Raw genomic sequence first — 144,179 nt, forward strand, 5'->3', positions numbered from 1 at the left:
AACGTGCTGACAATAAGTTTCAGCATTTGTGAATTGCGAACGAAATCGGTGCAAAATATGAAGGAACGAAAGCACAGTTAAGGCTTGGATGTGCAAAATACGCGCACGATCAATGTGTGTGTAAATTTGACGCATTTCTTGAAAATCTAAATCAAAATTTGTAGAGACAGGCGCTGTGCAACCTACCTGACCAGCCCCCCTCGTCTGCTGCGTGCGCACTCATCAGCCTGCACACACTGATCCTCCAGTCAAAGGCCGTTCAGTCAGCACATCCCGCCCTATAACTGCATACACGCCCTATCAGATGTCTGCTAGTGCTAACTGCCTGCTACAATACTGAAAGAGAGAATGCACTTGTATCAGAGCCCAAGTCCGCAGTTATGTAATGTCTGTTGTGTCTAGCTCTGTGGTTGGTGGACTATTATAAGACTCATAGACGTAAGGTGTATTAGGAACGAGTAAAAGGCTATAGTTTGTTTAAACACTGCAGGTGTTCACACGAAAATGCTCAAAACAATTGCTGAGATGAACCCACTGGCCCTGGCTTGTGCCCTCCTCTAATTGAAATATTAGAATACAGTTAAGCGCGAGCACCTCTCAAGTTAATTATTCAGGTTTTTTTTAATCTGCCTAAAAGAGGGCCGGTGTGATTATAATTGCAAAGATGTCCCGTTTTTTTTACCCACTTCCGCCGCGGCTTCATCCCGCACTTGGTCCCATTGAAAGGGCCCGTGATAACATATTCATCAGGCCTCTCTTATTTGCTCAGCCGCTTGTTCTCTTGAAGCGGTGCTGGCTTGATGGGCGGGGGTACGGCAGAAAAACCGACCGAGAGTGACGCAAAAGGAGAGGATATTATATATTTGCTTCCTGGGAGGAGAAAAAAAAAATATGCTACCCAGCTGGGAGTGCATTAGATGCGATAGAGAACCGTGGTAAAATAAACAAGTGAAATATCACTGAGGAGAAAATGGACTTATATGGGAAGGTAAGCATTCTTGTTACTATAGTAATAGTTATATAGAAACAGCATAGCACCCTAATTTATCCTTTAGCAATAACAAAAATAAAGGTTTTTAGATTTATTACAGGCTAGTCTTTCCCTTGCATGATGTCTGAACGCGATATGTGCTTATTAAAAGCTGAACTACAAACGTTTTTTTTTTTTTTTTTTCTCGGTAAATCATACAGCTGTTGGCAGCTGGGGCGCGCTGCATTCTGAGTAATGTAGTTAAAGCGGCTTTCGACGCCGTCCACCTCCTCGTCGCTAAACCGCGCGCAGAACTACAACCCCCGTCTCCTTCGCTCCGCTGACGCCAGAGAGAACGCACGAGACGCGCGTGCCTTTGCTCGCGCTCGTCTCACGCGACTACAGCCTCGTCGTCAGCACCACGGGCGCGCGCCACATCCGAAGCGGAGGGGACAGCTCCCAGGTGCTGAAATCGGTCGGCGCACCAAAGAGACACACAGAGGGCGGAAGAAAAATCAACGTCTGCGGTAGATTCAGACATAAAATCCTGCGAAACAGGGGCAGATACAGATAGAACCGAGGCCTTCAAAACAGGTTTGTCCACACCACGCGTCTCGCTAGTTTCACATATTAATAGTTATGTGGAAGAATTTCATCAATAGATAAAAATGACCTCCTGCCTAGAACGGCTTGCCGACCATTAGCTGGCATGCAGCTCCTCGCTCAGCTACACCGTATGATTTCGTCTTTAAACGGCTGCTTTTGCGTAGTGCATGTCAGTGCCACCATTGCAATGATATTTTGAAAATCGGTGTCCTTGCAATCATCGCCTTTCGAACACGGAAGCGAACAGAAAGCCAGCGCAGGAAGGAGGTCCGGCATCTTTTATTAACTACGGGCTTCAAGGGGAGCTTAGGTTTCGCATATTGTGGCATTGTCAAAAGATTCACCTTGGAGCAGAAGATGACTGTGCTCTTGCTTTCCTAGTACTCTCGTCCTCTTAGGTCGTTGACTGCTGACAGTTTGCACAGAAACGTTCAGCGTAGAGGCGATCTCAAGGCGAAAGGCTCATTTGTGATTTGCCCTTTGTACAGGAGTAACCAGCTCTAATATGGAAGGAGGTCTCATGTTTGCTTTCCAAAAGGAAAAGATCACACACAAAACTGTAATCGTTTCAGCTGTTAAATGCAGTTTGATTTGGGCTGATGCCCAGTTGTAAAAGAGCGATGTTTTACTCCAGTGCAATATATCCAATTTGAAAATTAAAAGCTGCATTTTGTCCAGTGGAGTGCATACAGTGTAATGAGCATGGACTCTATAATTAATAACAGTAATGAAGACAATTTTCCTGAAGACATCATTATAGCTTCAGAGACGACTCACTCAGCATTTTAAAAGGCTGGTTATCTAATGCTCATCAATACAACAGCTTGCTGTGTTGGTCATGCTGGTTTGCCTGACACAGCCTTCTGTCACCTCTGATCTGTGGCTTGTACAACCAGCTTGTAGCATACTTAGCTCTGTCTACATTATTTCACTCTCTTCTACTTCCTGGTTTGTGTGCATGCAAGTCAAGTGGCAAAAACAAACAGTCTCTTACTCATTTTCACACCTTTCCGTTTATCACAGTCCAGAAAAGCATCTCTTCAACTCAAGGTACCTTTATATTTTCCAACCAATATCACTTCTTTTTTTTCTTTTTTTCTTTTTTTGCAGATGGCTGCCACTCAGGATGCGAAAGGGAAGGGGGAGGGAGGGGACCAAAATTTTGACTACATGTTCAAACTGCTGATCATCGGCAACAGCAGCGTGGGCAAAACGTCTTTCCTGTTCCGCTACGCCGACGACGCCTTCACTTCGGCCTTCGTCAGCACCGTGGGCATCGACTTCAAAGTGAAGACAGTGTACAAGAACGACAAGAGGATCAAACTGCAGATCTGGGTATGAAATATTCACACCCAAGCATTAAACATTTAGAAATGAGCAAAAGCACGCGTGATTGCTGACCATTGCAGATGAACCGAGTGTGATATAACTCTCAAAGTTATTTCAGCTCATCCTCCCTAACTGGCCAGCACCAGAAAATAACTCACTTGATCTTAAGTATTTGAAGAGGCTGTATGTTCCCGCATAAACTATGTTATTTAGAAACTCAACTCAGAGTATATAAATATGTTCTAATAACAGAAATTTATAGAGGTAAGAAAACACATTTCTCAGCCACGAGTCATTAAATTATGTGGATGCATGTTAAAACACAGTTAATGCCTGGTACAGAAGTGTTTTCTGTTGTCCTCTAAGGTCTCCTAGAGGGCCATCTAAGCTCTAAGGGGGAAGGGGTTCTTCAGAGATGCCCTGCCCCCTCGTTTCTCTTTGAGCTACTGCACAGAGACTCGTGGTGGTAAAAGGCTCCTAATCTAAGTCCAGTGCCCACTTTGTCCTGACCTCTCCCCGTCTCTTTCTCGATTGATCAATATGTTTAAAGGTCTGTGACATGTTGGGACTTGGTGGCTTTATGCTTGGCCATTCAAACCAGGGCCTGCATGTACCGGATCACCAATGCATTAATTCAGTTTGCCTTGTATCTTTCTGCATTATGTACTTCAGTCAATGTGTAGAATGTGTATTTGAACTGAATCCTACTTTAAGGATTTACACCTTGTCGCTACAAACAATTATAAAATACACAACAGGATTAATTCATATCAATATTCCTCTGCATCAAACTGTGTACTAAATTAATTCAGGAACTATACTGTGTATTCTTGGTTTAACACTCTCATTATCAGACAGATGGAAGTCTTAACATTACTGACAGGAGACTAGTAAGTGTTAGCTTGGCGCACAGCGGGCACGAACACAGAAGCAACACCTTCCTCAGAACGTGTGGGAAATTGAAGAATGTCTGAGGCTGTTTAATTAGGAGTTCATCTGAGCTGTAGGAGCAGATTGTATCATAATACCTCAGAGACAATGAGGCAAAGTATATGTTAAAGTTCCTCTCTTTCTATTTTTTCCACTTTGTTTTTTCATACTACACACAGTGCCAGCTTTCATTCAGAAGATTTGTTCTCTTTTTCAGCAATTTGTCATAACCAGACATAAATCAAGAAGAGCCTCACCAGGACGTGAATACTGAACTGTCAAATGATTGGCTAATCCAGATAATGTGTTTTCATAATTAGCAAAGACAAGCATATTGAGGGAGAAAAAGGATTGCCCTTGCATCCAGATAATTGCCCCGTCTCTTTTAATTGGGCTAAAGGAGAGCTGAGGTGTACAGTAAATGGTCATTTAAGATGATGTCTATTGGCTAATGGCATTGTGGTGGTCACATCATTAATCTGCTGGGAGATAAAGCGTCATAATGCATGGCAGAGTTGTCCCTACTGTCGCATCAAGCTGAAGTGTACGAGGTGCAGAGTGCTGGCGATGCCATCGTAGTGAATAACGGAAAGTGGCTTCACTTGAAGACGAGTTCTGGCAAGTGTCAGTCTCTGCACGCCGCCTCGCCTCTTGAAGTCGTCAGCTTCTGGGATTGATTTCTGGCGAGCCGCAGACTACAAGCGGGGCTTTTCAAGGAGCTCAAATTCACTTGACTCAGGCAGATTTTTTCCTGTCCCACTCTGTCTTTTTAACTGAGAAAAGCAAACCGACTCACTAAAATAGCCTGCAAATGCAAAGGTCATAGCCAAGCGCTTAGCCGAGAATCAATAAGCTACTGAAATCTCTAAGATTCTCAAAGATCAGAATACTGTGGTCAAATTGGCATTCAGGTGACTGGAACATGACTTGGTATATGCATAGTTACTGTGATTAAAAAACAAACACAAATATTAATAATTCTCTATCATGTTGTTCAGAATGTCAGCCCCACAAAAGATGCTATATATACAATCCAGACTAGCTGTTTTGTGTTATTGTGGACTGACAAAAGGGCCTAGCTGTGGTGTGTGTGTGTGGAAGCTCGGCAGTCTGTGGGCTCTGTCTCTTCAGAGTGAAGGTCAGAGCTGTCCCCTGGCTATAACAGGGACACTGTTGCAGCCATGTGCAGACTGACAGAAAGCAAAACTATGGTGGTAAACACAATCTAGTGCTGCCTGTTGGGCTTCTGTTTAACAAGAGCCAAGTAGAGCAGCCAGACGTCCTCTGTCATGATTCACAGAGGCCTCCGAAACACACTTGTTGTGGGCGTAAAAGCACAGTAAACATACAGTATAAACAGGATGGAAATCACTGAGACTTCATATTATGTAATTTATTCTTAAGCAACAAATCTACTGTCCGTCCGTGAAGATTCTTAGTTATCTAGGTCATGGTATATCTAAAACCAAAGATAAAACAAAGGCAATTGCACGCTTTTTCTTAATAGATAATTAGGTTGAAGATCAAACTCATAAAATATTTCCAAAAGCTCTAAAATCTGTCTGCTCTAGACCCCCATTACCATTTTCACTGACATCTCATAGCAAAGGCTGCAGTGGATGCTTGTTTCCAGGGTAATCTGTGTACAATGTGCTTCTCCTCAAATGCAGCATAATCACTTGCTCTGCCTTTGAGCAATTTGTTCAGCCTTATCACCAACTGCAGGCAGTTTCTCAATGTTTAAATGATTTTACTTCTATTTTTAGTCCCTTTTCTAAGAAATGCATGTCACGAGCCGAGCTGGGAACGCCGCACCACTGACTGTTTAACACAGCCCAGCGACTATTTTATCGAGGAGAGGAAAGAAAAGCCAGTGAGGCAATTAGTATAATGATTATTTCCACACAATGCACACGACAAATAAAGCCATGAGCAATATAACATCCTAAATTTTGTATTTAAACCAGGCAGCTCTGTTCTGTTCTTTACCTCATTTACCAAGCATGCTGTATGCTGCATGCCCTGTGCAGTGTCACGTCAGACAGATAGTCTAAAGATCAGTCAGCGATGCTAAATCATATTATCCGTGTGTAGGACACAGCAGGCCAGGAGCGCTACAGAACCATCACCACTGCATACTACCGTGGGGCCATGGGCTTCATCCTCATGTATGACATCACCAACGAGGAGTCTTTTGGCGCTGTGCAGGACTGGTGAGTTGTCCATTTCTGTTAGTTTTGCATGAAGGTATCATCTCTAGGCTTTTTGCGTTCAGTGGATGAATTTCTTATGAGCTTCAAATCTACATATCAAAAGCTTTCTGTTTGTCGCCACAATGAAATAAGTTGATATCTGGCCCACTCGATATTCACATGAATTTTCTTCCTGAAATCTACAAGTCTAAGCTGCTTACCTTCCCTATCTTCTCCTCACAGCAACAGTGCAATCCTCTCTTTCTCAAAACCTGACAGGCTTGTTATATAGTTTATGCATGCATCTCTGTTGGGCGTAGGGATCAAGGGGAAACGCGTCAAGTTCGTGGATCTGGTCCATTCATGAGTCACACAAGCGTCTGCAGGCTAAATAGTAACTCCGAGCCAAGCCCAAATATCTTCTGATGATGCATTCATGGCCAAACAGGACTTGGACGGCTACGTTCGATCAGCTGCAGAAACCAGGTTTCTGGGTTAGTTTTTTTGCACTAGAAACAACACATTCTTTTTAGCACAGCCAGTACAGTACAGGAGTGAGGAAGCTTCGTGAAACACAGAGGACCTTGAAATAAATGTGTGTTTTGATTTACATTTTTTGCAAGTGTTTCTCTTTACACCACGGAAACAGTCGTTTTCTACTTTATTTACACCCTGTTGTTTTACTGTTATCGCTCTCTGCCAAGCCCAGAGAGATTATGGGAGCAAATGATTTACATATGAGAGGAAACGTTTCCGAATCATCATAGCAACATTCTCTGTGACATCAGCTGCAATGACATGATATCACATAAAGGGTGGTGTTTTTTGCAGATGAGGTGCCACCTGCATCCCGTGTGGCCTCCACCCATTGTGGGACTATGACACTTGCTATTAAGGACAGTGTCTGCTTAGCCTGTGTCACTTAGTTAGCAACACTTGACAGCTGCTTTAGGCAACACATGACATGGCTAAATCAGTTGCATTTAGCCTAACCAAACACATATTTAAAGCCTTGTGTCCTTTAATTGATGATGAAATGTTTAAAGCGGTGCAACAACCGGGAGGCTGCACTCTATTATTAGCATGGGCTGTGTTAAAACGCTCTACCATTATCAGCCTGTTTCATATTCAAATGAATTCCCATCACTGTAAAGGAAGAAAGTCTTTCTTGTAGAGAGGGGTCGGAGCCAGACACACCTATTATTCTTTTATGGCCTGACACTTTGATGGAATACGGCGGTCAGAGCACTGTCTGTGGTGGTATCTCGATTAATGGAGCCAAGTGTGTCACTGGCAGCAACAATCCTGACGAGTACTTACCACACACAGTGTACAAATTCATCAACTGTGTACGTTTTTTTTTTACCTATCACACAGTCAGAATCCTTCTCCTTTGCCTTTGCCACAGGCTTTAAATCCACTTTCGCTTTCCCTTGTTCCTTGTGACAAGGTTGCAGGCAAAAAAAAAAGGGGGGGTTGCCATGGCAATGGCTCGTTTCCCGACTGTGGCTGAATTAAGCTTGTGACGTGCTCATTTCCTGCCTGTGATACAGACAAAATAGGGAAACGCTGTAACGCTGTCATCAAATGTTGGACTTTGAGAACAGCAGTGAAATGAATAGCGTTATGTACAAAAATGCGTTCATTACAATAACAACAATATTTATATATATATTGTTTTAACTTACCACCCTCCACAGACTCATGCTTATGTGCATATGTGGCTTTGCAAGATGTGAGACACACAAGTGGTTTTCTGTCAGCGTAAATTAACAGCAGCTGGATTCAAACTGACCCACATCTGAACTGCTATGACAAGTCAGAACTGGACAGAGGGAGGAGGAGTGCCAACATCATGCTGCTCTCTCTATCTCCCCCACTCTCTCTGTCTGAGACGTTGTTTTCTTTCTCTCTGTGTTGCCGGCTCTTTCTCTCCCGTTTTTACAGCCCTTGGTACGTTCACTGCCCTACTTTCAGTCAAACTGCAACACCACGGGAGAAACGTGTTCCTTAAATTCCTCCCCTTATTGTGAGTAGCCTGCAGACACTAGAGGAGTGCAAGGCCTCACTGATTCACAATGAACTCTCTGTTAATATGAACTGGGCTCATAATGCTAGTCATTTTTTTTTTTACATAAATAATATATGGTATGCATACAGTGTATGTAATTGATGAATATAATGCTCATTAGCTGGAACTTAATTATTAGACATATTGTAAATAATAAATAATTAAATCTTAATTTGTTTATTATGGCCACAATGACATATTACTAGTTTAACCTGATGTCTTAAAAGGGAAAGAAACAGAGCTCACACACTGGATGAATTATATCATGATATATTTTCGTAGATGCAAAAGATGCAATCTAAAGCAAAGATTGAACACTCAACCTACATTTGAGCATCAAGTGACTGCATCTTTTCAGCGCAGAGGGCAATTTTGACCCACTTTTCCACTGCTGCCATCAGTGACTCAAACGTTACGTGCTGCCAAATCGAAAGGAGAAGCTCTCACTGTTCATGACCGGCCCAAATGGCGAACAAAACTTACATCATGTCGCTCCCTCCTCCATCTTTCTGTTCTTTTCAGATGGATCCCATCCAGCAAAAACTGGCACTCAAACTGGCCCATAAAACAGACCAACAGCAGAAATATGAATGCTTGAATTCTATTTTATTTTGTATTTTTGCATGTGTTGTTTTTTTTTTTTCTGATTATGTGCAGGTCGACCCAGATAAAAACCTATTCGTGGGATAATGCACAGGTGGTGCTGGCAGGGAATAAGTGTGATATGGAGGAAGAGAGAGTGGTCTCGGTGGATAGTGGCAGACTGCTGGCAGAACAGTTGGGTAGGTCTCGGCGCAACATTCACCCCTTTATGTATTTTAAATTGGATGCTGTTGTCATCATGTTGTTGCATAAAAACATGACCCTTGTGCCCTTGACTATTTCATTCTTGCCAGTATTTTTGTTTGCTTCATAGAAATACTACAAAAAATGCTAAGCTTTAAGCATCATTACTTGATCGTTCCACTTCTCTCTATGTTCTCATGTTTCTTGTTCTCCCTCCTCCCCAGGTTTCGAGTTCTTTGAAACAAGCGCCAAGGACAACATCAATGTGAAGCAGACCTTCGAACGTCTTGTTGACCTAATTTGCGACAAGATGTCCGAGAGCTTGGACACTGATCCAGCTGTCACCACGGGAGCCCCCACTGCCAAACTCACAGACAGTGCTCCGCCCCTGCAGCAGCCCGGCTGCAACTGTTAGTGACCAGTGTCAGGAAGCGAAAGGATAGCAGCACTGTAAGGCGGTAGAGCGTGCAGAATATTGTTCTCCTTCAGCGTTATCACTCCAGCTAGTGCTGCTTTCTCTGGACTACAGTTCAAATCCAGTTTAGTGGTAGAATTACAAAATGCTGTCGTATTATCTCTCAACTTTATCACCTTATATCAAGAGCAAATAACCAGGAAAACAAACATGGATATTGTAAAATGTGTAACTTTATCAAAATACACCATATTCTTATTCTTTGGCTTGTTATTATGGCTATAAACCAAGTATGTTTGATAAGAAACAGCTAATAGTCACACTGTACAGTTAACCCTTAAGACCTAGAATAATATATAATAAGGGATAGAGTCAGTGAGTGCTTTAATTATTCTTTGACTTTTATTTTTAGTACAGTATGTATTTTTCTTTTATAGGTTTATTTTGCCTCCAAAAGCTGCCAAATCTATGATTTAATACACTATAGGATGTAGCGGCTTTCTTTCGAGTGTGTGGATGATGTGTGAAAGCGAGCGTGGGTTTGCACGAGTGCGAGTAACGTGTCTGAGTTGATTGCGACTTTGCCATCCAAAATCATCTACCTTGGAAAAAAGTGGCCTTTTAGCATCTCCAATACGGCCTCTGTAAGTTCCTTTGTCCTGCTTTACCTTTGGAACGAATCCAGTGTGTGTAACGTTGACGTAAGTAATGTTCCTTTGCTGTCCGTATAGGTGTGTGGTTTATCTGATAGGTATATCTGTAAATCTTCAAAGCAACTTTTTCCTTGTGTTTAGCCTCTAAAACGACCCTTTATATAGTTTGATGCAACAAGCATGCCGCCAAAAAGTCAGTAGTACGTGCCGTTTTATCTAAAGCTAGGCCTTATCCAAGTCTAACCTTCCTCAACTCCATATAATAGCAATGATCCAGCATTTCATTAAATAAAAAAATAAAAAAATCTCACGCTGTCAAAGCACACTAACGTGTATGAGATCATGATCAGCTCTGGCATGGAATAAACAGCCATATTAAAAAAATAAAAAAATAAATAAAAATAACCATCAGCATGCTTAAATTTCATGTTTGTGCTGTAACATCCATCCTAAAAGAAAAAATACAACCCGCCTACAAAACATCACAGGCATATAGTGGGAAGCTTCCCCCAGCAGGCATATATAGTACTGTAGTGTCTTAGTAGATAAGTCCACGTAGTGTAAATGTTTTCAGTTCTGCAGTTCATAGAAGAAGAAGAAAAAAATATTTGTGCCAAAACATTCCTTAGCATTATCAGTTGTTTGTTGCATAGTTGAAAAAAGACTCCAAGAAACTGCATGAATTCAGTCCTGTGTAGATTTATATTATAAGATACTGTATATATCACTTGGTGTTACAGATTTAGGAGCATTGTCATAGCACTCGCTGTGAGATGCAATGGGCCAATAAGTGCAATATTTTATGAATTAAACCCTGTACATAGTTCCTCTCGTCCGAGTACGACGATCTCGGTCTGCAGTGTGTGTGAGTGACAGCTGGTCAGAATGGCTCCGTCATTCAGCACCTGCAGCCACTGAATGTGTGACTTGATGTGTGTGTGTGTGTGTGTGTGTGTGTGTGTGTGTGTTCCTGCCATACTGAAGAGACAACTTATAGTGTATTGTTTGTGTATACCTTTTGTACAAATGTATTCACGTACTATATGCCGTTCCTGCTAACTGTTGGGTGTTGGTTGAACTTGTATTACCATGTCAAAATGCAGTGTTGTTGTGAAAGATAGTCAGGGAGGAGACTTAGTCCATGCCGTTTGCCATACTGTTATAGTTCCAAGAAAAGGGAATATGCATAAAACTAATTCAGAGATCCTGCGCATATGTGTGTGTACACATGGTCTGTGTGTGCATCTGTGTATGTGTGTGACGGTCTAATTTGATGCCAGTAGCCATGAAATAAATTATCGTAATTATCTCAAAGTCAAGGTTCATTTCATATGGGAGTAGTTAACGACGGCCGAACTATCGCTCTGTTCAAATGTCATTTTAGACTTTACATATAACTGAAAATATTTATTTCATGGAGCGCAAGCAAAGTAAGAAGTATGTTTTTGAGATTATAGGAAATAAATCAAATTCTATCAGTGGGCCTGTGTGTTTTCTGTCTCTCTCTGCTGAATATATTGAAGGAGAGTGAAGGAGTGACTCGTGGCGACAGCTGCCCTCTGTAACTCAGGCCTGCTGTCTCATCAGCATCCCTCTGTTCGGTTTATGCAGTGCAGACGCCCAGCTCCATTCCAGGACAATGTACGCCACCTAGTGTTACAGGGATATGTCTGCACCAGCTGCAGCTGTGGTTAGAATGAACTTGAATGCTCTGCATCGCATGCGTTGCAGCTGTTGTTACCTTGCATAATGAGATTTTACAATCAAGACCTTTTAGGTATAGTCACAGAATAACGGTAACAACTAGCTGCAACAAGTGCATGTATGAAAGTATTATTAATAATTTCATCATATCATGCCAGTTGTGATGTAAAAATATGCACCTTTACTCAGTGGCAAGCTTAGAAGGATTACAATCCTTCTTGTAACACTAGACAAATGCACCAATTTTGTACTTATTGTTTAGAATTGATGATCAATAATAGTAAAGAATAATAAGAATTAAATGGTTACTTTCCAACTGAAGTTGGGACGTTGTCTAAAACATAAATAAAAACAGAATACAATGCTTTGCAAATGTTCAACCTACATTCAGTTGAATACACAACAAAGACAAGATATATATGTTCAAACTGATAAACATCATTTTTTATTTGATGCCACTCTAATATTTTATTGGACCTCCTTCAGCTTTGATTACAGCACACATTCACTGTAGCATTGTTTCAATAAGCTTCTGCAATGTCACCAGATTTATTTCCATCCGGTGTTGCATTCATTTTTCACCAAGATCTTGTATTGATGATGGGAGAGTCTGACCACTGAGCAAAGCCTTCTCCAGCACATTCATCCATTCATTCATTCATTCATCTTCTATACCCACTTAGTCCTGTTAAGGGTCGCGGGGGTCTGCTGGAGCCTATCCCAGCTGTCATCGGGCGAGAGAGGCAGGGGTACACCCTGGACAGGTCGCCAGTCCATCGCAGGGCTAACACAGAGAGACAGACGACCATTCACACTCACACCCACGGCCAATTTAGAACCAACAATTAACTTAATGAGCATGTCTTTGGATGGTGGGAGGAAGCCGGAATACCTGGAGAGAACCCACGCAGACACAGGGAGAACATGCAAACTCCACACAGAAAGGCCCAGCCAGCCTTCTCCAGCACATCCCAAAGATTCTTAATGGGGTTAAGGTCGGCCAATTCATGTGTGAAAATGATGTCTCATGCTCCCTGAACCACTCTTTGACAGTTTGAGCCCCATGAATCCTGGCATTGTCATCTTGGAATATGCCCGTGCCATCAGGGGGAAAAAAAATCCATTGATGGAATAACCTGATCATTCAGTATATTCAGGTAGTCAGCTGACCTCATTCTTTAGGCAAATAATGTTGCTGAACCTAGACCTGACCAACTGCAGCAACCCCAGATCATAGCACTGGCCCCACAGGCTTGTACAGTAGACACTAGGCATGATGGGTGCATCACTTCATCTGCCTCTCTTCTTACCCTGATGCCCCCATCACTCTGGAACAGGGTAAATCTGGACTCATCAGACCACATGACCTTCTTCCATTGTTCCAGAGTCCAATCAATATGCTCCCTAGCAAATTGAAGCCTTTTTTTCCCAGTTAGCCTCACTGATTAGTGGTTTTCTTAAGCTGTTCAGTCTCAATCCCTTGAGTTCCCTTCACATTGTACGTGTGATAATGCTCTTACTTTCACTATTAAACATAGCCCTGAGTTCTACTGTTGTTTTTCTTCCATTTGATTTCACCAAACGTTTAAGTGATCGCAATCAATCAGGATTTTTTTCCGACCACATTTCTTCCTCCAAGACGATGGTTCCCCACTATCCTCCCAGTTATTAATAATGCGTTGGACAGTTCTTAACCCAATTTTACTAGTTTCTTCAATCTCCTTAGATGTTTTCTCTGCTTGATGCATGGGAATGATTTGACCCTTCTCAAACAGACTAACATCTTTTCCACAACCACGGGATGTGTCTTTAGACATGGTTGTTTAAGAAATGAGAAGCTACTCATTGCATCAATTGGGGTTAAATAACTTGTTGCCAGCTGAACAATAATCACCCATGCGGTAATTATCCAATAGGAGGCTTGTACCTGTTTGCTTAGTTAAATCCAGGTGGCAGTGTACCTTTCAGGATTATTGGTGCCTTCACAGTTGTGTAAGTTACCACGCTACGTGCACTAACACCCCCCACACCATCACGGTTCCTGGTGAACTTTGCGCTGATAACAATCTGGATGGTCCTTTTCCTTTTCAGCCTAGAGGACACGACACCCACAATTTTCCAAAACTATTTGAAATGTGACTCTTAAAACCACAGCACTTTGTGTCAGTCCATCTCAGATGAGCTCAGGCCCAGCGTTTCTGGGAGTTGTTCATATATGGCTTTTGCGTTGCATGGTAGAATTTTATCTTGCACTTGTCGATGTAGTAACGAACTGTGTTAACCGACAACGGTTTTCCAAAGTGTTCTTGAGAACACCTGGTAACATCCTTTACAGAATGATGTCTGTTTTTAATGTAGTGCCGCCTGAGAGATCGAAGGTCATGGACATTCAGTGTTGGTTTCGGTCTTGCAGAGATTTTTCCAGACTCTCTGAATCTTTTGATGATATTATGAATGTAGATGGTGAATCGGTTGCAAATGTAAAAGTTGTTCTTATGCTGTCGAACTATTTGCTCCCACAGTTGTTCACAAAGAGATGAACCTCACACCATCCTCGCTTGTAAACAACTGAGCCTTTCAGGGAGGCTCCTTTTATACCCAGTAATGCCACTCAGCTGTTTCCAATGAACCCATTCACCTGCAGACTGTTCCAAACAGGTGTTTTATTTTGAGCATTCCATTCTCAGCCTTTTGTTGCCTCCATCAAAGCTTCATTGGTAAGTTTAAGGCATCAAATTCAAAATGAGGGAATATTTGCAAAATAACAACAGCTTATTGGTTAAATATCTCATCTTTGTCATGTATTCAGTTGAATATAAGCTGAAAAGGATTTGCAAATCATTGTATTCTGTTTTTATCTACATTTTACAAAAGTTCACTGGAGTTGGAGTTTGTGTAGTTTTGCAAAGAGATGAACGGCAGTCACTGCTGTCTTAATAAGAAAGATTAACTGTTCACAGAGAGGAACAGAAGATGCACTGAATGATGCATTAAATAACACTGAGGGACAGAGGTCAAGTGGTTTTAAGAGCATTAATATTACTGGAAAATATTGTATACACATATGCCAAATAATTTAGATTGGAGACATGTTTTATGTCTGTGGGAAAAAAACTAAAAGGCCAAATATAGAAACTGTCGTTAGTACGTCAGCGCTTTTGTCAGTAAAACAAAGACGCAAGAACATCTGATTCAAACTTAAATCAAACCCTCTGAAACAACGAAGGCAAGAAAACAGTGAGTAGGCAGAATCAACCCATGCTTTTATTTAATCCATTGCATATAAAAACTTTTTTTCATTCTTTTTATCCGTTTTTTACATAAACTTGTATGATCTACAGTGCTATCCAATAGACTGCAATTAACAAGGAATCCATTAAAATAACATTTTAATTGTCCTGTGAAACGTCCAGACAAGTTGGCATTCTAAAGACATAACCCAAAAAATAATTGTCCTGAAGACCTTATTTTTTTTGATTTTTTCTTTTTAAAGTTACAGTTTGTGTTTTTTTCCTTTCATACCATAAAAAAATAGAACACATAATGAGAAAAGAACCCACTATTTCCATTGGTCCAGGGCTGTTTAGAATCTACAGTATGTGTGTCAAAATAAGAGTCCCTGTTTCAGGACAATGATGCAGTCACCCCAAAAACCCCACCCAACCCTCCTTTTTTTTTTTTTTTTTACTAAAGAAATATACTAAACCCCTTCTCCTCTCCAGGCAGAAAGATGTCAGTGGTTTTGGATATTGCAAGTAATGTGAGTGGAAGTGTGGGCCGAGCATAGATAAGCGACACACTGTCAGTGTTTCAGCCATAATTAATGCAGCAGTGGCTGAACATGCAGGTGCGTCTAAAAGCCTCTGTGCTTTCTAGGACCACAGTCGAGCACCAACTGCACACTCTTGTTGCGCCCCATTCAGTGTTTTTAGCTGTGGCGCAAGCTGAGGGACGTAGACGACGCGGCAGTAACACCGCAAGGACACAAAGGGGCAGTGTTTCTCCCGCATCGTTCACATCCGTCAGGTTGAGTCACGTCTTTGAGTGTAGTGGCGGAGCGTAAAGACAGTGTAAGTTGTTCAGACCAGGTCTACAGCAAATACGACTCTTGGACATCCGGCTATAGGCCACACATCACTCAGTAGTAAATCTATAACCCGTGGTTGACCTGAATCTCCACAAACCTCTGCACTGACAACATATTTTCTACCCAGTGCCATATTTGTGAGAGCAAATGTTTGGCTGTGATAGTAAAAAGGCAACTTTTTTTTTTTTTTTTTTTTTTGGTGGGGGAATGGGTGTTCTCAACGAGAGATCAGGCCAACCCGAGTTAAAAGATTCACTAATGCAGCGAAAAAGAACTAGAGATTAATAATTAAAAGAAAAAGGTACATGATGTGTTGAAATTTAAGGCACAGCCCATGGGCCAAGGAACAGTTTCTTTCTAAAAAACAATTTGGCTTTCCCCCCTCTCTTCACTGAGCTAGTTCTCAGATTAAGCAACATGTCGATGGATCATTTTTACACTGAAGCTCATGTGTAATAAACATTCTCTCACCAAGAGGTACGTAATACAGCCACGCCATCACCAAAAGGGATGATAAGAATCAACCATTTACAGCAAACTGCTTTATGATAGTAATAACATTAATAATTATATATTATATACAGCACAATAAATATATGTTTGTAAACAGCGATAAAACCAGAATTTTTTTTTTTTATTATAGGTAAGGGCATCGGGTGAGGATGAAAGAAAAAAAAAATCTTGGCACAAAATAAAAGATTAAATAATAAGAACTCTTTAAAAAAAAAAAAAAAAAAAAAAAAAAAAGCGGTGTGCAGTAATTTGAGTGGATAATTTTTCTCTTTTTTTTGTGTTTGTTGATTTTTTTTTTTTTTCTTTTTAAATTTTACTGTATGTACACACAGGAAAATAAAAGTATATCCGGGTATTATAACTGGACTGCCTGTACTGTGATCTATGCTACAGTGAAATATTTACTGTACCACCTTTATATTGCAAACAAAACGACTGAACAAATAGAAAAATATACCAATAAATAATAGCATCAGGTGAAAAATGATAGAAACATGAAAAGAAAAACAAAAAAAAAAAAAAAAGGAAGAGAGTCTTGGCCGAGGTGCAGATCGACGAGCCTACGCGTGTGCACGGAGTGAGTGTTTTGGCGAGTTTCTTTATTTAAAAAAAGAAAAAAAAAAAGTGATGATGTGTGAATATATCAGTGCATTAGAGTATCTAAACATATTTATGTGATGACTACGCAACGGAGCTGATTGTCTCGTTGAAAACAAAGACGGGAACTGGCGTTGATGTTGCGATGGCAAGTTGTAGAACGACGGAAAATGAGGCGGCTGAAGACAAGCAGATGTGCAGGCTGTTGATGGTGTGTACATGAAAAGAAAAACGGGCAAGAAGGACAGTAAAAGCTTTCATAACATTGGTATAAAATTACCCTAATCATTTTCTTTTTACACCATTACTATTTTTTTTTTTTTACTATATTTGGAGAACTAATCAAGCTTCTAAAAAAGGTGCTTTTTGTATCAACTACAAAGCATTGCATTGTCTCAGGATGTGTTCAAAAGAACTGCAGGCAACGACAATAATAAAATTTAAAGGCTTCATCCACGATTCCAGTGAGAGGCGAGCACAAAACTTCAGCTTCCCGCCTTCCTCTCAGTGAAAACTCTCAACAAAAGAAATAAACGTTTGTATGAATAAATTTCAACTCACAGAACTAACCAAATATCAGTATAGTGACATGGGAGTAGTAGTATAAATGCTATTGGAGCAAGTGCAAACAGCTCAGAACACTCCTAATACAACCCAGCTGTAAAGATACCCATTCAAAACACTGAATATCTGTGACACGTTGGTTCCCAAAAGTTCTCTAGTCTTCAGATCTAACAAAAGAAAGCCTAGGATTGCAAAAGTAAACTCTAGAAAATATCTGAATCTTACATACAGTACGATACAAAAATTAAAGAGGTCAAGGACAGCATCATGGCTGTTTAGATTTGAGCTTTGTGTCAGTCAGGTTTTCAAGGAAGACTTCCACTTCAGAAATGTGTCTCAAAAAGCTCCCCAGTGTGCTGCAGCTTTCATCTCTCCCGCCGTCCCGTCAGGGCTCTGGCGGAATAACGTGCCTCCTAATACGTAGTGGGGAGGATGCGACCTAACCGAGAGGGAGATTCTCCTTGAACACACCCGATAACTGTCTCTGTAGAGTATGGGCACTTAATAAAACACAGAATACACCGCCAAACTTTCAGGAAAGGCCGAGACGAAGCAGAAAGAAGGACAATGTGATTTTATGTATCGTATGAACAGCACTGTGAACTGCTCGTCCACGTCCTAAACTGAAGCTCGTAAAGGGGAGGTGTAAGAGGGAAATAAAGACACACCACTTCAGTACAAATGGGAATGGAAAGGAGTTTTCCTGAGTGCAAAAAAACTTGAAGTAGTACCGGTGGGCGTGTCTGAACGAAGCTGACAGGAGGGGTGGCCAAGGTGGAGAGCAGAGCACGCTTTGGAACCATAAACAGATGTATAAAAAACACAGACAGATTTCACAAAACCCAAAAAATATTCTATAAATAATCATCTGTCGTTACTAAGAAGAACAGTTAATCAGATGCTGTCCATGAACTGCTATGTGGAAGGGGATTTGTCTTTCTCCTCTTCCTGCTCCTCCTCCTGTCCCTCCTCTGCTACCTCTTCCTCCACAACACACGGTTGCGAGCAGGGCGTCTCCCCCTCTTCTACTTCGTCCTCGTCGTCGTCCTCCCCCACCTGTTCGTCCAAAGGAATCTCTGTTGATTCAGAGTCCTGCGTACAGAGTGTTTTAGAGTCAGTACAGCTGTTTTCCTCGTCGTCGTCGTCCTCCTCTTCCTCCTCCTCCGGCTGGCTGCCGCTGTCTTTCTCAGTGTCCGACTCCCCGTCCTCCTCCAGCGTGAGCTCAAACTGGAACTTGTCCCCTCCTGGGGGCCGCGTTCCATCCTCAGGCTCGTCCAATGCAGGAGAGGGGCTTTGGGGGATGGTGCTTTGGTACCACTCTCTGTTGTCTTCCAACGTGTCCAGGATGTCCTGGGCATCTGGATGGACCAGGTCGGCCCACGTCTCCCACAGAGGGTGAACGATATAGTCTATGAATCCAACCTACAGACCACATGAAGGAAAAACATGATGCTTGGAGAACGTTTAAGCACAATATGCATGCACAGTATTTATCTGCCTGTGTCCATTACCTGGCTCTTTTCTACTGAGGCATTATGTTTGTCACACATGGGGCTGATCTCCATGCCCCTCTCCCTTTCTCTGTCACCCTGGCTAAAGAACTCCTCCATGATGCGGTCTGTCCACTGTCGGTACAGCTGTAGGGGCTTGGTGGGGTTGCTAAGGTCTGCACAGTGCACCATGTTCTGGAGAACCTGAATATAAGCAGCAGCAAGGTTAGAAACACAGTGCGCCGTGCAGCATGTCTCACAAGAGACGGCAGGCTGACGTTACCACAATAAAATCCCTGACTGACAGAGACACGAATGCAGTCTCACCTGTATTCTGTCCGAGTAGTTGTCTAGCAGCAAGACACCAGAGCTGGTCACCTTCTTGGTTTCCACCATTGTTTTCAGATCAGCCAATAAGTTCATGTGCTTGGACATGTCTGTTGCTAGCACCTTCGAACACCCAGAACAAACCGTTACTATAGCGTTCAGCGCAGAAAACAAGTGATTTCAATCATTGTTCCACTCCAGCTCTAGAGAGGAGATGTAAATCTTTTCACTTACGATGTCAATGACCATCTTTCGCAGTGATTGTCTTTGTTTTTTGGTCAAGTTTTGGAAGATGTCACAGTTCTCCTCTTGCAGGAGCTTAAAACCAACTGCCAGATGGTGGTTCTCCAACACCGACGAGTCATTGTACATCAATGCTAGCTCTGAATCTGCAGGGAAGACGATTAGATTGAGAGTTTCAGTTTGCAGAATTGTGCTCTGCAGCTAAATTTGCTCCAAAAGTATTATTTTGTAAGACAGTACATATATAATAATTTAAATTATTGCATCTGTGCATGTGTCATGCGTTTTTCCACAGGGAGCAGCAGAAAAAAAGCACCAGCACGACTTCCACTGAGAGGTTTCCCAGTCTGGGTCATTTGAAGGTCCTGTAGCTGTGTTTACATTTCCCATTAAGATGCATTAGTCTTGGTCACAGTGGGACAGAGCAGTAGAAAACAGAAAGGGGATCCTGCTCTGCTCAGTCTGCTCAGTCTGGTGGCTCCTAACCACAATGACTCATGCTGCCTTTACTGCAGGGATTCCCCATTTGGGCTTATGGGAAGAACTACACATTTCATGTGACGGTGCCATTTTTTTTTTATGTTCCAGTAAGGTCTTGGTAATTCTCTTATGCAACATTCACATTCATAATGGTCTGGAGAATGGCTGTTTAAAGCGATACCCAGTGGAAATAAACTGTACGTGTTTGTGTTTTCCTTTAAACTGACAAATTAAGGTTAAATCTGTGGTTCCTCCAGTCATGAGCCAGTGAGTCAGTTAAAGAGAGACAAAAGGGCTTTAGTCTCTGGCTCCAGGACACCGTTACTAACACGACACTGGTGGTGAAGCTCAGTTCAGCTCCAGTACTGAATTATATCAGTCCCCTTTAAATGTTCTGAGTTATGCAGATAGTTTGCCTTGTCTTTTTCCAGGTTCTGAACTTTCCTTTGTGATTTCAGCCTTCAACTTTACAATGGAGGTGAAAATAGAAATGATGACGAGTTCACAGCAAAAACACATTCTCTGTCAGTCTGATCAGCAGCCTAAGTGCAAATGGGGAAATACTGAGGCTGCAAAGATGACTACCTCACGACTAAAACAATTAGGCGCATGTGTTTGAGAGAGTCCTGAATGATTTTGTGCCTCTTGGAAATGATGGTATTGATCACCTCTTTGAACTCGTCTGCCTTAGAAACACATATCAAAGTCATCACACGTGACTGAAAAGCACGTGCTGGTGGAGATGTGCTTGCGGGCACGTGGACAATGTCTGTGTCCATCTGCATGTACGTTCACCGGGCGGGTCCCTTCATTAAATATTTGAAAATGGCAATTCTGATCTAAATCTTAAGCTTAATGAAGGTTATGGTATTAAGCATCTGTTTAAAACAACTGAGAGAGCTGCATTTTGGAAGCTGTGGCTTGTAGTACTACTGAACTGTATTGTGTTGTACTGACACATGTTCCCATTATTTTGACAACCCCACTGTGGTCAGTTTGCTAGGCTAAATAACTCTTTGCACCAAAAACTACATCCTCCTTTATAACAGTCATGAAGGAGGATTTAGTGCAGGACTGTTACATTATACTAATTAACTGGCCAGTGAGTGTATGTTCTGTATATAAAGTAAATATGCGTCTGAGCTTAGTTAATTTATGAGTCATTTATGTAAAAAAAAAAAAACGTATCACTGTGTGCATGTGTGCAGCAGTGTGGATGTTCTCACCTGGGTATCAGACTGTGAGTGTATGCTTGGGTTTGTGAATTTGCACTACTGACACTGCTGGGCCACTGACATAGCTGCTAAGACAGCGCTGTATTTAGACTCACTGGTGTTGATGAGGAACTGGTTTGAGACTCCAGGATGGTCCACGTCATGAATTGCGCTGGCAAAGATGGCAGCCAGGATCTCGAGGTCCGTGAACACAGCCTGGAAGGAAGAACCAAACACAGAGGGGATCGAGGGAGAGAGGGAGGACGTTGATGAGAGAACCAACTCGCTGGACAAAAATATCCTTCCGAGTAAGAGCCATTGATTGGGCTTTGAGCAGAAGTTTGATTGAAGCTGATTGTGGAAGCATGGGTAGCGGGTTAGTGAGTATGTGTATATGTCTGTGCATGAGTGCGAGTGTGTTTATTTACTCGTGTGTGTGTGTGTGTGTGCACGTTTGCCTCACCTCAAGGGCAGGGGTGGATAGCAGCACGTGAGTTGACTGGGTGACGTCAGCAGCATGGATGTTGTTGTGGTAGGCCACATCGCCATGATAATGGTCTTCTAAGGTCATCAGGTATGTTATAAAGGTGTCAAGTGGAATTTTAAAAGTTTTTAACAAATCTCTCTCCTACAAATCGGAAAAAAGACAAGAGGAGAGAGCGTTACAGTTGAGACAATTTTTCAGGATCCTCTAAGCATTTAACTTTTTGGTGAAAGAAAAGACAAACAGAAGAAAGGACGGTCTTTACCTGGAATATCGTGTACATCATCACTGTCAGTGGCCGATTCCCAGAGAATTCTGAGATCTTAAAAACGTTAAGGCCCCATTTATTTACATGCTCCAACTCCTAAAGGAGGATTACACAGAATAAGAGACAAAGCATCCTTTTTTTACTTGAGGCTCTCTACAGCAACATACAATCAGCATGCTCTGTATTTGTGTGACGCCATTTGTCAGGACAAGCTCACCTTAGCGAGTTCATCCTCGGTCTCGGTCTTGACGCCGAAGCGAGGGATGTTGGAGTTGGTGAGGCTGGACGAGTGTTGCAGCTTTTTCACACCGCTGATCTGACACATGGGCTTGTTCTTCTTCTCCTTCTCCTTCTGCGTCTGCGGGGACGGCATCTCCACTTCATGCTGCTTGTCTGGAGAGACGGAGTGAAGCACAAATGGATGGTGAACACAAAGATGCTCGCCGTTCAGGTAGGATGGATTTAAAAAAGAAAAAAGAAAACTGAAGCAGTGAGTCTATATTCCCATGTCATCACTCACCTAGGAAGGTGCTGGAGATGAACTCAGACACCTGGTTCCCAGAGCGGCTCATCTCTGAGAGGTGAGTCAGCTCCCTATTCAGCATCCTTTTGAACTGAAAAGACATAGACGCTCAGATGATGGGAGGAATCATAATTCATTGTACTTACAGGCAGGAATGGAGGATTTTGAAACGAAGGACAGAGACACAAAATATCTTCAAGAGCCAGAAAAAAAAATTATGCTCATTTGACTGTTCTGTATGTCTGAGGCGCCTACAATGTGGGACCACTAACAGATCCCTAAACCTTGCATTGGATTAAAAAAGAAATCTGATTTTGCAAGTGAAGAAATCAAATTATTTTACTGGTATACATGGCCTTGCTAGCTGCAGCCTTTAACAAGCAGATTCTTGAAATTTCCAGTCACATCGCAGAAGCTGTTCCCAGGAATGTCACATTTTCTTGAGTGAAACACAAACACGGGAGGTCAGGGGGCCGGTGCCACGACCGTAAGTAATCGATGACCCATTTTTACAGTTTCTTTAAATTTTTACTTTATCTCTGCCACCCCCTTTTTTGCTCTCTCTCTCTCTCTCTCTCGCTCTCTCTCTCTCTCAACCTTTCATCATTCGCCCTCCCTCTGTTGTGCCTAATTGAAGTGGCAGACCCAAATTTAGCTCCGGCTTTTGATTTGAAGACCCGACTGATTGACGTGGAGGAGAACGCTTGAAATCAGGGATTTTCCACAGTGGATGCAAAACAACAAAAGTAACAAAACAAATCGCACTAGAAAAACCTCTCAAGACGAGGTGCTGCGTTATCTCAATCATTGTGGCTCTGGTTCCAGTGCGTACAGAGTGTACGTTAATTAGTTATGTAAATCAGAACTGATGACTTAAAAGAGACCAACTCTCTGCAAAATGCTTCCTGAACAATGGTGCGTTGACTTCCTATTGAAGAACACCCACGGGAATTCGTTGGGTGGCTTTTTAAAATGGAGACACAAGAAGACATCTATAGTGTGTTTTTGTCAGGTCTAGAAAAGCTACAAATGCATGTCAAGCCGAGTTGTATTTACATGAACCCTGATTATTAAAACAAAGCCATATAAATTAGCTCGACACATTTTCAGATTCATGCGCAACCCTGTTACGTCAAAAAATACAGAGCGACCCAACCACCAAGAGGATTGTTGACCTAAAAAGGGAGCAGTGCAGAGCATTACCGTTCCAAATATTTAACCACTGACATGTGAAGTGAAAAATCTGTGTTAATTTAAAATATAGCCATGCCTCTATGCATTAAATCCTGCCATATCTTCACATTTCAAACCACACCGAAAGCATCGTCCGTCCTCCTCCTCACAGATGCAACAAAATGGATAGAGGATCCAGAAATGTCCTACACCTATAAAGCATTGCTCTATGTCCAACATGTTCACAAAGAGCGAGATCCTGTATTCTGTTTGTATTCATCTCAGTCTGACTCAAGGATAAACATACTTCTGCCAACCTAGAAAATTATTTTAAGAAACTGTAATAATTATTTAGCATACACTAACATGGGAACACATCTTACCTTTATATATCCCCAGGACACAGAGCGCAGATAATTTGCTTCAGGCATTTTGATAAATCGACTTAAACCGATCCAGCAACTGAAAGGTACAAGTTATGTCCAGTCGATGAAAGCACTTGACAGCTAGTAAAACAAAAGCAGTCCGCAGTTGTCGCCAGTAAAAGACTTCAACCTGAGGAGCCTTCGGAGGTTGCTTCCCAGTAAATCAGCTGCACATTGTTCATCAATGAAGTATCGTGTCCCTGCCCTGCGAATATCCAACAAACTGAGCCGAAGCCCCAGAAAGCAGAGAAGAAGCGCAGATCCTGAGAAAGAAGCTGCCGGATTGAGGCTCCCCAAAGATCTGATGAGAGCATATTGTGGCCACACACTGACATGGGCGCACACACACGCACACACACACACACACACACACAGTCCAATGGAGGGACACCCTGCTGAGGTTGTGAATAATTGATGATGGTGCGGATGCTCGGTATATGCCAAAGCTCCAGGATAGCAAAAAATTCTCTATCAACAGCTCCCAAGCAGGACTGCCTGCCTGCCTGCTTCTGCGAGTATGACACAAGCACCCATGTGAAGAGCACAGGCTGCTTCTCTTGCCGTGTCATGCGACAGCAGCGAATCAGAGCCAAGATATGAAAGGAGTGTGAGCTCATCATCGCCTCTGATTGGCTTGGATTGGAACAGACTTAAGACTGCCTGCTGTGTGATTGGCCGGTGCTGAAGTCAGTGGAAAAATCTACCTCCCTTCCCTTCCCTTCAACTCCTGCAGTGCAACGGGATGAGATTGTGTGCGCGCATATGCAACAGTAGGTGTTTACGTGTTGACTGACCTAACCCTATGTTCAACGTGATGCACTTTACTGTACAAGCACAGGCTACCTCATACAGCATGATACAATACTGGGAATCTGAGGTCACCTTCTACCCCTGTGCTCAACGAATGGTGAGTCACGGTCACTGATGAGATGATGTGAACGCGTAAAAAACACATCAAACTTACAAAAAGAAAGCGCGTCACCGTCAGCTGGAGTGGGCTCAGTAGGACAGAAACTGAAAGCGCTGTGTCCACACAGGGTCATGTTTGTCACTCAGCTCAAGAGGTTGCCGCTTTAGTTGAAAGGAAAGGTGCAGACCTTTTTGGCGGAGTGGTTTTAATTTTCCCCATCAAAAGCGGTGTGAAAGGTCTGCGTGTGAATACATACAACGCTTCATGAAAATATTTCACGTTTCCAGCAATCTGCTTTTGTTGCTACAAATTCTCTGAATCATTAAATCACCTGCCATCCGTTAAAGTCAGACTTTACTGTACATATAACTGCAAAAAACAAAACAAAAAAGCATGTGAAGTCACATGAGCAGCTACAATTTAGACAATCAAAAAAAAAATTAACTCGGAGAATAAAATGATTTTGATAATAACGCTTAAAAATCTCCAAGGGGATCGAGCAAATTAGTTTTTCACTTCACTCCAATTAAACAACCTGAAGTGCCCGTGCCCTGCCCAGATTAGTGAATTCTGACGTTAAATGATTATTAGAGACCCATACTTGTAAATACAGGTTTGCGTGGAGACTGAACCTTGATGCTTTTATAAATCAGACTGGAAGGTTTCTCAAGTTCAAGAGAACACAATGATCTTGTTTACGTATTCTTTGACCAAATCATTCTAGGTCAAAAGTTGGGGATTATTTCATTTGTGCGACATTTCACGTTTCAGAATTTGTCTTCATTCCTTCATTCATCTTCTGTAACCGCTTGTTCCTGTAAAGGGTCGCGGGGGTGCTGGAGCCTATCCCAGTTGCCATAGGGAGAGAAGCGGGGTACACCCTGGACAGGTCTCCAGTCTATCGCAAGGCTAACACAGAGAGACAGACAACCATTCACACTCACATGCACACCTATGGCCACTTTAGTATCGCCAACAAGAATGTCTTTAGACAGTGGGAGGAAGCCGGAGTACCTGGAGAGAACCCACGCAGACACAGGGAGAACATGCAAACTCCATACAGAAAGGACCCAGTCGGCCCATGAACCCGGGGCCGTCTCACTGTGAAGCATCAGTGCTAGAATTTTCATCAAGAAAAAAAGGAACATACGGAGCGCTCAGACAAACGGACACACAATAGCATGGTCATTACTACTCTAGATTATGACAACATGTGCGATTATCCAGTAGACATGTTTTACTTTTCATAATAAAATGGATCATGCATTTGGTGCTGGTATACGGAACTATTTTATCTAATCATATCTATTCTTTTTATAACTTTATTCAGCTCTAGTTGCTAAATTTAAAATAGCTTTTTTTTTTAACTGAACAAAATAGGGACATATTTGGATCAGCGTATATCCATGTAGTGGGAGTGGGGCACCGAAACGCACCCTCTAAATAACGCATTATCTGCCCCGAAACTCGTTTATTTCACCAATATTTTGTTATCGTACACTAGTGCTATTCTCCGTTGAGTCCGGAGTTACCTGTTATCATCATCCAGGGTCTGTAGATTGACCTACAGAATATTTTTCCGATTCTGAGGTTGTGGACGAACCATAGCAGTAAAGTGTAAATTGTGAACAGTGAATCTTGAACACATACAGATTAACCCAATCTATCAATCTTCTTTGTTTTTCTTCTCCTTCTTAGTTTGTATAGGTGTGTGTGGAACATGCACATGTACGCATGCATGTGTTTCGAGATTCTGTGGTCCAGCGGTTACACGGATTGAAAAGGGACCAAACCTGTCTCAGCTTACTTTACACCCCACCTCTACACCCAGCCTGGCACTGTGAGTAATTTACAGCTACGCTGAAGCAGATGAGACCACCGGGCGAACTGAGATCCAGCAGCTTTCATTGACTCAGAGCCAAGCAAGCCAGCACAGGCCCACCAAACACAGACACACACAGAGTTTACTCCCAGCTGGGGCACATACACAAATACAACACCCACAGACGCCCCCTCCCATCCACACAAACTCCCCCTAACTGTCACGCAAATACACACACAAATTGATGGTTCAGCGAAGAGGTGTGAACACAAGCTATTGGGTAAAAATTGGAAAGTGTCACACCAAGCTTAGCTGTGACTTGTGTGTAATTTGTTCTTCGGCCCGAGTGACCAAAAATATCCATTCCCTGCTGTATATAGCCCACGACACCTCCGGATCTCTGTTGCATTTGTTCCTTTTCTCACATTCTGCATTCACTCTGGCTGCAGACGCCCCCTCTCTGCAGAGCACGGAGAGAGCAGGGACACTCGAACGGCAGCGACTGTTCAATGAATGTAGCTGACTGTGAGAAATGAGTCTGCTGTCCATTCATGTTCTTCACAAGACACCGCGAAGGAAATGTGTAGACTGTATAGAGGAAGTCTTTAAATAGCTAAGCATCTCTGCACAGCATAACTTCTAGTAGCAAGAAGATGCAAAGACAAAATGTACCAGCAACTAGTTCAGCTACTGAAGGATGACTTTGACCCACATGTGTAAGACTAACAAGTTAGCAAAAAAAAATTGTGACCCAATTTCAAGAGCTCCTGGCTGCAGTAAATATAACTTTTGAGGACACAGACACAGAACATAGGAAAGCACAGTAAACGTAATGAGAATTTACGTGTGTGATGTATTAGTGAATAGTAGTAATAATAGTAGGACTAGCTGACGTTGGACTGCTGCTCAAAATAAAATAAAAAGGCAAACAAGAATAAAGTTAATTGTTCAAGTTATGGATTGGAAGCTAAGTGGGCTACACCTGCTTCGGGGAAAAGTGAAAGCCATTCTGGAAAAATCTGTTAAAGAAGGGGAACTGTGTACTTGAATAAAGATTGGAGAAACACATGGATAGGGAACAGAAATTTTGCTGATTTAATATCCTGAAAACTTTCAGCTACAGTTTGTTTGTCTATAAAATAAGAACTTTCAAATAAAGACACCCAACAACGATGCTTATATCTGAGAAAACAGATAGTTAAGGCCAATGTGCTGCATGTACCTGAACTCAAAGACAAGAAAGTGAAGTACTGATGAAAGATGTCATGAATGACTCACTGTTGGATACTGCACACACCATTTACGGGACTGAGGGATGTGATCACCTCTCGGTCATGTGTGTATCCCTCAGGGTTAGCCAGATAAAACTGAATCCAAATGCCACCATCTAATGTTGGAGACTGTAACAAATGGCTCTGTATCAACAGTAATTATGTCTGTAAACAGGGGAATTAAACAACTAAAGATCTAATATTAACCATGCAACAAAAATCAGACCTGCCAAAGTACAGGTGTCAACAGGACTGAGATCAACATTTAACCAGCTACTGGCCTGAGTCATCAACAGATCAGATCACGACTACCAAAGTACAGTTTCTTCCCCAAAGTAAACCCTTTGTTCTCCAAAGTTACGTCAGAAAATGGTCACACCTTGAAGAGGCACGCTGATCAAACTTTACCAGAACACACTGTTCCCGAAAGCTGAGCCAGATGAGGACCAGTTGCTGTTTCCAGAAAACATGTACACCCACACAAAGGCTATGTAAGAAACCTGAATGAAATGTTCAGTTCAGAGATGGAGAAGTGTAGAGTAGGTGTGCGCAGTATGTGTTTCAGCTACCTTTACCCCCCGCCTCAATGTGCAACAACAGCCGCTGCAGTGAACACGTCCTTTGGGGCAAACGGCCATGTCACCTTGTTTAACCTACTGTTATGCCAGCCTCTGGGATTAAAAGAGTAAATGTGAGAATGCCGGTTTACTGCGGGACGGGGAAGCAGAAAGAGCAGCACTGGGAGTTTTGATGGTGATTTTCACAGAAATTCAGAGGGGAATGAGGCGCAGATTTTGCAGTAATTCGAATCCGTTGACTTAGAGGAAATTCCATTATATTGTTTCGTTTTGATCTCAGACTTGCCTTCATTGATGAATTAAAGATCACGTTGAGGGCTTACAAATGAGAGTCTGCAGGCTACAGACACAAAATAATGGCTATGTGTGGGAGATGTAGCGACTGTATTACCTGTGATGTATGTGTGTGTGTGTGTGTGTTGCTTGAGTGAGATAGCAGGGTGGTTAGGCCTGTGGCTGTTGCCATGACAACCGGAGATAGCTGTGCTGGTGAGCGATGGCGAGGCGGAGCATGTAACAGTTGTTTTGTTTTTAGGAAAAAAAATTAAATAATAAAAAACCCTTTCACTTTTAAACGAGGCAGATGTACGGGGTCCGTGCATGTGATCGCGGTGAAATCAGAGGTGAACCTGTGCATTGGTGTAATTCCTTTGTCTCTCTGTCCTCCCTGCCTCTGGTCCACCCTCCGCCCCCTCCTCGTGTGACATCACAGTGTGTGACATCACCAAAGCCCAGAGCTGATCAGCATTCAGAGTGGCACGGCAGCCTCCCTCCACACACACACACACACACACACACACACACACACACACACACACACACACACACACACACACACACACACACACACACACTGGTGGCGACTGAGCATGCTCATACCAAAACTCCCCGCTTGCATGACGATGCTATCACTAACATCCATAGACAAAATAACAAAAACAGTCCGATGTGTGCTGACATTTAGCAGTGAGCTCTACAGGCTCAAATAGTTACTACTATAGGCCGATAAACGCCTGACAAATTAACAGGGAACACGGGAGGATTACACACAAAGGAGGTCATGTTTAGCAAATATTATACTACACACGTTGCAATCACTTAAATCAACAGCCTTTTAGATATACTGGGTGTTTCTGTTCCAGGTTATTTCTTATGAAGTCGTGCTGAACATCAGCTTGGCCCTGGGAGACAAACAACGCCAGTGCTGCTAAATGAGCAGTATAGGATGGTCTTTCAAGGAGCAATGTACAATTTACATTATGGTGTATCAGAGAAGCAATGGCACAAAAGATTTCACTGTATATGTGTTTTTCCTTGTCCAGAAGAAGAATGCATGTGAACTGCAGATGTGGACTGATTAAATAATTTGCTGAAATGGTGCATTCACAACTAATTTATTAAAAAACGAACCCCCTAATGTGGAGTTAACCACATTTCTTTTATCGTGATCTACCAGAAATGCATCATCAACCTGTAGCAAACATTATAGAGGACTAAGCAACTTTAAGTGAATGTAAAATATGAGATGTGTTGCTTCTGAACCAGCAGCACTGCACTACATTACATGTCTCACTCAAGCCAGAGTTTAACAGATCATCTTGATGAGCCACAAAAAAGCATCATGGTGAATCCTGGGCAGCAGCTTCTGAATGTTTCAGTATATATATTGCAGACAGCAACTATGCATTTTAAGTCTAGCAAAAACCTATCGCTGTATCACTACATCATGAGCCAAACTATAATATCAAATGATGGGTGGAAACTTTTTAGTATTTCTCACCTTGTTTGAGGCCATCTCACTGACTGAGTGTCTTGTCTGCAGCGTCTCCAGCTGGTCCAGGCACCAGTCCAGCTCCTCCAGGGTCTCAGTGGCCAGTTTCTGGTAGGCCTCCTCTGCAGGGGCAAGACAGGAGGGCAAGGGGTCAGTAAGGGCCCGCTTGAGGGGACTAGTGGACGGTCCAGGCCCGGGGTCTCCCACCCCACAAACAGCTAAGCTGGGATACCCCGAGTAGACGCATGGGTGACTCTTCATACTGGACAAGTGAGCCAGCTGGGAGTAGGGCCTTCTTGTCCTGTATCCTAACCCACGGACGGGCAATCACAGGTCAGCTGAAGCAAAGGCCACTTCGAGAAAAGAAACCTCCAGTGCGGTCCTTAAATTCAAATCCTGGATTCTTCCTTTTAGGATTAAGTCAGACACATACAATTCCCAAGCGTACGGCTGCAGGTGATGGAGTGCAAAACTGCACCCAGAGTCAGTCCTGTGTGTCCAGATGTTTGTTTAAAGTGAGGAAACCACAGCAGAGAATGCAGAGGTATACCACAGAGCAAAAGGACCAAGAGTAGAAACACGGAGATCTCACACTATCCCCTCATTCACAGCACACATATCAGTAATCTGGTTGTATAGGATTAAGTCTATCACTCATAAGAGAAGTATAATTCCAGTCATGTAGCAAGATGAACAGCAGTCTGCTTAGCAGGCCCATGTCTGCCACAGGAGGATGGAGGGAAGACACGGATGGTGGAAAAGAGGATCCAGTGAGAGGCTCAGAACCAGTCAAGATCCATGTCAGTACCATCCAGCACAGAACAAACACGAGACCATTCACAGCATCTTGACATGATTAAAAAGAAATACAAAGACATCTCTCTCTCTCTCTCTCTCTCTCTCAGACACACATATGCACAAAGACACACACATGCATACACACACACATTCACTCACTCACACCGGATGAAATGCTAACCATAACACATCATGATTTTGTATCCTTAGCCTCTCTGCTAATAAAAAACATCCATGGTATCCGGCAATCAAAGGGTATAATCCGCTGCTGTGAATGTCTGTGAGGATAGTGTTTCGTATATAGATGCTGTGTGTATAGGGGGTGGGCTGCTGTTGCTCCGGCGTCCCTGGTAGCCAAACGTGCTGCTCTCCCCAAGCTGTACCTAAAGCCTGAGAGGACTGCACTGTGGATGGGGAAGAGAGACTGACAAAACGTGAACTGGATTGATAGAGGAGAGGAGGCAGAGCTGGGAGCTCCCCAAAACCGTGTGTGCACGCATGCCGATATGTGTTCAGCATACAGATGCACCTAAACAGAGGGGTAAACAAACAGATGGCTGGAGATATGGTAAAGATGGCAGAGGTTTAGCATCACGAGCCCCGCGTCACTGCATCGCTGTCTTTTCATTTGAAACTGAAGACATGCCTTTCTCAAAGTCAGCCTATGTTAACAGAAAATGTCACCTTGTCAGAAGCCAATTAATATTGATGCCTTGACTAATTTGAGAAAGGACAGGCTTTTAATGCTATGCGATCTGTGATCTGAGAGGAGAGGAGGGGGGGTCACTTTAGCTGTAATTTGGTTAAACAGATAGAGAAAACAGTGGCAGATTAAAACACACGAGGACCAAATTTAATTACATGATGCCAGCTCAGTTTAACATTACAGTTAGCATTCAAAGCCGCTGGACAAACACTGCACTGTCTACACTTTGCCTTAAACTACATAAAGATGTCTTTTTATTAAATCATTGTTTTTATTTTACAAGTTTACAGCTCTAATTTGCATGCATAGTTTTTAAGGACTAGTTAGAAATTTTATCATAAACTATATTTGAAAAGATGCACATTATTTTATTCTCCATGACTGCTGACCAGCTTTTTTTGTCACCTCATGCCCCCCACCCACCCTACCCCTTCTCCTGCTTTCATTGTCTTTGACAAATCTCCCCCCCACCTCCTTCCATTAGTCCCCTTCCTCTCCCACAATCTCCGTTTCCTCCACTGGACCCCCCCCCCCTACTTCTTTTGTCTCTTTTTCGTCTCCCTTTTCTATCCCCCCGGTCTCCCTTTCTCTCCCTCTCCCTGGTGTGGTGTCAGTGGCTGGGGTGCTACTCTTTCTGACAGCAACTGCACTGACGTCAATGACATTCTTCTCATGCTTAGTGCGACATCAGACACCGGCGCTCGGAGAGGCCACTCTGCTCGCAGACGCAGGGCTGCATCCAAACTATGTACCGGAACAGCTTGACAGTGAAGTCGGACCGAAGATGAGCGAGACGGAGGAGGAGCAGGAGCACAGGAAGAAAGAAGCAGAGAGAGGGAGAAACGAAAGAACACATTTCTACTAAAACTTAATTGCTGTCATTTCATCATGAATGAGGCCCAAACTGTTTGATGCCAAGTAGTCAATAGCCTAATAATAAGTTTACAATGATATTTAAAATTAGAAAAGGAGGAATTTCTCTTAAAATGTTAAACAGCTACCTGCTTTGAAATCCTACTTTATGACGTACAGTCCTTTAAAAAAAATGCTTTTTATGGACTGTGTTACTTCAGAAGGAGAAATAACTAATATCAATCTTTGCTTAAGTCCACTGTGCACATATTGATATGTCTATAAATCCCCCATTGCAGATACTGAGACCAAAAGTTTGAAAAAAAACAAACTTTTGGACTGAGTATAATGTGTGGGATGTTCGATGACAAAATAATTCAGTTGCATGCATGCAACTTCAGAGCATGATTTGCTACCCTGATTGCTCTACTAGTCTCACTTTCTCCTCATCAGCAGCTTTATCTCAACAGCAAGTCAATGACAGATGAGAGAAAAAAATGCAATGACGGGCAGGAAAAAGGGAAGACAGAAAGAAAAGCAGAAAAAGAGCAAAGAAGGCAGTCCTGCTTTCATTAACTAGCATCCTCTCCCTCGCCGATTTATTAGGTTAATATTCATCGTGCTCCCGTCATCGTCCTGCTCTGCAAGAGGACTTAGCTGCAGCCTCGGTGAGCCTTTGCTTTACAAGTATCAGTCAATACTCTCAAATAATCATGCTCATGACTCACAGCTGTCACCAGTTTATGGCAGTGCCCATAATGGCTATGCACCTTATGATTGTGTTCTAAAAATAGCCCAAAGTCACCAGGTCCTCATATAGAAGCAGTTTTATGTATCAGGAATGAGAAAGCATGTCTTTAAAGGTCTGCTTTAAAACTTTGCTTTGAATATCCGAGTATGTTTTATAAAGTATGTGCATTTAGTAGTAACAGCAGTAATGACGTTTCCTGCGTTTGTAATATGTATGCATAACAGTGTGATTCTATGAGAGTCTGTGTGCATGTGCCGTCGTTGTAATTTTACTACAAAAACACACAGTGAAATCATTTATTAATGGTGGAGGTTATCTGGCCTCTGCTGCACACCCCAGCTAGGTTACGGCCATTGATACTGCTAAAAAGCAAAGTGACTGTCAAGGGCAAGTCTATTCTAGCCATCTAATACTGTCTGTGCTGTGTGCACCTCACAACAAAAACACGTCGAATAGGCCAGGCTGGTTGTGCAAGAAAGCTGTTCGTCTCCAGCACGTCGGGCGACCCGAGTCTAGTTTGACTGTACATGCGGCCTGTCAGTCCATTATGGAAGCAGTGATATTATCTGTGGTTAAGAATGTTCCACCTCGCGGCAAACGAACCGCTATCTTTAAACAAAAACTGCTTTTTTTATGAATGAGCCGTCAAACTGTCAAAATCATTTTTTATTAGCTCTTCAGAAACTGACTGAAATATGACAGCATTCTTAACAGTTATATCAGTGAATAGAAAGCATTACAATGTATTTGTAAGGGTACGCAAGATGTTTTTAAAGTGTTTATCAATATACAGTACTTGCACATTAGTGTATTAGCTTCTCCTATGAAGACAGTGTTGTAGTTGTTGATACATACATCGATGGACAGTTAGATCTGCTTACAGCTATATTACAGCGTGCTGTGAACAATCCTTTACATGTTTATATCCATTTTATAAGCTGCTAAATAAGATGCTAATCTACTTTGAATTCCAGATCACACATCAAACACACACATACAGAGACAGAGAGAGAGAGAGAGAAGTCACGACCATCACCTCTCTTTTGTTCACTGTACACATACCTGTGAAAGTGGTCTTGGTGATAGGCGGTGGGTTACACATGGGTGATCTCCTGTCATGGGGGAAACAAGCACACACTGAGACATGTCATCCCAAACCCAATACAATCAGTTCAAAATATTTTAGCTAAAACTCTCCAAGCAATGAGGAAGCACTGTTTCCTTTTCTCTTATTTCTATAGATTAATAAATGTGGCAGGAGATACCGACACCAATTTATTGAAACTGTTGTTGTAGTACTCAATAAGGACAGCAGAGGGCAAGCATGGCCAGAACAAGAGTGAGTATTGGACACAGTGCAGGCAGATGTATGAATGTGAATGACCTTTGTAATAAAATCGCTCCTCTCACTACACATTGTCTTCATTTATGTTTAAAGAAACAAACCGTTAAAGATTGGGAACTTACTTATTGGATGCTCTGTCTTGCTGTAGGTTAGTTAATGCACCAAAGTTGTTTCGTACAGTTCTCAAGCTTGCGAGAACCTGTGGTGGAGACGATGGATCAGAACTGCGTTCGTCCCATTATGACAACATCAAACATGAAGACAACTCAACAGAACTGGGGCTCACCTGTGCAAATGGCGTTACAATCATATCGTCACCATGACTGGAAGAAAAAAAGAGAGTGGAGATTCAATTAGATGCAGGCCCACAGTCTGCTGACATTCGACAACAGAAGGGTGTGCTCGTGTTCTGCAAATGTCAAAGGAGGGGGTGGAGTGAGGGTCATCACATCAGATTAATTTCTGCGTCTTTCATGCCCTCAGTCACGGTGACATGTTTACTTTACACATCAGCCACCAGCTGAGGCCCTACGTCACAACGGATAATAGTTTCAAAACATTTTCAGATCGCAGCGAGAGAACTGGAAGGATTTACTGCTGGACACATGCACGAGAGGTAATTTAGCGCATGCCATTTCCTGCATCTACCAAAATAATATTCTCACAGGCTGGCTCTCTAGCGACAGTGTTCCTTAACCTCCCTGATTCTCTATGTTCATTCCCTCACTTTCCTGATCTATATCCCCTATTGATTCGTATTTTTATTGACTTTTTTCCCTCTTTCCCCCTATTTATTCATTCATGTAACTGGATAGCCACTCCTTGAGTTGGAGTTTAGGAACCTTGCTTGAGGGAGTGAAAAGCATTACTCAGCCGGTGCAGTTGGAAGAAATTTAACCAGTAAACTTTGAGTCACAACTGCTGACCTCCGAGCTATGTGAACACTGTCAACAGGTTTAGGCGTCAGGTCTGTGCTGTGCAGGACCGCCACGGAGCCACCTGCCTAGTTGTACAAGACCACAGCTACGTCACGCGAACACCCACTGGCACGTGAGCCGACATGCCTGGCGTGAAAGTCAAAAGAGACGAAGGCTTGTCATGTGTTACAGACGCAAAACAAACAGAAGGAGTATTGAGTAAAGATGAGGGGCTTTTGAGTATTTTTGATACAGATATGTATATATATATATATATATATTTATATGCCCTCTTTTACGATATAAACTTTAAAGTTTCTTGTAAAGAATATTCTCTGAGGAACACCTGTGGCATACATTAAATGTAATGCTTCACAAGTTGACTTTGAAGCAGTGATTTGACTGTGAAAAGAATGTCATAAAGACAACACTCAAGTGTCTCAAATGTCCTTGTGCATCCAGTTGAGCAGGAAAAAAAAAAAAACAAAGATGTGAACAAACGAGGCATATAGGCGGACTGAAAAGTCGCAAAAAGGGTTTAAACAAGGAAACTTGACATGGGATGTAGGTCAAGGAAGCATTCTAGGTTTACAGAACAAAAGGCAGCAGTAAGAATGCCGCCTTAAGTTACGACAGGATGTTATTATTCATCCTTTTGTCTATTTGTCTTTGCCTTTGGGCAGGATGGAAATGCTATGTTTTCAGTCAATATTTTTATTTCCTGTAGGACGAAGCGCACAGTACATGTAACTGGATAGCCACTATTGTGTAGGGAATGAGGAATGTGCTGTCGACATAGAATCTGACCCAGAAGATGCCAGTAATGTGTGTGTTATGAACACATGTGTACATGGACTGTACTTTGCTACAGCTGTAAGGTAACGGGGGAGTTACAATTAAAAAGATCAAATAAATTCAGATTTAAAGAAGTCCATCCCATAGATAGAAGACAGTTTGACTTAATATGACAGACACATGAACAATGCTTGTGGATAGCTTGTCACAGACCACCCTGTTTATGCTACAGGATGTGGCTAAGAATAGATATGACACCCCGCAATCAGCTGCTGGTCATGCACACTTCCCAACGGGTTCAAATCCATCAGCATGGGACCTTTGAGAGCTGGTACTATAAATATCCAGCCGTGACACAGATTCAGACAAGCAGAAAAAAAAAAAGTTACATTTGGATGCTTTTCATGAAGGTTCAGGATGGTTGCAGATCTTTCACTCACATGTCACTGGCAATGGAGGAGTTCCGAGACATAGACTTGGGCGAGAGGTCGTAGTCACTGTCCGAGCGGTAGAGGAACGACTCTCTCCGTTGGCTGTGGACAAAATTGGCCTGCAGGATGAGGCCTGAGCCCGGGCTGGCCATAGGGTCCAGGGGGCTTCGACCTGATGACGTGCCATTGTCCACGTCGAAGCTGAAAGGAGAGAAGACAAAGATCGGAATTTGAACATGTAAACATCTGACAGGTTATGAAGGAAGGGATACGGCCATCGAGTTTCTCCAGAATAAACTTTAATGCTCAAATTCTAACAGACAGCCACCTGAAAAGCTGTACTTCCTTTTAGAAACCCAACTCTATACTTCGATCTAACCAAATTATAATCCAGTCACTCACCATCCAATTCGTCAACCTAAAATCTTCACCAACAGTTATAACTACACACAGCCACAAGCAACATTGTTTGTTTAAAGTCTGCACTAAGCCACAGGGAATACCTCCGCTCCAATAATGCCACTGAGTCACAGCCGAAAGGCGTTTCTAAACCAGTGACACCATCTCTCGCTGGGACGTCATGATGAGCTCCTTAGTCTCCTAGGTGATGGTTCACCCAGGTGATGACTAATGCATATCACCAGGGATATCTGCCTCATCACTAGGGCTACCAAGCAATCCCATAATCCTCTCTGGTGTGGATAACTAAGGTCAAGGGGGGATTCCCAGAACAGTGCGTAATACACACGGGGATGACGGCCCCTATATCATCGTACCCATCAACATCATCGTCGCTATGGAAACAGTCACACGTTTAATCTGTTTAATGCCTGCATCTAAACGAGTATCGTACACTCTGTTCATATTATTACGTTTATGCATGCATATAGAAAAGCACAGGATGTCCAAGAGCAGAGTGGACATCGTAAGCGTGCACATATGCATGCTTGCATGGTGCAGAAAGCACGTCTAAGGACTAAAAAAAATTCCTTGTCGCTTCACAGTGGGAAATGACTAACATTGCCATCAGCCTTTCCTTCACGTCCTCAGCAACAGATGACTCACTGACCTGAGAGATGAAAGTTATTATGATTTCAAATTGTGTTTAACAAGTCTGGTTTCTGGTTGTGAAAACGGGGGGAGGGGGGGAGTGACTGGAGGACGAATGCTGAGTTTTCTTTCCTCTCCCAGGGCCATATTGCTGACACAGTCCAAGTCTCAGCCTCACATCCCAAGCCACAATCATGTATTATGGATGGGATTTGCTGCATCTCTCCCTTTCGTCTAATCTATGGGTTATAATTAGTCTGTCGATGATATCCATTCAATGCAAAGTGTATGGATTACAAGCATCGCACAGCAAAGATGAAACTCAATGGCATCTACCACATTTGTTAAGTACAAATTCCTAAATAAGGTGTAACACCAATACCACATAGCCTACCGCATTTCTGGAGCAGTTGCTGTATTTCTCACATCGCAGACAACCGAGTAATCGCTGTGTAACCATTCAAACACAGGACATGCCAGGCATATTTTCCACAATAATTAAACGGCTAAACCCTGTGATATCTCTCTGATGATCTATTGGAGGAGCAGCAGATACTGTAGGTGAGTGAGAGTTGTGGAATGGGATAGTTTGGCTGTCTTCCTGCTGCTGAGGAAAGGGCAATCGGATTGTCCTCTCAAACTAGTTTGTCTTAGGCAAACATATACATAGGGGTATTCATTGGACTGCAACTCTTCTCCACCGTTTGTCTGATCTTTCATACATGACTCCTGTCCCAAAAATCCTGCGTTTTTCCCATAATTAGTATTAGATCAGAAGTGTGTCACAAAGATTTACGCATAAACCCCCAATCCACACCCTCTTAACACATCGGGTGATTCATCCGTTTTCTGTACTGCAGGTGTGAAAGCACAGACTCGCTTTCAAGACACTTTCAAAACACACAGGTCTGTCCGTTCTCCAGCTGCTCCGTGATATATGTGCACATGGGTGTGTGCGAACCGAACAAGACGGAGACAATTACGGCAAGCGGCGAGATAGTGAAAGTGTGGTAGCACTCAACATATGTTTAACAACTGATTCACTATCACGCTCACTCCGACGTCACAGCCCACGCTGATTCTCACCTAAACTTCTGCCACGTAACTCCACTCACCGTGTATGTACGTGTTTCGTGACATTCCACGGACACGCCCTCTCTGGGAATGACACAAATGGTCTTTGTAAGTAGCTTAGCGAAGTGTTGCACCAACAACGGCATCACAGTGGGATTTCCTGGCGTGTTTCCTGCTCTGACACACAAAGCAACAACCTTTGACGGGGCGGCAGAAGTATCACCCCTATGACTATGTTGTAAGAATCAACAACAAAAGCGTGAGTGCAAACCACGAGAGAATTACTGCCAAAATGGGTCAGTAAATGCAGCACTGTTTTAAGGCCAAGACAAGGGGGAAACCTCTGTTTACCCAAAAAGGGAGCAATCCAGTTCTGAGATGTAACTGGCAAGAAACTAAATATTTGATCTGCAAACACTGGACTGAGGACAGAGAGCGCTTCAGATATTCCATCTGCTGAACATCACGGATAACAGTTGTAACTTCTTCTTTAACTCAAAAAGTTTAAAGTCCCACCATCAAGCCCTACTTGTCTTTCCAGGTCAGAATTAAAAGGGAGTGAAAAGTAGATATTACAGTGCGGGACAGTTTTATATTTAGTTTTACTTACTATATTTCTACATAACAGGTAAATGTCAATGAGGGGCAGCAAAACCAATGCCTTTTTGAAAGCCACCGTTTTTTTTTTTGTTTTTTTTTATGACTGTGTGTTACAGAAAGAAACTGCAAATAATTTGTCCACGTATTTAACATACTGCAAGGGCCTAAAAGCCATTTAGACGGCCGAATAGATTTCAGAGTTTTACAGCAATTCCAGTTGCCACAGCAGCTTCCTTTAGAGAAGTCAGATTACTCACGATTAGCTTTTATTTTCACATATTTATAAACTCTCTATATATTTAGAACATTTCGACTATCTTCTCGCCAAACAGTGACGTGTCTGAATGGTTGAGCGCTAATCTTTGTTGTAATTAAAGCCCGGCATCATCCTGATGTTTGAATATGCTTCACTGCAGAACAAAAACACAAAGGATTAACTAAAGCTAACAAAGTGCTACGGTACCTATAAAGTGCCAAGAGCGTACAATTGCAAGTAGTAATTTAACTACAAAGGTGAACAGTTACGTTAGTAGACAAGATAATGGGCCTTAAGAAAACAGTTTCCTTACAGAAAGTAGAGTTTCATGCTTCAGTGTAGGTTGGAGGAAAGAAAAAGAAAGGCATTGTTGCCAGAAAAACCTTTCATTTAAAAACAGAAGACAGAGAACTATGGGCACTGTGACTTTATACTGTAGGACACTGCTGGGTCACACATACGCCTGAGGGCACTGCACGGCTCCTTCATCCTCTCTCTCTCTCTCTCTCTCCATCACTTTTGTCTGAATCTCTTCTCTCTTTCTCCCTCCATCTGTCTTCCTCTCCCTTTTCTCTCCGACACACACACACAAAACTAAATGACATACATCACTGACTCATTCATTTTTGGCCCAAGGGTCACTTGAGCAATTATAAACACCACAGGATTTGACGTGTAAGGAGCGAGAGGAGACGCACTGGAGAGAGAGAGAGGTCAGTGCACAAGTGTCTTTGATAAATAATCTGCTGAGTCTGCTGAGATGAGAACAGCAAGGGTCTGTTTTCCAACACTAAGTCAGAGCTGGTCAACAATAAAATGTCCTCCAAAATCAGCCAAAATAAACCAGAAAAACATGATGTTTTTGTCTGTTCCCAAGGTACACAGAGTGTTAAGTGAATGCAGCTAAGAAATGCTCGAATTTTAGCTTCAACTCAACGTGGGATAAGGCTGGCAGACTGAGGCCGTATTAATAAAAGACGAGAGACACAGACGAGTTTGGAAAGTGTGAAGAAGTGCAGATCAGAGCAGAGCAGACAGAGGGAAGACGACACGCGATTTATTTTGGAAGCTGTGTCGCAGAGGGGAGCAGACAAGGAGAGACATGTTAGAGCCAGAGCCGTCTGCTTATATGCGTGTGGACGTGAGCATTTGAGTGTATGCATTTAGGAGAATTAGGAGGAGCGGAATCGTTTGCACGCATGCAGGAGTGAAGTAAGTGACCTTCAGGTGTGCTGCAACCTTGGCCCTGTGCTAAATACAAAAACACAACATGTGACTTGTGCAAGGAAGAGGAGACCAGAGGTAGCACGCAGAGGGAAGAGGGGGAACAGATGACACATTAGCTGCAAGCTTATGCAACATTAAACTAAAGTTAAGTTGGTTTGATGATACTGCTTGACTTGTCTACATCAGTGATAACTTTAAAGTATAGCATGTCAGAGAGTGGCAGACTTTTAGTAGGAAGACATTGTCATCTAGTCCAGACAGACTACCTTCCTAACACTGTGTTGGTCTCCCTTTTGCCTCCAAAACAGTTGTGACTCAGAGACATGGACATGGGCCTTCTGAGGGTGTCCTGTGGTGTCTGGCAACAGAATGTTGTTATTGGGGGCCTTTGGGTCCTGTGGGTTGAGGGGAGGGGCCTCTGTGGATCATCCCACAGATACTTGATCAGTTTGTTTTTCATGTTTTTTGAGTTGTTCCTAAACCGTTTTTGTGCGCTTGCGAAACTCTCCACAATGCCCAACTCAGATGTTAGAATATAAAAGAATGCGTCCATTGTCAGACGCTCCATGAGGCTCCACGAGGCAACATATTTGGCGCTCATAATCCTAAGAACTGTCCTTATCAACTTAAATTAAAAGACAGCCTATGGAACAACAACCCCCAGACGTCATGAGACAGAAGCAACAGAAAAACTATTTGTGAAGAGGCCAGCACCCGCAGGGCACTCAGGCAAAGTAGATTAGTGACTGACCACTCACTGATAACCACGGCATGTTTTCTTTATCGGCCTCATTCTCGCACGCCCCTTCTTAGTCACACATTCACAGGAGGGGAAGCACCGTTGCAAATGCATACACTAAGGGAAATGAACACCCACCAGGCAGCAAATGTTACAAAAATCTGTCTTTGGCAGATAAAAGAGTTTGGCGCGTGTTAGTGACAACATCTGATGCTGTTTATTAAAGTACAGCAGGGATCGAGTGTGCAGAAAGACACGAAGAAACAGAACAGATAGTTTGCATTAAAGTTTTAGCATGCTGAATTGTCTGTCATATATAATCCTTAGTTCCCTCCGTCTTGCCAGGTCAGGTCTAAGTAAGTAAACCCTTCAGTCATGGCACTGCTTCTGTGCTCGCTGTCATCGTGCCATTCAGAAAACTCAGTCAATCATGAGAGACTTACAAAGAGGTCACCATGGCAATGCAGCGTCACCTCGGTATGCATGGTTTTACGCAAAGCAAACCAGTTCTTCTCCCATATAGACGTCCACTTAACTACAAAACCTATTTTCAATCCTATTCACCGTCTTCGGACTGATTTACTGAAGGTCATATCTGGATGACATGTTAGATAACTTGCACGTTGAATGCCAGACGCGTAACCTTCAACATTTACTGCCCGCCTAAAATACCCAGCTGGGGACTGACAAAGGCCAGATGCAAACACTTGAGTTCAAAGTCACACATTCCCATCCTTCTCATTCTTAATCTCATCGCCGCTCCTCTGCTTTTAAAGTGAGGAACAAGCTCTGCAGCAGGTGAAGAGATTTCATAAACATCTCACCCATACCACATCCTCATCCGTCCTCTTTTCCAAAACTTGAGCCATGTTTACCGAGCCAACACCTTCATGGACGCCAAAAGTCTGCGTACACAAACCTGCATTTGCACAGTTGGGTGGAGAGGGGTCTGTTTGAGTTTGTTCACGCCAGGGGGGCACATCCCACACCCACGTCATGTCATTGTCTTACACAGACATGCACCCGAAAGGATTTGTGGACTCAAATACACATGAGCCCAGAAGCATTCATTCAAGCATACAGACACTGTCACAAATGTACAACTAACAAAACTCATACACAAACAGAGAATTAGCCGACTTAGTGACACAACACTCCCTCATTATAAACACTTCGAAAATGCACAGCCAGCCTAAGGCAAACAGCTGAATTAACACCTGCATTTCAGGTGTTTTAAGTGATAGTAATAGTCTAATGTAAAACAAACACAATAGAAATTATGAAAGACAAGGCGATGATGTGAATTAGTGAAAGAAGCCTTCATGATACAGTAAATACCAGAAGAAAGGAGGGCAGGACAGATGGAGGAGGCGGTATGCTCTGTCCAGCTGAGGACTGCTTTTGGTAGCCATTCAAAAAGATGGCTCATACAAACCTAACGTTGCCAGATTCTCAGCTTTTAACGAGAAAAAAAAAAAAGCTCCAGAAAGCACTCAGCTCTAACACTAATTCCTTAGTTCGTTAGTTATATGTGTGGCCACATTATGGTTACATCAAACCCAATCATATCATGTACAATATTCGTTTCACACGAGCGTCACTTCCTGCTGGGGAGGCTGTGGAGCGGATTAATAAACTGACAACGTGAGAACATTGCAAAAACTGCAGGGACGTCTGACAGGGTTCAAACTCAGGCCGCTGGGTAACCCCACTGCCATTTCACAGATTCTTTATATTTGCCCAGGGTTGTTCTGATCCATTTACGGCTCTGCCTGCGAGTAACACAACGGGAAAAAACTGTGAATATTAACTTCAAGCTACAGGGCAGTTTCTTACAAAGAAATGAGCGCTGACAGGCAAGGACATGCTAAGACAGGAGGGCAAAGGAGACAGCGGGGGAAAGGAAGTTGTGCCCCTGGCAATGCATTCTGCATCCTGAATTTGTTTGGAGCTACTGGAACACAAGAGAATGTATGAAGCGACATTCCTCATCCTGATGCGGTTTCACAACCTTGTGCTTTAAACAATAATGAGAAGAGACAGTGAGTTCCAAATAAAAGCACATTGTGGGTAAGACACCAAGGTCACTACAGCAGGCGTCCTGTCGTTCTTGAGTCAGGCTGATAAAGTGTAAGACAACATAACAGAAAGTTAAGGACGCACTGGATCTGATCTTAAGACCTCAGAACAAGCCACAGACACAAAACCCCAAACTGACTTATCTACAGGACACAGTCTGAGTTGTCTGTTTTTCTGAGAACCACTGAAAAAGTTTTAATTGCAGAAGAGCGATGGCACTGAGACGACAGCTGAGTGATCCACAGACACAGAGCACAGCAAGACAACTGTGACAAAGAGGAAAAACTGAGGTTGCCGGTGAGGCAGAGGAAAAGTATTTCAGAAAACAACAAACAGGCAGTGGAGAACAATGAACATCACGCACACAACAGGATTGACATGGAAATGGTGAGGTTCCGGTGTATTTACCATATTCCCTCTGTGTTCTTCAGTGAGCTGGTAGAGCGTGACCGTGGCTTAAGAATGATACTCATGGTCAGGCTTCCTTCCACATCCACAGACACAACATATGCACTGTGCACATGCACGCATAAAGCCGCACACACACCCACTGGGCCACCTGGAGCCCACTGGCCAGCCTCTGCTACAGTCCTCCCTGGTCTGAAGATATCCAGCGGATGCTTCCTTCCCTCACGCCGGTGGAGCGATCAGGTCTGCCAAGCTGCTCGAGACCAGTTCTGAGTTTAGTCCGGATTACACCCTCCGTCCCAACGGAATTCCACAATGCTGCTCCACACCGAGCTCAAATTGTTTGTTCCTTCGCTCTCTCACTCACTGACTTGCACTGATCTGTCTTGCCAGATCAGCGTGTGATCTTCCTTTCCCCAAATCCAGCCATGCAGCCATTCTGTTACTCCTTCTCACTGTGCTTCTCTCTTTCAAGTCCCGGTGCTTTTTTTCCCCTGACTGCTGGAAATAAGATCTCCTCTTCGTCCCACGTTCCCTTTTTTCCCCTCCACCCCTTACCTCTGTCTTTTTATGACTGTATCCCTGTCTCTGAGTTACAGAACTCTCCCTCTCTCTCTCTCGCTCTCACTCACTCTGTGTCTCTCTGTTTCTCTGAGCTGCAGCTTGGGTACGTCTGGAGTGGGAGGGGTTGTTTTGGTTGTAGTAATTCTTTACAGGGCGGGACTTGTGTCCTCAAGCAGTCCTAACAATCCTCTCATGTGTCAATCACCGGGCTACCGGAGAAACCTAAAACCAACAGCTAAGCAAGCCAGTAATCTGGAGATACTGTACTGCTGGCTGGATTTAACACATTAGAAAATGAGAAGCAAAAATAAAGAACTACTGAATATCCAAAGCTTTGGTTGCCAGACATTTTCAATTAGAGTCAATGGATACGCTATTCAAATTAAGATCAAATGTGTGGGAGTTAACAGAGCAATTGTGAGTTGTAGCTATTCTAAAACTGACAAGTATTATCTAGTGATAAATCTAATGAACTGCAAATAGATACATAGACAAACCGCATTTTAACATTTCATTTTCTCAGGGCTAGGTTTGTGGTTTGCCTCATTTATGTATTACTTATAAATTCTGCAACCCCAGGGGAGCCCACCCATTTTCTGCAGAGTTTAGCCTCTAAAAACGGAACAAAGTCTGACACCCTTTTAAGGCCTCTTTTGTGCCGGCCTGCCCTACATTTTTTTTTTTTTTTTTTACCCTGTGCACAGAGCCTTGGAAACGCAAGGTCTCAAATGCTATTTTTCTATGTGATCATGAGCATGTTACTGCCTGCTAAATAGGTTTGAGTTTGGAGCTCAGGTGGCGTCAACTGCTGCTGCTGGTGTGAGCCAAGGAGCTAAGAGCTAACACAGGCTCTCTACCAGGCGGACAGGTGCGCCAGCTGTCAGGTACGTCTTTCAGTCAGCGTTAGTCATGTGTGCAGCTTGTACGTTGGAGAGTCCCAAACTAAATGTGACAGCAGTCAATCAGGTAGAAAACACACACACACACGAAAAAGGAAGAGTATGGTGGGATGCCACATACGCACACACAGTGTACAGTAATATGCATGCAGACAGAAGACACTTGGCATTTGAAAGACAGAAGGGAATGCAAACAAGGAGGTGCTTTTATGCTACAGATGACAAGAGGCGGACTTGAGAACAGGTGGGACGGGTGTCTTAATAACATCTTATATACGCACATGCAGATAAGCTGAATGCACACATCACATGAGCAAACGTGGTGGTTTTACAAGTTAACCACCACTAACTACTTTTACTGGTAAAGTAACTAGACCCTGTACCGTGAATATTAGCATGTAATGGCTTCTATACACATCTATTAGCTGGTAGGCCAAGAAGGAACTCTAATGAAGCTTTTCACTGTCAGATCATGAACACTTCAACAGCACCAGCGGTTTTTTTTGTTTTTTTTTAACGTTGTGACGATGTGTGAAGCACTCAGGGTGAGCTACAGTAAGCTGAACAGGCACATCTAATGCTTTTAGTGTAGCATGGCAGAACGGTGTCGTTTGTAGCTGGGTCGAAAGTGGTGAAACTAATCCTATTACCACGGTCTTCACATTCCATGTGGTCAAGGAATGAGTGAGAAAAGGGAACAGTTTCCTCAAGTGAAAACGGGGAAGAACTGGCGGTCAGCTTCCCCCCCTCCGAAACCGCATGAATCCCCAATGAAAACACGAGAGATGACGACAAGGTGGCAAGAGCTGTGTAAATGTCATCCGTGGCATGTTGTCTGACTGTCTTCGGGATTTAAGAAAGACGTTTGGATCACAGTATGGATGTGTTCATCATTCCCCGTGATTTCAGTAACACAGTTGGGTATAAACTGGAGGATAACTGAGGATAATCAATATATAACTGTGTCTGCTGTCTCTTTTGAACGTAGAACACAAACACATGCATCTATAACGTGCCTAACACATAATGGGTGTTTACTTTTCAGTTACACTACTGCCATCCCCAGGAAGCAGAGGTGTAAGACATAAAAACAGGCTTTATCCTGCTTGAAATGGGGTTAACCTTTGCAGGAAGCAAGTGTTACTGTGCCCTAAGTGAGAAACAAAGTACGGAAATATTATCTTTTTTCACTGGATTATTTGCAGGCTTAACGCATTAAATTAACGATGACATCAAACTTCTTTAAGCAGCATCTATTTACACTTACTAAGTGTGTAAATCACATAACTCATCTATGTTAGCATATGTGCATCATCTGAGAGAGACACCACTGCCACCTAGTGTTCAGATTAATGCAATTCTTGTCATAGAACCAGTTGCGAGGATTAAGTAACCACAGTAATTGACAAAATTATCGATTTTTTTTTTTTAAATGACCTCTTCCATGAACCAGGCTCAATATATGGTGCAGACAAACACAACCCAGTGACTGCTGATATAAATAGCACTTAACTAAGGAGCAGGCAAGGGGAGCACAGATGGCTGGTCGTCAGTATTGACAAGGCTCCATCCATATCTATATGTCTACAAACGCCATCAGCCATTAATGCTCACTTCATATTTAAATACTATGCAGTACAGGCGCACTCACATACACAATGGAAATTCATGTTTATGCACACACACTCCAGAACGGACAAACAGGAACAGATGTGCTTCACACGACAGCGCACTTAGTTTTGACTCGGGCGATGGAATACATGTTTGTCAGAGAAATGCAGTAGGAAAATGGGCTTAACAAGGTCTTATCATTGCTGCGTGAGCTTTAATGGACAGAGAGTGCTCCGATGATTGGCTTGCGTTGTGGGCTAGTTAGTGAGCGGCCCAGGTCCCCTGAAGACCTCGGTGATTGAGATGATGACGGGATGGAACCTGCTTATTTATCATTCACCTCGCTCTCAGCCGCGTTTTGTAAAAGCAGAACAGCTTCTTTTTTTTTTCTCGTGGAACACAACGAGACACAAACATGCTCATGCACGCAGTTGCACGCACTTCGGGGCGACACCGTAGGTTGAGCAGAGCAAACAGCTTCCACGGAGCTCTAACAACACAACCAGCCACCAAGCAACGGTCATTTACACAACACTCGATTGTGAAAACAGCTCCAGTTCTGTGTTGTCCAGGTGGAACTATTCATCAGCTAATGTTCTGATAAGAGAGAACACACATACCTTATGTACATTCATACAGGTCACACAAACCAAGAAATCCAGATACATGCACCTTACATCGTCAAGTAAACACACACAAAGCAATGATATGAGTTTTTAAGCTAAGCCGACGTTCAGTTTCACCAAGTTTTCTTCTTGAGGTGTCTCACTACTTCTTATTCACATATTTTCTTCATCTCAGCTGGGTTGAATGGTAATTATAAAGAAATCAAATTCTCATTCAAAGAAAAAGAAAGAAAAAAGGCTAAAGTCCTGTCCATGACACTCTTCCCAAATAGTTTTAGTTGCAGAGCCATACCCTCTCCTGCCACGGGGTTTGATGTCGATGGGCTTGTTCGTGGCGTAGGGCGAGCCATTGGAGCAGGCGTGACGGTAGCGGGCTATCCTCTCCAGAGACAGATAGTCTGAGTTCACGGGCAAGCTCATTTTGACGAGATTCTCAACCAGTACTGCACATGCAGGTGCGCCCAGACAGATGTAGAGAGAAAAAAAGAGGGAGAACAGACACAGCGGCAAGCCTGATAAAGCCTTCACTGCGGGAAGGAGGGAGGGGTGTGCGTGAGGAGAGGTGGGTGGGAGAGGAGAGGGATGGGTGTGACAAGAACTGGGTAAAAGATGGAGAGCAAAAAAAAAAAAAAAAAGAGAGATGCCAGACATGGAGGAGCAAAGTGCAGAGGTAAAGTAAACTAATTCTTTTCCCCTCAAATAAGCAGCAGGAATCAGTGCTGACAGCCATATGTTGCAAAGTTAAATAATCAATGGCAATCTGCTTCATCGAAGCTTTCTAATAGATATGAGCAGTATCGTGATTAGAGCATGGCAAACAGTAGAACGTAACAATAAAGTTGGTCCCTCTGCAAGAAAGGCTGGAGTTTGTATCTTCCATGCTGCCTCCTGCTGCACGCACACTGACAAAGGTTCAAACTGTGCAAGAAACAAAACTCGGATCATTTTGCTGGTTGACATAAATATTATCCGATAATACCTCTTGTTAAGCCCATATTTTGTAGTGCTATGAGGGCTAGCAATGTAACATTATGTAATAGCAAGTGAACACCAATATCGGTGTGTGCGTATGTGGCATTTATTGCACTGTTAATGAAAATGACTAATAGAAAGCAGTTCCACACACATTTTAAACTTGACTTTAAACTTGGTTCTCTGTCCGTGTTTCAGCACTACACAGTATGGAGCCTCCTTTCATGAGCTACCATCCAAATGTTGAGGACAGCTCACACTCAGATTTGAACATATGTGAGTTATATAAATTGTTAGCATTAATAATAAACTGAAATAAGAAGCCTGAGAGAGGCTGCTTCATGTTGTGTCTATAGTTTCATCATTTAAATGACAGTCTGGGTGTCCATTAGCACAAAAGGTGAGCACTGGGACACAGAAAGTTAAGCTGATTATTTACTAGTATTTTGAAGTTTGAAAAACACAAGAACAACAGAGCTAATTTGTTGTTCTGCTGGGAAACTTTTGGACCTGACATTTGTGTGGATGTTACTTAGACATGTACCACCCACCTAGACCGGACCAGACACCCCCACCCCATAGCAATGACACTCCTTGATGGCAGCAGCCATCCCCAGCAGGATGCAGCCTGACACAGGAACACACACTAAAAAAACATGAAGAACAGCACAAGGTGTTGACCAGGCCTCCAAATTCACCAAGATCCCAAACTGATCAAGTATCTGTGGGATGCACTGGAACAAGCCTGATCCACAGAGGCCCCTCCCCTCAACCCATAGCACCCAAAGGCCCCCACTAACGATTTTCTGTTTCCAGACACCACAGGACACCCTCAGAAGGCCCATGTCCATTCTCTGATGAGCCACAACTGTCTTGGAGGCACAAGGGAGACCTACACAATATTAGGAAGGTAGTCATAATGTTATGCCTGATCGGTGTATATATCTAATATTATTTGATGAAACTGAATGAAACCAAACCTTGACTGGAATAAAACCACCACATACAAACCCCTTCTTATTCACTAACCCTGGTAATGGTTTAACTTCACCACTAGGGGGAAGTAGAGTTCCACAACAAACCACACACAACATACAATGCAATAACTTCTATTATGAGAAATGCATTAATTAATAGGGATTATTAATAGTTAATAGGGAACATATGTGAATTTCTTAATTATGTAATCAGCTATGTTGGCTACATCACTGTCATCTTTAATCATGTTGTATGATTTTCAGGCGACACGATAACATTGGCGTGTTATGCTCTCAACTGCCAGCAGGGGACAGTCGGCTCTGCAGGGAAAATAAATGCAGGTACAGGTGGATAACAGCACAACAGACCGCAGCACTAACACACACAGAGGGAGAAAAAAAAATCTCTGCGGAGTTGCATCTTCTGCTCAGCTCTGACAGAAGCAGCCAGCGTGTGACAACAGCTCCTGGGTGGACAGGGAGGCTGTCAAACTCACAGATGCAATGACAGGCACAACAGGCTTCTCCACCATTAGTGAACATCACCACATGAGCACACCTACACACACACACGTCTGCCTGGGTGCAAGCAGGGACACACATCGCGACATGTGCAAACAGATTGAATACACACAGATCATACACCCAACACTATACAGAGCTTTAATTCTCTTGCGGGCTCTCACAAACATGCAACCTGTCACACAGGCATATGTCTGAAGCTGCCGAGTCGGCCACACACTGTCAGTGCCAGCGACGTGCTATAACAGCGGGCCAGGTGACTGCATCACTATCGTCACTCAGTGTCCCTGAGGCTCAAAGCCATAAAAACAGAACCGCTGTGTCTGATCACTGAAAAATGCATGCATAAAAGCTGCATCACCTTTTCAAATAGCAGGTCTTGTTTTCAATGATCTTTTTTTATTTTTGCACTCAAATAAACCATAAAAAAAACTCTAAATGTATTCTGACAGTGATTAGACCCGTGATAGAAATAAGCAGGGCAGGGGGCAGGGCTGCAGAGTCTTCAGGTTAACAAGTGCAGAAGTAAATACAGTAAGCAGCTCTAACTGGGTGTGTGCCAGAAAGAGGAGGAGGGCTTTGAAGTGCTCTCCCCTCACGATTGGTGGGGTCAGTGACATCATTAGGGGGTTAGGGACAATGTGGCCTGACAGACTGGGACAGAGAAAGAGAGTCAAACAGACTTGAAGCCAGTAGAATAAAATAAAGTCTATTGGACTATTCATATATTTATTTTACATTTTTCCTTTTTGGTACTGAAGCCCATTGGACTAACCCGCATATCCAAGTCTGGGCTTGGCCTCACTTGTACTGTGGGTCACTCCAAACATACAGTCTCCCTCTCGCTTTGACCCATTTCTTGCCTGATGCGATAATTCAGTAAGATAATCTGGCTAAAGCGTATTGAAGGAAACAATTTGAGATCAGTAACCGTCTTTAAGATGAATATTAAGATGAAGAGTGAAGACTTAAGTGACACGTAATGAGAGATTACCATATTGGGTGGGCGCAGCTCTGTCCAGAAACAAGTAGAGATTGACAGGAAGGGAGGGCGGTTTGCTTTGCGCACATCTGTCTGCAATTTGTACATCAAAAAACACTTCCATGTAAGCCAACAACAAAAGAGCAATAAGCGTCTGTGAATGTTCTCAGCCATCCAGGTCAAAAAACAAGCTGCGGCGAGGGTAACTGGACTCAGAGGGTTACCACGCCAAGAAACAACTTGGATGACAAGCTGCACATCTTCAAGACACTCCACACATCAAGTTGTCCTTGTTTCAGCCTGTTTTTTTGGCTAAAGGACAGTAGTGTGACATACAAAGTAGGCCTAAGTCATACTACTGTTATTTACAGTAACTGTTGCAGCTGAGGGGCTTGGCAACGCACCTCCTCTGCCGTTGCAAGCTGAATATGATTAAAATCATTGCATGGGTCATTTCTTTCAAGTATGTTAATCAGTAAAGGTGACGTGATTAAGAGACAACAATACAATGGTAATTGAGATTCATGCAGCATTGTATTCGCGTAAACGGGAACAGCTCTCAGCCAGTCATGCTGCTTCAAAAAACAGCTGCCGTTATGTGTGTCAAGGAGCAATTCCTTCGCCTCAGTTGGACACGCGATCCCCGCCTGCCTTCACAGTCCCCTGCTAGATTCATGTTTATCATGTGGTTGCCGTGGCGACCTGGCAGAATTCAAAAGGGACAGGTAGGTCCTCGCAGCCAATCAGCCCTCAGTTGCTAAGGACACGACGGGCAGATTGTGTAATGAGAAAACGGCAATTGCAGGGTCAGCGCTGGAAAAGCTGGAGCGAAGTGATACAATCAGCGCTGATTTCGAGGGGGTTACGAATTTACATGTTTAAACCAGAATGATCAATCCAAATTATGTCTGTGAGGGTGGTTAATGCGCAGGAATTTGTTATTAACGGGCGCCACTTAAGACTTCACAGCAGCCTTGCATGACTTACCTGTCTTCTATTTATACATCCAGCTGACTCACAGGCTGGAGAGAGGATTTAAGCTCACTGAACTATTGTTTGTCTCACCAGAGCTCACAAACGAGAATAGAAAGCAGCACCAGTGCAAAATGAAGCAAATAAATAAATAAAAGAAATCTGGAGACGCGTGACCGTCAGAAGAAAAGACCAACAAAAGCGCTTATTTGTGCTGTGCACGTGTGCACCGCGAGTGTGTGTGCATTTTGCTGCACACGCTGACAACCGAGTGTGAGAGTGATGAGGGAGAGAGAGTCGTGATGTGTTAAAGCTGAAGTGATACTGGACAGCATGAATGTGAAAACCGTGTGGTCAGACCAGTATGAAGATTTAAAAAAAAAAAAAAACTAAACGGAAACACTTGTGTCAGCAGAGCTCTCAGTCACATCAGAAAGCTGCCGACCTTGAGTTATTAAGTGCTGCAACTAACAGAAAATTCAATTCCATTGGAAAATATCAATATCAATTACTTTTCGAATAATCGATTAATTGTTAAGTCTATAAAATTTCACAATTTACCCCAAGGTGATAAATATTCATGGATTTTCTGTTAGTCAGCAACTAAACCAAAGGTCCTGTGTTGTCATCCTCATTATGAGGAAGCTTTTAAAACAGCTTGTTAAGTATTTCTCTCTCAAGGTTCAATATATCTCTTAGAAAGGCAGATTCAATCAAAAGAAATATTGCTCTGCTTCCAGGGGTGTAACTCTTAATGTGCAAGCAAAGGTTTTAGGCATCCAACAGTCAATAACAGTCAACTGTGGCACACATACAAAGCTGCCAAGCACCGGCAAAAGCAACTGCTTACAATCCATCGTGATGCTATTTGGTAGTTTAATAATCTGGCAAAAAACTGTTTAAGGAGCGTGATCACAGACTTAGCCAGTAATCTCAAAAGTGGTTTTGCAAATGAAGACCGTTGTGCCGCTCAGGGCACAAAGCAGCAGAACAAAACCCTAAAGATTTGTTGTCGGGTTTTCCTTTCATGAGCCTGTGTGGGCTTTGGGCAGTGTGCAAGTATTTAAGTCATACTAGAGTCTTAAACTGCTTTTCATTGCTGCCGACCAGTCCTGCCAAGCTCAACATCCCACGATAAACAACCGGTTACGGACGTCACACGCTGCCTTGGCTGGCCAACTTGGACAGTTTTTGTACAGACACGTTAATGAGAGGATGGATGGATGGATGGTGACTGGATGCCTACGTTCATGGACTGCACACTGTGCTCAGCAGGCTCTTTCATATCACACATGGACACACAGTTCTAGCTGTAGTGCACCTCAAGCACATGGTGAAGCTAAGAGGTTTAACTTGGCAGTCGCCCGAGTGATGTCAGAGTAATCCTTCATTAAAACCCTTATGACATCACCACGCTGTTGTGTGAGCTTAGACCACATATTTGTGTGTGTGTAAGGGATGCCCTGTCAGTGTGTGCCAAGGATGCACCTCTCCAGAATCCTGGTAATCCAGGTTAAGCTGTTCCTCAAAACGCACTCAAGAAACACTGCCGTCAAAGTGGCTACCTTAATCATACAGCATCCTCATATGCCGTTTATTAAGTACGCTTCCCCTTTCTCGCAAACAACTTTAACCTCTGGAGAAGTGAGTAACATTTGATTGGAACTTGTTAACCTTATGTGAAGGGTTAAGGGACTGCAGACAACAATTCAAAGCATCAACCATTACGGCTGCCACTCGGTAAAACCAAGTCTTGTCTTTAAATACTGCTTTGTGCTGCGTTAGTCCTTAGAAGTATGGAAATGAAGGGCATTTCTTTAATTCCAAGTCCAATGCAGCTCCAATAAATCTCTCTGCACAACCCAGATGTATGGAGTTAAGTTAATTTCCCACATTTCTGTTGAGCCTCAATTTGCAGATGAAGTATGCAAATAAACAGTGGCGCAGTGAAGTGCAATTTTCTCTCGTTCAGTGAAAGGAAATATAATAAAGGGGGTCAATTAAAGATGTGAACAAAGTGGCTAATGAGGAAATTGAAGATTAAGAGCTGCAGCAGCTGAAAAATTAAAACAAGAAGAGAGTTAACAGACTAAGGGAGGTCATTAAAAAAGGTGTGACAGTAGGGAACTTAAATGAATACGGGATTTTTTTATTATAAATCTTCCTCCACGGATCTAACCCTTTGTGTTTATCAAGGAACGAAACCCACACAATAAGCAAACTGAAACTTTGTGCCTTTTCTAAATCAAGTTAGCTGCAAGTTTCTGGTGTTTTGGAGTAAGAAAGTCTCTCCCGTTGCAGGTGTTCCACCATTGTGGATCCTGAGATCCATTATCAAGATGCAAGAAAATTAGGCTTACTTTTTCTTACTTGCAACAGAGATCAACAAATTCCCCTAATATCAACAAGATAAAATCACTGAGAAGTCACTGAGAAACAGTCAACGAAAGAGCTGGATGTGTGTACCAAATTAAGTGAATAGTAAGTGGAGGCATTCAGTGTTCACTGTCATTGTCCGTGTTTATTCTTGTCCTGCTGAGAGAGTGTTATTCTACACCCTGCAACGTGAGAGTCTGTCTTACCGGATGGATGAGAAGTGTAACAGTTAGGGTTGTGCAAGTGGGAGTTTCCTCTGAGGAAGCAATGAACAAATGCATTCATAATATGCCAGTGCTGGCAAGAAATACAGAGGAAGGCTAAATATGTAGACTAAACACGGGAGATTGGATGCAAAGACTTAGAAAAGGAAGTCTGACACAATGCACCAATAAAACAAAAGAGAAAAGCACAAACAATTATGTTTAAAAAAATGTTTCCAGGTTACAAGTTTACGTGGACTCAGCTTCATAATACAGCATTGTCTTGGCCAAAGTAAAACACCACAGATACAACTTGACAAGTGATTCACCTTCCTTTACCTTCACAGGTTTGTTCGCAAGCACTAGCTGGAATTATAATACTGATTATAATACTGCATAATCCTGTAATTTTTCTAAATCCTCTGAGGTATGTGTGCGTGCATGTGTGTGCGTGAGGGGACTCCCTCTCCCAGCCTAAGCCTTTCTAATCTGTTTCTATGCCTCCTCATAAGCGTCATCATGGAAATCCTGATCGCCGCCATCGTCACAAGCAATTCCCTCCTGTAACGATCATCGTCATCACCGCGTTTCTCTGAAAACAAGAGCAATTCCCTAACGTTTGCAACGTCCTGTGTCTCATGTCTGTTACGGAAAACCACAGGGTCGTTGTCCGAAATGAAAACAGCTGACTGAAAATGAGATCTGCGAAGAATGAGTGTAATTTACTTGTAAATTAAGTTTGGAAGTCAAAATCTAAAAAGGTTTACTAGTTAAGCTGTGGCTTCTAAGAGAAGAAAAGAAATCAAAGCCAGATGACCCCGCAGCTCCAGACACAGGGCGAGCAGTGACATACATATTAACCTTTCAGTCCAAGCCTATTCATCAATTTAAACAATAGCAGGTCTAGGTAGGCTTACAAGTTTTCCCTTGAAATCTCCACATCTTTTTGTTTCAGAACAACCATTTGTGGTGCGGTGGGAGCGTATGACAAGTTGCTTTGTTCATGCAGGAAAAGGGCCCGGCCGTGATAGCATCTGCTGGCAAAAATACGGTTTCATTTGGGTCAAATAGTGACGTGCACAGCGGCACTGAAATGATATTTCCAAACTTCTTTGTATTTCGCGATCGGCACCTTTGAATTAGCATTGGCATTTGAATGCCAGGAAAATCCGACCACAATGTCACAAGGGATGGAAGAAACTTTTCTGTTTATTATAGATAAATGTGTCTAGTCTAGTCGATGACGTCACACATGAAAACATAGTAGAAAGTAAGGCCTTGCAGCAATTAAATCTATATTCTGGACCTGAACACATATTGTAGCGTCTCACACAAAATAAGCTACGGAGGATTTTCTGCAAGGTAACTGAAGCTTGAACATGGGCTCCTGGCTGCCATAGGCCAGTGCCATCGAGATAGAGAGTTGCGACACTCTTTGATGTTGCCGCTATGGCTGTCACATGGTTCATGTAAACCCAATTAGTTCCTAAACATACGCTGGCTGTCATGTTCTTCTATGGGACAGACAGCAGCGATTGCATTATTGAACGGTAAATATAAAATAAAACACACACCCAAGTACTTTTTCAGCTGTTATTACATTATTGCATTTTTGTTAATGTCAGTTTTGCATTTGGAGAGGCAGGGTGACAACGAAAAACTTATATTACTTAGATAAGTTTTAGGCTACATTTTTGGAAGGAAAAGCTTAGTGTTCATGTTCGCATGGGTAGTAGCACTGGCTTTAGAGGCTCTAACTTAACTTTTCCATATCATTCATCTGATGGTAGACGTCTCACGATATTCATTTGAGCACAACTGGGCTATATTAGGCTATTGATTCCCGTGATTTTGCTTATAAATTCCGATTCAGCTATTAGCCTACCTTCGTGATAACGCAAAGAGGTCTGCCATGGCGTTCCGTTCAGAATTCGCCTAGAAGCTAGCTCACTTCTTCTGATGAGTGGCCACCCCCAGGACCACAACGCCAAACTCGCCAGTCCTAAAATTCCCGTCATTTCTAATTAAATGACCCTCGCTCAAATCACGAGTCACGACAATGCCTTGACATACGGGATAGCAATCTATCAGCATCTCATCTCATCAAGCATCAGCAAGTAGCGCTGGGCAAATTGTACACTAGCCAAGTGAACATGGAACAGGAACAGTACAACAAATTAAGTACAGCCAACACGTCACATAATGAAAAGTTAGTATATCCCAAAATTCAATTAAATAAAAGTTGCTATAAAGGTGGTAGCGATTCATTACCGAACTACCTTCACAGCAGGGGAAGTCGCGCTGGCTAATTAGCTAGCAGGCAATGCTAGAAAATTGGTTGAAACAACCAAGATAAAATATAAATAATTACGCTGTGCATATACAAATGAAGACCAGTATAAGCATCGCAAAGGGTCTCTGATACAATATAGACAGTTGACAATTCGAAAGAGGTCGATATTTCAGCAATTTAGCTCTGGAACAACTCAATGCACAGCAAAGTAAGTGAATGAGGTCCAACGCCCAAATGATTGGAACTAATCCGATTTTCAAATCCCGAAAGTAGGCGGTTAAAAAACTGCTGCTCCTTCGTATCGAAAAGGGGCCAACTGAAGTGGGCATCAGGCATCTTGTTCGGATGCCTCCTGGTCGCCTCCCATTGGAGGTTTACCGGGCCAGGAGGAGACCCCGGGACTTACCCAGAACACGCTGGAGAGATTATTCATCTCGCCTGGCCTGGGAACGAATCGGGATTCCCCGGGATGAGCTGGAATGTGTTGCTGGGAAGAGGGACATCTGGAGTTTCTTACTTAGCCTGTTGCCCGACCAGATAAGCGGACGGCAAACGAATGAACGAATATATCTCCGAAGCTCTTTCCGTGAATAGCAGCTAAAGTTGTAATAACTTTAGACAATGAAATTCACCAGAAAACTGTTGATTTGCAGCCTCATTCTCTCTGTCACAGCAGCACGTTTGGTGGAGCTGCCGCTGATGGGATTTGGACCTCTCCTCTGCTAGCATTAGCGGATTCCTTTTCAGATGAATGTACATTGCAACCCCTAGCATAAAATGGGAAATATGCTACAGTTTGCCAAAGTTACACCTTCACATTGTGTACTTTGTCAAGCCAGCAGTCCAAAAATGTTCAAATAACAAATCACAAAAATTAACGCAGTGCTAGAATTGGTTAGGCTTAAATAACTCACTCAAACAAAAAAGCAGTCTGATGGACAGTTGACTCTCTCCACTGCACAGGCAGTCGCCACTCCCTTAGCCACAGCTATAGCTTGTAACATTTCTGTTTTTGATTTATGAGGAGCTCACAAAAGCACCTGCAGCTATCCCCCTGCCTCCAATATGTCTGGCTCCCGTGCCGTATTCTTATTGATCTGTCCATCTTCTTGCCACTGTCCCGGAGATGGGCACAAGATTGAATACCCTATCAAGCAGCTGCTGTGTGGACAGCGGCGAAAGACAGCAGAGGCTGAGATGAATACAATTGAAATGAAATGGTTATTTAAAATGAATATGACGTCAAAGCTGCCTCTAGGCTTTTATGAGGAGCCGTGGCCCTCGTATTCATCTCATATGTACTCCTTGGAGAAGGTTATGTAACTGTGCTGTGATATAGCCCGTTGAAGCCTGTGGTACTGCTGTAAAGAGTGCATTGTTTCCGTCTGCCCTACTGATCTGCATGTTTTCATAATTTAAAACACAAAAGGGAAGAAACTGCCAATTCCAAGATAGACTACCCTTCTTTTTATTATAAACCCCTCAAAAAATGCATAAAATAAGACGTTATGATTATCGTACTATTGTAGGAGTCCACCATCAGCTTGATAAACAGAAAAATGTGCAAAGGTTGGCTCAGTTTATTTGCCTGTGTGAAGCACAGTCTGATTAAAATCATTCTTACAATGCTTCCACAACTAAACTGGGTAGGCCTGCTTTGAGAAACTGCCACGGGTAATGACAACCCTGCCTCTGGACATTCCTCATTCTCCACTGCATCTGGTATGTTGCATGTAACACATGAAGTGTGCATGTATAGGACGGAAAAGACAGAAAGCTGGTGAAAGGGGATCAACTGTGAATAAGTGGCAGAATAACACAATGTGAAATCCAAGAGCAGTAATGTGCGAAAGAGAAACTGGATGACGAAGCAAGTGCAAGGCTGGGAAAAAGAAGAAACAGCACTGACTGACTCACGGTGTACGCGCACACAAACACACACATGCACACACAAATGGCGAGATGTTCCTGGGAAAATACATGTCATATAATACATTTCACTAATTCAGGGATTCTTAGAAAAAGGGCCAAATTAAATTTCTCTAACAGAGAAAAGGTGAAACAGCCGTCGTCTCGGCAGCAGCGCGTGCTACCCTGCGTGCAGATTAAACCGAGAACCTCAGACATATCAGTAAGAACATACTCGTCATGCTTCAAGTGACTCCATAATCAGTTTCACACTGCACTGCCTCGTGGAAAAGCTGCGGTAACAACGGCTTCCAGTTAATTCTCGCTATACCAGCGTTTACAAAGACAATGCACTTCTGTACTAACTGAAACTGAAACTAGTTAAGATGCCACAATAAGTCAACCCTTTTTGAGAAGGCGTGCGTCACCATGATCTGCTTTTCTATGGAACGAATTGCACAAGATGCACTGATTAGTCACAGTCACTTCTGGCCTGATTTGGGTGTCACACCATACGCAGCTGCTTGATTACTCGTATGGAAATGGCGTCTGCACAAGTCAATGTTGATCCATGTAAAGATGAAATGAACACTCATTTGGCAAACTTAATTAGTCTAAAATGTTGTTTTTAAAGGAAACAATTAGTCAGTAACTATTTGTCGTCGTAATGACATCTTAACCATTCAAATCTTTCAGTTCAAGTTTTAGTGTTATGCACCACATGTGTTTGATTGGTTAAACCCGATCCACATCACACGGATAATTTTAGACAAAAAGACTTTATTGTACACTACTAAGTTGAATTTAGTGTAATAGCGGAAACAAACCCAGATTGGGTATCAGTCATTTAATTCGCTGTACACACTTACAGAGCAGACAGATTTCTGTGAGAGAAGGAAGTGTAAAGAAAAAGTGTAAAAAAAAAAGAAGAAAGTGTTCGATTATGTGAATGAGGAAAAGCCTGAGTGCATCAGCATCACCTGCACAGTAGGCTGGCAATGATTGATGCTGTAGGTGAGCAGAGGTGCTGTTTTTCCACACACATACACATACACACACGCACACACTCTGTTGCTGGTGGTTCTCTGGGAAAACAGTGACGGATCACTTTGTCTCCTCAAAACTGACAGCAGGTCTCAGTCGTCTGCGAAAAAAAAAAAAAAGCCTGTTTCGAAATCTCCGTCTCAGTCCCGACAAAGTAACTTGGGAGTGATAGAAAGCAATCTAAAGTTTGGCTGAGATTGACCCAGCAGAAATACAATCAATGACAATGTGCAGTGGGAGAAATCCTCAAAGAAATGAGATAACAACGCCTTGTGTCTTGTTATCTTGCTGACAAAATACAGTGCGCCTGCCACCTTTGGGGCCACCGAAAGCAACAAAGGGAGACAAGGAAGGTGAGAGACTTTGTGTCTTTTTACACCTGATATAAAAAGCTTGAGAGGAATACAGCAAAATCCCATATTTAAACCATTGGTTATCCACTGACACTACACACAGTCCCACATTTAGTGGAGAGAGGGAGAGAGAGAAAAGGGATGTAGCAATGCATTTCCAATCCTAGTTCTAAATATAGCCTTGTCTGTTCCCTCTCCCTTGACTCTGAGGCACTGGATTCACTTAATTGGATTACTACACACACTTTTCATTTCTTTTCTGGTTAGCATTTAATGAAGTTTAGACAATCATGCATCTCTGTTTATTCATTCTAGGTCTTGAGGCAACACCCTGCACATTCAAAAACGTAGGATAAAAGCAGTCATTACACAGCTTACACAGGGTCTCTATGCATTGTTACATATACAGGCTTGTAGCATTGTGATCAATACCATTGCCGAGTATAAAAATAACCCTTCCGTGAGGCATGCTGTGAGAAAGAGAGGAAGCGAGCGTAGTTGTTCTTGCACGGCTTCTGTAGAGAGGTGCATGTGGAAGCCCAGATGTATCATCTTAGCATTCAAAGGTTCAAAAAATCCAATATGTTTTCATGTGTGGGTGAGCGCATATTCTGCAATCAGCCACAAAATTAAACCCACTGGCAGGTGAAGCGAATAACATTGATTATTTTGTTACGAAATGTGGAATATACGGAGGTTGTGCAGGAAGGAGAAAAGTGGGCATGCATACGGTTCTGAACAACTTTTACAAGAGTAGATAATTCTAGTCAAAGAATCTCCTGTGGGCAGCTGTTCTGTGGGGTTCCCAGTATGTAGTGGACATATGGGTGCGCCAATGAGGGTCATGGGGCACCCGATGGTCAATGATACAAAGGCTGGTATGTGTGATACGATCACAGAGAAAAGATACTGTAGCACAAACTTATGAAAATCTAATGAATTGTATAAAAATGAGGACATACTGGCAAAATGTTAACTCTGTTGTAAAAAATGTTTTGGGATATGAAATCCCAAATACTTGTCCAGTGATGTATCTTGGGAATATTGAGAAGGTTGTAATGAGAGAAGATATGTACTTGACTAAAGTATTACTTGCGGCAAGCAAGAAAGCGGTCACAAGAAACTGGCTCAATGTGAACACCCCAAACCAGGAGCAGTGGTTGGAAATTGTCCAGGAAATCTTTGTTATGGAAAAATTGACATACCTGTTGAGACTCAAAGAGAATGTATTTGAAAGAAACTGGGAAAAATGGAACATTTACATGAGATGTGACATCAACTGAACGAACGCTAAATGGAACAGTGGACTGAACAGTAGTATCTCCAGACAGTATGTTAGTGTTATTACTGTTACTTTAATTTGTACCTTGTTTGCTGTATGGTTGTTTTTTTGCCTATATACATGTGAAAATTCAATAAAAATTTTAAGTTATAAAAAAAAAAGAAAATCTAGTGCTGGTGTCAGAATACACCAAGAATTGCAGCATATGAGGCTGCATAGTGGCAGACCTGACAGAGACCCCTTTCTAACTTTTTGTCCACCAGCGAAAGTGAAACAGTGTGTGAGGGTCAGAACTGGACCATGGAGAAATGGAACAAGGTTGGCCTGGAAAGCCTGATCTGAACAACCACGTTTTCTTTTACATGACGTTGATAGCCAGGCGGTTGTGTGTCATCTTCCCCGGGAAGAGATGGCACCAGGACGCACAATGGGAAGAAGGCAAGCTGGTGGAGGCAGGGCGATGCTCTGGGCAAGGTATGGCTTGGAAACCATGGGTTCGGCATTTGGTAGCACAGCGTTTTTGGTAGCACAAGGGGCATCTACATTTTAATATGGTGGTTTTCGGTGTTCGGTGTTTGAATGCATATTTTAGACAGAAATAGGTTTATCTTTGTGTAATCTTTTTAAGCCACATCCTCTCATTCGGTGTCAGACTTCTGGTGCACAAGTCTGACATAGAAAAGAAGGAGACTAGTCCATTATCAAGGTGCAATGAATAATACAGAGCCTCTTGAAAGCTCCTCTTTCCTCATAGACACACACACACACACCAACACAGTCACATGGCACATGGATTTACTGTGTAGGGATAGAGAAAAAAAAAATCCAGCCCGAGGTTTAAATGGAGTCTGACAGGCTCATCTTCCATTTTCAGAGACTAATGCTTGAATCTTGACAAGTATGACAGCTCCGAATTGTTGTTCCAACACTGTCAGTAGATTTGCTCCATCCATTCAATTCAGCAATACGTTCCAGTTTGCTGGAACGTATTGCTGAATTACATCTTTTGTTGGATTTCTCTCAAATTAGTGAAGAAATTACACCAAAAAGGGATTGCACTGAAGCCAAGTGATGGTAAAAATCAACATCGTTTCTCTCATTCTCTTAACAGTTCCTGTGATACAAGAGAATTGTTGTTTAGTTATTTTCCATGATAACAAAATGCCACTGTATTAAGTGAGTGCAGGGTATGCACAAGGACCTCACTGTAAAAAAAAAAAAAAAACTAACAGATACTTAATGTAGCTTTAAGGTAGTGACTTTGTACGTACACTCACTCATACACCATAGACACCCATGGAAACATCCGAGTGTATGTTTATGCAGTCTGACTGAGCATGTATAATAACCTAGCACGTGAAGGAGAGAGGAAGGAACCAGGATGTTTTACTGTGTATATGTCCACAGAATGTCCACGAATTACCAAGCAATATTTTCCACCTCATGGAAAGGCCAGCCCACTCTCTGCCTGTGTGTGTGTGTGTGCACAGTACACGAGTCTGACAAGCTGGGTGGACACGCTTATGTGTGTGTTTTTTATTTGCCATGACGTCTGTTTGCTTCTCCGTAACATTCTTCCACTGTCTAATCGGAATGGTCCCGTGAATACAATATCCTGGCCGGAAATCTACTCAATTTATGATTTGATGCTGAACTCAACATCTGTTAAAGCTGTCATTTAATGACATTATCACGCACATGTCATTCTATGCAATACGAGCGGATGCAGACGTTGAATCAGTGAGCACAATCTGCGCTACATATTGAAGACTGACATCTAGAGATCATCTTTCCAAATGCTCCCGCCTTTTCATGAACCATAAACCGATGGTAAAGGGAATAACAGGAATGGCTGCGGAAAAGAACGGTTTATGAAGAACACAAAAAACAGTGGGTAAGCCTGTGGTGGAGTGAACCAAGTGAAGCGTGTGTGTGCATGTGAACTGTCATACCACAAAGAAGGGTAAGGCTGAAGAACAATAGCTGACAGTTCTGACAGATAGCAAGGATAGCATGAAAAATCTCAAACCACTGGAAAAACATTGTTGGAAATACGAACATTGTTCATGTCCCAACAGCCCACTCTGATGACATCACTCAGTGCTCTGTGTCCCTCCCAGTTTATAACACAGCTTGGGAGACAGGTCCCATAGGATTCCCGGCCTCAGAATGACTAATCAAAACAAGACAGCAGAAAACCCCAACAACACTTTAACCCAAATATGTTTCCATCTCTCGAAAAAAATAAAAAAACAGCCTCAGCTCTGTGTGTTTTCTATTTCAGACTTGCCCTTGCGTTTATGGATCAAGTGAAGCATTTAGTGTGGGAGAAAATTACAGGAAATGTCTAGCCCATTAAACAATAAATTTCCCAGAGTACATCTGAGCTGAATTTGGAAAAGAATGACTGCGGGCAGGGCTAGCCTTGTCTTAACGGATCACTAACTATACTATAAAAACAACAAGCCCGCTGACTAATTAATATGGATGGCAATTGACAGTTTTGTGCAGCTCAACTCCTTCTTTATGTACACAGTAAAGCAACAACAGTAGACTCAAAATTCACACAAAAAAGACAAATAAAATTCACATGCATCTTTAAAACCATGGCCATGACCTATACTCACCATATCCAGGAGTGCCTTCTGAAAGGTAAGTGGCTCAGGTGCATCATGGACCTATCACTGGCAATACCTGGACAGTGTCCAGGCTTCATAGCGAAGCTGTGTCAGGACGGATCCACCTTTCGGTTAACTTTTCAGCCTTTGAGCCCCGTTATCTACAAACGCTGCCCCATATTATCCGCCGGCCGCAGCAGAATATGGAACGTCGCATAGTGAAGTCCACTGCTGTGATGTACACATTCAGAGCAGTAACTCAAGAGCCCCTCTAAACTTCCAGCCTCACTTGTTTGGTCCTAGGGCATCGTTACAAAAAGAGCCAGTGTATATTTAACAAGGCAGCCGTAACAGTCTCACGATATAGCACCATAAAATCCATTGAGTTCCAGAAGGGAAGTAAAGATCCTACGAAAGGCGATGACTAAAAAAAAAAAAAGAAACATGAACTGGAAGCAGACCTAATCCCAGTGTGAACTCAGTATTTTAAAGCGAGAGTCTCAGCAGTGCGAGCACACAGGCGGCCACCCAGCAGGACAAGCTAAGCTCTCCTGCCGCTGCTCTTTTTTCCGTGGGATTCTTCCGGCAAAGGTTTGGAAATTACTGTCCCACATCCACATGGTGAACCGGTTCAGGGACTCATTCCTCCGGAAAACATTCCTTTTCCTGACAGTCAGCGACGCCGGTTGGAGAGGCAGCGGTAGTCACACCAGCATGACAGAGCATGTTACACGCACAGTCACTCACACACTCACATTCGCTTTCATCCTCTTGGCTTTGCCCTCTTTGTCTCTTCTATTTTGTGTCTCCCTCTCAGCTCTGCCCTTTCACAACCTACCAGGAAGGGAAGTGAGGAAGAAGGGAGAGAGAAAAAACAAAACAATGAAGCCTCCCTTCGGTACCTCTCCTTCTCTCCGTCTTGCTGTTGATCGTCTTTCTCCCCTCCCTACCTCCTCCCTCCCCCCCTCCAGTCAGTGGGATGTCCTGACCCTGTGTAATAGGTGTGTCTGCTGTATCCAGTCAGCTAAACCTATTGATCCTCTTACCACTTCATTCAGAGAGGAGCAAGTCCGCACATGTGCAATTTACCTAAACACTAGAGTACACGAATATTGACACAGAAAGACTAGTGTAGATAGTAATATGAGCACAGTGTTGACAGAAGTAATTCCCTTCATATCCCCGCTTTTAACTGCTTTTATTTGTATTTTTTTTATAGCCCTTCCTCGCCATAACAACCCAAGTGCTGCATTTGCGTTTTTCGCAACTCTAAGCACAGCCTCTGTTTCTGCTGTCTGCATGCACATTGGGGAACCATGAAATTTTAAACCACACAACAAATGCCATTGTTTTTTTTTCTCCTGCAAGGTGCGTGCTTATGTATAGCATGTTGTTTTGAGCGCACGTGACTTGGAGAGCGTGCAGGGGGGGACTCTAAAGGAATGTTCGTTTTAAAAAACTTGTTACACAGGATGTTCGGGCTCTGGATGTAGTGGAACAGCTATCAAAAACAGTTTAGTCTGGTCAGTTGGTAAGATTACAAGATAAATCACAACAGTTTCATAAATTCAGTGCCATTCAGAGTACACGTCTGTCTGTTTCATTGTCTGGGTTTGCACGCATGTTTATGAGTGGCATTGCTTGCGCATGTCAGTTTAGGCATTTGTGTGCGATTGGTGCTGGCAAGGAAGTAATGAGTGGAGGTTGTGGTTAGCACACTAGGTTTGTCTCCCTGTCTTTGTGTGTGTGTGTGTGTGTGTGTGTGTGTGTGTGTGTGTGTGTGTTTTGCATTAAAGGCCATAGCTGTGGCTAAGCTCCAGTTGCTGCGGTCTGAAAAACAGGATCCAGCGCTGCTTCTTACACACATCCTGCCCAACACACACGTCAGCAGCTTCTCAACTCCTGCCAAAAGTCAAGCCACCTCGCAGCCTCTGTAAGCCTGCACCTTCAGCCACAACAGCCACAGGGCGGAGGAGTGCTGAATGTTGAGGAATCTGTTTGTAGAAAAATGAAGGCAGAAATGCAGCTCTCTGGGGAGGTGTGGGAAGTTTGTGTGTATGTGTGTGTGTGTGTGTGTGTGAGAGAGTGGATGAGCGGGGTTGACGGTTTAGTCAGCAACGGGGAGTTAAAATTAAATTCAAGCATTTTTAAATGTTATCAAAGAAAGCAGCTAGAAAACACTGAAACAACTGTTATGCATTATGCATATATAGAGACAAAGACTAACCTAACTCTCCATCTGTCTGTCAGATTTATTGTTAAACGTTAAATATGTTAAATATCTTATATGCAAATGCAAGCAACACAATATGCTCTCTATATCTGTCCACGCATGTGTATCCGTGAGCGATAATGCATAAACTAAGTCCCTGGGGATTGTTAGCCCCTGCTCTACTCAACAGTGGTGAGCTGTCACGACTCATCCTGCAACCTGAAAGAGAGAGACAAGGAGGGGAGAGGAAAAACAAGACAGTGAGTGTGAAGGCAGAAACAAAGAGCTGTAGAAAGCAAGCGAAGGGATGACAAAGGAGAGCAAGATGGAGAGAGAAGGTTTGTAAAGGGGGTGCATGTGCCACTATCATAAGACTAAGAAAATATATTCTCGCCATGACAGCAGAAAAGATGGGAGAGGTGAGAGGACAGCAGCGACAGAATGAAGAAAGATAAGCAATAAACTAAATGTGAAATTCAGTCGTGATGTCGGGGATGCAGAAACCTTGAAACAACAATACAGTATGTGTCCTGGCCAGCACAAAAAGATGCAGCAGCCAAAGAACAGTATTAACGTATCATCATCTGCGACCTCTGCTTGAAAGCGGAATCTACAAAATATCACATCATATTTGAATCCGGAGGCCTTTTCCATTACGTTAGTGGCCTGCCTCTGTTACTGGGCATCAGGAGAAAAGGGCCATATTACACAGCGGAACAAGTGCATATCGATTTCATGTGTACTGACATTTAGCAAAGTACCTATCTTTATTTTTCTGCAGATCGATTGAGCAGAGAACACAGGCTGAACAACCTCTACAGTGAAATCACTGAGCTCTTCCAACAGCGCGGCCTGTCAGCGGCTTGACTCCAGGTGTTCGCAAAAAAAGGCAGACGCTTGAGGTTGTAAAACCTGCCAAGGAATGCAGGGTAAGCTTTGAAGCAAGTCCAGGCAAATCAGTATATGTGCATGCATACGTTCTGCTATAACGCCAAATCTGATAATAGAATTGCTGCAAACTGACGCTTCCACGCCAGAATTGGCCAAATGAAAGAGTTTAATCTACGCTAGGCTACGTAGCTACTTAATAATCACACAGAGAAATTTAAATTCAAATAGGAAAGTGACAACGGGAGAAAAACCGGGCCTCGTGGACATTGTTCCTTTGAGGCAGGCCAACTGTCCATCACTCTGTGTGTCGCCGTGGAAATGCCTTAAGCCCGGTCCTCCTCCTTGCCATTCACAGATAGTTATGCGGTGGCATTTCAGCAAAGGTTAACTCATTCCCCCTTCAAATCAGATATTTGTAATTAGATTCCCACATCTAATGGGGACATGGAAGCTTCAAGGGCCATTTGTAGAATGTGAAGAATGTTTAAGTGGCCAAAAAATTACTCACTCTGGAGTGGAGAGGGATTTTTATATATATATATATATATATATATTTTAACTCTTTGATTCTAAAGCGAAGACGGAAGGGAGGGATTTAATTATTTCAAAAAACGTGATACACTGCAAGTGAGTACAGAGCATATGCTGTGCACATATATTTGTGAACGCACATCATATAACAATATAAATAATCATAATAGTACATCAGGAACATTTAGTCTCATAAAACCAATAACAACGAGTTTTGAGTATGACAAACACTACGAATCTCACTAAAGATTATCCTTGGATGTAATTGATATGAGCTCTGTAATATACTTTATTAAACGTTTGTCTACTGCCTAAAAATATCTTCTTAATTTCAACAGTGTTTTGACTGCGCCAACGTTAAGACCGTGCTCAAGCTGCTCGGCTGAAATTACCAACAGTTTAAGCACAGCGGGAGTGACATTAAATATACAAGAGTACTCAAACAATAAAGAAAAGGTTGCTCAGAAAAATAAAAGCCTATGGATTAGTCTAAATGTGACTGCGGTTTAATCAGGCTTATAATGAGCTTAATTACACACTGAAATGCATCAGAATATTTATTATGGGTTTCAACGCTGCAGCTACTAGATACACAGATAATTATAGTGTGCATGACTTCTCCCCACAAAACACGCGCATCCGTTGAACAAAAATAAATCGAGACTGAAACGTCTCTCAAGTGAAGGTCCCGTGTTTCATTTCAAACGAGTGAGACAGACTGAAGACTAAATCTGCCTTTGTTTGTAAATCATCTCAATCAGATGGGATGGCCAGACACCACGGATAAAGGCATCATGAATATCCAGTTAAAAGACGCCATTGTAAACCGCCGAAATCTGTTCTGACTGCTTCGCGGGGCTGTTTTCCCAGAGCAGGTACAGATGGGAACGTACTGAAATATCGGTGGTCCATTACCAGAGGCAATCTTCACTACAACACCATCTGGTGAGGACAGATCTCACGAACAGTGGGAGCAATCGTCTCTCCTCTTCTCTCCCGATACCTTCATCATCCCATTACATCGACATAGAGAAACTTTTTGGGTCAGTACTGACATCAACAGTAATATGTTGCTCATGCTTCATCGTGTACACAGTTATCTATGCATGCTGTTATTTCTTACTGAAAACCTGCCAATGCACCATATACCACCATGGGCTTAAGTACACTTGGCAGCACTGTTCAAGCACTGCGTCGGCTATCTGCAGCTCCACAGCGGCCATTATCAATTACTGCCTGCTACACAGTATTCACCAGAATAAGCAAAATAGACCTGTGTGGAAAAACCTCAACCTCATAGTTGTACACATAAGACTTAAAAGAACGAATTGCTGTTTTTGATATTTATCCCCAGCAGCTAAAAAGGCAACAATGTGTTTCACACATGGTACATGTATTTTACAGTAAATGCCGTTGCTTCACTTGCGTTTTATGTGGGCTTAGATGGCACTGCACTTGCTTTTAATGAAGCACTAATTGCAGAGCTGCAGGATTTATTGCCGACTTTGGTATTTCCCACTTGGCGTCACTGGGGTTGCCCACAGGCGTGTCCGCACACATGACACGTATAGAGAAGCCATTTATGGCAGATTCTTCTTTAAAACTGACGAACCCTCTACACAACACCCTAATCAGGCAAAGAAGCTCTTTCAGTGACAGGCTGCTGTCTCTGTCCTGCTCCACGGACGGGTTGAGGAGGTCGTTTGTCCCTCAGGCCATAAGACTCTACAACGCCTCCCTGTGAGGACACAGCTGGACTGTGGTGCGCTCTCTATATTTTTTATAGAGCAATATATATATATATATATATATATATATATATATATCTCAGTATATACTGTACAGAATATCTATATATTTATATTACCACGTCTTTATATTCATTTTATCGCATTAGATATATATATATATATATACACATAGACAGAGATATGTTTTAGTATACTGAATATTTTTATACATACTTTTTATACACTGTACCTCACTTTTATTTTATTTTTTACCTTTTTTGCTGACTGTAATTTCTCCTGTCTCTGTGTAATGATGCTACTGGATTCTTTCTTCCTTTCTATCTAACCCCATAACAACTTGTCACTCTTTTCAGCCTGTTAAGTAAATGTGACATAAAACATCATGAAATTATCCTTTTTAAACAAAAGACAGCCTTTTGAGGTATCCTGTAAATATAATGTACGGTAATAATTAAATTTAGCCGTCATTTTCTTCCGTTCAGGCCTCTCAAATCTTTTTGACATGCACGCGTACGTTCACTTCTTATGCAGTGAATTTTGTTCAACTCAGTAGCTTCACGATAACACGTGATACGTGGCAACAAATGCTGATTGGGTCTGACATAGCGTGTGTCTAAAACGACCTGCCTCGGCATCCACACACGGTCACAAACAGGTGAGTGTACATGCACAGGCTTAAGATCGCAATAATTATCAAGTGTTCTGTCGATTGCCAGCGTTGTGCTTTTGATCTGCTGCCATCAGAGCGTGAACGCTGCACTGCACATTTCAATGAGAGCTTTGTACCCAGGCGATCAAATTGAGCTCACCCACTCGCCCCACAGGGATGAGTACATTTTGGAAGCTGGTGACTCTGGGAGCACACTTGTTAGAGTGGCATAAAGTCAGATGACTGTGCTGTATTAATTTTAAAATCAAATGGCTCATTGTTGTACCCACGAGCCACCACTGTGCACAGCTGCAGATGTAGACAGTAAACAGGGAATTTAAACTATGTATTTTGGTATTTTGCCATGATTTGATGCTGACATTATATTTTGTGTTACATGCAGTACGCCTTATAAATAATACTGGAGCAAATGTTGAACAGAACAGTTATTGTTACTGGTATTAATTACATCTGTGGTTACTCAGGTATGAGAAGACAAAACATCTATTGATCAATAGGCCAAAAAAAAGTCTTCTGGGGCTTTGGTGAAACCTCAGCAGTTTTAATGACAAAATATCCTCATTCTGGGAAATGGGAAGTTGTCTAGCAGATGGACTGGCAGAAATCTGCATAGCCAGACCACAATATCTTAAATTCTTGCACTGAAACACTGGAAAAAAAAGAAAAAAGAAACCACATCCCCAAATCCAAAAATGCTGCCCATTGTTGCCCAAATTCAAAGCAGCACCAATACCTTGAAACTCAGTGGAGCTGAGGAAAGAAGAAACTTTGAATAAATAATTCTATTTGAAGAAACAGACCCGTACCAACTTTAAAACTAAATTAAATTGCATTTGTTGTGCTATTAATGAACCTGCCTCATATGACAACAATTCCTGCAGGAGGTCACCAGGGTAAACAGTTTCATGTGATAAACTGCTTGGTTCTTATTACCTTGTTGTTGTATCTGTTGAGTTTTGTTTAGTTTTTTATCTGTGAGGACAATTCTCAACAGCAGACAAGCGACCAGATATTTATTGTTTACTGATATGCTGGACAAATGCATGCTTGCTGATAGTGTATTATTGCTGTCACGAGCAATCTGTTATTGCAGCTATATCTGTTCCTCAGTTTCAGTAACCCGGGCGTGTAGATGTAGTTTGCTCCCACTCTTACTCCCATCAATATCTGTGTCTATCCCATCCAATTCTCTCCGTACCTCCGTTCCCAGCCATGGTGTCAGCTCAGTTGCTCAACCCCTCCAAAAATAGACTTTTCCTGCATTGCACCAACGTTGTGTCACTGTTGCAGCCAAGGCGCTCCACTGGCTCCCCCTGCACTGTCTGACTAGTCTGAGCCTTAATCACAGCTCTGGATGAACCTAGCGTCTATCTGAGCGTGATTAGTGGCTCCTCTGAGGGATGATATGACCCAATGATTGCCACCAGTGATATGCTAATTACTACAGGCCCAGGGGGAAAAGAAGGTCGCTATTACAATCAATGAATGGAGATGAATCTGTCTCAGATCTTGTTCAGCTTAGGTTGTTTTTAGGGAAAGGTTGCAGTTTATTAGCCGCAGAAAGGTTTCGTCCAGTTACAGGATCCACTGCATGTTTTAGTATTGCATGTGAAATTTCTTTTTTTCCCCAATCTGTTCCATTTTGTTTATTTACTATGTTACCAGGCATATTTCCTTCATCATAACAGAGAAAGCATATTCAAAGTATTTTTAACTGCTTTCAACTTGGAAGACAGGCAGTCAAAATGAATTTTGATAGAGATCTGAAACCTTTTATCAGATGTCTGATACCATCGAGTCTTGGCTGCTTTTATCTACATTCTGTTTGCTTGGCGTTACCATGTGAGTTGCAAGTCTGTGACAGGAGAGTAGAATCACAGTTTTATAATTCATGCAGCCTATACAGAACTACTTGTGATGCATTTGGTTTGAGCTAACCCTTATCTGCACGATGAGCAAGTATGCATTTAGCTTAGCATGTCAGAATGCTAAGATTTGCTAATAAAAAGAAAATGCAAAGTGCAGCTGAGGATGATGAAAATAAGATAATGCTCTAATAAGAAGAAAAACAGAAATTTCAACTTGATGGTGGCATGTGAAGTCAGAGAAATCCCCAAAAGTGATTATAATTCATCCTGAGGTGAACATGTGTACCTCTACCAAATTTCACTAGAAAACACAAATGTCATCTTCACAAAGTCATCAATCTGAGGGGCTGTGGAGTAGTGATTAGAGAAGCAACTTTGAGACCAAAGGGTCACAGGTTTGCACCACCCCCGCATATCTACCTTGCAGAAAAGCCTCCGTAGTTTCCTTTGTGTGAGACCAATAAGTATCAGGTAGAGAATATAGATTTCATTGTTGCAAAGCATTACTTTCTACTGTGTTTTTATGTGTGACATCATCAACCAGTCGACGTCGACTTTTACCACATATTAGCCGACTTTAAAAAATCCGAAGTCATTGAACCCCTACTCCACCGGGCACTGCACAGGTGGCAGTCCACTGCTCCAAGTGTACACACTACCGTGTGAATGAATGGATGGGTCAAATGCAAATAAAGAATTTCCCCATGAGGGATGAATACAGTAGAATTATTATTAAGATTAATCATACATACACATGTATACGGTCGTGAATCACTGCAACCAGTACATGCAGTGACATTTCCATCAAGTGGTGGATATTACCATTTCTATTCTAATATAAAGACTGTTGTAAAGTGAAGAAAATCCAAGCCATTAAGACATACCTGAAAATTCTGTGAATCAACAAGAGATGTGAATAACCATAAAAAAAGGAAACTTGTATGGGAATTTGTTGTAAGGCTGTTTTCTCTCATGTTTTTTTTTCTAACTGCCCTAAATTCCATTAAAGGGCATGAATTATGAAGGGGCAGCAGGCAGCAAAGAGCACTGTGGGGGACTTGTGTGACATTAAACTGTTAAAGTAATTGCATGTTAGGAGGAGGCTTGCAGGCTGTAAAATTATCTTCCTCTGAAAATGGCTCAGCCTGTGCCATTCTGTCTGCAAACTGTGGAGGAAACCACTGAACTCCGTTCACACAGTACAGCACACGCCCTAAGAGATACTTGCATAATTGGCTCATATTTTAGTTCATAGATACAAAAACAAGAGCAACCAGTAAAAATACACACAATCAAAAAATAAGCATGCTTATTAGGTATAATCTGCCGGGTCACAGCGCCTCATTACTGATCTAAGCCCCCGATTAAGTAGACCAGTGTGAGAACGGATCAAAATGTGAAGCCAAACCACTGGGTTGCACTGTCATCAATTATAATGATAAAAAATATATGTATACTGTGTATCCCAACAAGAGAATAAATGGCAGATATAATGTGTGATGTGCATTTCCATTATGTGAGTTACTCTCATAAGAAACAATAAAAAAAATCTTGTCTGGCTTTAGTTTTAAAGCCTGTCCAATAATGCACAGTGTGATTAATTTAAATGCCTGCCAAAATGATAAATTGAGCCGGCGGGGCGGGCGGGGGGGACTTCCATAATCAGAAGCAAGGTTATGATTACAGGGCTGCTCTGCAAATCTGATATTCAAAAATAAAAAAAATAAAACCTAAACCATTATAAATGACTCCTCAATCTGTGGGACAGATTTCATTTCCCACTCTTTACATACCGACAGTGATAGGATGGTGAGATGAAATCCCTTCATTCTCATGAATACAAAATATCTTAATTAACAGTTTTTAACAACTGTCAAGTTGGCGGTGTAATTATGAGCACATTACATTTCGATGTTGGTCTGTTATTCCCTGACTATCATGGCATCATGGCATTCTGTGTTTGATAATTTACAGGATATGACAGCGATGCCCATGCCTCCCCTGTCTGCTGTCATGGCCCATGTGACATTTAAAAGTCAAACTTTCATCCCCCTTCCATGGGGACCACACGATCACTGCATGAAACTTGTCAACAACAACAAGGCAGGGGACGTACTGGCTTCAAGATACAGATGATCCATTTTAGATCTACTTTAGTGGTTCGAGGAAAGGAGAGGAGAGGGTGAGGAGAGGAGAGGAGAAGGCTGGAGTAATGTAAAAGTGGAGACTCTACCACTAAATGTTTTATAAGACGCAGTGTTGCAATTGCAGATGGAATGGGAGGGGAAATGGCGTTTTAAGATGGGTAAAGACTCTGTAAAAGTCAGTGTGTGGGTGAGAAGTGATCTGTGTAGCGCTCGTTACGTTCGTGTGAAATCTGTGTGAGGCTGCTGCCAGTTAAGGTTGGCAGGGTGAACTTCCGACATCCTGTTGCCCAAAGCAATTCATTGAGTCTCACACTCTCGCTGCACGAAAAGTACAGACAGTTTTGTGGTTGTTGTCGTCAAATAGAGCCGGCAGATGAAGTGAAGAATGAGTCACAATAAAATAAACTCTGCCTAATGGTCTGCACTTGAACACAAACAGATGTGCAGTCCAGAAAAGATAGCCGTTATTAGAGTTGACTTGAGTGCAGTCCTGCTGTGCATTTGAGGACCTCTGGTTGCAATTATTCATACTGTGTGTGAAGTTTATATTTGCATGTTAGCACAAGTATATGGATATGTATTTCTGTACACCTGTGCACTTGATGTGGTTGCCGGCGCCAACAGACATGAGTGTAACAAACCCACAATTCTGCATTGCTTTACCACGAGTTCAAAGGGAGAAACTACTGCATTACTGGGAGCTATAAAACGTCTGCTGGATCATATTTATTGAAAACGGTCACAGTAATTTGACCTCAGGGAAAATTGACACAGTAGGGAGGAGAACTAAGCAAAACTATCCTTCATCCAACTACAGGACCCGCGTCCCCACCTCACTGACAGGTACTGTATTCATCGCCGAAACTGAGACTGTTCAGGAAAATTCCACCCTCGGATATGTTATATAAAGCTCCCTGATGTTCGGTCCATTCTAGGAATTATTTTATAATGAAGTGTTGCAGCCGCTCTTTCACAACCTTCATCATCTACTCCAGTTACAGAAAGAATTTTCAACAACCTCCAGAGAACATTTCGGAACACTCTCAGTTGTGTTAGACATGTGGGTGGAGGAATCAGTGTGACAATGACAGGCATAATGAGTTTTCCCAGTCGATAAAAGTGTGAAGTCATTTGCAACTCAAAGCATGACCACTGAGGCTCGTGTCAGTTCAAAACCTCCTGTGTTTTAATTCCCGTATGACTGTTGAATGTCAGCATGTGAGTGGAGGACAACAAAATCCGTTATATGCAATATTGAAGCATCAAAAGAAACAGTGATCAAACCAATTTGATTGGAGGTGCACAGAAAATGTTTGGCCCCATCAAGGGCCCGGATAATGCATTGGCATTTCAGCTTTGACGTAAAATTAACTGGAGGAAGAATATAAAATATAAATTTAATGACTTGTATTAAGGGCAATTTACTACAACCAAGCAAATAGAGTTTTGAAAATATTGTGGTGATTTAAGCATTTTAAATCCTGCATGCCTTTCAGCTAGCAGTCTTCTCAGTTTTTAGTGACACCATTTCGGGGTGCATTAACCTTTCTCAGTGTGGTGTATTGTGTCACACACCTTTGTGTGTCCTTGTGCATGTAAATGAGATAAATAAAACAAGGACCCGCATGTAAAACAACTACTTCAGAGTGGTCAACAGCGTACCCTTGAAAATACACAGTGGAATAAGATAAACCACTACACCACAGTTCGGATGAAGCAGGTAGCAAAAACTATCCTCTTAAAAGATACAGAATGTGTAGGATTCAGATACAGATACAGAAGGAATCGTTTACAGAAATGGAATATAATATTCACAATGAGTTTTCACAAGCAAATAGCAATTGAATTGTTGTGTTTTTGTTAGTATTATTACAGTGAAGTGACAGCAACTGTAGGTTTTGCAAATGCTGTGAAAAGGAGGGTCATTCTGCAAATTGCAGTCTGCAACCTCACCACTAGGTGGAACTAAATTCTACACAAGGGTCCTTTAACAACTAATGCAAACAGTATACAGTATATTGTTTGTTTTTTTTGTTTGTTTTTTTCAAACTCTTTATTGAAAATCAAAATACCAAAGAAAATATATTTGGGGAAACTGTCAGACATGTGACACATTGTCTGCTCCAGGTGTGCTGTTGTGTGTGTGTGACCCTGCACACTGACTTCTACTGACAGGAGCAAACAAACAGAGAGTTTTCCAGCAGAGGTCAACAAAGTATCATGTTACTGCTACCATTAAAACTGTCCACAAAGGTAATGGATATGCTATTCTGACAAACACCTGCTCCCACTGACTGTAAAACAGCTGATTCCCATTGGAGAGTTGCAGACAGCGGGTTATCTATTGAGCAAGACTGGTGCAGACACCATGCAGTCATCCATTTTGTAACAGGCAAAATGTGATTAAATAATGCCAGTTGAATAAATAATGCATGTAAAGTCCTAATATTTTATACATTTGTTTCAAATATATTCCATAATGTATTTCCATTCTTTTACCTTCTGTCAAGCAGTAAAATGTATTTCTTATGGAGAGGCAATAGCTGCTTTTCATAAAGTTTAATTTGCTTCTAAGTGACTGATATAAAGGGAGTACTCATAAAAAATAAAAAATAAATCTCATCTCCAACTGTGACTCCAGCTGTATCACAGAAAGATATGCTGCAGAGAATGAGTGGGTGGAGATGGATGCAACGTTACACTGACAGAGTGAATACAGTTAAGCTAGAAGACAGGCATAGATAGAAAGAGACATCGTGCCAAGCAGAGACAATAACAAAAATGACAGAACAAACAGAATACTGATTGGACACCTCTACAAGATGCTTTCTGCTGCATTGTGGCACACACTTTTGAGCCCTGCACCAGCACAAGAGACAACCTAAAAGAGAGCTCTGAAAACCGCCATACTCTGCATAAACCGTGCGTGCACAAAAATAAAAAGTAGAGAGAGAGGGGAGGATAGAGAGAGGGCAACAGTGTGAGAACATGACAACAGCATAGTTACATAAGAGACAGAGGCAGCATGGAAGCAACCAAAGGGGAGCTCCTGGGCTTCTGCAAGTCGCAGAATGACGCATTGCCCTCACACACATTTTCACACACTTACACACACCACCCTCAATGCAGTAAATGGCACACATTCACGTTGATGTGCTCTATGCCAGAGAAGCCACTCCCACACATTTATCACAATCTAGCTCACGACAGCAGGAGCGACGATACATTTACTACAACACCACCCGAGCAGCGGAGGAGCAGAAATGCAACATTTATAATCAATTTGGTCCATAAACTATGTGGAGACCACAAGCTAGGGCAATTATGAGCCGGTGAAATGATAAGTAGCCCAAGATCGACTTTTTTATGCATCTGTAAGGCAGTTTGAGTGGAGCTCGATGATGAAATTTGGAAATTTGGATTGAGCATAAACGTCTCGTGGAGCTAACCTGTACCTTTTTATGAAGAATTATTCAAGTGTCCAAACGTGGATGAATTTATAGAAAAAGGATGTTTTTGAGGTGCTTTCTTAGTTCTATTTATAAAATGTCATTGTCTTGTAATGCCAAAATCAGGTTTCAGAGCCTCATGAATTCATAGCCTATCCAGAGGAAGAACGCTAAAACAAATCCTTTTCACCACCATCCATCTTTCTGCCTTCTTATCGAGCAGCCTCTAAACATAAAACATGTCTCTCTAGCAATCAATCTACTTTGGTAGCTATTTTTACACTGAGGCATGACTCCAGGCATACAAACACACACACACACACACACACACACACACTCAGCACAACAACCCCGAGCCGAGGCGGGATCGATTGATGAGCTATGAGGAAAGCAACCTGCATTCCTCCCATCAGGGAATGTGGAAGCAGGCTACTGCAGAGCGCTTTGCTCCACACACAGGAAATCAATATCCTGCAAGTTAATGAGATAGACCCCCTAACCTCGGTATCTGATTAGATAAACAGATTAGCAGCAAAACACAACACCGCCATTAGCTGAAAGCAGTGCAGACACACACTGCTCATGATAGGCCCATTATACGGACGCACAACCTCCCAGCTAATGATGAACATAAAAATGTAATGATGCGACTGATGTTACTTCCACAAAGAATCACTGTGCGTTATTACTATTATCACTATTTTGTCTAAGAGACCCCTGCTTAGATGTATGACAAATATACTTGAAGAAAAAGCCATATTAATTATAAAAACAAATTGAGTTTTGAAGGTTGCGACTACTTTCTAAACGCCAGGCTCACATTGCAAAAACAACATTTCACAGTGACATTACCTTCTGCGGTATCTCACGGTCAGATAAAATCGTGGCTGTATTGTCACTTACCTAGAAAGAGAAAAGAAATGCAGGGAGACAGCGAAGGGAGGGAGAGAGAGAAGGGGGGGAGACAGAGAGAGAGACAGAAGTTATCAGGGTAATCTATTGACCACAGCGAGGTGTAATTTGCGCTTAAACAAGCAACAGGGCATATTGCATGAAACCCCTTCAACACCCACTGCTTTGTGGAACACACACGCAAGAATAATGAGAATGGCAGGGAGTGTATATCAATATACTGCAGTGGTGAGAAAACTCCTCTGTCTTTATCTCTCTGTGCGTCTTTCCATTCCAGTGCAAGCCTATTGATCTGAGTCAAGCCTCCCATATTCAGCCCCCCCTCTGCTCTCCATAAAGCCGCCACCGTTTGTTATCCGAGTCCTCAGTCCTCCTCCCGGATGAAAACAAACCTTTCAAAATCATAAACATGTTAAAGCCTGGAACGGTGAAGAGTGGGATGAGACATAGCTTAATGTCGAGTAAGGATGTGGCAAAAATGGCCACAACAAAACTTTTTGTGAACTGAAGTGGCACAGATCACCTCCCTATGGAGAACACCAAGCAGGCAGAGCCGGGACATACTGGTGGGAATGAATCTCCCAGCTTGCTTTCGATGTTGCTATGTGCAGTAAGGTAACCGAGCACATGGGTTGCCACACTCCACTTGTTTCCATGACCTTTCTCTTCAGGACACGAAGCATAAAGATTGGTGGATGATTACTTGAGCAAGTCATAACAAATTACCATTTCAAGTCAATACTGAATTACACAATATTACTGACAAGATCAATACCGAACTATACATCCTATATATGCACAAAAGCTGTTCCATTGAAATGAGGTCACAAATGACTACACTTGACTACAACTACTACTACTGCTACTATAGATTTAAACATCACACAATGGATGTTTCATGCAAACATGTCCGTGTGGCACGATATGACAATCCGATATGAACGACACATTTAGCCATAACATTAATACTGTATTTATTATTTATTATATGTATGTCTTCTTCATTTTTCGTTAGGGGTTTATCTGTGTTGTCATATTGTTAGTTTAACAACGCCCAATACTGGTGAGTTAAGTGTGTCTGTCAGTGACAACAAAAATACTTTCCCGCTCACTTCCATCAGTCCAGTCCACATCTATCTCCATACATCAGTGAGCGTAAACTGGCAGCCCGCGGGCCCCAGAATATTACTGAATTCAGGAGTAGTCTAGTGAGGAGGAAAAAGGATGTTCCTAATATTTATTTGTTTATTTTTTAAATCAAATGAAACGCCCTCTGAAAAGAAGCTCGTGTCATAGCCTGCCTTCAGTCAAAGATGACGATAAACTCGTTGCTCTCGTTTAGCATTTCTTTCATTGTTTCATGCGCTCATTTCTCAGAAATGTCCTTGCTTGGACTTTTTTTTCCCCCACACACAATAGCGCACAACTGCGGTGTCTCAATAACAAACGTCAACACAACAGAGAGGAGCATAGTAAGCGCAAGAGTGGCACATCAGCAAATAGATAAAAATGACAAATGGAGGCGGCAGTTATTTAGTTATTAGACGCGTTACTCTTTACATCAAATTAAGGCAGCATGTGAACAAATAAACACAAATAAAGTAAAACCAAGAAAATCACAACACTGAAATACTCCCGAATTCCCGGGCTGGACAGCTGTCAGGCTTAAAGTATCGCAATGGCCCTCTAGTGGCTTGCTGCAGTACAGGTAATATGAGTCTGTTAACAGATGCTAAAAAAATAACACAAATGTGGAAGGAAAATTAATAAATCAAATAATAATATACTACTTAGGATGCAATATTTATTTTATTTCTTTTTACGAGAACATCTGGCCCTCACAGTGTCTGCTGAGAAAAATTCTGGCCCTTGGACAAGTGTAGTGGATGACCCCTGCCATACATCCTCCACCTGTCTGGATTTCCTGCATCCTTCTGTCTCGGTTCTCTCTCGGTCCAAATGGCACATTCAGACTCAAATGTCAAGCGGACAGGACTGAGCAAGATGAACGGATGGAGTGGCGATCAACAAGGCGGTCTAAACGGAAACGCAACTGAAATGTATTTTTGTGGAGTAACATTTAGAAAAAATGAGACGAGACAGGGAACGAAACCCGGACACACTCATATGACAATAGGTAGTGACTTCATGTAAAAGGCATGCAGGTAAACCAGCACACGGAAAATGACTTCTATAGCTCTACTGGCTCTCAGCCAGAGCGGCTACACATGGTCATTAAATTTATATATACCAAACATCTCTCAACACTTGTCGTCACTGTGCCTCATTCAGTTCAGCAAGAAAGAGCCTTGCAAATTAAAACAGGGAATTTGAACATCTAATTGGTTGCATAGTCACGGCTTTGCTATTAAAACGTACCTAATCACATTGGCTGTTGATACAATTAAAAATTTAGAATTCCTTTCAGGGCATAACCAAATAGTGTGTTATACTGTTTTGTTAATACATGTACTGCGCTATATTTAATTACAATTTAGAACGTTTTCTGTCTGGATAGCATGCATGATTGATTCTAGTGATAAACGACTCAAAAAGGCATAAGTGGAACATCGACAACGCTTTTGTAACCCTCGCTGTCCACTCTGTCACTTATTCATTCAGTGCTATCTTTGAATTAAAGGGGGCAAAGAGTCTTTTAATGGAAGAAGCTGGTGGAGATGTCATATCGTCCATTCCCAAATTGTCAGTGGTGACTTTTATAGAGAGGTAGAAGCTTTATGAGCAGCAAAGACATCCAAGATATTACATATCTGGACGACATGTGGCGGGGCTGACTGTTTATTGTTTGAATTGCAAACTAAAATAGCAAAAAACTGTCCAGATCCTTCTTATTTTATAAAAATGTGCCCTGCATCGGAGGGATTTTATGTTTTCTAATTTCAGCTATGCGTAAGCCCATATGTAACTTCTACTGCAAAGGCCCCGTGAATCATAAAGCCAGGCATCACCGGGGCCTATGACTGCACACACGATGAGCTCATGCCATACTCGTCCTGCATGCAGCCGGTGCCAAAGGCCCAGCTGAAAGCTACAGTGACTAAAGCCCATTCTGCTCGAGGATTTCAGAAAGCACGGTTAAAGGACGACTCTCCTCAGTTAGCAGATTCTAATGAGGCATGTTTCTGTGGTGACTAGACCCTCAGCAGGTGATTTACGGCATCGCACAATCATCACCTCTGAAGCTTCTGGTCCTAGAGTGAAGGACGGCAGCTTGTGATTGGGAACAGCTGTGGAAAACAGGTGCGAGCTTCTCATTACGGCCATAGTGCGATAATGGTGGCTTTTAATCACTAACCCCAGACAGGAGACCGCAGCGTGTGTGTAGTTGTGCTGTATGCGTTTTGCCCCTTTTATGATATTGTTTGTACACAAGAGATGTGCAAGTTTGCATGACTTTGTGGCTGTGTTTCTGCACTTGTGTGATCTGTGTTCCCCTGTGAAAATGGTAATAACAGAGAAAAATCAACAGGGAGATGGGGTGTGTGCACAAGCACCCTCTCCCCAGTGTTTTATAGACTATTCCACAATGAATGCACCAAACAAGAACACAGTGACGCAAATAGTTCCAGTGCCACGTCCCGCTTTACCACAAACTAAAAAACACCGTCTCCGTTTTCTGGATTATTTTGTCCTGTGTCCTTGCCACTCCCTTTTTAATCACAAGATGAAGAAAAATGGAAAATGTAATGGAAGGGTGGGATGTTATGACAAAGAAAAAGACAGTAAAAGGAAGGAATACACCTCCGAGCTCTCACCTCCAAGCAGCACTCACTTAAGAACTTAAGCTCCACAACAAACAAAGATACCAGACCAGAGCGCTGCCTAATAATAGCAGCTTATTCTGCACGAATCTGTTTACAATTGGGAACCCACCAATAGCTGCTTTCCCACCCTTGGCAAGCGCTGCGGATGCCTCCACCCTCTCACAACATACTGCAGTCTTGCACACACACAGCACATGCAGACTGCATACTTACAAGCAAATGCAAGCATTGGCAGCCATACATGTGTATTCATGTACAGATTAAAAAAAAAATATACATCCACATTCCAACAAAGGTACATATTTATGTTTTTGTCAACAATTTGAGCACTCTCTCTATGTATACAGGCCCTGCATGCTACAGTTATGAAGACACTAGGCTATATTCAAGTAGGACTTGTTAAATATTGCAAGTGATCAACACAAAGGGTTACAGTTGAAGTGGAGCTCTCAACAATATCAGATAACATATATACATCAGGCATAACATGACAGGAGAAGTAAATAACAATGTTATGCTGGGAAACTTTTGGACCTGGCATTCTTTTGGATCTTACTTAGACATGTACCACCTACCTAGACCAGACCAGGCACCCCCCGACCCATAGCAATGACACTCCTTGATGGCAGCAGCCATCCCCAGCAGGGTGCAGCCTGACACAGGCACACACACAAAAACTCTTTAGGAACAACTAAAAAATGAAGAACAAGCACAAGGTGTTGACCTGGCCTCCAAATTCACCAGATCCCAAACTGATCAAGTATCTGTGGGATGCACTGGAACAAGCCTGATCCACAGAGGCCCCTCCCCTCAACCCACAGGACCTAAAGACCCCCTACTAACATCATTCTGTTGCCAGAAACCACAGGACACCCCCAGAAGGCCCATGTCCATTCTCTGATGAGTCACAACTGTTTTGGAGACACAAGGGTGACCTACACAATATTAGGGAGGTAGTCATAATGTTATGCCTGACTATGTATATATCTGTGTAACCTTGGACATTATGACAAGTCAATTACAACAGTTTTTCAGGAAAATATTCTGAAAAAAATTGTTGAGTCATACGCAAAAACGGAAATTAACATTAAGAATCAGTATTAGATTAGAACTAATAGAGACACACTGATGATGTTTTATTGCTCATTTGTAGAACACCCTACGCTGTTGCATGTTTTCACTCCCCAACATTAAGCAACAAAAATGAGATAAATGAAAGTGGGAAGACGGCCAGCAAAATCCTTGGGGCATGTCTAAACACCGTGGCATCTACAATATATCCGAGTCTTGTCTAATTAAGCAGGAATTCACACTGTTGATGACCCAGCACGTTCCTGAAACAGAAAACACAAGCTGCTGTAGGCTGTGCAGGCCTCAGCCACGCAGAGATCACGCTGGGGAAATTCTCCCAGGTATAAATGAAGTGTGTAATAAAAATACTTCAATATCAGTGAGTACATTTGTAGCACACTACAAAGTCACACAACAAAAAAACAGGACCAACTTTGTACACTGTGTTTGTTTTTTTGTTGCCGTCTTTACAGCAGAGGCCGACTCAAGTCACATGATTTGGACTCGAGTCATTAATTTGATTAGTTTAGCCTCGACTTGACAAAGTGTGAAAAGACTTGCAACTCGACTTAGACTTTGACACCAATGAACTGTGACTTCATTCGCACTTGAGCCTCATGACTTGAAAAGACTTGATCCTTTACCCAAAACCTGAAGATTGTTAGGGTTTGCCAGCTAATGCTCAGCTAACTTTAGCTGATCAGCAAATGTGCTACAGCTTATGTTCACAGCAGATGTTCTGTGTGTGCCATCAAGTTGATATGTTACTTCTAAAAAAAAAAAAAAAAAAAAGGGGTGACAGAGTAGATCTTCCTGACCATTATCGACCTGAATGTCCTAGACACATGGGCCCGCACAGGTGTATGCGTATACTTCAAGTGGCACACCATCATGCAATCTGTACAAATATTTAAGCAGTGCACAATAAAATTAATATGAAGTTAATATTAAACTTGCAATATTTATAATATGAGGAGCAAAGTGTCATTTTGAATTTTAAATTTATGGACGACTATAAAGGTTTTACTGACATCTGTTTTTTACACTTACTTCTTTCCAAAGTTGAGGAATACCAGCTGAACAAAAGCATCACAACTGAAGCTTTCAAGCTCATCACCTCATCGTGCACAGATGACTGACAAATTTGGTCTTTTGCAAAGGCAATGGAGAACAGGGCCCTGAAATAACTCAAAATACACAAACCTGTTTATGGATACGCTGACAGTCGGCAGCACAGTGTCTGGCGTGAGAGCGGTGATTATAAGGAAATGTAACAATGAAAACTTTGTGTTTAAAAAGAAACTGTAGTGACTGTGTGGATTATAGTTGTTTATTTTGTTCGGTGGAAGTTAGCATGCCATCTTTGGTTTAAATTTGGAGATGTTCAAATAGACACAACTCATCTGGATTTAAAGACGAATACATTTCAAGTTTAATAAAATTTTGTGATGAAGGGAACCTGTTGTTTTGTTAGTTGTTCAGTCCTTATAAACCAAGCACGAACTACATAGCACTTCATTTACTTGACTGTCCCACTTTGTAGAATAGTGCATTGTAACATTTTATGGTGTATTTAATACGGTAATACGGTATTTTTATCATCCTGAAACTGTGCTTAATGTTAGAATGATGTGTAATTTAACACATACTTAATTTCACCTGCACTTAAGTGACTGCTTTAACATAACATTAATTTGTATTTAAATATACTTGAAACACTTTGCAAATTCAACTAAATTATATTTAGAATGTTAACTTCACATTTCTATTAAATTCCAAGTATATTTCCAAGCATTTCTAACTATATTAATGTACTAGAAGTTGAAACCAAGCACATTTACTTAAATAGTGTACCTAAATACATTTAAGTGTATCTTAATGGTGTCTAAAAACACTATAGTCCAGTACATTTATTGCTGCTTAATTTTATCTTAAGTATCACTTACGTCACAGCATTACCATATAAAGTGCAAAGTCTATTTCCGTGTACTTCTTTTTTTTCTGGGCTGTCCCTGTCAGCATACATTACCACGCCTTATATTAAATTTATGAATCACTCATATGGTTTATTGTTATCTGTGTGTACTTATTCTGCTGCTTGTTTTGTAAGGCCGTGTCAACTGACAGTCTGTCACACGCAATTAATTTCTCCCAGCGGACAATAAATGTTTCATCATCATCATCATCAAATTACTCTCTCTCACAGCTTGTTACAGCATTTTCCCTCTCCATGAATAATGTAGGCTTCCTCTCTTCATGTGACATTTGTATGGGCACGACAAGACAACAAATTAGGTCCCAGCACATAATAAAGATAAATATTGGAATAAAAAATGAAAAAGTAGATAAAAAAGGAAAGAAAAAAGTGGGGATATGGCAGAACTTCTACACCTCTTACATCACATTATTTGGCTCAACACCAAAAAATATCAGTCAGCAACTTAGGAAAGTGGTCTACGCAGCGCAACCTGCTGATGCGTGCTAAAATCAGCTGTGATTTATGGTGGATCTTCCATCACTTGCTTCCTAAGCCCCTCCGAGAGAAATATGGCCACGGTAATCTTGTTTATGCCTCTCCTCGAGTGCTTAATGACACTTTGCATGATATCAGTATCTGAAATGAGGGAAACACCAGATTATTTCTCGACTCTGTGCTGTAAAGGCACGCCAATAGATATTATATCACACATCGTGCAGCATCAGATCAAAAAAAAAAAACCTTTAAAGAAAGATCAGACGAACTGTACATAAACTGGCAATCCCAATCACAGGGAAACCTGGGAAGCAGAGATGTGAGGGAAAATTAAATGACACTCCCTTCTGTGATAGAAAAGGAGATGAAACACAGAAAGAGGCAGAAAATTCAATTTCAGTTTAGAGGTCTTTCAAGAGGAGAACACACATTAATTTTAACAGTAATTTATTTGGAGAATTTTACACAGAGCTTCATGTCGTGGTCTTAGCTTATCTTGGCCCAGGTTGCTGTTATAGGAGTGTGTTGGATTCACCCAGAGGTCTCAGTTGCAATGCTTTATAACCTCTGTAGGAAGACCACCTAAACAGACTTCTTTCAAAGCAAAGGCACACTGATTGCCTAACCACCAGATGAGGGAAACATTTTCTGGCTGCTTGAGGAATCACAAACACTTATTTTACTGTGTGTTGAAGGAAAACGGTGTTCCGTGCTGCAGAATACTATTTTAAGAGATATTGCTTCAATACACAGTGCATCCCAGCGGAAGGAAAGGAACATCATCTGTCTTACAGCGAGTACAGTGTTGAAAACGGCCACTTGGCTGGCTCTTCTCCAAACACACAGATTACTGTTCTGTGGATGCATTCCCATGCTTCATCCAGGGGAAACAGGTTAAGCCTAAACAAAGAAGTCAGCGCAGGAACAGCCCACTGACGCAAAACACACCAGCCCCGCTGTTTTTCCTCCCCTCCCTCTTTCTCTCTCCTCCTCCTCCTCTTCCCTGGCTTGTGAGATAAGCTGTCAAACACCAATTTTAAAAGAAGATTTAGTAGTTCTGGCTGTCAAATGAATTTTAACCCACATAGCAACATGAAGAAAATTGCATACTTGTACACACCAACATAGAAGTGATTGCATATACTCATATTAACACAAGTCTCATTCCTCACAGAAGACACGCAGAAATAATTAAGAGACACTGTGCTATTATTTCCACAGTCAATCATCAATTTACATTAGATTCTAAAATTAGGTCTGTCTTTCCAGCTTGTTATAAATATTACAACATCTATTCTTGCCCAGTGCCCTCCTCTTTTTTACGTGCAAACCTGGCTGGTGTATAAATTATTCAACGCTAGAAATTGGAGCACAGGTGAACCCATTTACTGGGAAATTCTACCAACATGTCAACAAACAAACTACAGGCCGTCGAAGAAAAAAAAAAAACCTGCAGGTGAACCTTTAGAAAACAGATGCAATTAAGGTCCACAGAGAGTTCACGTGTGCACTGAAATTGAGGCGTAAGTACCCTCGATTAGATAAAGCCGACGAGCCGCGCAATCAAACCCCACGCCAAGAAGAGCGGAGGCATGCAGCGATTTTGAAAGGTCATCTCTCCACAAATGATAACGCAGCAGAGGGGGTTCCTTCACAGAGCCTTCCAACATCCTTGGACACACTGCACAGCGCTCCCTCAACGGTGGTGGCATGAAGAGTTCCTTTCCAGGTTAGCCGCCTGTTGTCACGGCAACCAATGAGTATGTTTTTCAGCGGACCGGTGGAGAAAAGTACCTTTTTCCTGAAAATCAAGGAACAATCCGGACATAACAAGGTTCTCTTGTAGGTTTTTTTTTTTAATTTTTTTTTTAAGAGGCCCACTGTGTGGGTGTGACTGTGTTTTCAGTAGCACCGCGAAACCCAGGGGAAAGCACTCGACAAGAACCAAACATCTACCTGAATGGTGGATATAATAGGTCATAAACACTTGGAATTGCAGGCTACTAGAGGAGACCTTCTACCAGACCAGGTCAGACAAAGTTCATATCGTGTGAATCGCTCTTCCTCACCTCTCCCTCCTCCAGAGACCATGTTGAAATACAAACACTCTACAGGTCCAGACATAGTGAATAGGAATTACAAAAAGGGAAAAACAAAGCATAAAAAACAAGAGTCTTAATTTACCTCTTTCATGTTTGCATAGTAAATATGACACTTACAGCCAAACCGGTATAGCTTGGGATAAAGAAAAAATAATAATTGGAAAGTGGTGGAACCAGGTAGTTTGGCTCAGTCCCAAACAAACAAACCCCACAAGAAATTCTCACCACTCCCCATACAAGACGCCTTAAGTGTGTTTATGATTATTATTGTAGTAACTGGGGTGACAGAAAGGCTATAGTCGGTCAAAGAGGTTAAAGACAACTGTGTCAGTCACTGTGAACAAAGTGGAGGGACAAACTTTACCTTTTGAAGCTGCACTGATCATCAGCTGCACAATATTGTTTAAAGCCATCGTTTCCCCAGAGAAGCAAGTGACGCTGCCTAAAGTCAAACTGTATTTAAACGTTACACAGAGATGCAGAACCAGCAATGATGATGTCACTAACTAGTTTGTGACCTGCAACACACAGCAGCTAACAGCCTTTGGCTTCTTCCTCTTGGGGATCTGCAAAATGAGCTTCAGGACTCTCAGGGGCAACACAGAGGTAATGAAAGTCTAAAAACAAAACCGTTGTGAGGAACACAGAGTGCCGTTTCAATACGCGGAGGATGTTTGCAACACGCAAATGGGGACACCATCTGCGAATATGAATTTTTCCAAAAACACAAGCACCACCTTATATTATGCACGTCATTCAGTGCTGTAGTCCTGTATCTGATTAACCTACAGTATGCAGATACAGCTTACAAAGCTTTTCAGTTTCATCCTGTGCTTACCACACACTGCGCTGATGTTTAAAGCTTCAGAGTCAGAGATAAACTATTTTTTTATCAACCTTATTGGGCAGCAACAGCTCAGCGCACTGGCCTTTGTGATTATACTGGCCATTTCAACAACAGTAATCTGTAATTCTCCTGTCATTCATCGGTCCAAAGTGGTCGTTGTCCCACCATTTTCCACCGGCAAAGCAGCTCTGCGGTAATGACAGTCTCAGAGGATGAACTGACATCAACCTAAAAGTAGGACTGCATTTCTTATTTCTCGGCTTCTAACACAAAAATATATATCTCTTATTGTTGAGAGACAACCTACATACAGAATAGTGTGTATCAATAACCTGTAAACATGTGATTAGGGACAAAAAGGTACATCTGGACATGTATCTGCGGAGTTTGCATGTACGTGTATGCATGAGTGCGCTTGTGCGTATTGTGGGGGAAGTGTGATGTAACTGTTTTCCTGTGTGTTTCCCGGTTCCCTGTTTACACTATGTGTGGGCATTGCTGCAGTGCCTGTTGCCAAGCTAGAGAGCCTTCGAGACTGAAGAGCAGGCTTTCTTTTTTTTAGGTTGCTGCAGAAACTCACCATGATGTCGAAAACAAAGTATGTTTATTGAGCAGCTACGGATGACACTTGGTAAATATGTTCATAAAACAATTACTTGAATTATCTTAAAGCAGTGAAACATATTTTGATTAGTATTTTCATCCAAGAGTGAGTAGCGTGACAGCTGGGATAGACTCCAGCCCCCCCGCGACCCTTCACAGGACAAGCGGTTACAGAAGATGAATGAATGAATGAGTAGCGTAAGAACTGTGTGTATACAGTTTGGAATAAAAAAAAGAAAAGAAAAGACAAGAAAAATTGGGAAATAGTCTATCTAGTAGTCTAATGGCTACCAAAACAGAGCAATCGGATGAAAGTACGATGCTAGGACTGATGGAAGGCAAATTTTATTTTAAAAACCTACCTGATGGAAGCCTTGATAAAAGCGGGGGTTTGTGCAACTTGTGCAAAAAAAAAAAAAAAAAAAACAAACAAACAAAAAAAAGAGTTTGCATACCACCGAAGCACTTCAACCCTACGGTGCCATCTAAATGCAAAGCATGTTGCAGTGAGCACAGAAACTGCCGGAGCTGTTAGCGCTAGCAGTCCTGGTACGAGTACGGACAAGACGTGTCGGCAACACAAACTGTTTGAGTTTACAATATTCATGTCTGTGTCAGTTGTGTCAGTACTTGATTCAGTTGTCCACTAAAATCCATTTAAGTTAAAATAATGTTGCTTTTTGGGGCAAATATTGTTATACGATTGAAATGCAATTAATCGAGATTAATTAATTACAAAGCCTCTAATTAATAAGATTATTTTTTTTAATCGAGTCCCACCCCTAGTTGAAATACATTTTCTATTATCGCAATGAGGATATGTTACATAGTTGGCATGTTGCCATATATTTGTCCACACAAATATTGGATTTTGCTGTACGATATCCACCTGTAGTGGCTGGAGGATTGTAAAACATTTATATGGCTATGTTTAGTTACCAACAGCACTTCTGTGGTCTTTAAACACAGTAAACGTTTGCCACGACTCCCATAAACAGTGTATTTACCTTGAACCAAAACCAAGAGCTTCACCTAAATTAACCAGTGTTTTTGCTTCCTAAAGCCTTATGCACACAGGAGCATAAGGCTATAGGGAGAGTAATTGTTACATGCCTGCCATCTGCACCAAGTAAACTCTGAAGAGAATGGTTCTTACAAAACATCTGCCTGCTCACAGATAACCCTGCCTTCAAGCATCTGGTCCACACAGTAAACTGGATCTGCAAACAGATAGACAGCTTCTCGGCTATTTGAAGGTATTATGTAGCCTGGGAGACAGCACCACTCCATCCACCCCCAAACCTTTTGAGACGGAAAGTTGATCTGGGGTCGAGCCGTTGGGAACGGATTATGCCCCGGCAAAGATCTGCAGGGCTGATCAAATCATATGGACAGTGCTTTGCGCAGTGATGGACATAAGTGTAACAGCGACACAGTCACAGTAGAGTTGGACAAAATGGCTCTGATTGGTTGTAGGACTATCCAGTTGCGTGCAGGGGTATTTTTTCTCTGTATCTGTTGAAAAGCGCCTCATAATGAAATTCAAACTCCTTATCTAATAAGAGCTGAGTCTGGCTACACCAGACAAGTTATGCTGCACTAGCTTAAACTAATGCAGCCCAATAAAACAATGATCTGCAATCAAATCTGCCTCCTAATGAAGTTTATGCTGGTTCTGGAGGATGCTTCCCCTCAGACTGTAAGTGAGGTGAACAAATAACAGAAACAGCCTTCTGTGTAATGCAGTGCATTTCAAACGCACAAGTGTTGACTTAACCTTTGTGACACTGTTGATCTTCATGAAGGCAGGATTCATCTCTTGCATGAGTGTATGAGACTATGCACTCGGCTATTATGGTGCAGGAGACGAATCAGACTTGTACGTTTTATTGCCCGAGCTGATTTTGCCACCAACATTGCATATGCGTAACATCCACGAAGCTTTGAATGCTGTGTATTATCCCCAAAAACACACACAGGTGGAGGCCCCCTTAAATTTCTTCCACCTTTCCCTTTTCTCTGCCTCCTGAGAACCATGAGAAACTCATGGTGCAGACCAATTACCTCACACTCAGAGCATGCTGTTCATTTTTCATCTTTCATTACTGGATGCAGCGGCACTAAATCAATGCAATCAAAGGAGACAGCCCCAGTGGTCGGACAGACAGCAGAAGACTGGTAATCAGGGTGGATATTGACACCGACAGGAACGCACGCACACACACACAAAAAGCACACATACAGAAACGGACACACATGAATACAAATTTATGTGTATATATACATAATGCACGCACACAAAGGCACCGATGAATCCACCAGATGTGTTTACCCAGTCCATATTTGCACACACGTACGCACACAAATGCTAGCACATAAAAGATGAAAACACACACTCATAAAGAGCAGGATATTGGAAGCAGCTGTCAAAAAAATGATCAAGGGATGACATCAATAGCAGGATGGCTCTCACAACACAGGAGGCAGCTGCATCTTAATTGGACATGCGCCTCATTAGAAAAGCTAGAGGTGGACACCGTCTTTCTCTGAGCTCGGACAGACAGCGCAAGGTAATATGAAGAAGCATGGACTGCCCTGAATGAGTTTTGCACAACTTCTCTATTTTTTATTGTTTATAGCAAGGTCACTGAGCTCACCACCCTACCTGGGCAATGAGACGATGCAGCTTTCCATGTTACAACACACAGTGTATCGCTTACGTTCACCAAAAGCTAGACTGAAGAGAAATGGACTGAATTCAAAAGAATTACATTTTTAAATGATGGAAGGTGTCCCAACGCCAGCAGAGCCATACATCTCTTCATGCTGCAATCCTCTATCTGACCAAGTCATGAACATCCAGTAGTCAACGCAGACAGAATACTATGCGATTAGTAGCCTGAGGAACACAAAGAATCACTCTCACGACTTTCTGGGCAAGGACAGACTTTTTATTTATTTATTTACTTTTGTCTAAAAAGAGAAATACATAATGTCTTGTCCAAAAATCTATCAGGCATTTCTCAAACATGTCTCCCATGTCTGTGATAGAGTTAAGTGGAGTGTAAGCTAAATGGATCTGCAGCCATCTCTGGAGCATAAGAGAAACAGAACAGCTAAATCAAATAATGCAAATATGCTTGCTTTTCAATATTTTATCCATTTGCCAGCTTACTTAAAAACTGTATATTCACTGATTTACTGCTTCCCAAACCCTAAACTACAGGGAACTTTTCAGTTTACGAGTCAAGTCCACTGCAGCAGTGCAGGTTTTGTGTTTTTTTTTTTTGTGAACTGACATAACCCTAAAAGAATCTTCAACTAATGGTGTCTAAGTGGAGAAAAATGAGCATCATGACTTGAGAGGGTTATACATGCAATTACCGCTCAATGAGCTGAGCCTGCCAACTATAATCACACATGACCAATGGATTTACCGCAGCCACGCCTCGTTAATGAATCTCACCTCAGACCAAGCTCTCTCATAGAAAATGATAATGAAAGCTTAAGGCTATACCTTAAGATTAATTTTGAGTTACCCCTCCATGTGATTAGGAGAATCTTCACTAGGGTGAGAATAGGGCTGTGACTGAAATATAGCCGGTACCTCTAAAACCTCCACAGTGGCTGAATAAGATATGCACAAAAAGACTGCATGGCCATCTGCAGTCCATTACAAAGATACTCATAGCCATTAACAACTTCCCCTCGCATTGGCACTCCTCTTCTCAAATCCCTCCATCCTCGGGCTATTCTGCGGTGGCTTTGGTGCAGCTGCATTTATCAGAGCCCTAATCACTAACTGAATTCTCCCCTTACCAATCAAGTCAAAGTTGCACTGTAGCGGTGGAATCAACTGAACTATAACACAGCTGACAATAATCAAGATGTGAAGAAGAGAATTAAAGAGGAGAGAGCGCAGATGGTGAAAGGGTAAAAAGTCCAGCATTTATAATATGCCCATACAGATAAACACACAGAAACAGAGATAAAAGTATAGACAGACAGATATTGAGATAGAGAAATGTAAATGACACGAGATGAAAACAAAAGTACATGAATGGCTGACATATTGGAGCAAGCACAGGCGGAATATTTCAGTCATTTGGTTGAATCAAAAAGATATCAACATATCAAAAGGCCTTTGATGAAACCCTGCAGCTGTGGCCTCTTCAATGCAGATTTATTCTGGTCATCATTTAATTAAATCTGGTAATGCAGGAACAAATGCTAACACACCTTCATGTGTCTGGACCAGTTGGATGCAAGAGATCATGAATATGCACACAACCCTTTATTCCAGATCACTGCAGACCTGCTTAAGTGAACTACCACACAGATCAATGTGCTTCAGGAAACCTGAAATGGGTGGTGTCATAAAAATAAAACCATACATCTACAAGCAGAACTGGAGGCAGTGTTAAATGTCCCAAGTGCTTTTCGGAAGGGTTATAGAATTTGACGTGTGGTGGATGTGAGCCTGACAACTTCTGGCACCGCACTCGGCTTGATGGTCACAATGTGAAGAAAATGAGGAGGAGGAAGGAGACGGAGGGCAACAGAGATTCACAGGAGCTTGGACAGACTCCGAAGTACAAATTTGGTTGGAAACATCCAGTTATAGAACTTCACAAATGATAGAGTGCAAGAGTGCAGTGAATGGTTTGTAATCCTTCATTTTTCATTTCTATGTCTGACATCATTTCATGGACGTCATCCTTAAGTTTGTGAACAGGCATTTTTCACCCTTGTTTATGGCTACTGTACGTTCAAAGAATGGATGCAGTGTATACGTGGCCACATACTTTATCTTTCATAATCACATCTTTTTACTGCTTTATCACAACCCCAGGTAAATCCGTATCATATGACCGGAGATTATGTGCAGCGATTGGCGTATGAAAGGCAGAGTTTGCTCTGTACTTTCTGAGTGATGGACTGAAGAATTCAGACGTGGATGAGGGTCTAAATCTGTTTATTTAGTTTATAAAACAGAGGGTGCTCATTATTAAACCTGAGACGTTATATTTATGCGTGTGGAATTGACATTATATATATTTTTACCAACGTTTGTGTTTGTGGTAGGATTAATGTGTACTAAAGGCAAGTTTTGCTGCAGCGTTTTCTGTGAGGTCAGCAGTTTTAGGTAGAATTCTCTTTGTGGAAAATGTAATTCTTCACCATTATTCATATCAACGAATGACGGTTGGACAGTCATTCCAGATCAGTCATTGGCCACTACATTCGACTACATTAGCAGACCATGGAATAGCCCATCACCACGTCAGGTTATAATGCGGTAATGTGCCACTGATGCACAATTCAGAATTTTTAACTCTATTAAGTGAGATGAATGGGCTTGGGAAGTGGTTCCAGTGGGCTTCTTTTCATTGGTGAAATATTACATATTGTATGTTTTACCAACAGGAAGTTTATTTCATATCTCGCAAACACACTTCTTTTGTCCCCGATCTACCTCACTCATCCTTCTTCTATCTTTCGCAATCTCTTTTTGTCACACTGTTACATAATCTTACTTTTCTTATTCATCTCAGCCAACACCGGCTCGGCCACCACCTCAGAATACAAAGTCAAAGCTGAGTCATATAACCGGGCTCTTGTCTAATCTCCGATAGTGAGGGAGTGACAAAGTGAGTATGTATCTATTAGTGTACGTTTCTGTGGACATAGGCAAAATCATGTGAATGTCATCGATTAGTCTAAATCTGCCTGTCTTTGAAAATTAAATGTCTTGATGATTAATGCAGCCAGCACTGTTAGCACTGTAGCAGCAGCAGCAGCAGCAGCAGCAGCAGCAGCAGCAGGAGCACAGCTCAAATGCTCATATGTATGCAAATCACAGGCACTCTATTCTCCTGGGTGGAGAGCAGTGTTTGGGCTGATAAAACCAGAGCATCCTCCTTACTGCACAGCAGGATGACAGCTGCAAACCAATGCCACCACAAATGAATGAAAGGTAATTATTTAAACAAAGCTGCTCCCTTAAAGAGAAAATAAAACGTTTGGACGTTATATAGACCGTCAACCAGGAGAAGAGGAACACATATGAACAGGCAAAACGGCACAGACTATTTAAAGAAATGACAGATTTAGAAAAAGCCTTATTTCACCTGGAATAACTACATAGCAATGGCTGACAACTCACAGTGAGCACTGCTGTTGAGTAGGCAATAAGAGGGCTTCACTTCACAAGGGTGAACATGCTGACAACCTCAAATCGCCTCCGCTTCAAGGTACAAGAAACAAGAACGTATTCCTGTGATGAATCTGAGCCATTTTATATTTAATTTGTGTTAACAGACCCGTTGACACGAAAGAACGTCTTGTATTTGGGCCACTGGGACATTCGGGATTTCAGGCCATTATGCTAGAGAACTACGTTACAAGTGAGTTTACCCTGCTAAATATTTTAAGGCTAATATGACAAATATCTACAGTTGTGCTTTCAGATTAAAACAGTTTGTCTAAAAAAAAAATCCTCCCTTAATATGTCCTGACCTAGAGACATATTAAGGGAGGAGATTTCGTCTGGCCCACGAATATTTTAATAATAGCATATTTGACAAAGGAAAGCTACTAAACCCAGAGAATATTGCATTAAGGCTCATTTAGGGTACTGCGGGACATTGACGCAGTAACCTACGCACCCCTGTATATATTTGTATACTTGCTCTTATATTTGTGCGCTCGTCAGTCTGGCTCGCTCTGTTAAGACACCACCCAAACGCTAGTAGGCGCTGTGTCTTTTTTGCCAGTCTGGTTCATTTTTGTTTCTACTTCCTGCTGCACTTTCATCAATGGCGACTGAAACTTCGGCCGAAATTTCACCGTAGACGAGTCATGCAAATGTTTGTATCTCCAAACCTCCTCAGTTAACCTTTCCTCGATGTGTTCCATCGTTACTGATCCAAAACAATCAATCCAAAAATTGCGGAGATGGAGAAGCAGTCGGAAATACTAAAGCAGAAACACGCTACTACCAAGTGGACCAATCACAGCTCTTGCGATCTGCGGTGCCGCGTAGCTACGTTTCTGGGGAAGTGTCAGGTTGCGTAGGGTCTGGGCCTTAGCTTCGGCGTCAAACTGATGCAGAACCCTAAACCGCCTATTACTAACAAATTGGTTTGATTCAATTTTATGTCAATCAAGTAATGCATTGATGAACAAATCAATTCTCCTCTAAAACAAATGATAAATTGAAGGACAACTTGAAGGAATAGTTTGGCTGCTATATGCTAACAAATTGAGAACAAATGTCTCATGTCTGCATGATAAATAAGAAGCTACTGCCATTAGTTTGATAGCTAGAGAGACATTTACGCTCATTTACACAATCTTGATTGCCAGATAGTTTTAATAAACTTGTCTCTGTTTGAGAATAATAAAAACTCCTGCACGTCTAAAGCTCACCAATTAACACATTACAGGATATATTGTTTGTTTAGTTGTTTAAAAAATGTCAGTCTTGTTTTGTCAGAGACGCGAACAAAGCCCATCCATGAGTCATAGGACTATTAAGATGTACAGAAACAATAGTTAGACCTTGACCAACTGTTACTGTAACAATTGTATAAGCTTCCTCAAAAAAAAAAAATAAAAAAAATGACAGACAGCAGGGAAGATGTACAAACAGATGATATAACCAGTGAGAAGTGAAGAGAGTCACGCTCTGCCTAAATTAGAACCACTGCATTTAGCTTGAGGTCCTCTACTCCCACACTCTCACTCTCTTTTACCCCATCCCACCCTTCCTGCATTCAACCACCCGTCAGTCATCGATCATCCATCCAGCTATCCGTCAATCCATCACACATTTTTCCAAAACCCTCCAGTCATCACTACCAAAACTCCCCAGTGGGACTTCGCAGCCAGAGCAGAAACACGGCATCGGCACCACCAGTTGGAGCCTCCTGCCCTCCTCGCGATGAAAACCCCTCTTTTCCTCTTACATAAAGAGACACTTGCACTGTTGCGATGCAGCATCAGATGCTGTTGTGCAACAGCATTAAAAATACCTCAGGGTCAGTGAGGAGGAAAGTTGAAAACAGGATATCATCAGAGTTATCCTGGTGAATAGAATACAAATACTGAGTCGTGAGTGTCGGCCTGTCTGTCACCAGAAGATGAGAGTACACCCTCTTCAACGTTGTGAGAGACCGCTTTTCCAATCATGTCTTCCCATATGTGCACACGCAGGGGCATTATTCAATAATAGCCATCTTAGTGTCTGTCAACGCACGCAGTCATGAAGCAGGCATGACTCTTGAAAGCAATTAACCTCCCCACATATTGCACCACGAGACCAGGCTTTCACACATGGCAGAAAACGTGCTGTATGCCAGAAATCAGCATGTCTCAGCAGACCTCAGAGACTCATTCTGTATATCAAAATAAAAGTAATTTACAACCGACAATCTTTCCAACTATGGCAACGCTAATGCACCCGAGCTAACGCCAAAAGCAACTGGAAGCATAAACACGTCCCGTTATAGCTGAGCACAATGCAATACTGAGCCTTAACCCTGTTGTTAACACACCCAGTTTCGCAGATACTACCTGATTCCATACAGAAAGCCCCACTAATGCTTCTGCTGCTGTTGGAGGTAGTTCTGCAGCTTAGGGTGTAATAATACTGGCAACAATTGAATAAGTACTACCACACACGCCACTTAAAACCCTCTCATCCGAATTAAACCGAGCTCAGACATTTACTGCTTTCAAAGTCCCATTATTCCATCCTCACATTTCTGCAACAATTGAGAGTTAAAACGACACCATATAATGAGGCCAGACCCTTTTCCAAACATTTGCCTTCCCTAAAACCTCCCTGAGGATACCCTTTTTATTGCAATAAATAAAAATGTTATTTCTTGGCAAACAATTACAATCAAATTCACTCGAAAAAAAAAAAAGGAAAAAAAAGAAGCCAAAGTAATCTCCGAAGTAATTTCAAAGTGGTTGTAAAAGTAATTTGCGAATGGTTTTCACAGCGTTGAGCCCGGTAAGAGCAGGCACGCTGTACATCAGACCAATCGGCCCATGGAGAAGGATTGTCTTGTTAATGAAGTGTGGAGTGGAGCCACTGAGGACCGTGTATGTCACCAGATTTACACCACCGTTGTCCTGTGATTCCCTGCAGCTGTAAAACAATGAGGAGGTGATTGGAGTAAATTACACTGCAGTTGTCAACCTCCGGTCCGTTCCCGGCCATTTCATGGTGTCTCTCTCCCACAAACAAATTGCGTCTCCCTTGCGTTCCCTGGCTCACACAAATACACACAAACAGCAATTTGTCTCCTAACCTCCCACACTCTCTTTGTCTTTGTCTGATAGTCTGACACTTTTTTCAAATGTCAGGAAGCGACACAGGCGTATGAACAACAGGTTACACAGTGATTAAGTGGACATCCTTTTTTTTTTTTCTTATTACTGACTTTTCTTACTCTTGCTCTCCCAGCACCTTAAATGTCATGATCCAAAGACGAACAAGGTACACACTCTACATCCAGATTCAGAGACACGTGGCAGTGAACGCATTTCTTCTCTCCATCACACAGACAGAGATGTCTCTAGCAAGACCCGGTTAAGGTGTCTAATGAAACCACATTACACTCAGTGAATTATGTGTCAGCGGAAGCCATACAATGTTTTATTAGAGTGTTTTAGCAAAGGATAAACACCGGAATGAGTGTTAGCTATCAGACTTCATTCAAGAATAGCATTTTTAATAGAGATTTAAAGCTTAAAGTGGCATCGCTTCTAAAAGACAACAATTAAACTGTCCTACAAACTACTATTGATGATGGTCTCCAGCTCTGTACCATAATCCACATTTTAAATATCATTTTAAAAGCCAACTGGTGTAGTTTACGTTGGAAAAAAAAAAAACATGACTGCATTTTCAATCTCTGGAGAGTCACGCTGTCAGGATTTCACTGAACAGCTTTCAAGACGCAGTTCTAGTCTGATTATTTTATGTGAATTCAATATTTATTGCATTGCAAGAGCTTTCTATGGCAAGGGAACATTATTGCTATCAGGGTGTGGCCGCACAGACAATGCTGGTCCTCTCATGGGCTATTTGGATAACACTGAATAATGCCAGCAGTCGTTTTTCTTTTAAAAGATGCTTAGCCTGTTATCATCTAAAAGCGCTTGGGTAACACGGCAGATCACAGTGCTAGCCGACCATATTGTTCGTGTTATTTGATGCTTGCCCTTGTCCTTAGCCCAAACCTTTCCATTTTCATCATCTAAAAGCTTAGAATGTGTTGCCATGCCATATAAAATGGACCTAAGTGCTATTCATACCCAATTCCATTATATCACTTCTTGATATAAATGGATGATTCAGGCTAAAAGGTGCATTGGCAGTAGGTCTTCGAGATGGAGCAAGTGTGAATCTTTGATGCATTAATCAGTATTCAGTTCAGTTTTATGTATTAATATAATGGCTCCACCCAATAAATAATAACCAGAAGGTCCCCTTCAATGCACATCGTGAATATAATGACAGAAACTGCTAAGAAGCCTTTTATCAAGATAAAAACGTACCGTCTTTTCTAAACATCATTCCTATTTCATCATTTATATCTATAATAATGAATGTGTCATATCACCCGTTCCAGTATTTTTACATCCCTGGAAGTGGTTTTTACAACCCTCTGTGTTTACAGCAGTTATAGATACTTAATAAATGCGCCTTCTTTGAAAATCTAGCTGACTTGGCCCACTGAGCACCATAACAGAACAGAGACAATCTATTCCAAGAATGAAAGCGTTTCTGCTTCTCGATGTTGAAGTGTATGAGAAAGCTTTCTATTTAAAGCGGCACATGGGACGGGGGCAGCGATGGTGGTAGTGTCTTATGTTACATAATCTGAATTAACAGCCACATACAAACCTCCACATTAACATGCACATTAAGTCACGAGGTAATTTTGCAGACTGATAATTAATTCAGGGAAAAAAACAAAAACACAAGCAGGAAGCAGTGGTTCTGTAATAGTAAGAAGCTATAGGAGCTGTGCGATAATGTATACGACCACGAGCGATTATTTCAATCTATTATAAGAAGGGGGAAAGAAAAAGAAGCAGGGAAGAGAGCTGATAAATGCAAAGAGAATGGAGGAATTATGGATGAAAGAATAAGTGAAAATGAAAGATTAAAGATGTAGAGAAGAATATAAAATAAAAATGGAATGAACTGAGATACAAATGTGGAAGCAAGTGGAGAATCAAGGAGGGATACAGGAAAATAGAAAGGAATTGCTGATATGTGACTTTATGAATATATACATTTTGAAATTACATCATGAGGCTGATCCAGATGCTAGAAGGGAGGTGTCTCGTGGCAAGGATTGGGAATCGAGGAAGCGGAACATAAGACGTGAGAGAGAAAGAAGAGAGGGGCAAGGGAAAAAAATGGAGATGGAAAAGAAAGAGATGAGTCGTAAAAAAAAAAAAAGGAGAAGGTGAAAATGCATGGAGGTGGGGGAAGAGAAGGGGAAGCGGGGAACTAAATTGGTTAAAGGGGAGAAAAAAATAAGAGTGGGGAGGAGGAGAAGGGTGCAGTTGGGGAGAGGGAGAGAGAGAATGGAGAATAGATATGAGACGAGGGGAAGGGATGAGATGTGGGCGAATGCAACAGAAGCTGATAGACAGCCAAGAATAGAAGACTAATTAATAGTCAAAAACTGCAGGCAGGCAGGTGAGGAGAGTAAACCACAGCAGTAGAGAATGTGGTGATGGATGGCTTCCTATCCTAACTACCAAACAAGACATGCAGCTTGGGGGTTTATCGCTTCACATATTGCATTATTGTATATCGCACTGAAGGATCAGCAAGGAGAGTACAAGAAGAGGGTGAGGAGGAGAGGGATATTGGGGGAGTGAGAATGGTAACAGAGAAATGCACTGAAGGGAAGATAGGCAGAGAGGTTCTAGTATAGAGATTCAGTTGGACATTAAGGAAGAATACGAAAGAAACTCATAATCTAAAGGTAAGAAAAGGGTTTCCTAGGAGATTTGACGGCAATAGCCTACCATGGAGATTTGCTCACACATTCTCCAGCCATTTCGGAGAGAGGAACGCATTCAAGTTAAACCGCAAACAAAGTTTAATTACTCAAATGGCTTATCGCTGCACTACACTGCCACGTCTCTCGCACACAGCGTTCAACAAACACAATTCCAACCTTGAAAGTTTGCCACGGGTGCAGCTTTACTCAGACAAAAAACAAACACACTCGTTCGGTTTATTAGTCTGTTCAGGTCCCCATCTAGAGCCAACACCAACACACTGAACATCTGTCCACTCAAGTCTCACCATGTGTGTGCGACAGTGAAGCGCCTCTGCTTGTGGATGTTGTTGTTGAGCAACATGCGGCGAAGCAGTCGCGGCGAGTTGCGGGGAGAGAGGCGGGGTGAGATGGAGGAGGGCGACCGCCGATGTCCTCGTGGCCTCTCCGGCTGCAGAAGGTTCTCCCGCAGGATCTTCACCAGGTCTTCATTCAGGCCGGAGTGTTTTGGCATGGGGGGCACTGCCAGGGTGTCCTGGTGGGTCACCCCCATGCCTGCCTGCTGCGCCATGCCTGCCCCGGCTTCACCACCACAACCACCACTACCAGCCACTGCCAGTAATGACAGCCAAGATACGGCAGAGGAAAAGCAATGCACGCACTAAATGTATCTTTGCTGTCAGAGACAGAATTCGGCAATCTGAAGAAAAAAAAAAAAAGGGACAATAAAAAAATCCTCCAGATGAACTGGAAAGCGTTCTGCTGGTAATCTCTCACACTAGCAGATCCCTCTGTGCAAAAGAAGAAAAATCCCCTTTTCCGTCTTTAAAGGAGCCAGCAGAAGAACAGAAGCACTGAGGGCTGCTGCCTTTGTCTGCTCTGCAACACTGGTTGTCTGCTGTGAAAGTGCAAGGGAGAAGATGAGGGCAGGGTGAAAGAAGGGGGAGAGGGAGGGCGGGATGAAAAAAAAAAAGCAGGGAATTCCATTCGAGCCCTTTTTCCTCTAGGCCTACAGGCAAACTCCACACAGTCCAGAAAATCAGTCCACCAAGAGTTTAGCAGAACTAATGCAGTCAATGTGACCCCAGAACAGACCAGTTCTGTCTGACAAAAGCCAACAGGGAGCCTGCGTTGGTTCACCAGTAAAAAGCCTCTGCCCAGTGTGACTCAATCCAGTAAGGCTTGGCTGAGCTCCGCTCCATCCAGTCGAAGCAATTTATCCTTCCCTTCTCTCACAACATAGAGAGACTGACTGCTGACTGCAGCCAGTTTATAAGCTACTGATCCTTTGGAGCTGAGCAGTGCGTGAGTATGTGTGAGAGAGTGTTTGAGAGAGAGGGAGTGAGTGAGAGTGTATGTGTGTGTGAGTGTGTGTGTGTACACAATAGAGGAGGAAAAATGGGAGGTATGAAGACAGAGAGAGAAAGAGGGAGAGGGATATGCAAAAATTCGGTACGCATGCAATCGCCTGACAGTCAAAGCACATGCATCTGTGAGGGTGCATCTCTTGATTGCACTAAAAGCCCACCATTAGTTCCCCTCAGTCCGAACGAAGCTTGAGAGGACAGCCCCCCCTTTATGACAACATGTCATAAATGTACATATTTGTGTGTGTGTGTGTGTACACACATGTGCACAAATTTGCATTTTACATTTAACTGACATTTGCACATATTCCAGCAAAACCCGGAACAAGCTGGAGACAACCAATCAAAGTCATGTGGCTACCATCTTCAGCCACTCCCTTTCATTGTATTCGTTTTTCCAAAGAAGGCAAACACACTGATAAATATGTGTCAACACCGTCTGCTGAATCTAAGTTGATAGTCATTATCCTCCTCCACCTAACAGTCAGTAACTTATCCCAAATACATAGCATAGATATCTCATTGTACTTTCAACCACTGGACACCTTTAGAAACTTACCTCTCGTTATCAACAGTACTACGATTAATACAGTACGTCCTGAGCTTCTACAACTGCAGACAGCGCACACATAAACCTTAATTCGATGACATAATCCGACAGGTCAGCAACAACCCTAAAGCAATAATCCCAACACAAATGGACTTTTGTTCTATGGCATATAGGCTACATAGACCGGCATGGGGAACGTGTTAAACTATAGCTTAAAAAGCATTAAGCGATTCCCTGTGATGGCATTCTAAATATGCTAACATAATCGCAGAATCTCTATGGGTAGAGTTTGCATTCCTGCGATTTAAGGGAACAAGACTAGTGTGGCCCTGCTCTACACAACCATGACCTAAATCCTGTCAGAAGCGTTGATGTCCCATACAATGTTAATGCTATGGCGGCCCGCCAGGGTCTAATTTACTCCATGGCCATGGTCTCAAACAACGTTGTGCTTGCGTTATGTTTTTCCTATTGCTCCCGAAAGCATCTCTCCCTACCCAAAGCCGCCTCCCCTAAAACCCCTTCCACACACACCTGCCGCTCACCTGTGAGGATTTAACCTGGTGGAGAAAATGGCATGGTGAACTCATGTAGCATGTGAAGCTATTTTTGTTGTTCACCGTTTGTGCTCTTGAATTTTTTAGACCATGGGGGTTTACAATTATTTTCAGACAGCTGGTCAAACACGGAGGAAACGAGGCCAGACGTAACGTGAACTCGCTAAACTAGCTAGCACAGCTAAATTGAAAGTCAGCTCTTTACTAATAAGATTTATTCACCAACACTCTATTTTAATCTTACATACATTTGCCCATAGAATGCCACGTCTCAACGGACGTATGTTTAGTATTCCTGTAGATGAACTCCACAGGCTGCTGCTATTTGTCACTAAATCCAATATCAGCATAATTACGGCAATGACGGATTCATACAAAACGCATTATCTTAATCTATGTGCAGACATTTCATCTACTGTATAAATTGTTTTTATTAGTTGGGATAGCATCATAATTATTTTTTAAGCTATGCAATATTTGCCCGAGACGTTGTGGTGTTCAATACAAATAGTGAATTGGCATTTTGCAAATTTTCGTTATTTGTCCTTATTTGTTGTAGTTTGTTAACTTAGATTACTACACCTAACGTAATACTCCATGTCTTTCACAACTTTAAATTTGTACAACCTAAAAGAGACCACTAGGTCTAACTCATTTGACGTTTACTAAAGCTTCACGTAGAGTTGACCTAGCTAACTGATATCATATACAAGTGATGCGCTTGCAGTTTGTTGAAAAGAACAACCGAAAACTTGAGCGTCAATGCGATTTATCGCATATCATCCACAAATGGTGGGCAAAATAGTAAACGTGAGGATGCTCTATTCATTTCCGTGTTGATTTCAGCCAACAGATTTTCTTTGGTTGACTGCAGCTCGGATCATCACCAGAACCCCCTCCACCCACCACATCACCCCTGTTCTGCAGCAACTCCACTGGCTCCCGGTCAAACTCCGCATTGACTTCAAAATCCTCCTGTTTACATTCAAGGCCATCCACAATCTTTCCCCTCCTTATCTGTCCGAACTCCTCAACATCGCCACCCCTTCCCGTTCCCTCAGATCTGCATCGTCTGTCCACCTCTCTGTCCCTCCCGCCCGCCTCGTCACCATGGGGAGCAGGGCTTTCAGCCGCTCTGCCCCTCAACTCTGGAACTCACTCCCACCGGACCTCAGGAACTTGGACTCTCTCACACTCTTCAAATCAAGACTAAAAACTCACCTATTCCGAACTGCCTACCCAACTTAACCATCTTCATTGTCTCTTCTTATCTGTTTCTTATTTCTTCTTAGTGTTTTTATTATTATTTATATGTTGTACGGTGTCCTCGAGTGCCCAGAGAGGCGCCTCCAAATAAAATGTATTATTATTATTATTATTAGCTCTCGTCATTGAAATTACGTTCAAATTCGGTGACACACCAAGACAACAGTCAGTTGTTTGCTGGTATTTGGTTGTCAGTAAGACAGATCTGTGTCTCTAGAACGGATAAACCATAGACTGACTGATCAGCATGATACAGGAGAGGCCAGCTCTTTTGGTCCAGAGACAGGCAATGTGAGGTAGTGCTGCTGGGAGTTCGTTAATGTCAGTTTGGTGTGTCTGGACTTAAAGGGGAATTACCATTGTTTACAACCTGGACCTTATTTCTGGGATAAATTACGATTGTTTACTCACCCATATATCTCTGGTGTCATTTGGGGGAAACTCGTTCATTTCACCAATATTTTGTTATGGCACGCTAGTGCTATTCCCTGTTGAGTCCGGAGTTACCTGTTATCATCATCCAGGGTCTGTAGATTGATCTACTAACCCCTGACCTGGATGATGTCTTCTCTGATTGCGTCTACCTGTAATTTGCTACTGCTATTTTTTTTGCAACTTGGCTGTATATTTTTCCAGTTCTGAAGTTGTGGACCATGACTTTGTTTATGATGGACGTCCTTAACGTTTTGAGCCTGAGTATATGGATGAGGAGCTTGTTGAAATGAGGATGCGGAGGCAGAGAGAGAAACAGCTGGCCAAAGAACAACAAACCGCTGCACGTCCACGAATAGACAACAGGTAACTCTGGACTCAACGGGGAATAGCACTAGCGTATCATAACAAAATATTGAAGAAATCAACAAGTTTCGCAGCAGATAATGCGCGTTATTTAGAGGTTGCGTTGCGGTGCCCCAGTCACTCCCACTATATGGATATTGGTGAATTTAAATATCGTCCGAACGACTCCAAATGACACCAAAGTTATATGGGTGAGTAAACGATCGTATTTTATGGCAGAAATAAGATCCAGGTTGTAAAAAAAAAAAGGTAATTCCCCTTTAATGCAAAGTTTTCACCCACCACAGCAGAGGCTGCAGAGGAAGGTTGGCATCTTCTATAAACCTTTGGCCTGGTTGTCAGCAAATACCACCAGCTTTGCCACAATCACAGAACATTCTAGCAATTCGGGACTAATATAATAAATTTAAAGTTAAATCCTTTCAAAATTTATTTGACATTTGTGAAGCTGTAATGGTAGCTGCATTTGGCCTCATCACAAAGGAAATTTCATTCAAAAGAAAGACGTGGCAGTCCGACACTTAAAGCCATGATGGCAGCAGAGAGCTGTTGGCTTTCATTTGGCAGCAAGCAATTTTTCATCAGTTTACAGCAGTCGAATGAGAGGAGCTGAGTTCTTTAAGGAATTAAACTCATAACCTTCCCTGTTCATCCTTCTCTTTCTCTTTTTTTTTTGTGTGTAACCACTCCCTGTGTTGCTGTGCATGACGTCTATGTGCATTTCCCCTTGGTTACCAGGGGCAACATGGATGGAGAGGGACAAGTGGGTTTGTCAAGAACTAAAGGCTGGAGGAACAAAAGCAAGAAAAGGGGAGCCAATCTGCAGGACAAAACTCAAGTATATCAGACTCTCAAACAGACCCACACTACGTCAGAATATGACACGACACCGTCACGCACTGGGGACACAGATGGAGGAAGAAATGCAAAAGCAAGATCTTATTGTAGCACCCAGGTGACCACTTTCATCTGAACAACAAAAAAAAATTACTACTGCTAAATAGAAACTATTGCTGCTGGGTTCTTCAATGAAAAAGAAACAAAAGAAGAAAGAAGGCACAGACGTCCACTCCTTTCTTTCATACTTTCCATACAGATGCAGTCCGGCAGTAATACCACCTGAACAAAACACACCCCATATCCCTAAAAATGACATTATGGGCTTCACAGTAGTTGCATTTTGTGTATGTGTTGATACAGACTCTGAATCATTGTGCTGCATATATTAGCCTTCAGGGTGTACACCATGACTGTTAACTAAGACAATGGCACATATGTCAACACGGCTCGCTTCGTATACGCCGATTCATTTACCATTTCTCTCCTTTTTAATGCACAACCCTGAGTGAAAAATGAGAGGGGCACTCCATCAAATCTGTTTGTAAATCTGAGCTCGGCGCCTTCAAGCTCCTTGGAAAATATATATATATTTTTTTTTAATCCTGACAGATTGGATGCCTTTCCTTTAGCAGCACACAGCATGCCGTCACCTCACAAAAGCCCAGTCTGGTGTCTGGGTTGTTATTGGCAATGGGCTCTCTGCGTGACACCTGACTATCAAATCAATGCACTTTTGTTTTTCATATTGTGTTTAAGAATGTCTCAGATGAGTAAGCTATATTACATGTAACCGTTGCTATAGTTACCACCACAGACACATGACCGGTGAACTGGCAATGTTGAAATATTATTGAAAAGGTTTCAAGTTGTGATGTCAGGCATTTATATATATATAAAAAAAACAAAAAAACAAGAAGACCTCATTCATCAAAAGGGGATTTCAGCAAGAATTTTAAGCGTACGCCCAAGTCTTTGCAACAACTGCAACACCAACGGCACATCCACATCCAAACGTTACTGCAGCTCTGCCTCCCTCAAGTGGACACCTTCTATCATTGTGTGATACAGAAACTGGTTGAGCAAAAAGGGGCATATGGTGCATTTTCAACTGGTTGCAACCATTTAGACGATTTAAATGATCTACAACCAAGTTACAAACACTGCTACGGTTCAGTTGCCACTATCAGACTTAGTGAACGTGAACATTTAGACCTAAACTAATTACCCCAGTGATTAGCAATTAGAGACTTAATGCACTGAACTAACAAGATTCTTCATATTTTTGTGTAGAGAGCTAATAATGTGTTCTGCAAATACTGCAGCAAAATCCCAGTCTAAACATTTCTGCCACCTTCACAACCTTTCAGAAATCACTGCAATATCAAATATCTGACGGCTGCTGTTAAAATCTTTTGCTAAAATACTCAGATTCACACAGTATTTTTTGCTCAAGTACGTTGCTGCATATAGGGCAGCTAGTACCTACACTAGGGGCACACTTTGCTCCACAACATTTAAATTAGATTAGATTAGAAAGTCTTTATTGTCCCAATTTGGCCAATTTGACTTGCAACAGGAGTCGACAACCAAATTCACACCATAAAACAGTACAGTACAATCCACAGAAACGTAGATATAAATAATAAATGTCATCAGGTGAGTTATCCTGACCATATATGTAGTCTATAGTGCAAGGACATGGCTAAGGCATAGATCAGTGAAGTCCTTCTGGACCTCCAGGGTCAGCAGGTTGAGCTGGTCCTGAAGACACTGGATGGTATGTTTCATACCTGTCTGGTGTTATTGATGGATAAATGTCTCATCTAGAAAGGTAGAATAAAAGGTCAATAAAAACCGGTCTTGATGGAAAATATGACACCAAGCAGAGAGTTAACTTTGTGTTTTCAACCAATAGATGGCAGCATTTGTTTGGAAATTATTTTCTAGTCCACAGAAACTTAACAGAAAGCTATAAGGTGCATGTAGAGGCAAAGCAGTGTGTCACAAGCCTGCTAGAAGCAACAATTTTTAGCTACTTCATGCCCTTTTAAATTGCCCCTTGGTGACAAATAAAGTGATCTGAATTGAATAGTGACGTGATGGAGTATAGCCTTTGATGATATCCACTTTGATCAGTGTTACATCCAAGGCAGGCCACGCGGGTTATAACAGCTATTAATTTCTGAATGGCACGGTTATACAAACTGTTATTTTCTTTTTTTATAGCATGACCATACAGTGCAGCTATTTCCTCCATTTTGGGCACTGACATTTTTCTTTATAGTTTTAACATTTATGGAGCTCTCACTTCAGATGACTCACAGCCTGCGGTGAAAACATTTAGCCTTGTGAATGCAAAATGGAGCCGGTTCACTCTTCTGCAGAAAAAAAAAAAAGAAAGAAAAGGTTGGAAACAAACTGTAGATTTGAGCGTGAACTATCAGAGCCACCTCACAGGTTGGACGAAGGACACTGCAACAAAATGACATCAAATAGTTTCCAAGTGCACCGTGTCTCTTCATCTCACCTCAAGTCCAGTACATTCCAGTTCAACACTGTCATTCAAAACAGACACTGACAGCTGCAAACAAATGAAAAGAAACCCCTTGAAAGGTTTACTTAACTTGGAGTGCATTGTTTTTCCTCTATATGCTTTCATTTATCAAGGATGTTTTTGTTGTTCAGCTTAAAACTCTAAAAGTGCATGTGTCTTTGAGTACCCGAGTAAAACATATATTCTTCTTCAACCTGCTTTTACTCTGTGTCTCTATCTTCATATTATGCCTCCTCTCTGTGTCATCCAAAAGCATCTTCCTGGTGTCCTTGGCAGCCGGCCTCTGCTGCGTGATGAGAATATCTTGCCGACAGTTAGTCGGCCAGCACAGCTGTCACAGTGACCCTGACAGGGACTGTGGCCTAATTCCCTCACACTCGCTGACGGTAAAAGGTCACACCCTTGCCCCCTCCTGGCCTGAAATCATACACACATGAGCAGACAGGCAGAGATGATGCATTTATCACGGGATGGTTGCGGGTTATTCTGCTGCAGACAGTGATTTAGTTTCAGAGCTATAGATCTGAACATCATATCGGTGATTACGTTACTTTGGCCTGCAAACACCAAATTGGTTATGAGATGCGTTATTAAATTTAACATTATGAAATCGGGTGATTTGTTGTGTTGAAATGTCAGGATATATCTGATCCAACACTAATTTCAATAGGTTACTTACTTCAACACAAATAAGCATCTATTGCTGCTGTAATTCATTTGAAACTGTTCCTAACAACACCGCAATACTCTGAAGTATTCAAGCAGTCAGAGTTGGTGTGTGCATCGAAACTGAGTAATCACTCAGTATGCTAAAACGTCAGGGCGCTGCAGGTGTTTTGTGCAAATAACAGCTAATGTAGACTTGAGCTGCGAGCCTAAAGCTGGCCTCAAGAATGAATTGCCTCAAATGACATCAAATAAGCGTCTATTGTTGCTACAATTCATTTCAAACTGTTCTGATCAACACTGCAATATTCGAAGCGTTATGAGTCAAAGTCGATGTGCGTCAAGACTGAATAATGACCCAGTGCGCATAAACTTCAGGGAGTCTTTGGTTATTACTGTGTTCACTGCCAAATAAAGAAGTAATATAGACCCTGGCCAGGCTCCATCAGAATACTCCACTGGAACGTTTGATTAAATGCGTGCTCGTGAGCGTGCGCGGCGGTGAATGGCAACCTTTGTGCACATGTCTTATGTTGTTTCGCGCTTATTTTGGAGCTCGGTAATAGTTGTTATTTATTGAGCGTCACTCTGGCGTGCACGCAGCCTGCCATGATGAGAGGAAATGTGCTGGGAGGGAGGCAGAACTGAGGGACGGAGGAGAGTGAGGGAGGGAAACTAGCGGAACAGCTTGTCAAGTGAGAGGGGAGCTCAGAGCAGTCTGTAGCTGACGCAGGGTGACAGTAAATGAAAGTGGATGAATACAAATGACCGAAAGGGATAAGGAGGAAAGGTTCAGAGGGAATTGGGGGCAGGGAGGAGAGATCCAGAAATAACCCATGGTTGTAAACATGGTGGTCCTGCGAAGGTTGAACATCCTGCTTGTCTCTGTGTGTTGTATACTTGAGGCCATGTATGTTTAATTACTTTTAGACACACTGGTACGAGTACATAGCCACAGATGCATATCATATACTGTATGTGCAGGTCAGCAACACACAGGTTAGTAAATATCACATGCTTTTCAATAAGAAACGTTTTCCACCTCAGTGGTATACTCCTCACGGGGCACGGGCAACACTTCACACATCTAGTCCAGATACAGACTACAAGAGAAAGCATCGCAGGTCACAACAAACAAATTACTATGCGCAAAATAATGAGCTACGAGTGGATGTGGCTCATACAGGGAAGGAATAAGAGGGTGATAATGCTGGGACTTACAGACCTGGTTGTGGAGTGGTCATTGATGCATGATGAGAGGAAGAATTAGCCCTCCTCAAAAACTGACAATGAATAATTAATGAGAAAATGAATGCCTTTCAAAATAGCACCTGGATATCTTCACTTTTGAAGCATTATGGCCGGAATGACTTTAGTGTTTCCAAACACTGCAATCCACAGAGACCTGATGATAGGCTGAAAAGGTGGCAGTGACATCACTTGAGCATCAGAACCAGGAAATGATAACTTCAAGACCCATGAATACAAAGGCAGGTCATGAGTACATAAATGCGCGGGATGTAAATACAGATGATTAATGAGAACTCATGATTTTGTTTATTCCGTGCATTCTTCTTATAAAAAAAAAAAAAAAAAAAAAACTTGCATGACGCAACTTGCCCGCCAGCAGTTTGAAAGATTCAAGGATACGAGTCTGCTGTGTGAATAACGGCAAATGGAGACTTGAGCCGCTAGCCTTAAGCTGGCCTCAAGCAGAAATTGCCTCAAATGACATCAGAATTAATCATCCATTTCACATGTTCCTCTTGAGACACAAAAGGTGCAAATGATGAGATAATGATGGTGAATTCCAGTTAGGCCCCCGGGGCTAAAGACTTGGATAGGATACTTAAAGAAGCCCACTGCTATTTGTGACACATTTTCCATTAGGATAACACTCGGCTTCATTCTAGATAGCAGACGCCACTATTGTGGAACGCAAACAATGAGATTCAATCTATTTTCATCATCTTTTCTTTTCTTCAAAAATGTCTCAACAGAATGTCTTTGTATAAAGTTTAGTTTCAAAATGGCAAGTTTTCTACTCACTAACAATTGAAACTAAACCAGAAGTCCCATTTTCTTTTCAAACTCAGAGCCAATTTACATATTTGGTCTCGGTACGGCAGGATGCCGCAGTTGGAGCTGGTAGAGTGAACGGTATTGAAACTCAGGTGACCCATTTCCCAGAAACAAAGAATATGATAAGAGGTGGGAATTGATATTCCCCAATATTAACAACAGAAAACATTGCATATAAAATCAATTGTATGCATACGTTTTGATAAGAGAATTTAATCGAAAGAAATCCCACCTTGAAAAGGTAAATTTAGCCAACGCTTCTAAAAATTAAACGTACAACTAAGCACTTTAGTTGAAGTGCAAACGAGGCAAAAATACCACAGATTATAAGAAAGGCATTACTGTCCATCAATTTTAGTTAAATTGCACTTGGAAGATAAGACATTTGCTTATTCAAGTCCTGAACACATCATCTTTCTTTTCTCATACACTCTATGTCACAAAATATTTTTATGGACTTCCAAGTCCTTTGAGTCTGAACATGAAATCAGACAACAAGTAGACTATCCACTTCACATATTTTTACTGTCCTGTCCAGCTACCAACTTCTTCCTTCTCTTGCGTCTCCAGAGAGGCAGAGAGAGAGAGAATCTCGAATCTCAAGGAAACAAATTAATCTTTCACACTCCCACGCAGCCGTGTGGCACAGGTTTTAACACCAGCCAAAGCAAATAATTTCCATCAACAGTTTCCAAACCACGTTGGCATAACAAGGAGCACGGTGGACGTCTGTTGGAAGTAACTATGCAATGGCAGTAAGTAAAAGTGAGGCAAACCGGAAAATTGAAGTTCAAACTAATTTTTTTTCTGCTGATCTCATCACAGCGTAGAAAAATGAGGGCAGTAAAAAAGACCAACTCACTGAATTTAAAATTTAAGCAGTGTGCATACATAATTAAAATGAGTAATGCCAATGTATTATTTAGAACTCAAAAAAATTTGAGTCCCCATTTGATGAAAGATTTTAATTTCTTAAATGTCAGATTCAATTTTTGTTTTAATAACTTCTTCCTCGGGCTCAGATAAATGTGTGTATTTTAAGGAAGCCTCTCCAACGATAAAAGAGTGACATTGAGTCTACAGTGGTTCATTTATCAGTGTTATTTTTATTGAATTAGAAATCTCAGAAACACTGGGTCAGAGTGAAAGAAAATAAATTCATACGAGCTGCAAATGTGCAGCTTTTGAGTCCCACTATCACGATACATGGTATGTGGGACATATATCAAGATGCTGGCATTTCTGACACAGCAGATACTTCATGCTCACACCACAGGTTGGTGAGCCCCGCTGTATAAATTTGACTATCAATGATGTAAAATTGATTCTTTTGAGTAAGAATTGAAGATGACAAACTACAGAATACAAGTGTCAGAATAATCAGTATTCATTATTACTGTTATTGAGCGAGAAAGTGTCTTCTTAGTTACTGAATGTATTGCCTGTACATTTCAGCAGCTCGTATTTCTGAAGAGCCCCTATACAGACTTTAAGAGAGCTAGGGCGGCATGTGAAGTTCACGGCAAGAGACACAGTATGGGAGAGTGTGAGACACAGGGAAGGAGGAAGATGCTGACTATACTCAAGATCTGAATGTTTGAAAACCATGAATGCAGGCACAGTTTGTGTTTACACTGCAGACATACAGCTGAATTCATCAGTGTAAGAGTCAACTATTATAAGAATTATTAGACTTGTAGGCAGTTTAGACTTCTGCATCAATTTGATGCTGTAGCTATGGCGACAGCACAGAGTATACCCAGACCCTAGACAGATCTTAACGCCGTAGCTGACATGCACCTCCCCAGAAATGTAGCTATGCGCCACAGGGACGCAGACCGCAAGAGCTGTGGTCCGCTTGGTAGTACCATGTTTCCACTTTAGTATTTCCGGCTGCTTCTCTATCTCCGCAATTTTCAAATTGATTGTTTTGGATCAATGAAGATGGAACACATCCAGGAAAGGTTAACTGAGGAGGTTGATAGATACAAACATTTGAACACGAACACTTGTAGCAGGAAGTAGAAACGAAAAATAACCCGACTGGCAAAAAAGACACAGCACCGACGACCACTTGGGTGGCATTTTTACAGAGTGAGACAGACTGATGAGTTAAATGGCTCGCTTTGGCTACGTGCGTTAAGTTACAGCGTCTATGTCCGGCAGTACCTTAAATGAGCCATTACTGTACATATAGTGGAGGTTGCAAAAGTATTAACCTGCATGCCAGTGTGAAACCTTTACTTGTCCTAAATTTAAAAATTGAAATTCCCTGCTGGTTAAATCAAAGTCAAGTACAAGATTGTAAATTCTGATGATAAAAATCAGTCCTCTGTTTTACACACACACAAAATTTAACTATTCACTATTCTGAAAACTCGAAGCTCATGCATCAACAATATGACTCCAGACTCGCACGATTACATCGCGTCTCACTCAAAATCACAGTTGTGCAAATTTCTGAACACAAAGTTAGCAAGCTTTGTCCTCATAGAAGCACTGGCCATCAAAATGCAAGACCTGCACCTGTGCAAACTCAATTTGAAGTAGCGCTGACCAATTTATTTTTTTGTATCGTTTCTCAGTGTACTTACACTGGAGAAATTACTGTTTTCCTTTGTAATATTTGTGTTTCATACATGAAGCAATGGTAAATAGTGAATACTATTTTCGGGACCAAAAACAACAAAAAGCACAAAAATCTGAAAACTTCTGTTGACAGATTCATGAAATAATATTCATTACAGCAAGGGTAATTTGATGCGCTATAACAAAATATGCAAGTGCAGTGTTTTGGTAGAAGGAATTAGTTTTGAGGGGAGAGAGAACATCTTTTAAGTGCCTTGTTTCATTTTGCAAGACATTTGTGCAGAGTTATAAATAAACTGAGCCACAGATTCTGGAAACGTGTTTGAGCTGTAACTGGAACTGTCAGTCCATAATAATGGCTATATAAAACTACATAAACCAAATTTTTAGCACTATATATCTATTGTATGAAATAAAAACGTGCTGAAATCAAGAAGCACCACATGAAACTGTCTTATATCTTAGCAAATAAAGCATCGTCTGATGAGAAACTGTCTCACAGCTATGAAAAACAGTATTTCAATTAACATAAAATAAAGATATGCGGAGTTATGCGTCCCTAGTTGTAGTGTTCTGGAGGCACTTAAAAGCATGTACATTTGAAAATTTGGCATTATATTGAATCCTGGGAAAACATGGCACACAGCAAAACAAAAGACCAAGCCCAAAACAACAACAAATATAATATTAAGAAGAAAAAACAGACACCAAACCTGGGAAAGTTATTAACTACAAGGTTTGTCATTATAGTTATATTCAATCCTCACAGTATATTTCAAATTATCAGTGTGAAATATTACTTATATTTGCTGTGCGGTGGAGAACGCGTGCTATTAAAAGCTACAATGGAAACACAAGTGTTTTCATTTAATTAATTTTGCACGTCTACTGACTGCATTTTAATTGATATGTTTTTTTCGAAGGAGTAGAGAAATCTGTGGAGTGGTGGTGACATGCTGGTTTAACGTAATTATGGATTATTGTAATTACACATTTTTCTGCTGGGTAAACTGAAGGTTTCTGTTTAATATTAGCTTGGGTGTAAAAAAATGGCAATTTGCAATAAAACAGACCAATTTGTGCTGGTTCTAAGTTCACAGCTATCATCACAGCACCGATTTGTTCCCCGTTACACTTTTTGTTTCATGTCACACTCGTGCGTTTGGGCTTGTGTGTGCAAGAAATATGACCACGCCATGAAAGGTTTGAGTCGTGTGGTTGCTAATAGTTTGCAATACGGCTAATCCAGAAAATGAATGGGCCAGCTGGGATGTCTGGTTTATGCACTGAAGGACTGAGCACCAGCTCTTCTAGGATATTCTATGCTGGTTTCCACACATGATAAGATCTTAGTGTTAACACAAAGCATTTGATCTAATTCTAACCGCACACGCTCACCGCTGCCGTGTCCGCTATCCTCACATCATCACGGTGGATTTCTGGACGCAGCTGTCCGGGTCTTTGCTTTTCCACAGAGCACTACACTATCTGCCGCAGCCTCTGACACCTCAGAGCCTCAGAGAGCGGCATCATCCACTCTACCTCCTGCTGCTGCTCCTCTCCGCTTTCCTCCATCCTTGCTTCCCTCCCAACATGTGCTCTGTCGTTTCTGCGGCCCGAGCAGACATGCTCGGTGTGACCCTGTCTAAGCGCGCTGGCAGCAGTGGAGGAGCGAGATGGGGGGTGGTGCGGCTCTTTGTCCTCTCCACTGTTGTCCCTCTTCGCTGCTCTGTGCTCCCTTTAGCCAGAATGATGTTTAGAGACTCCGTGCACGTGCCATCTCTTCTCTCACATGTGAGATAGCCGTCCTTACCCACGGAGTACTTGCCATTCCTGCTGTGCTCTTCCCTCTTACTTTTGAGTTAAAATAGTGTTACAAGTGGTAAGTGTTTTCCCCACAGTTGGCAAGTAACTGACTTGTAAAAAGCGCCTTTTTAGTATGCCGATTATATTTTAGATGATGCTGAAAAGAGTTGACTTCTAAAAGGAAACATGGCACAACTGGGTTAAGCCTTTTAACTGGCTGGAGCATGGAGGGAACTTTACTCTACGTATGCCTCATGTGGCTGGGACTCCCTTGACAAACCAACAATCCTACAGTATTAAGGTCTTCTCTCAACCACATTTATTAAGGGTGCCAGTGTTGTATTACTTACTATGTATAGTTCTCTATTCCTTCTCCAGAGACGTTTGAGTGATCACCCAGTGATACAAAAACTACAAAGAAAAATGTTATCGTCCAAATGACTGAATATCTCATTTGAAGGTTGAAATCCCAAAGTGAAAACTCTTTTGAAGCTTAAGAATAAAATTAAGGATGAGGTATTCGACTCATACCTCGCCTTATTTACACCGATCAGCCACAACATTAAAATCACTGATAGGAGAAGTAAGTAACATTGACCATCTTGTGACAATCCAATGTTCTGCTGGGAAACTTTCGGACCTGGCATTCATATGGATGTTACTTAGACATGTACCACCTATCTAGACCAGACCAGACACCCCCACCCCATAGCAATGACACTTACTGATGGCAGCAGGGTGCAGCCTGACACAGGCATACACACAAAAAATAAAAATAAAAAAACATGAAAAACATGAAACATGAAAAACTGCACAAGGTGTTGACCTGGCCTCCAAATTCACCAGATCCCAAACTGATCAAGTATCTGGGGGATGATCCACAGAGGCCCCTCTCCTCAACCCATAGGACTCAAAGGCCCCCACTAACAACATCCTGTTGCAAGACACAACAGGACACCCTCAGAAGGCCCATGTCCATTCTCCGATGAGTCCCAACTGTTTTGGAGGCACAAGGGAGACCTACTCAATATTAGGAAGGTGGTCATAATGTTTTGTCTGATCAGTGTAATACTAAATTAGAAAAAAAAAAAAAAGTATAAAAGATTCAATTTTATGTGCAGTATAAAACAAAAGTACTTTAAGACCTAGGAGGAAAGTCAAGAGACTTCACAGATAGGGGAAGTCGAGTGCTCATACTCATGTTGCATAGAGAAACATTAGAGCTCCTGTCTGCCTGCGCAAATCCTGCTCTTAGTCCGCGCTTGTTGCTGAAGAGTCACTTAAGACCCTGACATGTGCTCCACTAGTGTAAAGCTATCACGCATTTAGCTGTCTCTCACCACTTCAAATAACAACCACATTTCTCATTGGGCCTCTCTGATATATGGCCTATTAGTACATTCGTGTACAATATGCGAGTTCTGGCATTGTCATAACTTATTCATGTGATTTGCTCTCAGTCATATTTTGTGAATGTGCTGTGCTGGCGTACATCTCCCACACATATACTAATGTTGTTTCTTCTATATTTCCATTCCTCTTGGCCGTGGGTGATTATGTTAAACACAGCTAATCAAATTTGCATGGATCAAATGAAAGTACAAAGTGCTGCTCGAGTTTCAGATCACAGAAACCACAACCAAGCAATTTCCATATTTCAACAAGTGCATCAGCAATAGTTGTTTGTGGAGTTTGCTTCACGCTGGGTAAACGTGAACATCCCAAACATGCTTATTTACTGATCAGTTTTCATATCAGCACTAAGAAAAGACACGGGATCTAGTGTTTCCATTGTTCTCCATTCAGGTGGTGAGGACGTGTCCGGGATTCAAACCAGTCACAGATATATTTGCTCAATCTCTCAGGTGGACTCTGGGTTGTGCCCCCAGTCAAGCTCACACATCAAAAGCAATACAAACAAGATCAGACAGATAAGCATGCGCTGTAAAAATCTGTAGCACCTTTATGTTGGTTTTAGCATGCAAGAACATGAAGCTGAGGAAAGCTGAGGAAAACAGCGCAACAGTGTCGCCTCAGCTGGGATGTTTAATGCACCTAAGCCGAGACCAACATAAAGAATTGCTCATTTTGTTATCCAGTAAAAGAGTGAGGAAAGGCACCATTTAACTAGGAGACTTGCTGAATGCCTAGGTGCTTGGCAGATGGTGAATCACCAAGGTGGCAGCTTGCTTACTGAATGCATGTTTGGTTGGGTGTCTGGCTGTTATTTGTGCTCTCTTGGTGGCTGGGGAATGGGTTATATGGCTGCCTGGCTGATTGGCTGACTGGTTGGCTGGCCCACCTTCTGTTACCAAGAGGACAGAGCTTCAAAACACACACACACACCCACAGACATATGCACATTTAACCCTCCTTTCCCCTTTACTATCTGTGCACACATCAGCTCCCAGGGGGGCTATTAATAAAAGCCCTACACACATTTAGCAGTGGATATATTCACTCTATGATAAACTAAATTAGAAGCAGAATATGCTTTTCTATGCTATGCCATGCGATTCATTTTTATTGCTTTATTCATGTTCCTGTGTATGCTACAGTCTGCATTCTGGACTCCAGACTGCATTTGCGACCAGTTTTATTTGAGGTTGTGTAACATCACTAGAAAATCTAGTAATGGAGAACTACTGGTCATGTATTGTTGTGTGGACAGTGATGACACATATTATCAAGTCTCATTATATATAATAATATAAATATAATATAATATAAACAGAGTGCCTCCTTTTCTTCTGTAGACTTTTTCCTCAGACCAGTCCACAGTGGTATCCTTGGCACCAGCAGGAGAGTTTCCAGTCACCAGCTTTTATGTCTGGTAATTATGACAGGTCGCCTGCAGACACAGTACCCCTGCCTGGTCTGACTCCAAACGTGCCGACTGCTTGACTTGGCCCCTGCTTCGGATTCCACACAACCGGCGGCACTGGATGGCAGAGCCCTGCAGGTGCGCCTTAAAGCTGTCTCAGCCAATTTGTTTGTTCCGTGGCAGCTGACAATAAGAGTCCATCCAATTCGTGTTTCAAACACAGAGTGGCTGCAATATTTAATGAAACCTGGATGCAGTGTGCTGCGTACTTTAAGAAGAGTTGGTCAAAACCGGAGGAAACAACTCAGACGTAACATGACGTAGCGTTGTAAGAGCTAGCTAGCAAAGTAAATTCTTAAAATATGTTTTATTTGCTGAGACTTTATTTAATCTTATATACATTTGTCCACAGAATGCCACGTTTGAACAGATTATGTTTAGTATTCATGTATATGAGCTGATGAACTGCACAGGCTACTGCTATTTGTCGCTAAATCCAATATCCGTGTTATTACGGTAATTTAAAGATGGACTTACCTTAAGTGAGACTATAATGGGTTTCTTTTACACTGTTAGAAGCCGATTTGTATAGATTAAGTGTATTAGCTTGGATAAGTGTATTAGTAGTTAGGATACACGGCTGTAAAAGCTGTAATGATTTTCAATACAACTCTCCAGCCATAAGTTCTCTGTTTAAACAGATAATTTTACGGTAAGATGAAACTCTGTGCTGTAAATTTTAATTTAAGTCTGTGTTTGACCAGCGACTACAAACTCCATAACAAGCTTATCGGTCAGTTAACACCTCACTAACAGAGTAGACAAACACTCTAAATTACAATTTCCCCATCTGCTCATAATGCTGCATTTCAATTTTGCTTTCCTGTCCGTTCACAAAAATCCGTCTATAATTTTAATTTTGCTCTATGATCCATAACTAATAAATACATTCATCTCTCTTTTTGAAAACACTCTGAAACCTTTCAGTGCTAATACACATTGTGTATTTCCTGATAAAGTCACAAATGCTGCAACCATTTGAGGGACTAATGCCATAAGAGTGACATTTCTCCTTTCTGCATTTCATTTAGCTGGAACCAAGACAGACATCTAAGCAGCTCTAACTCAATCAATGGCCACTATTGATCTGCATTGGTCAGAAACCACATGCATATACAGTACATCACCCATGAGAGCTGCATGACCCCAACTGACCTCAGCGCCACATGTCACCTCTATACAAAACCCCCTTTTGTGCACAGATGCACACATTTTCACCTTTTGTCCAACCCACATAGGGGAACCTCTACAAAGCTAGTCTCTTCCCTCTATTCATCTTCCAGCATTTAACATTTGATAATGTCACCGTCTTCCTGCAATAAAAAAAGAGCTGGGACAAAGTAAAGCCATGCGAGCAAGAGTCTGCAGTGATTGTGTATTGCCTCTTTCAGCACAGGTGAGGGGTCTCACTGGAAGCAGGATAGCACAAAAACAGATTCGGTATTCATTCAAATATCATCGGTTTTGCCTTTAACAGTAAATGAACCAAAAAGACTTGATCTTCAAGGTTTCCATTCTTGAAATGCTTTGTCATTCAAATACATTTTCAGGGGAAAGTTCAGTGAGTTTACGTAATATCTTTCACCAGGATGCATAAAATTAAATTACTCATTTTAATGCATTTCTTTTTTCAATAATGGCTGAAGGAAGCAGAGAGACTAATTACACTGCCGTGTTTGTTAGCAGAGCACAGGCTTTCAGAAAAGCCAACAAGCTCTCAGTCCCACAGCTGCCTCTGACGACAACATTTAACAACTGGATCCCAGGGGGATTTTAATCTGTAACTACAGCACCCCAAGGTATCCATCATGCTCACAACAAAATCAACAATATCAGTCAGTAACAAAGCAATGACAGGCAGCTGAGGACACCAGCAGAGGATCAAGCTGATGTGTGGTTTACCCGCTTATGTGGGTCTGCAATTAAATCAGGAGCTGGGCTTGGATTTGTGTTGTTACTGTGAACTGTACAAAGTCATCCAACTTTCCACAATTGAATTGCCCACCAAAGAAAGAACTAAATAACTGAATGTGTTATCAAAGAAGTGTTACATAATTATGCCGTGCTGTATACTATTCTGAGTTTAAAAACAGAAACTCATCAGTATGAACCTCCAGCATTTTAATTTGGATTTAAAGCTATATGGAGCACAACAAAGCACATCACAGTGCCATATCTCAGTTCTGCTCGTCCCACGTGCCTTTTCTAGTTACAGGACAAAGCATGTCCTTGGTGCTTTTGTCATTCGGCTTAGGAAGGATCCAGGAAGGCTGTTAATTTAGGTAGCCCTCTCATTAGCGCAGCTCAAATCAGGGAACAATCAACGGCAGAAAAGCCGACTTCATAACATTTCAAGTATCAAGCCAGGTGGCGGAGCCAGCATAAATCCCACAGAGACCACTTAGACACACAAAAATATGTCACATATTAAGAGGCAAACCTGCCACGTTTTACCCATCCCGCTGTGAAGTTAGCAAACACAAAATGTTTAGTGCAAGCTTTCCACAAGGACAGTAAAACTGCTGCTACACAAACAACACTGCTGAAAGTGAAGAGGACTGAGAAGAACATTAAACTGTAAATTACATTAGAACATCAAATGCATTTAATAAGGTGTTCTGATAAACAAATAGGCATAATGATTTTACAATGAGTTTCTTTTAGAATATTCCCCTTGAAGGTTTTTGTGCCATTTCAAATGTCATGAGGCAATTTGTCCTTGCATCCACCCACATTAAAAAGGCTTAATTGAATACCAAAAGAGCTCGGCCTTTCCCAACAGACTGGATGCGTTTGAGGCATGTTCACAGTAATGGTCCGGCTCTTACATCCTTATCTGCAGGTATCCAAATACAAATACAATGGCTGCTAACTGCACGATGCCAAAGCAGAAAGACGGCGGCTTCTTGTGTGATCTGAACAAAGCACCCAGACGTGGCCGTCAAATAAATACACAGATTCATCAAAAACAACCATTGGTACAGAGCATCCGTTTTATCCTCAGTCTATCTAAAAGCTAGTTAATCAATATCTGAAAGTCTAAGAGAAATAAAATCAATTCATGGTTTATTTTCACCGGCACCGTCGTAATAACAGAAATAAAAAATCTGTCTCTGAGAAACATCAAAATCGGGCTCTGCATACAAGCATTTTATGTAATTCATATGCCAACTACTGAGAATCATTTTAGTCTTTAATCGCAATTTTCTCTGCTTACGACCACCAGGTCCACAAGTGAGGTGATGGTGGTCAGAGAAACAAATGCAGAAGTAATTAAAGCCACAAAAGTGAAAACTCACATTGATATTCACTGCCTGAAGGACACAGAAACGGCTTCGGCCAATCAGCTAATTTGGAAGTACACCAAAAAGACTGTTAAAAGAAAACTGGAGCTCAAGAGAAAGTCTTGTGAGGACCCATCTTCTAGGTTCTTACTGTTTGCTCTGTTCCTTTAACAGGGCTATAAAGAGTCAGGTATGGCTGTTCCTGATAGGTGGGAGCGGTCAAAGTTATAAAACCTAGCTTTCCTGAGCTCTCCCTCTCTCTCAGGACAGCTACTTCGATGCTGGTCGTTTAAGGTTAGCGTTCATCTGTTTACACATAACTACACTCAACTTCCACCCCTCATGCAAACATGATATTCCTTGTGTGTTTTGCCTCCTCTATTGTTTTTGGTTGAGTTACGCAGTCCAGCTGATTCACTCCCTAACTCACCAGGACACTACAAGGCATTGAGACAGACGTAGCAATCAACAGCCACGCTCGTCCAAATAAAAAACATGCACAGTTATCGCTGACAAACCCAAAGCCTCATTTAGGTCACGACAAGTCTAGAGGGCCGCAACAGAAATTGGAGACAGACATCGGAGTTACAAAAATAGATGATTCATTTTGTAAATGATGTTAAAAAGCGCGAACAGATGACAAAAACGAGGTCTGGTGAGCTTCTGCAGCTGAAGAATGGTGTCTCCTCTCAGGCCCCTTCAGCCATGTGTTATATCTACGCCTTGTCGGGTATGACTGGTTAAGGTAATTAAGCCCATGCACCAGCTTACACACTTACACTGCAAGGCAAATACGGATGCAGAGGGAAGTAACGGTGTACAAAGCCACATAAACACTGACATAAAATGCATATGAATATTACGGAAACCCAAGCTCCATTACTTCTTTTAATACACTTGAGTTCAGATTAACTTACACAGTGTCTACTGGTTACATAGCATGTCATAAGGAACGTCCATGTTCTTTTATTTGTGTTAGAAGTCAAGTCTGAGTTACCAGGTGGCATATTTGATGAGAAACTTAAAAGCGCTCTATGCGCAATGATCTACCAGCTGCACTGTTATCCTCTCCCAGGTCTGTTTTTCACTTCACCCCTGGAACAAGAACACGATCACTGACAAGGCAGTTTCCAATTATAGAAGGCAGACACTCATCAACAGCAACAAGTTCCACTGCTTCCTCAACCCCTCCAGTGGCACCTTCACTTTGCCAGCATGAAGCAACACCTTTTCCTGGTGTCAACTCTGATACACGACCACTTCCTCTTAAGTGGTAGCATGTCGGAGCAATAGCAAATGGAGCCAACTTCAGGCGGCCCCAACTGCTCCAAAGATGAACTTTTCTTTTACTGTATCCAACAGTGCAGCTTGTGTGGCCCCAGCCTTCAAATATATCACCTCTAGTTTACACCATTTTATTTTTTGTTGCTGTGTTTTATTACCCCTGTTTGCATCACTGCTGCCCGTTTTATTTCCTTGGCCACACTAGAGGCATAGCCCGGGGGCGACAATGTCAGCCAGCATGTTGCATCACATAGATTGGAGTGAAATTCATGTCCCACAGAGATAAATACAACATGAAATCTCCAACATTATGTCACCAAACTATATGGGCAGCAGTGTATGTACATCATAACAGGACTTTAAGAAAAAAAAAGATATTGTTTTGGATTTGTGGAAACTCAGGATGAACACAGTGATTGTCTCTTCTACTCAAACTAAAAATATAGGGTGAAGGATGATCATACAGTATATGAGTGATGTTTCAGAAGATCTAATTAGTTGCCATATTACCTTATAAATTGTTTGGTGTATAAAAATCCTAAAATACAGAAACATGGCAGTTTTCCAGAGTTCAAGGTGACATATTTAAAAGGACAGTTTTGTCTGCCCAAAGAAATTCAGTTTACTATACCCAGACAATGACAATGACAAATACACTTTGTTTTATATCTCAATAACTGTTTCAGCTGTAGATTCAGATTCTTGGCTGCACACTGTTTTTCGGCGAGAACTTAATTATGTACTTGATGAAACGATATACATGAAAATAAAAGACTGGATGTGGCGTTCAGGAAAGGTCTTTGCCATCGAAAACTGGAGATATAGAAAGCTGGGAACACAATTTCAAGGTTAAGAGGGCACAGAAACTGCACTGCATCAACAAATAGGTTTGAAGATAAGAGTGACTGAACCGACACTGCAGACACTAAGACGTACAGTTTTAAATGTATGCCTTAAAACAAACTCTGGTTCAAATGTATAAAGCATCGGCCAAGAAAAGCAATCATCTTCACATCCAGTCAAGCCCATATTGCTATTCTATACTGCAGCAGGAGACATATACTTAACCTTCAGCTTAGTAGCAATAGATCTTGGATATGTGGCGGCATTAGGAGAGTGGTTTATGGCCCCTGTGGATTTGGAGCAGTTCAAATCCTGACTTCTCTCAGATCCTATGGAGCTCAGTTCATCATCAGAGAATACTTAGAGACACCAGGGAGCAGAGACACTAGTAAGAGGAGGAAAAGTTAAATATACTCAACTCCTCTCTGGGGAGGACACTCGGAGAGCACGGGAGAGCGAGAGAAAGAGAGGTCAGTTGCTTTGAGAGAAAGCTTTAGATATTCAGTTCATATAAGTGGATGTAACAGCGAGCGTGATCTGCAGTGACAGAAGCATGCAGAAAGATTATAACCACATAAAAGTTCAGAGAAAAAGAGAGTTGTCAAGGCTATGACAGACTATCTTCGCTTGCAATAACTTTGGGTATGCCACCCTCAACACCACAACACCAAGGCACCCAGAAAGCAACCCTTTCTGAATCATCAAATGACGTAAGACAATAACAACAAAAATCAACGCAACAAAATGTGCTAATTAATCCTCAAACGAGAGGAAGATGAAATCGAGAAAGGCGGAGAAATACATCTATATAGCCCTTCTTATGTGGTCTTGAATAAATCTCTGTGTCCATTAAACTGTCCACACATGCTGCTTCATGTCCACTTTAGCAATTAGCCATAAATCTTACACACATTATTTTTTTTCTCCCATTTCAGTATGCAATTTGGACCGCAGAGCACAACAAATAAAATAAATTTTAGACATTACAAAACCATAATGCACACTAATGCACTACCAAAATGTTGCAGTGTAATTATCTTCTTGCTCATTACCTGCAAAAGGACCACTACCAAAGCTACTCATATGAGCAAACACGCAGCACAACCTAATTTCTCCTCAATATTAACAGCCGTCATAAAAAAAAAGAAATAAAAATAGGCAGCGTTTTATTCTCCTTTATCTCTCTTCATGATGACAGTTTCTCGTGATCACTGCAATAAACGCGATGATGTCAAAACAAACATCCAGAAACCCTGAGTCAACATCTGCGTTGAGCCGAGGCTTACGGTCCTGTGTGTGCTCGGTTAAATGGCGCACACGTTCTCCGAGTGAAATGTTTTGAAAATGATAAACTCCATTTGTGCTGCACTTTTCTAAAGTGTTTACAAGTGCTTTAAAAAAAAAGAAAAAAAAAAAGACAGCTGCACCATGTCACGTCCTTGTGATAAGGACACCAACCCCCGAACGAGGACAACCTTGAGAGAAAAAAAGAAAAGGTGGGAGATAGGGACACCTTTTTTTTTTCTCCCACCTTTGTCACTCCATACACAGGCAGGTGACTACAGTATAGAAGAGTTTCACAGTACAGCTTTTCACATAGTCTGCGTTGCATCCTTTAGTTAAGGAGTGTGACCCAGTTTATACTACATATTTAATAGCATCAGAGAATCCCATCGCTGATGATGACTGAGGACAAGAAGACAAACAATGATTCAATATGATGGACAGGCCTGCACTCTCATTAAATACCGACCCAGGGGAAATATGCTAGAGGGTATACTGCACTCATTATGGCACACAGGTTTTGCTTTTGAAAAATGTGCAACTCACAACTTTAAATCCATACTACTGTGCATGGACTGTGTGTTATATATAATAATATAAAATAGAAAAGGGAGTTTTTCCTTGCCACCGTCGCCTTCAGGCTTGCTTTGAGGGTTTCAGGCCGGGTTTTGTAAAGCGTCTTGAGACAATTTGTATTGTTATTGACGCTATATAAATAAAATTGAATTGAATTGAACATAGTTGTCAGGTGAAATCTGAAATCAGGTGCTTATCTTCGTATTGTTTCCTCTTTAAAACTGGCACCACCATTTTAAAGCTGGTGCACACTACGATGAATGGAGCAAGATAAGAGAAGGCAAATGGTTTGAGATGAGATTTCGTTGTGCTGCGGTGCACCCAGTGTATGGGAATGTAAACCTCATCAGTGTCGCACACTCTAATTAAGGACATACTGTGGCAGCGCTTGTATTGTAATTCAGTGTCCATGTGCAGTGTATTAAAATATATTTAAGCAGCCGACAAAAAAAATGTGACAGAAAATGTCAAGATACATTTAAAAGTTCCAATTCATAATATATGCATTGCAGCCTCTCACTATCTGATATGTTACAGTTGAGCCTTGAGTCATCCTGCGCTAAATGATGCAGATGCACACAGGCAGATAGGGCATTCCAGAGGGAAAGGATGAAAGTAGGGCGCAGTCATCCAGTGCTCTAAGATGCCCTGCAGACACACGAGTTCTTTTTGTTTTTTACTGCTGATGTATTCAGAAAAAAAACACAGATCATCTGTAACTGACCGCCACATTTTTCCTAGCCCTGTCTCACTGTGCACACACAGTATGGCAGAAATACCAGGAACTCAACAGCTCCTGTATTCACACAGTGAGCCATTTCTCTGACTCCTTCCTTGCAGAACAAACCCTACCAGGCAAACTTTTATTAACAATAACCCAGGTGTCATATGTGGCAAATGTACGGCTGAAGGCTAACCAAGTCTGTTATTAGTAATCCTAATTACACTAACCCCACTGCTGGCTAAGACAACCAACAATTTTTCACAAGTGCTGATTTGTCAGGATGGTGTACTGGTGATCCAATTTCTTCCTAGGCCCAATTTCCTTTCGAGAAGACCAACAAGCTTGAAACATTTTGCAGTCAAGAAGGTGTACGTGTATTTATGTATTGGTAAATGACGTTTAGGTTGTTATCAGACCTGTGATACATGCAATTACTGTCAGAATAGTCAATAATATGTTTAGATACCGCTACTCCAGGAACAAAAAATTGTAAAGAGCACTTGTTGTTGACACTGTGCCATTTTCAATGATGTGGCAAACATTGGATTTCGAGAAACTACCCTAGCCTAGATCTGGGAGATTTACAAGGCAGATGCCTTCTGTTACACTACTGGCTGTCAGTGTTGTGTGAATGTGGTGACACCCTGCAGTGAATGGACGTGTTCACAGCGAAACCTAGCAGCGCCCCCAGAAGAAGGAAGGCAGCTAGAAACCAGCTGGCCAGAAGGCTTCCAGCTGGGAGGCGGTGATTCTGAGAGGAAGTATCTGTACACAGTGAAACCCTGCATTTTGTGTACGGTTACATCTCAACAATCAAATAACAGCAACTCCAAAATAGCCTTTTGTATTATTTCTGCCTTTATTTGTACGTACTGGGCAGTATATCGGCATATCAAAATATTTTCAAAAGAAATATGGGATGAGAGCGTTTCTATTGTTATAGCGTCATAACATAACGGTTCTTCAGTGAAGCCGTGCTAGTGTTCGCCTCTCTCCAAACACACAGCTCCTATTCTGCATTGGCAAACGAACGAAACGAAAATAAAATTATTTTGGACAAACCTTTGATTGGAACAAAGTCACCAGTACTGCTTTAAAGGTACATGGTCTTGCTTTTCCACCCAGACACACCTACTGTTGCAGCAGTACATTTGCCTGGCAGCTGACTAAATATCTGAGTGATGGTTTTACACGTAAATACAGCTGAACTCACAGCACAGCCATCGACTTTAACTCATATTTATTGCGATTTTGTCAGATGATGCCGTAGCTTTTCATAAACTTCGGGATATTACAGATAGCAGAGCAGCAGCTTGGAAATGGCTTCAGAGTGACTTACATTTAACAACATGGTCGTAACAGGCCCCATTTCACTTGTCTGACTACAAAAAGTGAGAAAATACTTAAATGCGAACAGCGTTATTGGTACTTTGGCTATGTTCAGCACAGAGTGTCTAAGGGAAACAGATGTAAAGTGCTGACATGAGTTGATATGAGACAGAATGCAAACACGACACATTCATTCATGGTACTAACATGCCTCCTGAGTGATCCAGTGTTTCCCACAAAATTTCATGAGGCCCTGTTTTTTTTTTTGTTTTAGAAATTAAGGTGACCTGATGTCCCCCTATTTATTAAAATAAAAATAAATAGTTTTTTTATAAATTTTTTTCACCAACTATTGTAACGGAGTGTGAGTAAGAGTTCAAAATGTATACCGTATATGAAATATCTGTGTATAAAACAAGAGCATGCGTTTTGTATCTTTAAATTACCGTAATAATGCAATAACTAAACATAAGGCTGTTGCGACGTGGCATTCTATGGACAATTTTATGCAAGATTAAAAAGTATCAGCTTTTATATCTAATTTAGAGTAAACAGTTGACTTTCAATCTAACTTTACTTAACTAGCGCTTATAAAGTTTAGCTAGTTCACGTTGCATCTGGAGTCTTTTCCTCCAGCTTGAACAACTGTCTTTAAATAATTGCAAATCTCCATGGTCTAAAAAAAAAAAAGGGGGACAGAGAAAAGGGACAGATGATCTCAGGAGAAATAGGAAAAACAGCGCAAACACAAGTTGTTTGAAATGTGCAAAAATATTTCCGATTCATCATGAGACCATGGCAGAGTAAATTAGACCCTGGCGGGCTGCCATAGTGTTGACATTGTATGGCAAACACTGCATCCAATCACAACTGTCAGGCTTTAAGCACAGATGTGAACACACCAGGATGCATTTGAGACCCTCTGCATACGGTGAGTTTTGCCTCATTCATTCAGAAAAGAACCCGAGATGAATGTCATTTTAAATGGTCATCTGAAAAGAATGAAGCACCTTCACCACCAAGTGATGCCAGTTCATTAACTAGGGAGTGCCTTTTAATTGATTTTGTCCTTGTGGTAGTTAAGTGCCTCAATAATAAATCAATCAAAAGAAGAATTAATAAACTAAATGACCGACTGAGTGTTATTCCCTTATAAAAAAAGTGTGGTCAATCAGAGAGAGAAATTAAGTTACACATTTATTCAACAATGAGCTTTAGTCATTATTTACATTTATCATGTCAGAATTTTCCCTTTCACTTCTGAAAACGCGGCACAGAGTTTCCTCTGCTTATAGAAGCTTCCAGGGTTCAGTTTAGAAAACAAATAATAACTTGTGTGCTTTCAGTAAGCGAGAGACAATCATATCATATCACCCTATTGGGATGCACGCACAACAAACACGGCTGTTTGTGGTTCTGATACAGTGGTAGCAATCCACTGGAGACGGCAGCTGTTTGCACCATATTCTACTGCTCCCCAAATAATGTACGTTTGAAACTAGACATATGTGGGGATGCATTTTAATACCTGGTGGGAACGCATATTTAACAGAATTGTTAATCACCTCGGTCCAGTCTCTTGGGACGCATGTTAATGCCAGGTCTTCACTGGGTTTACAATGCAACGACATGCAGCACGTGGCATCACATGTGGTGGGCTTTTACTTAAAACATTAATAAAATACAGTGATATATATCCTGTGTCATTCAGCCTAAATATAATTTGCTTAGCCAAATATTTATATATTTTGTAAATTTACTCATAAAGAATAACTGTACAGCAGCTTGATATTTATTATTTTTATTTTTATTTTTATTTTTTTTTATTATTTATTTTTTTTTTTTTTTAAATCGGGCCATGTTTAAATTGGCTTGTATTTTCTTCATCATTGCCTTTATTGATGTATCACGAGGCTTTTATGGACATTACAGCCACCAGCTGTTGAGAAGCATGTGAGTGGAAGTAGGAGTGTGTAACGTGAGCTTGTAAATGTGCATTAACTTGCACTATGCAAACAAATTGGAGAATCCATAGTAAAAAAAAAAACTTTGCTCTGTAGCACTACTAGTGTACAATCTAAAAAATGCACCTTTAAATTTCACCCATTTCACTTTTGTCTGTTTGTTGCTGCTAAAAACACAAACCTGCAAATAGATAAAACTGTGCAAGAGAAAAATCTGTCGTCCAAGTCAGTCCATTATCATGAGTACTTAGTTAGGAGAGAGGAAAGCTGCTTAGAAGTTGCCCGTCTTTCCCTACTTTCCGCAACTAATCTCCCTATAGGGCTCTTTCCCGCACCCCGCTCACTGTTCTCAAAGCATCCTCATGAGATCTAATCACTAATGAAATCAGTGCACCCCTCTAACTAATGTAGCCATGGTGACTATTTCCCAAATGAGCAAGGTGACCTTCTGTGAATGCATTCAGGGAAAACGCAAGCAGACTATAAGTCACCTCAAACAGGATGTATCCATTTCATATGTCTACTACTAAATCTCATTTAATGCACGGTTGGCCTTTAAAGTTGTGCATTACGAATAAACAATATTAGACAAGGCATGCAATTGTCAAAAGGAAGCTATTGTCAATATTATGTCCAGTGGTGGTGAAGCAGGCTGCACTGGTTTCTACAGATTTCCCATCAAGCTTTGTATTACTCCCATGCGACAAGACTGACAGCTATGGACTAGCGTTCGGCGCGTCACTGAGAAGCTGTTGATGGCGCGCTGTCAAGTGTCAGAGTATGTGAAAGGTGAAAGCTGCAGCCCTTACTTTGTGGTGCTTAGCCACTCTCTGTGGGAGTGACATTGACATTTTCTTTTTAATGGGAAAACATCTAGGTTTTAGTCTAGTTAGACTTCAAAACGCGTGGGTCGAATTAATGTAACGGAGGTCATGGTCGCACGTCAAAGTCTGGGCCAAGATGAAAATTGAGTATTTGTATAGATGACCGGTTTTATACTAAACAAAACAAAAATTGCAGGAAGAGTAAAACACAACATGAGCTGTAACTGTACAAATAAAAATGATCACAATCAATGCCTGCTAATGAATAATTTGTTATAAGACAGCTGTTATATAGCAAGCTTAAAACTAGTTAAAGGTTTAAAGGAATACCACAATATCATTTTTTTGTAGATACATCCTAGTGCATTAGATTAGATCTAACCCAACTGTCTGATGATGATGTAAAGTACAGATATTGCCAGATGATGAGAAGCCATCTACTAATGGCTATGTAATATAAGCCATCAAGACCAGCCTCTCCATTTTCCCCCATGGACTCCTATAAAAATCCATCTCCTGTTAACAAGCATTAAATTCAACTCATGAGTCATGGTCTTAAGCTGCTAATCTTTTTTATATCAAAACCAAACCACCCATAGTATTGGAGGTTAGACAGAAAGTCAGTTGTATCCTTCATCAAGAGCTTGCCATGGCCATGTGTTCAAGTTGATCACCACTGTCCATCACGTCATGTTCTGTTTATTCCACATAACACTCCAGTTTGCTTAAATATCCTAAAATCAAGTTAATACGGATGTGAAGCTTGAGCATTAGGTTGTTTTTCGCATCAGTGTTTTTGCATTAGCCACGGGCAGCAGCAGATCCTGACACAAGCTGCACATGTAACGGTTGTATTTTAGCTGTGTTCGCAAAATATATGACACTTTATTGAAAGTGGAGACGGGCAGATTATTTCTGCTGTCAATTCCTCAAGCCTAAATGTGATATCTGAGTATCTAGAGTGTCATTTTAGAAGCTGTACATGTAAATAAGTACAGGGTAGGCATTTTAACAACAGAGCATTTCAATGAAAGGTCTGCCAATATGGGATTGCTACAATCATGAATAAGTTCTATTTCTTTCCAAGCACAGCACCTCTACACGACTGATGAACTATGAATTATGCATGCCATGTGAGATGGGCTGATTCTTTTTATTCATTTATTTATTTATTTCCAAATGTGTCTCAAGGAAACAAAAATGCAAATGACGGATAACCTTGTGTTTTCCTCTGGGATGTTGCACTGTACAACACAAAAGCGCTGGCATAACTGCTAGTAGGCGCTGACATTCAAGTTAAGCCGTTTCCCCTTGATGTAATTTACTTTATGACTATGATTCCACTGAAGATGGATTATATGTACCACATCAGGGACAATACAGTCAAATGTACAATATATTTCCCATAGCTATGCGGGCATGAAGGTGCGCGTGAAGTAAATGCAAGGCTGGATTACCAATCACATAATGCAGGAGGACTACAATGCACAGGTTTACCCCATCTCATCGGAGTCTACCTAATTTGACTGATGGCACATATTAGTAGGAATCTGCACCAAGAATGTCCGTTCTCAGCTATGACAGGTCCTCTCATTTTGATTATAGTTTTAGATCTAAGTGTCCGTTTCTAAGTGTCCTATAAAAAAATAATTAAATTGTCACGTACAGTGGGGAGGGGGTTGCAGAGGCCCAAAAACTAATTTCAACCCTGGCGCTTCAGAGGAGGTTAATTGAGCCATGTCTAAAAACTGTCATCTCTCTACGCAGAATGTTCGTCTGCATCCGAATTATTCATTACCGTGCCATTTCTTCATGGATATTATATACTGTATTTCAGCAATCATACGTGAAACATAAGACACCTAATGTAGCAGTGTATCCGGGGTTTTATGGACAATGTCAGCAAGTTATATTAACATGCAGCAAGAACCTTTGTCACATGTCATTCCCCATTCCTCCTTCTCGCCTCTCATTTCCTGTCTTCTTTTAAATTGTAAAATATCAGACATAATGAATAAAATCGCTTCAAATTAACATTAAATTTTTACTTTTGAATGCTAAAAAGTCTTGTAACAATGCTAATACTACTACCAATAACACTAATATAATTTAAGCAAAATTACCTAAGCTATTCAGAAGACATGGCCTCATTTATTTAGTTGAAGTAGACCTACAGGGAGGTACTTGTTCAGGTGGTTAAGGGTTACTTTTCATATTTCATGATCAGAGCCGGCTAGTTAAGATGCGTGTGTGTGTTTGTGTGTGTGGCAAGCCTTCAGATGAGAGTCGACAGATATGACAGGAGACATGTGGGCTGAAGAGGAAAATCATTCATGACCAAGACGCTGACAGAGGATGGGGAATCGATAGATATAAACAGCGTGCATCAGGGGAAGAGAGGCGGAAGGAACAGATGAAAACTGAGGAGTAACGGAGTGTGGGTACGAGCTGATGTGCACAAACCAATGTTATTTTTGCGCACGCTCGTGTCTGTGTCAGTCAATCAAACACATGTCTCAGGAGAGAGAATTGATTGGAAGGGAAAGGAAGAAAATTGGTGAAGGGAAAAGATTAATCAAAAGCTATGGGAAATAATCTAAGAAACCAAGGACCATGCACAGGGTACTGAACCCCGGCATGACTGACAGTTACAACAACAGCTGCCTTCATTACAGTATGAAACCCCGGTCGTGCTCAGGGGGCCTTGCAACTTACTGGCAGGTTGTTTGTTAGTCCATTTCTTGAAGCAGATGGTAACTGCGCCCCTACAGTCTACTGTAGTCGAACTACTGTATTACAGCCATTGGGTGAGATCAAATGTTTTTAACATGACGTCACTAGATTTGCCGGAATTTGTTCCTCCTAGTGCCATCTACTTAATCAGCATGCACCGAAAGAACATAGTGTACAGTAGAGTTGTGCACGAGAGAGTTTTTCAAATTCACTCCTGCACAGATAAGCATCCGTTTCCAGGGGCAATCTGATATCACCACTGAAAATCTTCCAGTCTTTTGCTTTTTTAAAAGCAATTACTAATATTACTTACTTTGCCATTTACTAGGAAGTTTTTTTGTTACCAGATATGAACTGAAATTTCATTGTAGGCGTCATCCTTTTAGTTAAACATGTGTAAGAGGATAAAATGTTTTCTTTGTTATTACTGAATTTAAAATGCATATGTTTATTGGAACACTCTGCACTCTGTAACCAATTCTGTTTTCATAGGTCTCTCAACAGCTTCCTGACTGAAATAATCAATAACTGATAAGTCTGTGTGGTTGGTCTAAAAAGCAATCAACAGACCAGTTGCTAGCCCAGCTAGAGTCTCTTTATCACCCTGTTGAGTGTAATATGATCGGTACAGCACAGCCAGCCAAGAGCTTAGGGAATCACCCAGCTTCAAGCAGGCAGCCTAGAGAGGCTTTGGCTTGTAGCCCCTTACAAGGCTGTCCTTCAAAAATGATTTTCATGCATTTATTAGCCTAGCAGATGACCAGTGAGGAAAATAGAGCCAGCGGAGAGCTATGAAAAACAAACGCCTGTTCCTGCTGCTAAAAAATTACACGACCGGTCCTCTCTGCTTCACATTACCCAGTTGGAGTTCTGTTTCTATTCGACATCTAAGCACAGCTCCATTCTTTTATGAAGCGATAATGTTGTCCTAGAGCGAGACACACGCAGTGGTCTGTGGTTTATGCTGGACATCGTCCCGTTTGACAAACATGCTCTCTAAGCAGGGTCCCACAGGACTTTTCTATCAGTGGTGCCGCACGATAATAGATGTTGGTATTAAAATGGATTTTCCCCACTTGTTGACATTAATTTCACTTTTTTTTTTGTTGTTCTGGTAAAGGACGTGACTTACTCAGCGAGCAATTCCACTTCTACAAAACTGTGTTTGTTTTTTTGTATAGCTTTGACGGCAAATGGATTATGGATTATTCACACAGAATTGTTGGTCGTAACCTCACAACAAACACTGCAATTGCTGCTTATTGCTTCTACTATCGAGACAACAAAGTCTGCTGGAATTAAGTGAAACATATTTGTGTTGTCATTTCACGCTTGCTACTGAAGAACACCAGGCTCGGCACGACTGTCACTGCATTTGATTCAGAGTTTATCATGTAACATGCCGTCTATCTTACCGTGAACACACAGAATGTTTGCATTACCAAACCTCTACCACCTCAGTATTCATTCATTCTGTAACTGCTTGTCCTGTAAAGGGTCACGATGGGTCCTATCTCGGCTGTCATCAGGGGGAGAGGTGGGGTACACCCTGGACAGCTCGGCAGTCTATGGCAGGGCTAACACAGAGAGACAACCATTCACACCTACAGCTAATTTAGCACATGCAAACTACACAGAAAGGCCCAGAACCCAGAACCTTCTCGCTGTGAGGCATCGGTGTTAACCAACATACCGCTGTACCGCCCCTCTACCAATATATTTAAGCAATAAATAAATAAATAAATAGGAATAGGCTTGTAAATTTACACCTCAGATGTTCAATGTGTTAAAGCATGACGTAACTGATAAAATGAATGATGTTATTACTAGAATTGACAGGATTGTGAGAGCAATCCCATTCACAGTCTGCATTGTCCTTCACAGTTCTGCAAGCTGTCCCTAACAAAATAAAAAATAAAAAATAGGATAACAGGCTAAAAATGTTCCAGAAAACATTTTTATAATCCAAAGCCCTCATGCAAGGGATCAAACGCAGCAATTACGGATGTCTCAGGGACAAGAAACTGGAGACACACATCGAGGTCAGTGTGGTTAAAGAATGTCCCTTCACAACTGTTGTACACACAAGACTGACGGTCACACAGGCTACAGATACTACATACTTGGTAATGGATTCTGAGTAGCTGTGAGGCAGTATGGACTTTTATTGTTTTCTCATGAGTGTTTTGGTTATATCCCATCCTCTTGGGGGTAAAAATATAAAATACAGAATGTCCTTCGAAGCATGCATTTGTTGATTGACTAGATTCATTCTACATTTATATCAAGAAATCTATTCTTTATGTGCATCGCTCTCTCTATACATATATATACTGCAATATGAGAATATAGCAGAGGTATAGGGATGTCTGAGTCGCTGGACAAAATATATAATTTATTTTTTTATTCATATATACTGTAAATATTATCATATCTCAGGACTTACTTAGGACTATAAGGGTTGTCAGAAATTGGTTTAGTCTACAGCAAGTTAATTTTAATGGTGTGCATTTCGAGTTGTGCAATATTACGCATATGTGTGTGCAACAGTGTTTTATGCACCGATTTCTACCTTTAACAAAACAGGAGATTGACAAAATAACATGAAAGCCGCCTTTAGTGGCGGTGGCTGATAGACTGGGGCTTTAAAGGACTCAAAATGACTTAAATTAGAGCATTACGCAAAAAAAATGTGCGCAGGATGTGTCTCCTGGTCAATTTAGGTGTTATCCCCACATGTCTGCTCATTTGTCATTCACCTGAGTCTTGTTCGAATTGTGCCAGTCAGCTCTTCAGCCTGTCAGCTTATTAAAGAATTGAATGGGGTAGCCTATATGCTCTAAGGTTTCAGTAAAATTAGATATCCCCATAATAAAGGCCGCAGATGCCACATTTATTCAAATCAAATAAGAATTCAATCCAATAATGACTGAAAAAAGATAAAAGGATAAAGAAATCAGGCTGTTGCAAGAAGAAAAAAATTAATCAAAATTAAGGGCACCACACACACACACGGATCAAAATTGACCCCAATATGTGTGCATCAATAACTTCCTCGTGCTCGGCTTTCAAAGCCCAGATAAGTCACAGAGCTCATCGGAAGAACATAGTCAGGGGGCTGGCATTTCGCATAATTATCAGCTCTGCCTGCCTTTTAATTCTGTGACACTAAACAGTGCATAAAATCTCGCAAGAGTCAGAGGATATCACTCACGACCCCTTTCATTACCCACGCTACATGATGTTTGAGGCTGATCTCTGCTAATGGAAACTTTAGCACCTTGGCCGCAATGTGTTCATTAGCACGTTTTGGACATCTCTCAGATTCCTGGGAGTGCAGCCATACAGTAGATGTTTTCTGAGACGGCGCTGCAGCAGCCTATGCAGTACAACTCTGATTATGGCCGCGACTGAGGTTATATATAGCCAAGTACCCAATGGCAGTCCCTGCCACGCTCACTAACACCCCTGGGATCTAATGACATAGCCAGGGGGTTACGCTTCATACTGGCTAAAAACCTTACTCTGGCAAAGGCATTCAGAGAATGAACTGGCTGGAGAAAAATCAGCCATTAAATACAAGGAAGAGCGAGAGGGCAGGGGTACGGTTTCCAATCTGCCACGTAGGGGACAAAATATCCAGATGGAGCGCTTCCCATCCTTTCTCTCTTCCCTCTTTGCATGTTTGTGTTGTTTTGACATTTCCCTTCCCGCCTACTGAATTGCCAATCTTGATTGTGATTGGACAGAGAGAAAAGAAATCATGATCCTCCTCTTCACTGACACCGCCACAGATAAAGAGAACCCCCTGCAGCGTCCCCATGGCAGGGAGAGGCAGGCAGGAGGAGAAGGATGGGAGAAATGCCATCTCCTCATCAAAGAATGCTCCAGATTTCTGCTGAGGTCTCACCGAAGCCTTGAGCAGCTTCCAGTTTCAGCCTAGATTGTGACACATTTGGGTGACGTGTTCTACCTTGGGGCCGCTGGACCTTGCACCGAACCAGCCACTCAGGCACACACAGCAACATCAACAGTGCTCTCAGGGAAAGATTTGCTGTCTCTCTCTATACATAAGATTGATATCAACTGCATGTGTTGAGCAAGTAGCTGGCACTTCTTATTAGCTTTCTACTGGGGCACTGCCTCAGAAGTTGTTCTTACTTGTCCGTTATAATCAGGAAATATGGCTTGTTTACCTGACTTGCAGCAACTGCTTGATTGCAGAGTTTTTTCACGTGAAGATATGCGACCTTCTGCTGCCTTGCTAATTGGAATGGTCGATCAAATGCATGGCTCGAACGTAAACGACACATGCATCGCGCACCAGAACTGTGTAGGCTAAAGGGAAATAACCTGGAATAAAGCTAAAAAGCGTGCCAGCCTTGAGAAGTTAGCCGTCTTTCTTGTCAAGCAGCCATGGCTTGGCTGTACTGTGCGTTCACTATGGCTGCTAAATGCCTCTTCAATACAGAAATGAGAGTAACAGCGAGGCGGCCCTGAACTCACTGGCATCTAAATGATGCAATCCAAATTCAAAATGATGCAATATTGGTTTTATGGAATTGTGGAATATAGATTTAACATATTTGTCTTTTCTGGCACTAACATCCTATTGTTTGGTTTAAACTTGATTTGCACAGTATGAAAAGACTTCACACACATTTTAACCGTGGCTGTTTTTCCCCCCAACAAAATTGCTGGTCTTCTGATTGTCTTGCAATACGCTGCGCGTCACAAAATCACATGCGCTGTTATTTGGGGACAATTTGTCGTGATGAAGGTTTATTATGATCTCTGCCCTGATTACGAGTTGTTCATTTAACAACATTCACACCTGATGAAGGTGAAGGTGGCTGTGGCACAAGGCACTGAAATTTGAATTATAGAAAAACAACCTAGCACACGTGCATTACATAGACAACCAATCAAGGCCGTTAACCAACAGCAAACAATAACAATAATACTAATTATTATTATAATTACAATGCGCTGGGCTGTGGTGTCCCAGGACTAACATTTGATTCAGCTTCATGTTAGTGTTCCTGTATATGTGCTGAAGTGCAATGCGCCTCTTACGTAATTAGTCTCCTGTGTGAAATTTGATTTGTTTGGTTAATCTAATTGATATTTCCCTGCTGAAGCAAATGCGAAAAGAGCTTAAATGATCTCCAGTGCAGCTTGAACTGCACAGATGTCTCCCTTTACTGTACATTTTGGAATCAATATGGTCTCAGCGTAATATTTTTACACTCCATGGGTTTTAAGACCAGCACACCACTTTGTGTTCTCACCACTCCCTACAGCCTTCTCTCTCTCTCTCTCTCTCTCTCTCCTGCTTCTCCTCTTTGTGACTGCTCCGTCACTGTGACAGGCGAGTCAGTGCGCTTTCTATGACTGACTGGTGACAGAACCTGCAGGCACTCAGTACATTTCTTGTTTGAGACCAACATTGATAAAAGGAAGGGAGGAAACAGCGGGCCATTTGACACACATTTACATCCGCAACAGTCACTTAAGCCGGAGAGCTGAGGTGACCTTCTCAGATTTCATTTCATTTGGCCTTTTTTTTTTTTCTCCCCCTCCCTCTTTCCCAGAACAAGTGAGTAATTAGAGCAGAAACATTTCCCCACACACCCGTTCTGTCTCGGTGCAGAGCTGCGCTTGCCGTCCGTTTTCACGTAGACGGGCATCACTAAAACTGTTATTATTGCAAACATTACTGTTTTCATTTTAACAGTAGCTGGTCTGGTTAAATGCTCGTGAGAGGAAAACATTTGAAGATCAGCACTTGTCACATCTACGCTGTGATTATCCATACTGGCATATGTAGTGAGTCAGATTTTTGTGTTATTTTGAAAAATGTGCGCTGCCCTTCTATGCCACACTTGCCGACCTGGAGATAAATGTAAAACTAACTCCAGGCCACTGAACACTGCTTGTATGCAATGTGTCCAGGGTACCTTTTTTACTTCCACTAGTCTCATTGCACACAAAATATATCTCTCTGACAGCATACTGTGCCATATATACATACACAACTAAACTACACAACAAAGCCTTCAATAACTTATAACTCCTTTTCACTTTGCCTCATTATTTTTCTTGTTTGAGCCCACCCTTTCAGCAGGCTGACACATCTTGCTGACCTACATTATACTATAAGCTCCGTTATTATAAATATTTAAAAACAGAACTTCCAGGATTTTAATTTAGAAAGGGAGTATATTACGCAATGGTGTTTTGGGGATAATACTGTGCCTCTTTCTTTTTAACCCTTATGCTATCCACTGCTACAGCGTTTATAGTTTATCCATGCTTTCTTTGTGGTGACAGCACAGGATGCTTTAGGCAGCGAGCTACAAAAAAAAAAAAAAAAGTGATGTAAAACAGAGGTCGAGCACGGGCTAAGCCGAAAAAATAAATAAAAAATGTAAAGTCACCTCCTGAAAGTGAAGACTAAATACGAGCCAAAAGTCTTCTCCGCTGTCGCGCGTCAGACATGCACACAACGCCCATCTCCATCGAGGGGGAATTAAAAAGAAACAAGCCGAGGAAATGCAGTTTCCCCTTTTGTCCTTACCGTCGGAGACCTTGAAAGGACGACGGCCACGACATCCTGGATTTCTTCAGCCCGGGTCGGTGCCCCGTGTCCACCGCGTAAGTCCGATCCATGTTCCTCGGGTTAAGGTATCTCTCGGTGTCCGAAAAGCCTCTTTGTCTCACTCGCTCGTTCTTGCGCACTACCAGCGCGTGGTGGAGCGGAGAGAGCGTCGCCTGGTTCTGCTGCCTCCACAGATGTTTGGGCGCCTTTGCACTCACGCCGGTTCCGCTGCCGGCGACCAAAGATGCCGTCCCCACTTTCCCGCAGGCAGGGTCCATCCTCCTCGCCACGTAGATTATTATTTTTTTGTTTCTTAAAGAAATGTACACTTTGTGAGCATTCAAATGGAATGGCCCGAGAAAGGTGATAGGAGGGAGTTGCCGAACACTGCGAGTTCAGGTGTTTTAGAACAATTATTTAACACTAGAAGCAACTGAAACAACTTTTTTTTCTTGGTTACTCTGGGTGCTTCACGTCCAATTTGTTTTTTCGAGATCACGTAATGAGTTTAATTCCATGAACTTTTTCGTTAATGCCATGCACACAGTGGACAGATCCAAAAATGTATCCATTTACGCATCACGAGGTAGTTCTGTTCAACTGCGGTTTGGACGGGGGAAGGAACTCTCTCTCAGTTCAGCCTGGTTTCCAAGTGCTCCCGGCTTTCTCCACACACGCCCATTCCTGCAAGGTGCCTGTGTTGCTGCGGCATTGCGAGGTGGCAAGTAGCTACAGGACAGTCCACACGATGGTCTCTCCACAATATGCAAACTTCTACAAACCCTGTGGTTAAGTTGACGCACGGGATGCGTAAAACCACACAGACATGACAACACCGTTCTCCCCTTCTCTAGTGCCCTGCGGGAGCAGGCGGCGACGGGATATAGGGAACAGGATAATACATTAAACATGAGGGACCCACCCAAAGCACCTCCCCTGAAGAGTGAAAAGCAGGAGGTGGGAGTGGGGAGAGAGCCAGGTGGCCAAATCACACAATGACACTGATACAGTTTTATGACCCAATAGTCCAAATGAGATTTAGGGTTATCATAAAAATATCAGTTTTGTAGAGGTGTGGTAGTGAACACACAAATGGAATGGGTAGAATTTACCATAACTCAGCGCTTTTAGTAAGGACAAGAATTAAACATAATGCAACTCATAAGCTCACTTTCACAGGAATTAGTTAAACCGAGAGACTTTACAGGATTTGTGCCTGTGCCCGTGATGTCCACAAGGCAAAGGGGAGTGCAAACATCCAGCCACCTTGTTAAGTCTTTCCTCCTCTGTTCCATTTGTTATATCCACGGAAGGGGACAGTCAGGGAAGACGGCTCTCTTTACTTCCTCTCCCTACACTTCCCTTGCACCTCCAGCCCTTTACTCTGGAAGCTTGCGGTGTGGGAAATGTAATCTCTCCTGCTTCGACAGCAGAAATGTAATCTTCTCAGAAACAAGGTGAGTGAAAACAGAAGTGGCAGGTAATTGTAACGGTGGCAGGATAGCACACAAACCATAGAGAGTAAGACCACATACGTGCCATGCATGCAACACACTGGTAGCCGACGTGTGGGTTTTGTAGTGGTCCACCTTTCCATACCGAAGCTAACCGCACTCCCTGCTGGGATAAACTGAACACAACACATGCAGCACGACTGAGTACCGCACAGGCAGAGAACCGACACGACTCTTGATTTGTTTGTTCATTTCATGTACTTTTCCTCTGCTTTGTTCCCAATCAAGGTCCTGGAGACAATATCCCAGGATGCAGCGAGAATCACCTCCACCAAACATTATAATGAAAACTTTTTACATTAGCACAGCTTGCATAATCATTTGTCATACCTCACTTAAGAAGTCTAGACATAAGAACTTTGCATATCAATATAACACAAGTGCTTAAGCTATAAAGTGCTTTCAGGCGGCATTATAAAAAATACCGCATCATTAATATATTTTGATATTTGTTTTACATGTTATTTTAATTTTATGACCATGTATGTTTTCTCCCCGCTTCTGTTAAATAAGGTTGTATTGGCATAATGGGATAGTGACTGAGGTAAGTGCACTGCGGTCAACAATTAGCAATTCCAACCGATTGCTCCGATACGATCTTATTATACAGAGCAGGTTATTAGCCACGCTTGGCCAATTCACGTTAAGTAGTTTTTTTTTTTTTTTAGTCATAACGCACTTCAGAACCCTTCAAGAATATAATTACATTTGCCACAAGCCCGAAAAACTATTTGCGTAGAAATAGTTGTACTAATAGAAGTGATGCCTAGTTGCAGCCTGGTGCTCCCTTACACATCAGAGAATGAACCCAATCAGTTCCTCACAGTTAGCCGTACAGATTTTTAATTTAGACAGAAGAAACAGCACTGGTGTTAGATTGGTATTGGGAAGAAAAGGGGGTGTAGGTGCATCTGTATCTTTAATCTGTTTTGTAAAAGTAAAAGAAAGAGAACAAGCAGTTAATCTGCTATTGATCTCTGACACAATGAATAAGAGTCCTGGGGACGTTTTTGTGTCTGGTAAAATTTATATACTAGTTTGCTTTGATCTACTTTTGATTAATAGCTAGTACTCTTGCTGATAAATGTTGCAGACGATATCAGGCTTCGTCAGTTCACTTGTACCTGGGTGTTCCTTCACATATTAATAAACTAAATAACACATGTTAGCTGGCATTTCAGTCCATTTGTTTTGTTGTTAATGTAAAACGTTCATGTACATTTGTGTGTGTGTTTAAAAGGGCATCATTTCACCCACTATTTACCACGTTTACATTATTTA

At 41.9% G+C, this 144,179-nt stretch overlaps 2 protein-coding genes across 5 annotated transcripts; one reads left to right on the forward strand and one right to left on the reverse strand.

Moving 5' to 3' along the window:
- Window positions 1-2,131: 2,131 nt before the first annotated feature.
- rab3c (RAB3C, member RAS oncogene family) lies at window positions 2,132-9,299 on the forward strand (the record flags this gene model as incomplete). The annotated part of the gene is made up of 4 exons (XM_084551259.1): window positions 2,132-2,911; window positions 5,930-6,048; window positions 8,756-8,880; window positions 9,109-9,299. The coding sequence occupies exons 1-4, from the start codon at window positions 2,687-2,689 to the stop codon at window positions 9,297-9,299; spliced, it is 660 nt and encodes a 219-aa protein (XP_084407385.1). The 5' UTR covers window positions 2,132-2,686.
- A 6,043-nt stretch (window positions 9,300-15,342) lies between these two features.
- Window positions 15,343-102,358, reverse strand: pde4d (phosphodiesterase 4D, cAMP-specific). Of its 4 annotated transcripts, none has more exons than XM_084551514.1 (15): window positions 102,288-102,358; window positions 37,001-37,192; window positions 35,135-35,171; window positions 34,971-35,047; window positions 34,566-34,615; window positions 30,406-30,518; window positions 22,444-22,537; window positions 22,141-22,316; window positions 21,921-22,019; window positions 21,635-21,799; window positions 21,288-21,387; window positions 19,469-19,623; window positions 19,235-19,357; window positions 18,929-19,111; window positions 15,343-18,839 (listed from the first exon to the last, which is right to left on the reverse strand). In XM_084551514.1, the coding sequence occupies exons 1-15, from the start codon at window positions 102,341-102,343 to the stop codon at window positions 18,333-18,335; spliced, it is 2,127 nt and encodes a 708-aa protein (XP_084407640.1). In that variant the 5' UTR covers window positions 102,344-102,358; the 3' UTR covers window positions 15,343-18,332. The 4 variants fall into 4 exon arrangements, with proteins under 4 accessions (XP_084407640.1, XP_084407637.1, XP_084407638.1 ...); XM_084551511.1 differs by lacking the exon at window positions 102,288-102,358 and adding an exon at window positions 64,636-65,788; XM_084551512.1 differs by lacking the exon at window positions 102,288-102,358 and adding an exon at window positions 44,425-45,200.
- Between the last annotated feature and the right edge of the window lie 41,821 nt (window positions 102,359-144,179).

This window comes from Chelon labrosus (assembly GCF_963514085.1).
Source record: "Chelon labrosus genome assembly, chromosome: 9".
NCBI classification, from domain to species: domain Eukaryota; kingdom Metazoa; phylum Chordata; class Actinopteri; order Mugiliformes; family Mugilidae; genus Chelon; species Chelon labrosus.

Bases quoted from the DNA above. Each gene is read 5' to 3' on its own strand.
- pde4d (XM_084551511.1), bottom strand. From the start codon at position 64,724: ATGAAGCCTGGACACTGTCCAGGTATTGCCAGTGATAGGTCCATGATG. The intron at 21,800-21,920 runs GTAAAGACCGTC...TCCGATTTGTAG, and splicing joins TGATGTACACGATATTCCAG to GAGAGAGATTTGTTAAAAAC. The intron at 19,624-21,287 runs GTGAGTCTAAAT...TCTTCCCTGCAG, and splicing joins CCAGTTCCTCATCAACACCA to ATTCAGAGCTAGCATTGATG.